Source organism: Hyla sarda, chromosome 1, assembly GCF_029499605.1.
Source record: "Hyla sarda isolate aHylSar1 chromosome 1, aHylSar1.hap1, whole genome shotgun sequence".
In the NCBI taxonomy this organism is placed as follows: domain Eukaryota; kingdom Metazoa; phylum Chordata; class Amphibia; order Anura; family Hylidae; genus Hyla; species Hyla sarda.
In genome coordinates, this window is record NC_079189.1 from 256080851 (window position 1) to 256198517 (window position 117667).

The window sequence follows — 117667 nt, forward strand, 5'->3', positions numbered from 1 at the left end:
CTCAGTGATTCCAACCCATGTGCCTCCAGCTGTTGCAAGACTACAACTCCCAGCATGTACGGTCTGTCAGTGCACTCTGGCAGTTGTAGTTTTGCAACAGCTGGAGGCACACGGGTTGGAACCACTGAGTTAGAAAACAGACTCTAGCTCAGTGTTTCCCAACCAATGTGCCTACAGCTGTTGCAAAACTACAATTCCCAGCATGCCCGTACAGTCAGGGATGCTGGGCGTGTAGTTCTGCAATATCTGGCCCTTCATATGTTGCAGAACTACAACTCCCAGCATGCCTGGACAGTCTGGGCATGCTAGGAGTTATAGTTATGCAACAACTGGGGAAGAACAGTGGCCTCCAAACTGTAGCCCTCCAGATGTTGCAAAACTACAACTCCAAGCATGCCCCGACTGTCCAGGCATGCTGGGAATTGTAGTTCTGCAACATCTGAAGGGCCAGATATTGCGGAACTACACGCCCAGCATCCCTGACTGTCTGGGCATGCTGGGAGTTGTAGTTTTGCAACATCTGGAGGGCTACAGTTTGGAGACCACCATATAGTGGTCTCCAAACTGTGCCACTTTCGATGTTGCAAAACTACAACTCCCAGCATGCCCAGACAGCCTTTGGCTGTGTGGGCATGCTGGGAGTTGTATTTTTGCAGCTTTTAGAAGGCCACAGTGTTGAACACTTATCGCGATCTTCATTGCAGCCTTCTCAGCCGCACTTTCCGACCCCCGCTCCTCCTGCTCGTGCCGCTGCTCCAGGATGCCGCCTCCGCCGCCTCCTCCGGTCTGGGTAAGCCGGGCCATGTCTCCCACCTCGCCGCCCGTGTTCCCCCCGCTCTGTACCGACTTCGATCGGTGCGCAGAGCGGGCCGAAATGAACTCTAACCCCCCGCCCCCCTCCTGCCATTGGTGGTCAGCCTGACCGACCAATGGCAGGGGATTGGAGGGGGTGGCAACATTGCCACCTCGCTCCTATGCTTTAGGCTGGTCGGAGCGGTCTCTGACAGCTCCGATCAGTCTTATTTTCCGGGAGATCGGGTCACCAGTGACCCGATTTGACCGGATCGCGGCAAATCGCAGGTCTGAATTGACCTGCGATTTGCTGCGATCGCCGATATGGGGGGGGGGGGTGTCTCAGGACCCCCCCTAGGCATTGCCACGGGATGCTTGCTGATAGATATCAAGCAGGCATCCCGGTCCGATCACCGCCCGGCGAGCGGCAGTGATCGGAAATGCCGAGGGCGTATGGATACGCCCTCTGTCCCTTAAGTGACGGGACGCGAGGGCGCATGCATACGCCCTTCGTCCCCAAGGAGTTAAATAGAAATAAAACATATACGTAAAGACCTCCTCATGACCTCGATCGCAGTCATTGGCCGGTAAATTTTGACATGCGAATCACGGCGCTCACGGGCCAGTTTGCTTCCAGGGGCACGGAAGATAAGGATGATGTAAATGTCTCTGAAAATGTCAGAGGGTCAGCCTGTGATTTTTCATGTGACAAATTTAGACACAAAAAAAGTCTAAATGGTTTGATTCCCCTTGGAGAGAGTGTTAGGGGAAAAATATACCCTCTAGCTGTTGCATGACTACAACTTCCAGCATGCCCTTTGGACAGCCAAAGGACATGCTCAGAGTTTTATTAGTCTGCCACCTGCCCCTATACCTGCTGATCAATAATTGTTACTGATCAGCAATAAATGAAATAATAAATGAAATAGAGTAACGCTCCTTTCACATTGCCGTTAGTGCGGTTAGTGCAAGCAACGTATTTTCCTCCCGCTATATTCGGCCACAATAACAGGAGTTCTAACGGACGCTAGTGGAATCCCACTCAAGTGAATGGGATCCTCTTTGCCCGTTATGACTCCCGTTAGGCTCCGTTACAATAACGGACATTAAGGGCAGTTAAAGTGGGGGCAAAAAAAAACTTAATGTCCGTTTGTAACGGAACCACTTACATAGTGTGAAAGAAGCCTAAGGGGGAGATTTATCAAAAACTCTCTGAAGGTAAAGTCGCGGAGTTTACCATAGCAACCAATCAAATCTTTCTTTTTTAATAGGCGTCTGAAAAATGAGTCATCTGATTGGTTGCTATGGGCAACGTTTCCTCTGGACAGGTTTTGATAAATCTCCCCTATAACACTACATTTACACACACCTTTTATACGGTTACTCTCTCCCCACATAAAAAATTAGCCCGTAGGCAGGGGCCCCATCAGGGGGGTACAACCGGTACCCGGCGCCTTTCATTTTTTGTTTTTATGGCTCCAGTGGAGCAGCCGCTATACACAGTTAGCATAATGAAGGTGCAGTTCGCAGGCACGTCCGCTGCGCTATAATCGGCATGCCCCACCATCTCAGAAGCGCTGCCTGCTGGGGAGGAGCTGAAGCGTACCGGATGAATAGGCCTAGACACCTTGGAGAAGAGCCTACCCCTGAGCTGAAGGCACCCGGCCAACCGTGAGGGTACATAGTAGTATAAGCATGGGTGGGGTGGGTTCCAATGGAGTGTTGGTGTAAATACGGAATGACAGTGACAGGCAGCTGGGTCCTGGGGACTGAGGTCTGCAATTATATGGGAGCAACTGTTAGCATGTGGTTATATGGGGGTATAGTTGTCGTAGGGCCCCTCTTTGCAGACAGTTGCTCCCATATAGTTGTAGGTCACAGTCCCCAGGTATGTCGCCATCTGAGAGGGGCCTACAACAACTATATTAACTAAATGAACTAACTCGTATAAATTGGGTGTACCTGTACAGCAGTATTTCCCAACCAGGGTGCCTCCAGCTGTTGCAAAACTACAACTCCCAGCATGCCCAGACTGCCTTTGGAACATGAATATGAACTATATGCCTCTGGAACTTGGAAATGAGAAATGTGGACAGGGCCAGGGAGGAGACAAATGAAAGGGGTGACTGATGGCCATCATGGGAGAGGGGGGGTGGTGATTATGAATTAAGTGTGCCTAACTATGGAAATCAGAGATGTGAATAAGGCAGAGGAAAAAGAAAGGCGTGATGGCCATCATGGAGGGGGGCGGAAATGTGACACGAGGTGGAAGGGGGTGGAAATGTGACACGAGGGGGGGGGGGGCGGAAATGTGACACGAGGGGGGGGGGGGGGGGGCGGAAATGTGACACGAGGGGGGGGGGGGGGGGCGGAAATGTGACATTGTGGAATTGACATAAAAGGGTTGATGTGAAAAGGGGGGCTGCCCGGGCTTGCTGGGAGTTGTAGTTTTGAAACCTCTGGAGGTCCGCAGGTTGAAGACCACTGAGTGCGGATAGTTCACTCGAGTATAAGCCGAGGGGGGTGTTTTCAGCACGAATCGTGCTGAAAAACTCGGCTTATACTTGAGTAAATAAACAGGTAAATGCCAGTGCGTCATCCACAGGTAAATGCCAGTGCGTCATCCACAGGTAAATGCCAGTGCGTCATCCACAGGTAAATGCCAGTGCGTCATCCACAGGTAAATGCCAGTGCGTCATCCACAGGTAAATGCCAGTGCGTCATCCACAGGTAAATGCCAGTGCGTCATCCACAGGTAAATGCCAGTGCGTCATCCACAGGTAAATGCAGTGCGTCATCCACAGGTAAATGCCAGTGCGTCATCCACAGGTAAATGCCAGTGCGTCATCCACAGGTAAATGCCAGTGCGTCATCCACAGGTAAATGCCAGTGCGTCATCCACAGGTAAATGCCAGTGCGTCATCCACAGGTAAATGCCAGTGCGTCATCCACAGGTAAATGCCAGTGCGTCATCCACAGGTAAATGCCAGTGCGTCATCCACAGGTAAATGCCAGTGCGTCATCCACAGGTAAATGCCAGTGCGTCATCCACAGGTAAATGCCAGTGCGTCATACCACAGTAAATGCCAGTGCGTCATCCACTAGGTAAATGCCAGTGCGTCGTCCACAGGTAAATGCCAGTGCGTCGTCCACAGGTAAATGCCAGTGCGTCGTCCACAGGTAAATGCCAGTGCGTCGTCCACAGGTAAATGCCAGTGCGTCGTCCACAGGTAAATGCCAGTGCGTCATCCACAGGTAAATGCCAGTGCGTCATCCACAGGTAAATGCCAGTGCGTCATCCACAGGTAAATGCCAGTGCGTCATCCACAGGTAAATGCCAGTGCGTCATCCACAGGTAAATGCCAGTGCGTCATCCACAGGTAAATGCCAGTGCGTCATCCACAGGTAAATGCCAGTGCGTCATCCACAGGTAAATGCCAGTGCGTCATCCACAGGTAAATGCCAGTGCGTCATCCACAGGTAAATGCCAGTGCGTCATCCACAGGTAAATGCCAGTGCGTCATCCACAGGTAAATGCCAGTGCGTCATCCACAGGTAAATGCCAGTGCGTTCATCCACAGGTAAATGCCAGTGCGTCATCCACAGGTAAATGCCAGTGCGTCATCCACAGGTAAATGCCAGTGCGTCATCCACAGGTAAATGCCAGTGCGTCATCCACAGGTAAATGCCAGTGCGTCATCCACAGGTAAATGCCAGTGCGTCATCCACAGGTAAATGCCAGTGCGTCATCCACAGGTAAATGCCAGTGCGTCATCCACAGGTAAATGCCAGTGCGTCATCCACAGGTAAATGCCAGTGCGTCATCCACAGGTAAATGCCAGTGCGTCATCCACAGGTAAATGCCAGTGCGTCATCCACAGGTAAATGCCAGTGCGTCATCCACAGGTAAATGCCAGTGCGTCATCCACAGGTAAATGCCAGTGCGCCATCCACAGGTAAATGCCAGTGCGCCATCCACAGGTAAATGCCAGTGCGCCATCCACAGGTAAATGCCAGTGCGCCATCCACAGGTAAATGCCAGTGCGCCATCCACAGGTAAATGCCAGTGCGCCATCCACAGGTAAATGCCAGTGCGCCATCCACAGGTAAATGCCAGTGCGCCATCCACAGGTAAATGCCAGTGCGCCATCCACAGGTAAATGCCAGTGCGCCATCCACAGGTAAATGCCAGTGCGCCATCCACAGGTAAATGCCAGTGCGCCATCCACAGGTAAATGCCAGTGCGCCATCCACAGGTAAATGCCAGTGCGCCATCCACAGGTAAATGCCAGTGCGCCATCCACAGGTAAATGCCAGTGCGCCATCCACAGGTAAATGCCAGTGCGCCATCCACAGGTAAATGCCAGTGCGCCATCCACAGGTAAATGCCAGTGCGCCATCCACAGGTAAATGCCAGTGCGCCATCCACAGGTAAATGCCAGTGCGCCATCCACAGGTAAATGCCAGTGCGCCATCCACAGGTAAATGCCAGTGCGCCATCCACAGGTAAATGCCAGTGCGCCATCCACAGGTAAATGCCAGTGCGCCATCCACAGGTAAATGCCAGTGCGCCATCCACAGGTAAATGCCAGTGCGCCATCCACAGGTAAATGCCAGTGCGCCATCCACAGGTAAATGCCAGTGCGCCATCCACAGGTAAATGCCAGTGCGCCATCCACAGGTAAATGCCAGTGCGCCATCCACAGGTAAATGCCAGTGCGCCATCCACAGGTAAATGCCAGTGCGCCATCCACAGGTAAATGCCAGTGCGCCATCCACAGGTAAATGCCAGTGCGCCATCCACAGGTAAATGCCAGTGCGCCATCCACAGGTAAATGCCAGTGCGCCATCCACAGGTAAATGCCAGTGCGCCATCCACAGGTAAATGCCAGTGCGCCATCCACAGGTAAATGCCAGTGCGCCATCCACAGGTAAATGCCAGTGCGCCATCCACAGGTAAATGCCAGTGCGCCATCCACAGGTAAATGCCAGTGCGCCATCCACAGGTAAATGCCAGTGCGCCATCCACAGGTAAATGCCAGTGCGCCATCCACAGGTAAATGCCAGTGCGCCATCCACAGGTAAATGCCAGTGCGCCATCCACAGGTCCCAATTTGTCAGGATGTAATTTTCTCTACATTGTTTGGCAAATTTTACGGAATATAACGTTATCGATAAATAATATTATTCTAAAGTTTTTGTTTTATTAGTTATTTGTATCCTCCCGACCTATGTGGATACTTGCATGCAGAATATTCTCTATAAAAACGTATTGAAACTATAAACAGGGTACCATCCTATGTGTATTCGGCTTAAAAAATGTGGCTCTCAAAATAAATTTCAATCGTGGTTTTGGCGAGATTTGGCTCATTTGGTAAAAAAAAGGTTGCCCACCACTGTACTAAAAGAAAAAAATGGAAAGTGGTCAATAGTCCCATCAGCACAAAAAATGCCCCTCATACATCCATGTATACAGAGAGTTATAGGAGTCAGAAAAGGAGAATTATATAAGCCTATTTGTCTTACAAAAAGTTATCATTTTTTACAAGTAGTAACATAAAACAACCTATAAATTGGGTATTGTATGTACCTTAAATTAGAAATGAATGGAGGGGGCGCGGTGGCCGCATCGGCCATGGCGCACAATTCTCTCCGTGTGCCGAATAACTAGGTGCCGCACCGGAGATCGCATGGGGTCCCGCGATCTAACATCTTAGGTTTGGGGCGGAGTACCCCTTTAAGTGGTTAAGGGTATTAAATTATAAAGGTACATAAAATTACAATGGTACCCAATTGATAGGTTGTTTTATGGTACTATTTGTAAAAAATTATAACTATTTATAAGACAATAAATATCTTCTTCTGACTCCTATAACTTATTTTTCTGTATACAGGGATGTACGAGGGGCATTTTTTGTGCTGATGGGACTTTTTGACACCATTATATTAACCCCTTTAAGGAATTTTTTTTTTTTTTTTTTAAGGAATTTTCATTTTTCCTTCTTGCCTTCTAAAAGCCATAACACGTTACATTTTCCACTTATAGACCCATATGGGGCTTTTTTGTGCCACCAATTGTACTTTGTAATGAAATCTGTAATTTGGAGTCTATGGAAAAAAAATGTGGGGTAAAATTGAATAAAAAACACAATTTTGCAACTTTTGGGGTTCATACGATTAAAATGGTAATTAATTCATACTAAAGTTTTACTTCATGGTTCAAAAAAATATATATAGTTCCTAGAGTTGGGGAGGACTTGGGTGTGGAGTAGAGACTGGCCCTAGTGGGGGGAATCAGAGGTGGGCCCCTGGGGTGGGAGGGGCCTAGGCCTTGATCAGTGTAAGGGGCCCCCAAATTTCTGACAGCAGCCCTGAGCATAGGGCACTGTTATCCAAACAGGGAGCCTCCAGCTGTTGCAAAACTATAACTCCCAGCATGGCCAGAAAGCCTTTGATGGTCCAGGCATGCTGGGAGTTGTAGTTTAGCAAAAGCTGGATTCTCCCTCTTTGGGTACCACCACCCTATGGGCTATTTAAATTTTCTTATGGGGAGGTACTGTTTTACCCACCAAACCCCCCCATGATCCAGTGATAAGGTGTCCTCTAGAACAGTGGTTCTTAACCTTTTTAGCGACTGTACCCACAAAGGCTGAAAGCATGTCTGCGGGTACTCCTCATGCGGAACTTGCGCGCGAGGGGTACCCGTGGACAAAAGGCGTGTGCTTTCCTTTATACTAATGCGATACTTAATCCCCTTGTTCCATTATTCCCCCCCTCCCTCTGATGCCCTTTTGCCATTATCCCCCTTCATCTTAAGCTGCTTTCACACTATAAAATTCATCCGTTTTAAAGATCCGTTTGATGTTCCGTTATGAAAACCCAGAAAATCGGCCATTAAACGTCCTTTAGAAAATCCCATACATCTGTTGTAAAAATCCCATAGACTATAATGGGATTTTCTATGATCCGTTTCAATCCGTTATAGTCTGTTATTAATAATGGACATTATTTTGTAACAGGAGAATGAACGGAAGAACTAGTGCATGCACTATTTCTCCCGTTACTATCTTCAGTCACAAAATAACGGACTATAACTGATAAAAACGGTATCATGTAAAAATCCCATAGACTATAATGGGATTTTCTAACGGACGTTTAATGGCAGCTTTTCAGGGTTTTCATAACGGAACATCACAGATCTTTAAAACGGATGAATTTTATAGTGTGAAAGCAGCTTAAGATGGAGGGGGATAATGGCAAAAGGGCATCAGATGGAGGGGGGAATAATGGCAAAAGTGGATTAAGGGGGATTAATCACACCCTATATTAATCCCCTTGTGCTTTTATTATCAGATATGGCAAAAAGGGAAACGGAGGGGGGGTAATCAAATTTAGTGACTATTTTTTTTTTTTACACTTTTTTTTTTATAGCACACGGGCATTAGGATAGAGGGGGGAGGGATAATGGCACAAGGGGGTCAGAGGGAGTGAGGATAGTCATCACCCCCCTCCATATTATTCCCCTTGTAACCGTACGGACCTACAGAATAAAGATATGGTGTCATTTTTACAGGAAAGCGTACTGTATAGAATCGGAAGCCCCAAAAGTTACAAAATGGGTTGCTTTTTTTTTTTTTTTTTTTTTTTTTTTCAGTTTTGCCCCACAAATATAAATTTTTCTGGTTTTGCGATTAAAAAGTTTTGTCATTAAAAAGTACAATTGGTGGCGCAAAAAATAAGCCCGCATATTGATCTGTAGGTGCAAAATTGAAAGTGTTAATATTTTTAGAAGGTGATGAGCAAAAAACGAAAATGCAAAAACTGAAAAACTGTGGGGTTAAAATGACTTGGGTGCCATGGTTTTTGCATGGAGAAGTAGAGAAAATTCTGCAATGTGAACATAGCCGTAGCCTACGTTCACACAGCGGAAGGTCCGTGCGGAATTCCGCATAAATATTCTGCATCGCACAACAATCGCCCCTGCAGCATCTACTGCGGAAATCCTTATTCTGACGCCAGTAACAACATTGAACCTGTTCTGTTCTCGTGGATTCCGCTCAGAAAAGCATTGCTGTCTGAGGCGGAGCATTTGTGAGCAGTTCTAGCATGTTCTGCCAGTGCTCCACTGTGTGGAATGTCTGTATGGACATTTTCCGTGCAGACATTCCTGTGTGAACATGGCCATAGGGGGAGATTTGTCAAACCTTGTGCAGGAGCAGTTGCCCATAGCAACCAACTGGATTTCAGCTTTTATTTTTAGAAAGGCTTTAAAAAAATGAAAGCTGGAATCTGGTTATCATGGTCAGCTGTTCCTCTGCACAAGATTTGAAAAACGTACACTGCTGTCTGGCTGAGCTCACTCTGCGCTATTCCATATAACATATGTTTTATTTGCGTAACTTATAAGGCATCAGCATTTTCTACCTTTAGACGCCGTGATCAATGCTGATCATGCGTTTTAAGGGTTAATGAGCTGCGGGATTGCTTCTGATAATAGCCGTCTCTCACCGCTTATGAAATGGGCACAGCTCCTGCACTTCATGGCCATGTAACGGTTAAACCCTTGGGGGCGAAGCCCATTATGACTAAGGACGGGAACATTTCTTTTTTCAAATCTGACCTCTATCACTTTAAGCATTAATAACTCTGGGATGCTTTTACTTATAAACTTGATTCCGAGATTGTTTTACGTGACATATTCTACTTTGTTAGTGGTAAATTTTCGTTGATACTTGCATCATTTCTTGGTGAAAAATTCCAAAATTTGATGAGAAAATTGGAAATTTAGCATTTTTCCAACCTTGAAGCTCTCGGCTTGTAAGTAAAATAGACATTGCAAATTATATAATGATTCACATATACAATATGTCCACTTTGCTTTATTAAGTTGACATTTTTATTACTTTTGGAAGACATCAGAGGGCTTCAAACTTCAGCAGCAATTTTCAAATTTTTCACACAATTTTGAAAATCAGAATTTTTGAAGGACTAGTTCAGTTTTGAAGTGGATTTGAAGGGCCTTCATATGAGAAATACCCCACAAATGACCCAATTATAAAAACTGCACCCCCTCAAAGTAGTCAAAATTACTTTCAGAAAGTTTAACCCTTTAGGTGTTTCACAGGAATAGCAGCAAAGTGAAGGAGAAAATTCAAAATCAGGGGTCCAGTGAGCCTTAACTCCACACAGTTGTTTGACAACTTTTCGTTCAAGTTGGATGTGTAAATGAAGAAAATACTTTTTTCACTAAAGTACAGTTTTTTCCCTCCAAATTTACAATTTTTACAAAGGGTAATGGGAGAAAATGCCCCCCAAAATTTGTAACCCCGTCTCTTGAGTATGGAAATACCCCATGTTAGGATGTAAAATGCTCTGCGTGCAAACTGCAATGCTCAGAAGAGGAGTCACAGTTGGCTTTTGGAAAGCAAATTTTGCTGAAAAGGTTTTTAGGGGGCATGTCTCATTTAGGAAGCCCTTATGGGGCCAGAACAGCAAAAAAAAACACATGGCATACTATTTTGGAAACTACACCCCTCAAGGAACGTAACAAAGGGTACAGGGAGCCTTAACACCTCACAGGTGTTTGCCGACTTTTTGTTAGTCGGATGTGTAAATGAAGAAAAACATTTTTTTTCCCCAAATTTACATTTTTAACACGGGGTAAGAGAAGAAAATGCTCCCCAAAATTTGTAACCCCATTTCTTCTGTATATGGATATACCCCATGTGTGGACTAAAAGTGCTCTGCTGGCGCACTACAAGTGCTCTGCTGGCGCACTACACTCAATTGTTCTGGCACTATGGGGGCTTTGTAAACACACGTGGCCTTCAATTCCAGACAAAATTTCTCTCCAAAATCCCAATGGTGCTCCTTCTCTTCTGAGAATTGTAGTGCACCCGCAGAGCACTTTACATCCACATATGGGTTATGTTCTTACTCAGAAGAAAGGGGGTTACAAATTTTTTTTTTTTTTTGGGGGGGGGCTTTTTTCCAATTTTCCCTTGTGAAAATGAAAAATTTAGGGCAACTCCAGCATTTTAGTGAAAAAAAGTTTTCTTTTTCCCATCCAACTTTAATGAAAATTCGTCAAACATCTGTGGGGTGTTAAGGCTCACTGTGTAATTTCCAAAATGAGGTCACACGTGGGTATTTTTTTGTGGTTGTCAGAACCGCTGTAAAATCAGCCACCCCTGTGCAAATCACCAATTTAGGCCTCAAATATACATAGTGCGCTCTCACTCCTGAGCCTTGTGCGTCTGCAGAGCATTTTACGCCCACATATGGGGTATTTCCATACTCGGGAGAAATTGCGTTACAAATTTTGGGGGTATTTTCTTCCTAGCAACACCAGCATGTTAGTGTAAAAAAAATTGAAAAAAATTACACTAACAGGCTGGTGTGGACCCCAACTTTTCCTTTTCATAAGGGGTAAAAGGAGATAAAGCCCCCAAAATTTGTAGTGCAATTGTTCCCAACTACAGAAATACCCCATATGTGGCCCTAAACTGTTTCCTTGAAATACAACAGGGCTCCAAAGTGTGAGAGCGCCATGCGCATTTGAGGACTAAATTAGGGATTTCATAGGGTTTGACATAGGGGTGTTCTACGCCAGTGATTCCCAAACAGGGTACCTCCAGCTGTTGCTAAACTCCCAGCATGCTTGGACAGGCAGTGGCTGTCCGGAAATGCTGGGAATTGTTGTTTTGCTACAGCTGGAGGCTCCATTTTGGAAACACTGCTGTACGATACGTTTTTATTATGAGGGGGGGGGGACAGTGTAAGGGGGTGTATATGTAGTGTTTTACCCTTTATTTTGTGGTAGTGTAGTGTTTTTATGGCGGGTTTACGGTTAGTGTCCCGCTGGGAGTTCGCACTGCGGTGAAAAATTAGCTGCAGCTCAAACTTGAAGCAGGATACTCACTGTAAATCTGCCCATGTGAATGTACCCTGTACATTTACATGGGGGGGGATACTACAGCTGTTTCAAAACTACAACTCCCAGCATGTAGTGATAGACCGTGCATGCTGGGAATTGTACTTTTGCCACAGCTGGAGACACACTGGTTGGAAAACATTCAGTTAGGTTCTGTTACCTAACTCAGTATTTTCTAACCAGCAATCAGCTGTCTGGTCATGCTGGGAGTTGTAGTTTTGCAACATCTGGATGGCTACAGTTTAGAGACCACTGTATAGTGGTCTCAAACTGTAGCCCTCCAGATGTTGCTAGGCAACTCACCAGCTTCTGTAGTCTGCACGTCATTGCCGCACCAGGGAGCCGCCTGTTATCACCGCCCACATAGGATCTCGGGACCCCCCCCCCCCCCCCCGGGCATTGGCACGGATGCCTGCTGAATGATTTCAGCAGGCATCCCGTTCCGATCACCACCCGGTGATTTGCAGTGATCGGAAATGCAGAGGGCGTGTAGGTACCGCCCTCTGTCCTTAAGTGACGTGGGCGTATACATACGCCCTCTGTCCCCCAACAAGTTAACATATAGGTTTTATACACTTGAAAAGAAAAATATATATATGCTTACGGAAGCAAAAATTGCATATTTTTTTCTGTTAAGGACCAAGGGACCAGGTACGCATTTGCTCCCTGGTACTTAAGGACCAAGGGCGTACCTGTACGCCCGCGGGAATTTTGGGGACCAGACCGGGGTGACTGCTGATATCGATCAGTAGGCACCCCGCACAGATGTCCAGGGGCGGGGGGGGGGGGTCATCAGACCTCCCCATGTCGGCGATCTGCGCAAATGGTAAGTGAATTCCCACTTGCGATTTGCGCGATTACGGGTCTATGGTGACCTGGTGACCCGGAAAATAAGGGGATCGCGCTTGTCCAAGACACCCACGATCCCCCTGAAGGGATAGGAGTGAGGTGGCAGGGGTGCCACCCCTCCTATCCCTGATATTGGTGGTCTAGATGCGACCACCAATAGATCGGGGGCGGGGGGGTTAACTTTCGTTTTCCCCGTTCTGTCCACCCACAATAGGCGGGGCAGGACGGGGAAACAAAGGGGACCGGCGCTGAAGATCCACTTACCCTGCGGGCGAGGCTGCGGGCGACTATCTGTGTCGGAGATTGGTGCGTGAGGCATGTCATGCGGCAGAAGAGGACAGCTCCCTGGATCTGATGGAAGCCGGTAAGTTGCTTAGCAACATCTAGGGGACTACAGTTTGAGACCATTATACAGTGGTCTCTACACTGTTACCATCCAGATGTTGCAAAACTACAACTCCCAGCATGCCCAGACAGCTGTCATGCTGGGATTTTTAGTTTTGCAACAGCTGGAGGGGTCACAGTTTAGAGATCACTGTGCTGTGAACTGTGGCCCTCTAGATCTTGCAAAACTACAACTCCCAGCATGCCCACATAGCAGTTTGCTGTCTGGGCATGCTGGCATTTGTAGTTTTGCAACATCTGGAGGCCCACAGTTTGGAAATCACTGTGCAGTCGTCTCTAAACTGTAGACCTCCAGATGTTGCAAAACAGCTGTCTCAGCATGCTGGGAGTTGTAGTTGCGTACCTCTAGCAGTTGTGTAACTAAATCTCCCAGCATGCACTTTGACTATCAGTACATGCAAGTATTTGTAGTTTTGACACAGCTGGAGGCACACTGGTTGGAAAATACTGAGTTAGGTAACAGAACCTAACTGAAGGTTATCCATCCAGTGTGCCTCCAGCTGTTGCAAAAGTACAACTCCCAGCATGCATGGTCTGTCAGTGCATGCTGGGAGTTGTAGTTTTAAAAAAGCTGGAGGTTTGCCCCCCCCCCCCCCCCCCCCATGTGAACGTACAGGGTACATTCACATGGACGGGTTTACAGTAAGTTTCCTGCTTAAAGTATGTGCTGCGGCAAATTTTTTGCCGCAGTGCAAACTCCTAGCGGTAAGCTCACTGTAACCCGCCAGTGCAAATGTACCCTAAAACACTACACGAACACATAATAAAGGGTAAAACACTACATATACACCCCCTTACACTGTTCCTCCCCAATAAAAAATGAAAAACGTATTGTTCAGCAGTGTTTCCAAAACGGAGCCTCCAGCTGTTGCAAAACAACTCCTCCCAGCATTTCCGGACAGCCATTGACTGTCCAGGCATGCTGGGAGTTTAGCAACAGCTGGAGACACCCTGTTTGGGAATCACTGCCGTAGAATACCCCTATGTCCACCCCTATGCAATCCCTAATTTAGTCCTCAAATGCGCATGGCGCTCACTTCGGAGCCCTGTCGTATTTCAAGGAAACAGTTTAGTGCAATATATGGGGTATTTCCGTACCCGGGAGAAATTGCACTACAAATTTTGGGGGTATTTTTCTCCTTTAACCCCTTATGAAAAGGAAAAGTTGGTCTACACCAGCCTGTTAGTGTAAAAAAAAGAATTTTTACATTAACATGCTATGCTGGTGTTGCCCTTTACTTTTTATTTTCACAAGAGGTAAAAGGGAAAAAAAGACCCCCAAAATTTGTAATGCAATTTCTCCTGATTACGGAAATGCCCCATATGTGGGCGTAAAATTCTCTGCTGGCGCACAACAAGGCTCAGGAGTGAGAGCGCACCATGTACATTTGAGGCCTAAATTGGTGATTTGCACAGGGGTGGCTGATTTTACAGCGGTTCTGCCATAAACGCAAAAAATACCCACATGTGATCCTATTTTGGAAATTACACCCCTCACGGAATGTAACAAGGGGTATAGTGAGCCATAAAATAAAATTTCACTAAAATGCTAGTTACCCAAAATTTTTCATTTTCACAAGGGAAAATAGGAAAAAAGCCCCCCACAATTTGTAACCCCATTTCTTCTGAGTATATAAATACCCCATATGTGGATGTAAAGTGCTTTGTGGGCGAACTGCAATGATCAGAAGAGGAGCGCCATTGGGAATTTGATGAGAAAATTTGTCCGGAATTGAAGGCCACGTGTGTTTACAATGTGCCAGAACAATGGACCCCTCCCACATGTGACCCCATTTTGGAAACTACACCCCTCACGTAATGTAATAAGGGGTACAGTGAGCATTTGCGCCCCACAGGTGTCTGACAGTTTTCTGGAACAGTGGTCCGTGAAAAGAAAAAATTTAATTTTGCATTTGCTCAGCCCACTGTTCCAAAGATCTGTCAAACTCCAGTGGAGTTGAAATACTCACTGCACCTCTTATTAAATTCTGAGGGGTGTAGTTTCCAAAATGGGGTCACATGTGGGGGGGGTCCACTGTTCTGGCACCACTGGGGGCTTTGTAAACGAACATGGCCCCTGACTTCCATTCCAAACAAATTCTTTCCAAAAGCTCAATGGCGCTCCTCCTCTTGAGCATTGTAGTGCGCCAGCAGAGCACTTGAAGTCCACACATGGGGTATTTCCATACTCAGAAGAAATGGGGTTACAAATTTTTGTTTTTAATTGTTTTTTGGGGGAAAAAACTGCATTTTAGTGATTTTTTTTTCTCATTAACACATCTAACTTTAACAAAAAGTCGTGAAATACCTGTGAGGTGTTAAGGCTCTCTGTACCCCTTGTTACGTTCCTTGAGGGGTGTAGTTTCCAAAATAGTATGCATGTGTTTTTTTGTTTTTTTGCAGTTCTGGCACCATAGGGGCTTCCTAAATGTGACATGTCCCCCAAAAACCATTTCTGCAAAATTTGCTTTCAAAAAGCCAAATGTGACTCCCTCTTCTGAGCATTATAGTTTGCCCGCATAGCAATTTACATCATAACATGGGGTGTTTCCATGCTCAAGAGATGGGGTTACAAATTTTGGGGGGCATTTTCTCCATTGCCTTTTATAAAAATGGTAGATTTGGGGAAAAAACTGCACTTTAGTGAGAATTTTTTTTTTTCATTTACACATCTGACTTTAAGGAAAAGTCATCAAACACCTGTGGGGCGTTAAGGCTCACTGGACCCCTTGTTAAGTGCCTTGAGGGGTGTAGTTTCCAAAATGGTATGACATGTGGGGGGTTTTCTGCTGTTCTGGCACCGTAGGGGCTTCCTAAATGTGACATGCCCCCCAAAAACCATTTCAGAAAAATTCACTCTCCAAATTCCCATTGTCGCACCTTCCTTTCTGAGCCCTCTACTGCGCCCGCTGAACACTTGACATACACATATGAGATATTTCCTTACTCGAGAGAAATTGGGTTACAAATTTTGAGAGGATTTTTCTCCTTTTACCTCTTGTAAAAATTAAAAAACTGGGTCTACAAGAACATAAGTGTATAAAATGAAGATTTTGAATTTTCTCTATTTGGCTGTTATTCCTGTGAAACGCCTAAAGGAGGGTTGGACCTGAGGAAGAGGGGAGCCTGTCCCTTTGTAAAGCGTAGTCCCTTGTACATGTTCTGAATAAAGTATGTTCTTACTTACCATCGGCTTCTGAAATTCTACTCTGCCGCACTAGTGAGCGCCACTACAGGTTTGCTTCTTCATTGCCATTATATCTTCCACGTTGACCGTCCTGTGAGACGGGAGGATCCAGGCTGCACACCGTGACCACCGACCCACACCAGCTGGGCTCCCAAAGCAACCACAGATGTTATGCTCTTAGAATAACATTACCAGGTGAGCACATTCTATTGTGATACCCTACTCCTTTGTTGGTTAGGATAACGGCACAGATATGGGCGCATTGTCCTTTTTTGTTTATCATACTCCACCTAAAGCGTTAACGCACTTACTGAATGTCATTTTGAATACTTTGAGGGGTGCAGTTTTTATAATGGGGTCATTTGTGGGGTATTTCTAATGGGAAGACCATTCAAATCCACTTCAAACCTGAACTGGTACATGAAGAAAAATTCCGATTTTGAAAATGTTGTGAAAAATTGGAAAATTGCTGCTATACTTTGAAGCCCTTTGATGTCTTCCAAAAGTAAAAACATGTCACCTTTATGATGCAAACAGGAAGTAGACATATCGTATTTGTGAATCAATATATAATTTATTTGGAATATCCATTTTCCTTATAAGCAGAGAGCTTCAAAGTTTGAAAAATGCAAAATTTTCTATTTTTTCATCAAATTTGGGAATTTTTCACCAAGAAATGATGCAAGTATCGACAAAATTTTACCACTAGCATAAAGTAGAATGTCATGAAAAAAAATATCTCGGAATTAGAATGAAAGGTAAAAGTATCCCAGAGTTATTAATGCTTAAAGTGACAGTGGTCAGATGTGCAAAAAACGCTCTGGTCCTACACTGAAAATTGGCCTGGTCCTTAAGGGGTTAAGAACCAAGCCCATTTTCACCTAAACCCCTTAAGGACCAGGGGGTTTTCAGTTTCTGCACTTTTGTTTTTCCTCCTTACCTTTAAAAAAATCATAACCCTTTTAATTTTGCTCCTAAAAATCCATATGATGGCTTATATTTTTGCGCCACCAATTCTACTTTGTAATGACATCAGTTATTTTACCCAAAAATCTACGGCGAAATGCAAAAAAATCATTGAGACAAAATTGAAACAAAAAACGCCTTTTTGTAAATTTTGGGGACTTCTGTTTCTACGCAGTAAATTTTTCGGTAAAAATGACACCTTTTCTTTATTCTGTAGGTCCATACGATTAAAATGATACCCTACATATAGCGGTTTGATTTTGTCGTACTTCTGAAAAAAATAACTACATGCAGGAAAATGTATACGTTAAAATTTGTCACTTTCTGACCCCTATAACTTTATTATCTTAACGCGTATGGGGCGGTATGAGGACTAATTTTTTGGTCTGTGATCTGAAGTTTTTAGCGGTACTTGATCACTTTTTATTCATTTTTTCCTGATATAAAAAGTGACCAAAAATACACAATTTTGGACTTTTGAATTTTTTTGCGCGTACGCCATTGACCGTGTGGTTTAATTAATTATATATTTTTATAATTCGTACATTTCCACACGCGGTGATATCACATATATTTATTTACAGTTTTTTTTTATGGGAAAAGGGGGTGATTCAGACTTTTATTAGGGGAGGTGTTAAATGATCTTTATTCACTTTTTTTTTTCCACTTTTTTTTTTTTGCAATGTTATAGCTCCCATAGGGACCTATAACACTGCACACACTGATCTATTACAGATCACTGGTTTCTCATAAGAAACCAGTGATCAATGATTCTGCCGCCTGACAGCTCATGCCTAGATCTCAGGCACTGAGCAGTCATTCGGCAATCGGACACCAGGAGGCAAGGTACGAGACCCTCCTTGTGTCTAATAGCTGTTTGGGACGCCGCGATTTCACCGCGGCGATCCCGAACAGCTCCCTGAGCTAACGGCATGGTTTCACTTTAGACGCAGCGTTCAACTTTGAACGCCGCGTCTAAAGGGTTAAAAGCGTGCAGCACCGCGATCACTGCCACGTGCTATTAGCCACGGGTCCCGGCCGTTGTTAGAGGCCAGGCTTGACCCGCTATGACGTTATAGAAAGGGAAAGGACTCAGGATGTACCGGTACGTCCTTGGTCCTTAAGGGGTTAAGGACCAGGCCGATTTTATGTTTGCGTTTGCGTTTTTCCTCCTCGCCTTCTAAAATCCATAACTCTTTTTTATATTTCCATCTACAGACCCATATAAGGGCTTGTTTTTTGCGTGACCAATTGTACTTTGTAATGAAACCTCTCATTTTACCATAAAATGTACGGCGAACCCAGGAAATTTTAATGAAAACCCAAATTTTGCACATTTCGGAGGGGTTCGTTTTCAGTGTACAATTTACGGTAAAAATTATGTGTTGGTCAATATGATTAAAATGATACCCATGGCTAGATACTTTTAGATTTTTTTTTTAAGCGTACAAAAATAAAAAAAACTTTTTGTTCAAAATCAGTAATCTAAAATCGCCCTATTTTGACCACCTATAACTTTTTAATTTTTCCGTATATAGGGCGGTATGAGGGCTCATTTTTTGCGCCATCATCTACTTTTTTAAGATACCACATTTGCATATATAAAACTTTTAAATCATTTAATTGTTCTTTTAAATAAAATGCGACAAAAAAGCATAATTTTTGGACTTTTTTTTTAATTTACGTTTACGCCATTCACCGTACGGGACCATTAACATTATATTTTGATAGTTCGGACATTTACGCATGCGGCAATACCAAATATATAAAAAAAAAGTTTTCGCCTTTTGAGGGTAAAATGGGGGAAAAACTGACAATTTTCATTTTTATTGGGGGAGGGGATTTTTCACTTTTTTTAAATTTTATTTTTACATTTTTCAACTTTTTTTTTTTTACACTTTTTATGTCCCCAAAGGGGACTATCTATAGCAATCCTTTGATTGCTAATACTGTGCAGTGCCATCGGTGATCTTCTGCTCTGGTCTGCTCGATCTCAGACCAGAGCAGAAGACTCCGGGAGACGGCCGGAGCCAGGTGAGGGGACCTCTGGCCGCCATGCTGGATGATCGGATCGCCGCGGCAGCGCTGCGGGTGATCCGATCATCCATTCCATGTACCGCAATGCCGCAGATGCCGTGATCTGTATTGATCACGGCATCTGAGGGGTTAATGGCGGACATCCGTGCGATCACGGATATCGGCCATTACGGGCCGTGTATGATGCGAGCACCGTTCCGATGCTCCCGCTCATACACAGGGCGTAAATGTACATCCTGGTGTGGGACGTACATTTACTTCCGTGGTCGTTAAGGGGTTAAATATAATATAAACAGGAAACCTAATATAATAATGTTTAATAACGTATTAAATGGAAATAAAATCTGTAAATGGATGCAGCTGTAATGGGTGGGTTCACACTGCACTTTTGTTTGTGCATCATGTAAATGTTTAACCCCTTTATGACCTAGGGTTTTTCAGTTTTTGCACAATTTTTTTCCTCCTTACCTTTAAAAAAACGTAACGTTTTAAATTTTGCACCTAAAAATCCATATGATGGCTTATTTTTTGCACCACCAATTCTACTCTAATCAGTCATTTTACCCAAAAATCTACTGTGAAATGGAAAAAAAAATCATTATGTGACAAAATTGAAGAAAAAACACCATTTTGTAACTTTTGGGGCTTCAGTTTCTATGCAGTAAATTTTTCGGTAAAAAAATGACACTTTATCTTTATTCTGTAGGTCCATATGATTAAAATGATTCCCTACTTATATGTTTGATTTTGTTGTACTTATGGAAAAAATCATAACTACATTAAGGAAAATGTATACGTTTAAAATTGTCATGTTCCCACCCCCTATAACTTTTTTTTATTTTTCCATGTACGGGGCGGTATGAGGGCTAATTTTTGCGCCCTGATCTGACGTTTTTAATTTTTGCAATGATCGGACTTTGTGATAGCTTTTTATTAAATTTTTCATGATTATAAAAAGTGACCAGAAATACGCCACTTTGGAATTTTTTTGCACGTACGCCATTGACTGTTTAATAAACTATTTCCTCACGTGGCCATATCACATGGTTATTTCTATTTATTTTTTTAAGGGAAAGGGGGGGGGGGATTCAAACTTTTATTAGGGAAGGGGTTAACTGATCTTTAATCATTTTTTATTTTTTTTTATTTTCACTTATTTTTTTTTGCAATGTTATAGCTCCCATAGGGGGCTATAAAACTGCACACACTGATCTTTTACATTGATCACGGTTTCTCATAGGAAACCACTGATCGATGATTCTGCCGCTTGACTGCTCGTGCCTGGATCTCAGGCAATGAGCAGTCATTCAGCGATTGGACAGCATGGAGGCAAGTAAGGACCCTCCGGCTGTCCTGTAAGCTGTCGGTATGCCGCGATTTCACCGTGGCGATCCCGATCAGCTCCCTGAGCTAACTGGCAACGTTTTTGTTTCACTTTAGATGCGGCCATCAACTTTTGCGCGCTATTAGCCATGGGTCCCGGCCGTGGCTAGGTGCCGGGCCCCACCCGCTATGATGGAGTGGCCCCGTGTTATAGAATGGGAGCCGACCCATGACGTACATGTATGTCATGGGTCGGGAAGGGGTTAAAGGGTTGTTCGGGTGGAAAAAAAAAAATATATATATATATTTTTTTTTTTTTCTTTTTCAAATCAACTGGTTCTAGAAAGTTAGATTTGTAAATTAACTCTATAAAAAAAATATTAATCCTTCCTGTACTTAGCTGATGTATACTACAGAGGAAGTTGAGTTGTTCTTTTCTGTCTGACCACAGTGCTCTCTGCTGACACCTCTGTCCATGTCAGGAACTGTCCAGAGCAGGAGAGGTTTGCTATGGGGATTTGATCCTACTCTGGACAGGTCCTGACAGATGTGAGCAGATAATGCTGTGGTCAGACAGAAAAGAACTCAAGTTAGTCTGTAGAGTAAACAGTTGATAAGTACTGGAAGGATTAAGCTTTATTGACTTGAATTTTTTTTCCACCGAAGTAGCCTTTAATACACTTAGGGCAGGGTCACACGTAATGGATCTGTAGCATATTTTACGTTGCAGATCAGTCGGAGACTAGAGTGTGCCTCCCGATTGCGGATTGCTGCTACTAGCAGACAACGCAGGCACGACAGGGACCAGCGAGTCGTTGCGAGCATGTGCAGTGTACAAAGACTTTGCGGCAGTTTTTGGCCTATCTCGAAACGGGTGGGGGGGGGGGGGTGTTGGAGTACACTGTGCCCGGAGGTCCCTGTGTGTCTGCTCCTGGGGGCAGATTGCTGCTAGGAGCAAACAATGGGCGCACACTCTAGGGACGGTCAATGGCGTTACCTGTGACCCTACCCTAAAAAAGGTATGCGATGGACCATAATTAATTTCCCATTGATTTCATTATTTAAAAAAGAAAGCCACTGATCTGTTTTTTTTTTTTTTTTTTTTTTTTTTCCCCTGTACACAATGGTTAAATACATTTCTGCAGATGGTTCCTATCAGTAGCCAGGACCTGAATGACTTATAGCAGGGATCCCGCCGCTGCTAGTCATTAACCCCAACCAGAAAAAATAACTCTGAAAGGGGGTGATTTCAAACTTTTATTAGGGAAGGGGTTAAATGATCAGTGCAAAAAAGTGAAAAAAAAAAATTGAATGTTATAGCTCCCATAGGGGGCTATAACACTGCACACACTGATCCTTTTACAAGGATCAAAGGTTTCTCATTGGAAACCATTTATCAATGATTCTGCCGCTTGACCGCTCATGCCTGGATCTCAGGCACTTAGCTGTCGTTCGGCGATCGGACAACAGAAGGCAAGGTAAGGGACCCTCCTGCTCTCTTACAGCTGTTAGGGATGCCGCAATTTCACTGCGGCGATCCCGAACAGCCCCCTGAACTTTGAACTCCGCTTCTAAAGGGTTACTAGCGGCGCATTAGCCACTGGTCTCGGCCCGACCCACTATGACGCGGGGCTATGGCGTGGCCCCCCCCTGTTATAGAACGGGAGTGGATTTAGGGCGTACAGGTATGCCCTCAGTCCTTAAGGAGCTAAACACCATGTTAGTTAAACATTTGTGTTTTTTCTGGCATTCAGCCCCCCCCCCATTTCTTCAATAGAAATCCTTGAGTCACATGATAAAAAAAAAAAAAATTACAATGTTAACCTGTCACGCCCCCTCCCATAGGCTTGCATTGAGGGGGCAGGTCGTCACAATATCTTGGTCCCTTTATCACCTGTCATCATCCACGGCGTGATCTTCTCTCTGTGCAGCTCATGAACAGGGGTGCTATAGGAGAGATCATGGGGGTCCCCAGCGGCTGGAACCCCACGATCAGACATCTTATCCCCTATCCTTTGGATAAGTGAGAACATGTTTAGGGGCGGAGTACCCCTCTAAGGGGTTGTAACTAGACCTTAGCAATATCGAGGACTCTATAAACAGAATGTTTCCTCATCTCCCTTCCCCACATGGCAGCGCCAATAGCACTCAACTGGCTGGTGGCAGCAGGGCACTCTCCTGCTGCCACCTCCTGAGTGTCTTCCTTGCCTCTATAACTGCCTTTTTTCTTCAGATCTCCATGTAGGTTGGGAGGGCACACAGCGACCAAGGGATAGAAAACACCCTAAGCTACCGCTCTGGCCATACTGCAGTCTTGTGGTTTTATTATGGGGTAAAAGGAGTGGAAGTGAGGAAGGTGCTACTTCTTGCCACCACTATGGGTGGCACGAGCAGCGCCACTTTCTGCGCAGGCAGCTTAGTGCTCAATTCTGAGAGAATACATCTGCACCTGGGTGTATCTAACCTCTGTACGCCACCTCTACTATTTGAGCTCACAAACATCTGACGCCAGCATGAAATTCTTGGTCACCGTGGCAAACTGGTGCCTGAGCTTTACCAAGCCCTACCCTAATGTATGAGGGTGGCGTATGTGTGTGCCTAGTGTATCCTCTACCTCTCTCCAGCTTAGTGCTGTATATAGGTTTTATTAATTCATACACGTACTATACATGGGTATACTGAGGTTTATACTGCTTTTTTCCTCAGTTATCCATAGGTATCCCACTGAGTATAGAATTCTAATGTATACTGTGACATACAGCAGATGGTGAAATTAATTTCATTGGCATCAACGGAGTCTAGTGACTCCATTTAGGCTGCATTCCCCTGATATAAAATTATTTGTCCCGTTACACTAACGTATACCAGCAGAATACAGGTCACTAGGTGATTCCGTTCTTGCCACTGACATGAATGGCATTGGCTGCTGTACACCACAGGATATCTTGGTATTCCATTCTAGGCTGATACTGAGGAATCCTCACTTTGATGTGCTCTCTCCCTTGCCATACTCCACACTGTCGGATATTGCATATGCACAACAGTAAATTATTTTTTGCTTGAAATGTTATTTAAAGGGGGTTATATGGGATTAGAAAAACATGGCTGCTTTCTTCAAAGTACGGTACCACACCTATCCATCCATTGTACAGTATCGCAATTTAGCCTCACTCAGTAGGGATGAGCTGTGATAACTAAAACAATAAATCAGCCATGTTTTCTATTACTATAAATCCAAATTAAGATGGAATATCTAGATATATTTTTAAAATTTTTTTCTTATTAGCAGGAGCATTTGGTGCTGCCTCCTAACTCTGGACACACATTCCTAGGAGAGTAATACTACCAACCTCTACATCAGCCTCAGCATTACCAGATATCTACCCAGACTGGAAGGAGCTGCACTCAGTAAGTTCCAATTTCATAATTATGTAGTAGCTACTTAAGCATGGCTCGTTGCAAGGATAATGGGGAGGGGTTATCATTGTGGCACCATGTGACAGTATCTACATAACTGGGATTTTTGACCCTGGTTTTCCCCTTGGTGGTACTGCTGTAAGAGGCCCAGTTGGAAGTGTAATGTGAGGTCTAAGAAACAGTGCTCCTGTCCCTTCTCTCCTCGTCCTCACAGCTCTCTCTGGTGGGCAGTGGTAGGTGGATGTCCACATGTCTGCCAGTGCAGTGAAAAACAGCTATTCCAGCCAAGGGCAAGCTAAGCAGCAGTCCCTGGTAGGAATACTGCTTGCTTGTCACTTTGTGCCCCCTGTTCTTTCACAGAGGCCCTGTCACCTGTCCCCCACATAGTGCCTACCACCTTCTGTATCCTTCTGCCCTATCCCCACAGAGGCTATGCCCCATCAAGGAGAACTCACAACTTTCCTTGAAGCCAGCAGAGTCTCTGCCACCTTGTCTCTCTAACCTCCAAAGCTTATAGCAGCAGTACAAAGCTTATTCTTGTAACCATTATGCCTCTCCAATGATATTGAATAAGCCCGCAGCAGCTGTTATCCCTTAGCTGCTGCAACATAGCTTAATTATTACAGCCGCCATTAACCCTTGGCTCCTGATTGTGACTCCAAACCTTTCTATTCTGTGGATGAGTGGAAGACTGTTGTTGCCTGCCACATTCTGTCCCCCTGTTCTCTGCCCTTGAAGCCCTTTCCACCTTTCACCTTGCATCGTTATCCGTGTCCCCATCTCCCCTTCAAGACTCCCTACAACCTTCTGAGCCTCTGCCCAAGACAGCTCTAGTCACCTACTTTCCTACCTTCCTGTACCCCACACAGTACCCCTGCCACCTTCTGTACTCCATCTCCTAACAATAGTCCTTCCACCTTTCTGCCTTCTAGATCCCTAACCTCTCCTGGCTTCTGCTTCTAGCCCCCTACCCTCAAAGCTCACTCACAGAGCCACTGGCATCTTTGGACCTCCCCCAACAGAGTCCTTGTCTCCTTTTGTGTTCCACATCACTATATCCCCCCCCCCCTTACAGAGGCCCTAGAACTTGCACCATCACTCGTCCAGAGCTTCTGCCATCATGTCTGTTTCATCTTCAAGGATGGGCAACAGATGTAGGGAGCTCTTTGGGGGGGGAGGGGGGCGGCAGTGGGGGTTAAGGTGCCAGAGGCTCTGTAAAGGGGGGAAGGTCTGCGACATGGTACACAAGGATTCTGGTGAAGGGAATCAGAAGGTGTCGGGGGTTCTGTGTGAGGGGGGGGTGGCCTTGTTAGGGATGGTGGCTTGAAACAGATGCTAGAGGGGTTGGTGATTTGGAAGGTAGAAAGGTGGAAGCACTGCTGTTAGGAAAAGGGGTACAGAAAGTGATAGGAGTGCTAGGTGGGGTATAGGAAAGTGAGAAAGTAGGTGGCTAGGGCTCTACCTAGGGCAGTGGCTCAGAAGGAGGCAAGAAGTCTTGAAGGGGAGGTGGGGATATGGATTCGATGGAAGGGAGAAGTTGGTAGGGGTTCTGTTAGAGGAGGTTGGAGAAGGTGGTAGGGATACAGTGCCTTAGGGGAAAAGTACAGGAAAAGAGAATGTGACAGGGGCCATAGGGGCAGGGAGACATAAGGCGGCAGAGGGCCTGCTGGGTTCAAGGATACAGAGAGTTGCAAGCACTTCGTGATGGGATGTAGCCTCTGTAGGGGTAGGAAAAAAGGGTACAGAATGTGATAGGCACTCTGTGGGGGAAAGGTGAAAGGGAATCTGTGCAATAACAGAGAGGCACAAAGTAACAGGCAAGCAGTCTTCCTACCAGAGACCGCTGCTTAGCCTGTCCTCAGTGATACCTTGGCTAAAACTGCGGTCTTCACTGCACTGGCAGACTTCTGTTAAAGAAGGCACATCGCGTTCGTGTGAAGACAAGAAGTGAAGGAGCAGAAGTAGCTAACAACTAGCAAGGGTGAGCACTGTTAAGGCCTTATGTAGGCCTTAGTCTGTAGAAAGCAGTCTTTCATATTTGATGATTTGGTGTGATGTCTATCCATATAAAACACTTAAACTGTGGGTTGCTCGCCATTATAGCTTTTTAAACTTAAATTGGCTAACTGATGCTGATTGTTTCCACATTTACGTTTCTGATTCTTTTTTTCTAGCTCTGTCTTTGATTACATTTTTTTCTCCTCTACTTCTATATCTTTGGTTCTAGCGATTGGCATATGAACTATACTCACAGGTGTTTCTATAACTTACTGAGTTTGCCCCTTTTAGCCCTTGTAGGTATGAAATGTTTATTCTACTGCTTGTTGTGGATCTAAGAACCACCCTAAACTTCCCCTCTTACTGTACTGAACATGACATCTAGTCATTATCATATGGTAAGGCCATAGGTTTTTACGTTTTTTCTTTTTCCCCTAAAGAATGGCAGTACACTTGAAAGGCATATGCCCTGGTTCATAACCTTTTACCCTATTCAGTTACCAGACATATACCTCTACTGAGATGCTACCAGAATGTATGTTTTACTGAGCAGTATAACAACCTTTTATAATGCTTAATAGCAAAATGGCAGTTTGTTAGAAACGTTATCAGAATGCCACCATGTGGAAGTAGCTATAACTAACCCTAAATATTGATGCAGTGCATTACTGCTTCAGTGCTGGCATCATCCAGAGAAGTAGGATTTATGTAGTTCTGTCAGGATAGTCAGTAGCTACCTAAGCATGACTTATTGCACTGGTAACCTAGGGGGTTTCAGTGTGGCACCATGTGGAAGAAGCTAAAATTAGAGTAGCAGGACTTTATGATCTTATTGTGCCCAGGATGCAAAAAGTAAAAAAAAACTTGCTTACCTTCCACCGTTGTGCCACTAGCTCTTTGGTCGTCCGGTTCCCGTCTTTTTCCTGCTTTTGTGTGCACAGATCGTCAAACTGAGGTCAGTGTATTGCTGGCCGCTGCGATGTCCTGCCTTGGCCCTTGATAGGCTGAGTGCAGTGTCAGGGCCTGTTGTGTTAAGTGTAGGGTCATGTAACAGGCCCTGACCCTGCGCTCAGCCTATCACCGACCGAGGCAGGACATCACTGCAACCAGCGATACACTGACCAGTGTGACTATCTGTACACACGGAAGTAGGAAGAAGACAGACCAAAGGTGAAGGTGGAAGGAGAGTTATCTTTTTTATAATTTTTTTACTTTTTGCAGCCCAGGCACAATAGGATCCTAAAGTTCTTCTACACTACTCCTTTAAGCCTAAATAATCAGCTAATTATTGATGTATATTACTAAACCAATAATGGGTAGTGTGTAGGTTGAAATAGCCAATCTTATGATCACCCCTCCTGGATTCAACAGGTATTTCAATTTACTTACTGTTTTTTTTCTTGTAGGTATGAGATGTTGATTCTACTGCCTGATGTGGATTTTTGAAGAGCCTTAAACAACTTATTCGCCTAAGAGCGTTCCCACAATATCCTTAATTTTAGAAGTGTTGTCACTCATCTTTACTTGCTACTGCTGTGCAGTTTTCACTGTATGAAAAGCCCTCCCACTGTACTGCCCAGTCTCTCTACAGTGATTATGATGATCCTGTCCATAACAAGGCTGATAATGGAGGAACATGTGACATACATATAACTCTTCATACTCCGTAGGCATATACAGGTGCAGTGGAGTCACATACTACTCCATACTTGGCCAAATTATGGATATGATTGCCATAGTCACTAAAGATAAGGACGAGGTAGAATGGGGCAGGACTTGTTGAATAGTAAAAACACAGCACAGCAGGAGCAAGTGACTGAGTGATGATACTTTACAATTATAGCACTTATACATACATCCAATCGGCAAAGAGACCTGCATCTGGCCATAATCGCATGGTAAGTCCTTACTATTAAAGAAGAATGGCAGTACGAAGCTATTCCATTATCACTTGAAGGCATAACGGTTCATAAGCCCCCCCTTATGGATCCAAACCTTTCTGTGCTGGTGGACCAGTGATAGACTGCTTTATTTTTTTGTATTATTAAAGGAGCTTAACTTCAAAATGTATTGGATATAAGCAATGTGTTAGCTTGCTTTAGACTAACTCACTTAGTTCTATAGTTTACTTACCACAGCAGTACAAAGCTATTCCATTATCACTTGAAGGCATAACGATTCATAAGCCCCCCCTCTTGTGGATCCAAACCTTCTTGTGCTGGTGGACCAGTGGTAGACTGCTGTTTATAGTTCACAGAGCTCGTATTGGCAATTAGCAGTGTGTTAGTCTAGAGCAGTGGTCGGCAAGTCGCTCTTTAGACACTTTAATGTGGCTCTTTAGTGTGCCGCGCCCGCTCCCCTCCCTCCTCTCGGGCGGCCGCCCCAAAAGTCAGGACTCTACAGCTAGCCTCTGTCAGTGCGCGCCCTGTGTGCAGCCCTGGCGGTTGGCTCCAGTCGGGTCATGTGGTATAGGGGGGCGTGACTTTCTGTGTGGCGCCACGGCGGCGAGGCAGCATCCTCTGCCGCCCTCAGAAGACTGTGCCTCCCAAATCAGCAGCGTGTCATCCGGTAGGTGTAGCAATAGCCTGGCCTGCCTGCCTCTGGAGACTCCATTTCTGTGACAGAAAAAGGAAGGGTTGAGGGGGAATGGAGGGGAGGAGGGGATGAATATGAACTATATGCCTCTGGAACTTGGAAATGAGAGATGTGGGCAGGGCCAGGGAGAGACAAATGAAAGGGGTGACTGATGGCCATCATGGAGGAGGGGGGGGGGGGTGATTATGAATTAAGTGTGCCTAACTATGGAAATTAGAGATGTGAACAGGGCAGGGTAAAAAGAAAGGCGTGATGGCCAACATGGAGGGGCAGAGATGTGGCATGGAGGGGCAGAGATGTGGCATGGAGGGGCAGAGATGTGGCATGGAGGGGCAGAGATGTGGCATGGAGGGGCAGAGATGTGGCATGGAGGGGCAGAGATGTGGCATGGAGGGGCAGAGATGTGGCATGGAGGGGCAGAGATGTGGCATGGAGGGGCAGAGATGTGGCATGGAGGGGCAGAGATGTGGCATGGAGGGGCAGAGATGTGGCATGGAGGGGCAGAGATGTGGCATGGAGGGGCAGAGATGTGGCATGGAGGGGCAGAGATGTGGCATGGAGGGGCAGAGATGTGGCATGGAGGGGCAGAGATGTGGCATGGAGGGGCAGAGATGTGGCATGGAGGGGCAGAGATGTGGCATGGAGGGGCAGAGATGTGGCATGGAGGGGCAGAGATGTGGCATGGAGGGGCAGAGATGTGGCATGGAGGGGCAGAGATGTGGCATGGAGGGGCAGAGATGTGGCATGGAGGGGCAGAGATGTGGCATGGAGGGGCAGAGATGTGGCATGGAGGGGCAGAGATGTGGCATGGAGGGGCAGAGATGTGGCATGGAGGGGCAGAGATGTGGCATGGAGGGGCAGAGATGTGGCATGGAGGGGCAGAGATGTGGCATGGAGGGGCAGAGATGTGGCATGGAGGGGCAGAGATGTGGCATGGAGGGGCAGAGATGTGGCATGGAGGGGCAGAGATGTGGCATGGAGGGGCAGAGATGTGGCATGGAGGGGCAGAGATGTGGCATGGAGGGGCAGAGATGTGGCATGGAGGGGCAGAGATGTGGCATGGAGGGGCAGAGATGTGGCATGGAGGGGCAGAGATGTGGCATGGAGGGGCAGAGATGTGGCATGGAGGGGCAGAGATGTGGCATGGAGGGGCAGAGATGTGGCATGGAGGGGCAGAGATGTGGCATGGAGGGGCAGAGATGTGGCATGGAGGGGCAGAGATGTGGCATGGAGGGGCAGAGATGTGGCATGGAGGGGCAGAGATGTGGCATGGAGGGGCAGAGATGTGGCATGGAGGGGCAGAGATGTGGCATGGAGGGGCAGAGATGTGGCATGGAGGGGCAGAGATGTGGCATGGAGGGGCAGAGATGTGGCATGGAGGGGCAGAGATGTGGCATGGAGGGGCAGAGATGTGGCATGGAGGGGCAGAGATGTGGCATGGAGGGGCAGAGATGTGGCATGGAGGGGCAGAGATGTGGCATGGAGGGGCAGAGATGTGGCATGGAGGGGCAGAGATGTGGCATGGAGGGGCAGAGATGTGGCATGGAGGGGCAGAGATGTGGCATGGAGGGGCAGAGATGTGGCACGGAGGGGCAGAGATGTGGCACGGAGGGGCAGAGATGTGGCACGGAGGGGCAGAGATGTGGCACGGAGGGGCAGAGATGTGGCACGGAGGGGCAGAGATGTGGCACGGAGGGGCCAGCAAAATAAGTTAGTGGCCAGGTTCTGAGGTCAATATAGAACAGTACCAGTGAGGACTATTTGAGTGTGTTTTCACATACTTTTATTCAACGTGACTGCAGAGCCAGTGCAATGTGTGCATGCCTGTTTTATTACTTTTACTTCTTGCCTACTGTTTGGGTGTATCCATCAAGGTGGAGAACCCTGCTTAAAATATCCATGATGAGCCCCACTAATTTTATAATACTATTTACACACACATAAGATGCCATATATGTGTCATCCACAGATCCCAATTAGTCAGGATGTAATTTTCTCTACATTGTAAGGCAAATTTTACTTTATTTAACGTTATCTATAAATATTGTTCTAAAGTTTTTGTTTTATTAGTTATTTGTATCCGACCTATGTGGATACTTGCATGCAGAATATTCTCTATAAAAACTTATTGAAACTAAAACAGTGTACCATCCTATGTATTTTCGGTTTTAAAAATGTGGCTCTCAAAATAAATTTCAATCGTGGTTTTGGCGAGATTTGGCTCAACTGAAGAAAAAGGTTGCCCACCACTGGTCTAGAGCAACTCACTCACTTAGGATTAGTTGTCACTATAAATTTCTATAGTAGTTTGCATACTGCAGCAGTACAAAGCTATTCCATTATCACTTGAAGGCATAATGATTCATAAGCCCCCCCTCTTGTGGATCCAAACCTTTTTGTGCTGGTGGACCAGTGGTAGACTGCTGTTTTGGTTTACAGAGTTTATCTAAAAAATCTATTGGAGATGAGCACTTTTATATTAATTTAATTACAGCAGCAGTACAAAGCTATTCCATTATCACTTGAAGGCATAACGATTCATAAGCCCCCCCTCTTGTGGATCCAAACTTTCTTGTGCTGGTGGACCAGTGGTAGATTGCTGTTTATAGTTCACAGAGCTCGTATTGGCAATTAGCAGTGTGTTAGTCTTGAGCAGTGGTGGGCAACCTTTTTTTTTTTTTTTAAACTGAGCCAAATCTCGCCAAAACCACAATTGAAATTAATTTTGAGCCATGTTTTTAAAACCGAAAATACATAGGATGGTACCCTGTTTTTAGTTTCAATACGTTTTTATAGAGAATATTCAGCATGCAAGTATCCACATAGGTCGGGAGGATACAAATAACACAAGTAATAAAACAAAAACTTTAGAACAATATTATTTATCGATAACGGTATATTCCGTAAAATTTGCCTTACAATGTAGTGAAAATTACATCCTGCACAATGCACACATTGCACTGGCTCTGCAGTCAAGTTGAATAAAAGTAAAAAATGACGACAACATAAAATGAAATAAAAATAAAGATACAACTAAAAAAAGTACATATAAAAGTATGTGAAAACACACTCAAATAGTCCTCACTGTTCTATATTGACCTCAGAACCTGGCCACTAACTTATTTTGCTGGCTCCGCAATTTTATGTCCACACCCCCCCCTTTTTACATCAACCCTTTTTGTCAATCCCACAGTGTCGGTGTCGCTCTTCTGCCCCCCTCGGTGTCGCTCTTCTGCCCCCCTCGGTGTCGCTCTTCTGCCCCCCTCGGTGTCGCTCTTCTGCCCCCCTCGGTGTCGCTCTTCTGCCCCCCTCGGTGTCGCTCTTCTGCCCCCCTCGGTGTCGCTCTTCTGCCCCCCTCGGTGTCGCTCTTCTGCCCCCCTCGGTGTCGCTCTTCTGCCCCCCTCGGTGTCGCTCTTCTGCCCCCCTCGGTGTCGCTCTTCTGCCCCCCTCGGTGTCGCTCTTCTGCCCCCCTCGGTGTCGCTCTTCTGCCCCCCTCGGTGTCGCTCTTCTGCCCCCCTCGGTGTCGCTCTTCTGCCCCCCTCGGTGTCGCTCTTCTGCCCCCCTCGGTGTCGCTCTTCTGCCCCCCTCGGTGTCGCTCTTCTGCCCCCCTCGGTGTCGCTCTTCTGCCCCCCTCGGTGTCGCTCTTCTGCCCCCCTCGGTGTCGCTCTTCTGCCCCCCTCGGTGTCGCTCTTCTGCCCCCCTCGGTGTCGCTCTTCTGCCCCCCTCGGTGTCGCTCTTCTGCCCCCCTCGGTGTCGCTCTTCTGCCCCCCTCGGTGTCGCTCTTCTGCCCCCCTCGGTGTCGCTCTTCTGCCCCCCTCGGTGTCGCTCTTCTGCCCCCCTCGGTGTCGCTCTTCTGCCCCCCTCGGTGTCGCTCTTCTGCCCCCCTCGGTGTCGCTCTTCTGCCCCCCTCGGTGTCGCTCTTCTGCCCCCCTCGGTGTCGCTCTTCTGCCCCCCTCGGTGTCGCTCTTCTGCCCCCCTCGGTGTCGCTCTTCTGCCCCCCTCGGTGTCGCTCTTCTGCCCCCCTCGGTGTCGCTCTTCTGCCCCCCTCGGTGTCGCTCTTCTGCCCCCCTCGGTGTCGCTCTTCTGCCCCCCTCGGTGTCGCTCTTCTGCCCCCCTCGGTGTCGCTCTTCTGCCCCCCTCGGTGTCGCTCTTCTGCCCCCCTCGGTGTCGCTCTTCTGCCCCCCTCGGTGTCGCTCTTCTGCCCCCCTCGGTGTCGCTCTTCTGCCCCCCTCGGTGTCGCTCTTCTGCCCCCCTCGGTGTCGCTCTTCTGCCCCCTGTCGGTGTCGCTCTTCTGCCCCCCTCGGTGTCGCTCTTCTGCCCCCCTCGGTGTCGCTCTTCTGCCCCCCTCGGTGTCGCTCTTCTGCCCCCCTCGGTGTCGCTCTTCTGCCCCCCTCGGTGTCGCTCTTCTGCCCCCCTCGGTGTCGCTCTTCTGCCCCCCTCGGTGTCGCTCTTCTGCCCCCCTCGGTGTCGCTCTTCTGCCCCCCTCGGTGTCGCTCTTCTGCCCCCCTCGGTGTCGCTCTTCTGCCCCCCTCGGTGTCGCTCTTCTGCCCCCCTCGGTGTCGCTCTTCTGCCCCCCTCGGTGTCGCTCTTCTGCCCCCCTCGGTGTCGCTCTTCTGCCCCCCTCGGTGTCGCTCTTCTGCCCCCCTCGGTGTCGCTCTTCTGCCCCCCTCGGTGTCGCTCTTCTGCCCCCCTCGGTGTCGCTCTTCTGCCCCCCTCGGTGTCGCTCTTCTGCCCCCCTCGGTGTCGCTCTTCTGCCCCCCTCGGTGTCGCTCTTCTGCCCCCCTCGGTGTCGCTCTTCTGCCCCCCTCGGTGTCGCTCTTCTGCCCCCCTCGGTGTCGCTCTTCTGCCCCCCTCGGTGTCGCTCTTCTGCCCCCCTCGGTGTCGCTCTTCTGCCCCCCTCGGTGTCGCTCTTCTGCCCCCCTCGGTGTCGCTCTTCTGCCCCCCTCGGTGTCGCTCTTCTGCCCCCCTCGGTGTCGCTCTTCTGCCCCCCTCGGTGTCGCTCTTCTGCCCCCCTCGGTGTCGCTCTTCTGCCCCCCTCGGTGTCGCTCTTCTGCCCCCCTCGGTGTCGCTCTTCTGCCCCCCTCGGTGTCGCTCTTCTGCCCCCCTCGGTGTCGCTCTTCTGCCCCCCTCGGTGTCGCTCTTCTGCCCCCCTCGGTGTCGCTCTTCTGCCCCCCTCGGTGTCGCTCTTCTGCCCCCCTCGGTGTCGCTCTTCTGCCCCCCTCGGTGTCGCTCTTCTGCCCCCCTCGGTGTCGCCCTTCTGCCCCCCTCGGTGTCGCCCTTCTGCCCCCCTCGGTGTCGCCCTTCTGCCCCCTCGGTGTCGCCCTTCTGCCCCCCTCGGTGTCGCCCTTCTGCCCCCCTCGGTGTCGCCCTTCTGCCCCCTCGGTGTCGCTCTTCTGCCCCCCTCGGTGTCGCTCTTCTGCCCCCCTCGGTGTCGCTCTTCTGCCCCCCTCGGTGTCGCCCTTCTGCCCCCCTCGGTGTCGCCCTTCTGCCCCCCTCGGTGTCGCCCTTCTGCCCCCCTCGGTGTCGCCCTTCTGCCCCCCTCGGTGTCGCCCTTCTGCCCCCCTCGGTGTCGCTCTTCTGCCCCCTCGGTGTCGCTCTTCTGCCCCCCTCGGTGTCGCTCTTCTGCCCCCCTCGGTGTCGCTCTTCTGCCCCCCTCGGTGTCGCCCTTCTGCCCCCCTCGGTGTCGCCCTTCTGCCCCCCTCGGTGTCGCCCTTCTGCCCCCCTCGGTGTCGCCCTTCTGCCCCCCTCGGTGTCGCTCTTCTGCCCCCTCGGTGTCGCTCTTCTGCCCCCCTCGGTGTCGCTCTTCTGCCCCCCTCGGTGTCGCTCTTCCGCCCCCCTCGGTGTCGCTCTTCCGCCCCCCTCGGTGTCGCTCTACCGCCCCCCTCGGTGTCGCTCTACGCCCCCCTCGGTGTCGCTCTACCGCCCCCCTCGGTGTCGCTCTACCGCCCCCCTCGGTGTCGCTCTACCGCCCCCCTCGGTGTCGCTCTACCGCCCCCCTCGGTGTCGCTCTACCGCCCCCCTCGGTGTCGCTCTACCGCCCCCCTCGGTGTCGCTCTACCGCCCCCCTCGGTGTCGCTCTACCGCCCCCCTCGGTGTCGCTCTACCGCCCCCCTCGGTGTCGCTCTACCGCCCCCCTCGGTGTCGCTCTACCGCCCCCCTCGGTGTCGCTCTACCGCCCCCCTCGGTGTCGCTCTACCGCCCCCTCGGTGTCGCTCTACCCGCCCCCCTCGGTGTCGCTCTAACCGCCCCCCTCGGTGTCGCTCTACCGCCCCCCTCGGTGTCGCTCTACCGCCCCCCTCGGTGTCCGCTCTACCGCCCCCCTCGGTGTCGCTCTACCGCCCCCCTCGGTGTCGCTCTACCGCCCCCCTCGGTGTCGCTCTACCGCCCCCCTCGGTGTCGCTCTACCGCCCCCTCGGTGTCGCTCTACCGCCCCCTCGGTGTCGCTCTACCGCCCCCCTCGGTGTCGCTCTACCGCCCCCCTCGGTGCGCTCTACCGCCCCCTCGGTGTCGCTCTACCGCCCCCCTCGGTGTCGCTCTACCGCCCCCCTCGGTGTCGCTCTACCGCCCCCCTCGGTGTCGCTCTACCGCCCCCCTCGGTGTCGCTCTACCGCCCCCCTCGGTGTCGCTCTACCGCCCCCCTCGGTGCCGCTCTACCGCCCCCCTCGGTGCCGCTCTACCGCCCCCTCGGTGCCGCTCTACCGCCCCCTCGGTGCCGCTCTACCGCCCCCCCCTCGGTGCCGCTCTACCGCCCCCCTCGGTGCCGCTCTACCGCCCCCCTCGGTGCCGCTCTACCGCCCCCCTCGGTGCCGCTCTACCTGCCCCCCTCGGTGCCGCTCTACCGCCCCCCTCGGTGCCGCTCTACCGCCCCCCTCGGTGCCGCTCTACCGCCCCCCTCGGTGCCGCTCTACCGCCCCCCTCGGTGCCGCTCTACCGCCCCCCTCGGTGCCGCTCTACCGCCCCACTCGGTGCCGCTCTACCCGCCCCCCCTCGGTGCCGCTCTACCGCCCCCCTCGGTGCCGCTCTACCGCCCCCCTCGGTGCCGCTCTACCGCCCCCCCTCGGTGCCGCTCTACCGCCCCTCGGCCTACGCCCCCTCGTGCCGCTCTACCGCCCCCCTCGTGCCGCTCTACCGCCCCCCTCGGTGCCGCTCTACCGCCCCCCTCGGTGCCGCTCTACCGCCCCCCTCGGTGCCGCTCTACCGCCCCCCTCGGTGCCGCTCTACCGCCCCCCTCGGTGCCGCTCTACCGCCCCCCTCGTGCCGCTCTACCGCCCCCCTCGGTGCCGCTCTACCGCCCCCCTCGGTGCCGCTCTACCGCCCCCCTCGGTGCCGCTCTACCGCCCCCCTCGGTGCCGCTCTACCGCCCCCCTCGGTGCCGCTCTACCGGCCCCCCTCGGTGCCGCTCTACCGCCCCCCTCGGTGCCGCTCTACCGCCCCCCTCGGTGCCGCTCTACCGCCCCCCTCGGTGCCGCTCTACCGCCCCCCTCGGTGCCGCTCTACCGCCCCCCTCGGTGCCGCTCTACCGCCCCCCTCGGTGCCGCTCTACCGCCCCCCTCGGTGCCGCTCTAACCGCCCCCCTCGGTGCCGCTCTACCGCCCCCCTCGGTGCCGCTCTACCGCCCCCCTCGGTGCCGCTCTACCGCCCCCCTCGGTGCCGCTCTACCGCCCCCTCGGTGCCGCTCTACCGCCCCCTCGGTGCCGCTCTACCGCCCCCCTCGGTGCCGCTCTACCGCCCCCCCTCGGTGCCGCTCTACCGCCCCCCTCGGTGCCGCTCTACCGCCCCCCTCGGTGCCGCTCTACCGCCCCCCCTCGGTGCCGCTCTACCGCCCCCCTCGGTGCCGCTCTACCGCCCCCCTCGGTGCCGCTCTACCGCCCCCCTCGGTGCCGCTCTACCGCCCCCCTCGGTGCCGCTCTACCGCCCCCCTCGGTGCCGCTCTACCGCCCCCCTCGGTGCCGCTCTACCTGCCCCCCTCGGTGCCGCTCTACCGCCCCCCTCGGTGCCGCTCTACCGCCCCCCTCGGTGCCGCTCTACCGCCCCCCTCGGTGCCGCTCTACCGCCCCCCTCGGTGCCGCTCTACCGCCCCCCTCGGTGCCGCTCTACCGCCCCCCTCGGTGCCGCTCTACCGCCCCCCTCGGTGCCGCTCTACCGCCCCCCTCGGTGCCGCTCTACCGCCCCCCTCGGTGCCGCTCTACCGCCCCCCTCGGTGCCGCTCTACCGCCCCCCTCGGTGCCGCTCTACCGCCCCCCTCGGTGCCGCTCTACCGCCCCCCTCGGTGCCGCTCTACCGCCCCCCTCGGTGCCGCTCTACCGCCCCCCTCGGTGCCGCTCTACCGCCCCCCTCGGTGCCGCTCTACCGCCCCCCTCGGTGCCGCTCTACCGCCCCCCTCGGTGCCGCTCTACCGCCCCCCTCGGTGCCGCTCTACCGCCCCCCTCGGTGCCGCTCTACCGCCCCCCTCGGTGCCGCTCTACCGCCCCCCTCGGTGCCGCTCTACCGCCCCCCTCGGTGCCGCTCTACCGCCCCCCTCGGTGCCGCTCTACCGCCCCCCTCGGTGCCGCTCTACCGCCCCCCTCGGTGCCGCTCTACCGCCCCCCTCGGTGCCGCTCTACCGCCCCCCTCGGTGCCGCTCATCACGCCTTTCTTTTTACCCTGCCTTGTTAACATCTCTCATTTCCATAGTTCGGCACACTGAATTCATAATCACCACCCCCCCCTCCCATGATTGCCATCAGTCACCCCTTTCATTTGTCTCTCCCTGGCCCTGCCCACATCTCTCATTTCCAAGTTCCAGAGGCATATAGTTCATATTCATCCCATTCCCTCCAACCCTTCCTTTTTCTGTCACAGAAATTGTGTCTCCAGAGGCAGGCAGGCCAGACCCTTGCTACACCTACCGGATGACACGCTGCTGATTTGGGTGGCACAGTCTTCTTCTGAGGGCGGCAGACAGCGGCAGACTTAGGGCGCCGCCGCGGCGTTACAAAGTCATGCCCCCCCCTATACCACATGACCCGACTGGAGCTGTGTGGAGCCGGCCGCCGGGGCTGCACACAGGGCGCGCACTGACAGAGGCTAGCTGCAGAGTCCTGACTTTTGGGGCAAGCGCCCGGCACACAAAAGAGCCGCATGTGGCTCGTGAGCCGCAGCTTGCCGACCACTGGTCTAGAGCAACTCACTCACTTAGGATTAGTTGTCACTATAAATTTCTATAGTAGTTTGCCTACAGCAGCAATACAAAGCTATTTCCTTATCACTTGAAGGCATAACGGTTCATAAGCCCCCCCTTGTGGATCCAAACCCTCTTGTGCTGGTGGACCAGTGGTAGATTGCTGTTTTCGGTTAACTATCGTGGAAACTAAATGTTAGAATTCTTTGTTTTCCAGATTCTGACTGACTGGGAGAGCTCTGCATTTCTGAAGTTGCTGTTTTATGTAGTCGAAAACCATCAAGTATGAAGAACTCTTGTAACCCGGAGCCCTGGCTGAGCTGGATTATGATTTTACAAACATACAAAAAGAAACGGTCAATTACATTTTTTAATGACATTGAATCTTTCTCCTGATGAAATGTTTTAGAATCAGTTTGTCAAATATTTTTTTTACTTTGTCAATAAAATTTGGTTTATAGAATTTCAAGAACATCTTGCATTTACTTGTGTTGGATGGAGTACTTAGTTATTTTTTAAATGCACTTAAATCTTGTTTCCTGCTCCATCCTAATGTTTCAATCATTCATTTTGACATTTCATTAATTGGCTGACTGTTCAGTCTTCAATCAATAGAATGTCACAGGATGAGCATTTGAGTTTTGGTGGGCGGAGGCAGGCTCTTATGAGACTCTAGCTTTTACACAGCCAGAGAGAAGGTTAAACTGAAAGCTACATATTAGTGTGTATGCCATAAATTAACTGAGAAAGTAGTTAAAGGACATCTGCAGCAAAAAACAACTTGATCGCGGGGGGTCTGAACGCTGGCGATCTCCTGATTGGGTCCACGGCTCTCTCGTCAGGAGGCATGCCGGCCAGAGTGACGTTGCGGCCCACACGCCTCCTCCATGTAGTTCGTACCTACTTGCCTCTCCCATAGAACTGTATGGGGAGAGGGTGTACCGTTCACCTCAGAGAGGTTAACATTACGTGCATTAGCCACTCGCCTAGTGCGGCAATGCGGGCCTCTATTTGTGACAAGGGGAGGGGGAATGTGACATGAAGGGGGGATGTGTCAGGGGTGGGGAATGTAACATGAAGGGGGGAAGAATGTGACATGGGGGAAGAATGTGACAAGGGGGGGGGGAGAATGTGACAAGGGGGGGGAGAATGTGACGGGGGAGATGTGAAATGGGCGGGGGGGAGATGTGAAATTCAGTGCAAAAAATTGTACCGCTTTTGCTACAAATTTCCAGAAAGAATCATACCGCCAGGGAGGTTAACATTGAATTCTGCTATTTGTTTCAATACATATTATATGGCCTGGGATTAAAAAGCTACTTGACCGACCCATCTCTCCACCTATCTCGGGGAACTCAGTCCAAGCTAAGCAGTTCATTTTAACTGGTCAATACACAGAAAGCAGAGTCACAATACCGTCCTCTTCTAGAGCAGTACTTAACCACTTAAGGACCCAAGACGTACTGTATACCCTGATTCTGCTCCCTTTCTGAGTGCCGCACGCTATTAATCCTTTAGGCGTGTCGTTCAAAGTTGATTGTTGTCTAAATGAAAGTAAACTATTCCAGGCTAGCTCAGTGGGCTGTTCGAGACTGCTGCGGCAAAATTGTGGCGTACCGAAAAGCTGGAACACAAAAGGCGGGCCCCCACCTTCCTCCTGCATGTCCAGTCACCGAATGACTGCTCAAGTGCCTGAGATCCAGGCCGGAGCAGTCAAGTGGCAGAATCATTGATCAATGTTATCCTATGAGATAACAATGATTAATGTAAAAGATCAGTGTGTGCAGTGTTATGGGGGCTATAGCGTCGCAAAAAGTGAAAAAAAAGTTAGATCATTTAACCCCTTCCCTAATAAAAGTTTGAATTGCCCCCCCCTTTCCCATTTAAAAAAAAGTGTAAATAAAAATACACATGTGGTATCGCCGCATGTCCGAATTATAAAAATATATAGTTATTAAACCACACGGTCAATGGTGTACACACAAAAAAATTCCAAATTCCAAAATAGCTTATTTTTGGTCACTTTTAATCATGAAAAATGAATGAAAAGCGATCAAAAAGTTTGATCAATACAAAAATGGTACCACTAAAAAATTAAGATCACGGTGCAAAGAATGAGTCCTCATACCACCCCGTATGTGGAAAACTAAAGTTATAGGGGTCAGAAGATGACCATTTTAAACTTATACATTTTCCTAGAAACATAGAATGTGTCGGCAGATAACCATTTGGCCCATCTAGTCTGCCCAATAATCCGAATACTATGAATAGTCCCTGGCCCTATCTTATATGAAGGATAGCCTTATGCTTATCCTATGCATGTTTAAACTCCTTCACTGTATTTGCAGCGACCACTTCTGCAGGAAGGCTATTCCATGCATCCACTACTCTCTCAGTAAAGTAATACTTCCTGATATTACTTTTAAACCTTTGCCCCTCTAATTTAAAACTGTCCTCTTGTGGTAGTTCTTCTTTTAAATATGCTCTCCTCCTTTACCATGTTGATTCCCTTTATGTATTTAAAAGTCTCTATCATATCCCCTCTCTCATTTCTTCTAAGCTATACATGTTAAGGTCCTTTAACCTTTCCTGGTTAGTTTTATCCTGCAATCCATGTACTAGTTTAGTAGCTCTTCTTTGAACTCTCTCTAGCGTATCTATATCCTTCTGGAACTTCACCAATAAAAGTATTTATTGTCCTGTGCCACTCGACCTAATTCTGACTACCCACTGGGCAGCGCCTCAGCAAAACCGGTTTCTTTCCATTTTGTATTCTGCCACAACAACCAGACACCATTTTGGCAATCCGGTACCGGTAAGAGAGCAGCAGCCTATCACCACGAAGCGCAGCATAGCTTAGCGGAACTACTTCACCAGGTTGGTATATTACCCAGGTGTGGTACAGGGTACACACCTGTCAGTATACCCCATCAGGGAGCGCCCCCTGTTTTTTTACCCTTTGTTCAAGTATATCCTTATGGAGATACAGCCTCCAGTACTGCGCACAATACTCCAATTGATGTCTCACCAGTGTTCTGTACAGCGGCATGAGCACTTCTCTCTTTCTACTGCTTATACCTCTCCCTATACATCAAAGCATTCTGCTAGCGTTTCCTGCTGCTCTTACATGGTCTTCCTACCTTTTAAGTCTTCTGAAATAATTACTCCTAAATCCCTCTCCTCTGATACTGAGGTCAAATAATCTATATTCTACCTGAGGGTTTTTACGCCCCAGGTGCATTATCTTGCACTTATCCACATAAAATTTCAGTTGCCAGAGTTCTGACCATTCTTCTAGTTTGCCTAAATCCTTTTCCATTTGGCGGATCCCTCCAGGAACATCAACCCTGTTACATATCTTTGTGTCATTAGCAAAAAGACATACCTTACCATCGAGACCTTCTGTAATATCGCTAATGAAGATGGTCCCAGTACAGATCCCTGAGGTATCCCACTGGTGACAAGACCTTGCTCTGAATATTCTCCATTGACTAAAACCCTCTGTTGTCTGTTACTCAGCCACTGCCTAATCCACTCAACAATATTGGAGTTCAAGCTCAATGACTGTAGTTTATTGATAAGTCTTCTATGTGGGACAGTGTCAAAAGCCTTACTAAAATCTAGATAGGCGATGTCTACTGCCCCTCCGCCATCTATTCGTTTAGTCACCCAGTCAAAAAAATCAATAAGATTTGTTTGAAATGATCTCCCTGAAGTACACCCATGTTGTTTTTCATCTTGCAATCCATGGGATTTTAGATGTTCCACAATCCAATACTTTAGTAGGGTTTCTATTAATTTCCCCACTATTTATGTCAGACTTACTGGCCTATAGTTGCTTGATTCCTCCTTACTACCTTTCTTGTGAATGGGCACAACATTTGCTAATTTCCAATCTTCCGGGACGGCTCCGGTTACCATTGATTGGTTAAATAAATCTGTTAACGCTTTTGCTAGCTCACCACTAAACTTTTAATAATTTTAGGTGTATCTCATCAGGCCCCTGTGATTGATTTGTCTTCACTTTAGAAAGCAAACGTAGAACCTCTTCCTCTATAAAGACACATGCATCAAAGAATTCCTTAGTTTTCCTCTCTAATGGAGGTCCTTTTTCTTCTGTAAAAACTGAGCAGAAGTATTCATGAAGGCAGTCGACTAGCCCTTATTCTCTTCTACATACCTTCCTTCCTTTGTTTTTAATTTAGTTTATTCCTGGTTTTGATTTCATTTTTTCATTTATATATCTGAAGAATGTCTTATCCCCTTTTTTCACAGACTGAGCTAGTTTTTCTTCTGCCTGTGCTTTAGAAGTTCTTATAACTTGCTTGTCCTCTTTCTGCCTAGTCTTGTAGATTTCCCTATCTTCATTGCTCTGGGTTGTTATATAATTACTAAATGCTAGTTTTTTTTTATGATTTTGGCCACTTCTGCTGAGTACCACAGTGGTCTCTTCCTTTTTCTGCTTTTACTGACAAGTCTAGTGCAATTTTCTGTTGCCTTCAATAAAGTGTCTTTTAAGTAGTCCCATTTCTCCTGAACTCCATGTAATTTGTTCGTCTGATAGGGACTCATTTATGACTAATCTCATTTTTGAAGTCTGTTTTTCTAAAACTTTAGTGTTTGTGTGGTGTGACTCCTTCACTGTTCTTATATTAAACCACACTGGTGATCACTAGATCCAAAGCTTTTGCCAACAATAACATCATATACCAAATCCCCATTTGTGAATACCAAATCCAAAATGGCCTCCTTCCGCGTTGGCTCCTCAACCACTTGTAGAGATAATCTCAGTAGAGACTTTAGAATATCTGTACTCCTGGCAGAACTTGCTATTTTGGTTTTCCAGTTTGCAGATTGCAGTCTCCCATAATAACTTCTCCTTTCATTGTCATTTTAGATATTTCTTCAACTAGATCTACTTCTTTAACTTGGCCAGATGGTCTGTATATCACACCTACACAAGTTACTGCATGATTACCAAACAGCAACGCAACCCAAGCTGACTCTGTGGTTGCCTCACTAACTTGTATTATGTTAGATTGTATGCGATCTTTCACATATAGGGCCACTCCTCCTCCTTTCTTGCCTTCGCTGTCTCTTCTGTATAAAGAGTACCCTGGTATGGATATGTCAGTCATTCCTTTCATTAAACCATGTCTCAGTAACAGCCACTAAATCTACATTTTCAGATGCCATTATTGACCCAAGTTCATTTATTTTATTACCTAGACTGCAGGCATTTGTAGACAGGACTCAGAGCTTGTCATTTCTTAACCTCTGGGCTACTGACATGTTCTGGCATTGTTTCGGGGGGCAATTGGACTCATGGATTTTCACTTTTGCGCCCCCCCTTCCTAGTTTAAATGCTCCTTAGCAAATTCTTGGAATTGATCACTGAGTGCATTTGAGAGAAAGATGCAAACCATCTTTTTTTGTACAGTTCCTTTCTATTCCAAGTAGAGCTATCATGAGACACAAAGCCACATCCTTGCTCTTGACACCATTTACTAAGCCATAAGTTGAACTCTTCAATGTGCCTCTGCCTATCATGCTGAACATTATGCTCAGGCAGAACTTCAAAAAAATGAAACAATGGATGCAAAATCCTGTACATCATTACCAAGTGTGATGAAAGATTCCTTAAACCCTGAAACTTCATTGCAAGCCAGGTCATTTGTCCCTAGATGGACAAGAACATCAACTTCCCCTTCCTACTTTGCTTGCTTAACAATATTAAGAATACATCTTATATCTCTTCTAGCAGTAGCTCCCAGGAGACATCTCACAAAACCATTTTCCTAAATCTTACCTTTTTTTTTGTTTTTGAGTGTAGCCACCTCCAGCCAACCTCCTGACTATTTCCTGCAATATCTCTCCAATGCACTTAGAAACAGCAGCAATTGTATACAGCAGCTAATGAATTAGGCCAGCTAATGAGTCAGAGCCTATATATATATATATATGCACACACACACTCCCTCACAAGCTCCTCCCCCAAAAACAAATGTAACACCTTGATGAGCTAGGCTCATTAGCAAACACACAATACCAAACACCTGAACAAATTCCTTACCTGTTCTCAAGCAGTGGTCAGCAGAAACACAGATGTTGCAGTTGAAAAAGTCCAAGTAAGTCTCCTGCAATATCTCTCCAATGCACTTAGAAACAGCAGCACTTGTATACAGCACCTGCATGTAGTAATTTTTTCCGGAAGTACGACAAAATTAAACCTATAAAAATAGGGTATCATTTTAATCGTATGGACCAACAGAATAAAGAGGTGTCATTTTTACCGAAAAATGTACTGCTTAGAAGCAGAAGCCCCTAAAAGTTACAAAATGGCGTTTTTTCTTCGGTTTTGTCGCACAATGATTTTCGTCATAGATTTTTGGGTAAAATGACTGTCGTCACAAAATAGAATTTGCTGGTGCAAAAAAATAAGCCATCATAGGGATTTTTTCAGGTGCAAAATTGAATTTTTATTTTTTTTTTCTTAAGGTAAGGATGGAAAAAAAAACGAAAGTGCAAAAGTCTGAAAAACCCTGGGTCCTTAAGGGGTTAAAGGGGTACTCTAGTGGACATTTTCCCCGTATCATCTGGCTCCAAAATGTTAATTTGTAAACTACTTTTTATTAAGTAACTGAAGGATTAAGATTTTTTTTATCAGCTGATGTATGCTGCAGAGGAAGTTGAGTTGTTTTCTTTCTGACCACAGTACTCTCTGGACAGTTCCTAACTCAGACAGAGGTGTCAGCAGAGTAGGAGCAAATCCCCATAGTAAACCTATCCTGCTCTGGACAGTTCCTGACATGGACATAGGTGTCAGCAAAGAGCACTGTGGTCAGACTGAAAAGAACTTCCTCTGTAGTATATAGCAGCTAAGTACCTCAAGGATTAACCCCTTAAGGACTCGGTGATTTTCCGTTTTTGCATTTACATTTTTCCCTCATCACCTTCTAAAAATCAACACTTTCAATTTTGCACATAAAATTTCATATGATGGCTTATTTTTTGCGCCACCAATTCTACTTTGCGGTGACATTAGTCATTTTACCAAAAAATCCATGGCGAAACTGAAAAAAAATTCATTGTGCGACAAAATTGAAGAAAAAATGTCATTTTGTAACTCTTAGGGGCTTCCGTTTCTAAGTAGTGCATTTTTTTTGTAAAATGACACATTCTCTTTATTCTGTAGGTCCATACGGTTAAAATAATACCCTACTTATATAGGTTTGATTTTGTCGTACTTATGAAAAAAATCATAAGAAAATGTATGTTTAAAATTGTCATCTTCTGACCCCTATAACTTTTTTATTTTTCCGCTTATGGGCCGGTTTGAGGGCTCATTTTTTGCGCCGTGTTCTGAAGCCTTTATCGGTACCATTTCTGCATTGATCAGACTTTTTGATTGCTTTTTATAAATTTTTTTATGATATAAAAAGTGACCAAAAATACGCTATGTTGGACTCTGGAATTTTTTGTGTGTACGCCATTGACCGTGCGGTTTAATTAACGATATATTTTTATAGTTCGGACATTTACGCACGTAGTGATACCACATGTTTGTTTTTACTTAGTTTTTTCTTTATGGGAAAAGGGGTGATTCAAACTTATTAGGGAAGGGGTTAAATGACCTTTTGTAAAAAAAAAAAAAAAAATCTTTTTTTTTTTTTTGCAGTTTTCTAGCTCCCATAAGGGGGCTAGAACACTGCACACACTGATCTCTTATACTGATCCATGCAAAGCCATAGCTTTTCATGGATCAGTGAGATAGGGGCTCGATTGCTCAAGCCTGTAGCTCAGGCTTGGAGCAATCAAACCCAGATCGGATGTGACGGAGAAAGTTAAGGGGACCTCCGCTCGCGTCCTAGCTGATTGGGACATGGCGATTTTATCGCCATGTCCCGATCAGCCCGACTGAGCGACCAAGAAGCGTTTACTTTCACTTTCAGATGCGGTAGTCAACTTTGATCGCCGCGTCTGAAGGGTTATTAGCCCAGGGTCCCGGCTATGACTAGCAGCCAAGATCGACCCGGTGTGATGCGGGGGTCACGGCGTGACCCTGCTTTAAACACCGGGTACGCCCTGAGTCCTTAAGAGGTTAATATTTTTGAAGAAAAATTTTTAGAAGTAACTTACAAATCTGTCTAAAGGAAATCTGTCACCAGTGTCACCTGCATTAACCTGTCGGTACCGACAGGTAGTGCAGGTGACACTGATGACGACAGTACTCACCTTGTCCCGGTCCGTGGCGGGGATCTCCTGTAATCTTTTCTGCAATCTTTGCTCCCGGCACGGGCGGAGCTTAATAACGTAACAGCTGCTGCCTGGGACCCTGCAGAAAGCAGCAACGGCTTGGGGCATGGGCAGAGCTTAGGGATACCACTGCTGCTGCTCTCTGCTGGGTCCTGGGAACAGCAGCGGATACGTCATTAAGCTCCACCCATGCCAAAAGCTGGTAAAGATACCAGAAAAGATTACTGGAGATCCCCGCCACGGACTGGAACAAGATGAGTGCCGTTGTCATCAGTGTCACCTGCACTACGTGTCGGTACCGACCGGTTAGTGCAGGTGACACTGGTGACAGATTATCTTTTAACTTTCTGACACCTGTTGATCGAAAAGCTTTGTTTCTACACCCCGGAAGAAGCCTCATCGGTGAAACGTTGGGTGAGGGTGGTCTGGTGCACGTCTATTACTCTGCTCTTGGTAACTATACCTGCCTATTGTTTATTTTTGATGGATACTCTTTGCTGCAACTCTGCAATTTGCTTTACTTATACCTACTTTATTGCTTTATTGACCACTGGGTCTTCTGAGGGGGCTTTGTTTATTTTTGCTCCCCTCCTCACATTATTATTGCTATATTCCTTTTGGGCACTCAGTAGGTTTCTCCTTATTTTTACTTTGTGAGTCACGTCTATGGTAGCACTTGAGTCCCACCGGACCACCCTATATGTTCTGTGCCTCTGTGGCTGCAGGCCTTGCAGTTGTATCTGCGCTTTATATAGTCATATATATTTTACTTGGTTTTAAATGTCTGTAATTGGATTTTGGATTTATGTCAATAAAATTTTGATATCTTATCATGGATCTGCATACGCTTCTTTTTTCATATATCTACCAGGTGACGCTGGTGACAGATTACCTTTTAACTTTCTCCCACCTGTTGATCGGAAAGATTTGTTTCCCACTGGAAAACCCCCTTTTTAAGTAAGTTCCGATGCCCCCCAGATCATGGGTGTCAAACATGTGGCCCACAATTAATATCTTTGCGGCCTGGCAAAGATATTCATTGCTCTGGTCAGGGCCGGATTATCATTGGCGCTCCTGGAGCACCTGCTCCGGGCCCCATGCCCGCAGGGGCCCGCTGTCACATCCCTGTGTCCCGAAAAATCTTTTCAGGACATAAGGATGCCCGGTTACCTCTTTGCAGCCCCGTGTTTACTTTAAAAACGCTGGGGCCGCAGGGAGGTAGCGCACGCAGGGACGTCACTGATGACGCGTGCACCCATAGGAGAAGAGCGAAGTGGAACAGTGTAGAGGACACGTGGGTATGGTCACCACTCACCAGCACCTCATCTTCGGTGTTCCGACCCCCGCTCCTCCGGTCCCGGGACCTACTGCTATGGCCCATAGGCCATAGCAGTAGATCATGACCCCGGACTGGAGGAGTGGGGGTTGAAATACTGAAGTGGGGCAGTAAACAGGCATACAGCCTCCAGCCATACACTGTATATGGCTGAAGGCTGTATGTCTGTGGGGGAACTGTACTGCACACCTAATGGGGGGGACTGAGGGGCATGGGGTCTTGTGCAGGGGGGCATGTTTATTTTTTTTTATGTGGCCCACATAAATTTTAACCTTTTTTTTTTGGCCCATGTTAGCCTTTGAGTTTGACATGCTTGCCCCAGATGGAGGAAAAGCTGCCTTTTGGCTTTAATCCTGATGTGAAGATTGAGGTTCCTAATCACATTATGTTCCATAAGGGTTTTTACAACAAAGTATGTTCCAAAGGGTCAAAAAGGGGACCCAAAGAAGTAAGCCATGAAGAAGCACATGTAGCATGAAACAATTGTCGCTTACATTGTTATGCAACTGTCTGATCCTGCTGCTCCTAAGAAAATAAAGCGGTGTCTGTTCATTGCAAGACGTGAGTGCCGCCCATTCATTCCTATGTCTGTGGGATGAAAACTGACATGTTTCGGACAAAAAGTCCATAGTCATAGTTGACCTGAATTATCCCAAAAGGGATGTGCCCAAGCTGTGCCCTTTCTTTAACAGATACAAGAGGCCCAGACCCCATGGACTTCTGCGTAACCAGAATTGACCGTTGGCCAGAGTTTGAGTATTCTGTCTTGTCTACCCTACAGTGTAGCATTAGAGAGAGTTCAGCGCAGCAGTCGGTGGTGTCCCCCGAAAGTGAACAAGAAGTGAAAAAACTTACGTTTGTTAAAATGAATCAAGCATGGATCAGTGAGAAATTTAAAATGCCTTTGCCTGATGCTACTCAATAGATAGCACATCAACGATCTCTTCTGCCCACTGGTTACTAAAATTTCAATCAGTCTACCACTGCTTGCAGTCCACTGACCACTACAACTCCAACCAGTCCATCACTGTCTGCTTGCTAGAACCATCCTTAGTCCATAACTTCCTGCTGTCTTCTGGCTACAACAAATACCACAGTCCACCACTGCCTGCTGTCTATTATAACTATCACTAGTCCACCTACCTACAACTTTTATAAGTTACTATGGATTGCTGCTTGTTGCTGTAAGTTTGACATTAACTTAGCCTTAAAACAACTTTAGAACTACTTGACTATATTCCTAGGTGACCAAGCAGTGTTATACAGGGCTTTAGAACTCTTAGGGTGCGTTCACACGGAGTAAATCAAGAGTAATTCACGCCGAAAAATTTACAGGTGAAAATTTATTTTTTTACGCGCAATTCGCACAGGATTTTTGCGGATTTGGGGGAGAAAGAAGTGAAGGGTTTTTCAGCCATTTCCGCGCAAATTCCATATGAATTTCCGCCCAAATTCCATTTTTTTTTACCATTGATTTCTGCTAGCGGATTCCACTTGAAGAATGAACATGCTCATTCATCAAGCGGAACGGAATTCAGTGTCGGAATTCCACTTGCAGAATTTCCGCAGTGTGAACAGAACAGCGGAAAAAACATTAAAGTCAATGGGCAGAGGAGATGTGAATGAATTTGGAGCAGAGAATTCAAGAGGAATTACTCGAGTAAATTCCTCTTGAATTACTCTGTGTGAACGCACCCTTAGGCAGTGTTTTCCACAAGTTTTGAGGGTTATTGCATTGCAGGTGTGCATAGAACATATTCTCTGTAAACTGAACTTTTTGAAGAGTTCTGCGAGCACAGCAAATCGGACTTTGCTAAAGATTTTCCACAGGATAATGTGTACTGCCACACTTTAAAAAAATGTCTTGGAGTATATTGAAGACATAGAATATAGTTTTGAGGTTTACCTTCCAATTTCCCTAGATCTCATCCAACAGTCGTTTGTGGGATGTGCTGGAAAGACCAGACTAATTCCAGGAGGCTCCACATTGCAACTTACAGGAATCTGCTGGGAATGCCACAGAACACTTTCAGAGGTCTTATGGAATTCATGTCTTGACAGGCAAGGGCTATTTTAGTTACAAGTTGCTATAGTTCATAGGTGTAAAGCACATGTGGTCATTTGAATAATTAATTATTTAATTATAAAAAAATATATAACTTTGTTATGCCTCTTGCAGTCCCTAAAGGGACAGTGGTATGGCACAGGGATTCAAAGAACACCAAAGATAGAATATCTGTCCTGCAACATTCCCTACGTCATGCAGAAGGGCAAACACACTGGGACAGATTTATTAAAACTGACAAAATCTGTCTGTGTTGCCTATAGGAACCAATCACAGCAATTTTTTAAGAGCAGTATACAGAATGAAATCTCAGCGCGGATATGGTGGTTATGGGGAACCAGACAGTTAAATAAATGTGGCGAAACATATCAGTTTTGCTCTGTATTCCTTCACCTTGCACAAACCTATTTTCCAGGGCACTGTCACTTGGAAAAACCTTTGACATGTCCTAGTCACATGTCAATAGTTTTGATCAGTGGGGTCTGTTTGTTCAGACCCCTGCCAATCAGGAGAGTGAACCAGGAAATATCCACACTCAGCACGTTCTCTACCAGCTCTGTCATCGAGACACACACTCAAAATAATTATACGGACCATGTCTTGATGAAGTCACACTGAGCAGGGAGAGGGGCGTGTGACTGTGCGGACTTCTCCTGGATTATTCTTATGACTGGTGGGGGTCTGAACACTCAGAAAATGAAAACTTTTGACACATCTAAAAAATTTAATTGAAAGGTTTATTTTAAGGTAGTTCATGCTAGAACAATCATGGCCAGTCAATGGAAAATTAATTTCACCCTGTTTTTGGGAGTTATGATGAAATTGTTAAATTGTTACTTTAATAATAAGGGTATTCTTACAGATACGGTATATGCTGAAGATGTGATGCTGTGTTTAGCTATTTCTTATATTAAATGCGCATGAAATAATCTTCAGCAGGAAATCCACAACATATACAGTACGTGCACCCATAATGTGACCAAAAATTTCTTTGTTATGGATATATATTCTTATAGGTACTGCAGGCCCCTAGATTCACCATACTGGTCTACATTATTCCAAAATGGTGCCAATAAAATAATAATAATCATGCTTCAGCCACCTCCAGGCTGTGCCATTCAGCCACTATATGGTCTCATCATCCTTCAGCCAACTCCAGGCTGTGCCATTCAGCCACTATACGGTCTCCTCATGCTTCAGCCAACTCCAGGCTGTGCCATTCAGCCACTATATGGTCTCCTCATGCTTCAGCCAACTCCAGGCTGGGCCGTTCAGCCACTATATGGTCTCCTCATGCTTCAGCCACCTCCAGACTGTGCCAATCAGCAACTATATGGTCTCCTCATGCTTCAGCCAACTCCAGGCTGTGCCATTCAGCCACCATATGGTCTCCTCATGCTTCAGCCAACTCTGGGCTGTGCCATTCAGCCACTATATGGTCTACTCATGCTGCCCCAACTTCCACACTGTTAAAATGTACAGTGATGTCACAGTACATTGTGTACTAGTACTGTGATGTCTCTGTGCACATGGGGGGGGGGGTGCATAGAAGGGTAGCAGTAGAGAATGGCATTTAAAAATTTTTACCCAACAGGCAACTAGCCTAAAACCATCTGCAGCGCTGTTGTTATAGAGCCTAAAGCTTGCACCAGGTGTGGACTGACAACCCATGGGGCCCCTGGGATAAATAATGTAATAGACTTGTGCACGACCCAAAAATTCGTTTTTTTTTCGTTTCGTACATTTTCGTATTAAAAAATTTTTGGTTCTGTTGCACATTCGTTATCGAGTAAATCGTTTCATTCTGTTTTTCGGATGCATCCGTACATTTTCGGATCCATCCGAAATATCATTCGGATGCATTCGTTATATCACACACGTCAATTATTTCGTACACATTTGTTACATTTGGCGCTTTCGTTACTTCGGACGTATTCGTTATTTCGGCCGCATTCGTTTTACTTTCAAATTCGGCAGATTACATTATTCCTTTTATGTTTCTGTATTCCTAACGATTAACAAAACAGCCGAAGTAAAGTTAGGCCCGGTCAGTCAGGGGCTCAGAGTTTTCACCCAGTGGCCCAGATTTATCAAACTGTGTGAGAGAAAGAGTGGAGTGGTCTGGTCTCCCATAGCAACCAATCACAGTTCAGCTTTCACTTTACCAGAGTTCATTATCTGACATGTGATTGGCTGTTGTGGTCACTCCCCTTTTTCTCTCACACAGATTGATAAATCTTGCCAGCGTGTACTGAGAGTGAGAAATTGATTGTATTGTGTGTAAATTGTGTGAAAAAAACAATGTCTGGAATGAGAGATATTGTGTCTGTGGTGTCTGGGAGAGAGGAGGGTGAGCGTGCTGTTGTGGATGTGAGTGATAGAGCATGTGTGAGTGAGCGTGTGGATGATGTGTCTGAGTGTAGTCGTGGCGTGGAGAGAAGAGGATGAGTAAAGTCCGAGCAGGTCCAATCGCAAGACAAAGTGGTTGGACAATATCGGACTCTGGCAGTGGCAGCCACACATCTGAGTCTGAGAGTCTGCACTCAGTGGGAGTCCCACTAGCCAAAAAACAAAGAGGGCCGAAATTCACGGAGGCTGAGAACGTAGCACTGGTGGCTGCTGTTAGCACAGAAAAATTTGTGTTATTCAACACGACAGTGGGCACCCAGGAGAAGATGGCCGCCTGGAGCCGGGTGAGGGAGAAAGTGTCCCAAGTTGGAAGTGGCACAGCGGACAGGACAGTTCTCAGCATCAGGCATCGGTGAGTAAATATTTCATTATGATATCATCATCAATGTGTTGGCAAAGACATATTGCAAAGCATAAACTATGCTTGTCTTGGTCTATGACAATACCATTCTATAACCTTTATTGTTTGTTACACATATGTCCTTTACATCTTAGATTTGTAATTACATCTAGTGTTTACCGATGTATCCGTGGTTTCGCCCCTAAAGCAAATGCTCCATAAGTGGGGAACCACCTTTCTTGCAAAAAAATAGTGGACTTGCTCATCTGCATAACTACCGGTAATTATGTATGCGTGACATGAGGATACACATATGAGGGGGCAATTTTTTTGTATTCTGACCCCTATAACTTTCTTAGTTCTCCTTATACGGTCCTGTATGATGCACCCCGGTCTGTAGTTTTTGACAGTACCATTTTTGTTTTAAAAGGGGTACTCTGGTTGAAAACTTTTTTTTTTTTTTTCTTAAATCAACTGGTGCCAGAAAGTTGATCATATTCCATAAACCTTACAGTACGTATTAAGTTGCTGCTGAATTCTACATAGGAAATTCATTAATATTTGTAACCCAGAGCTCTCTGCTGATATCACGAGCACAGTGCTCTCTGCTGACATCTCTTTCCATTTTAAGAACTGTCCAGAGTAGGAGAAAATCTTAATAGCAAACATATGCTGTTCTGGACAGTTCCTAAAATGGACAGAGATGTCAGCAGAGAGCACTGTGCTTGTGATGTTAGCAGAGAGCTCTGTGTTTGAAAAAGAAAATAATTTCCTCTTTAGCAGCTAATAAGTACTGGAAGGAATAATATTTTGTTTTTTATTAAAATGTACACATCTGCCTAATTTTCTGGCACCAGTTGATTTAAAAAAAAGCACCCTTTTAATGTGACATTTTTTATGTATTTTTTATTTTTTTTTTCAAGTCAGGAGTTGCAGTTAGTTACTACAACTACCATCATGCCCTCATACATGTGGCTCATCAGCTGCTCCAAATGAAATTCCAACTCCCAGCATGTTGGACTATACTAGTATATAGTCCATAGGTCAGTGTTTCCCAACCAGGGGTGCCTCCAGCTGTTGCAAAACTACAACTCCCAGCATGTTGGAAGTTGTAGTTTTGCAACAGCTGGAGGCACCCCTGGTTGGGAAACACTGACCTATGGACTATATACTAGTATAGTCCAACATGCTCAGATTTGTAGTTTTAAAACAGCTGGAGGCACCCCTGGTTGGTAAATACTGCTATAGTATATTTTGCCATTTTCCGGGACTTGAAGGATTGGTTTGATAAACTAGTAAAGATAAAGAGGATAAGTCTGACTATATCTGTGTAGTGTGGTATAAATGCAGAAATATGAGCATTCAAGCAAAAGAACAAAATTCTTTCTCAACAAAACTGTTTATTGTCATAAAACGGAAATGGTATGATAAACTTGAATAAACTATTTTATGTAAAACACAAACAGGTACTATGACTGCAGGGCATCAGTAGTCAAAAAAATAAAAAAGCAGCAGCAGAGGAGGAACATCAACTTCAAGAACTGGGAGCTGGAGTTGAAGAAGCACCTCCTGCCAGAGGCTCAGACATCCGAGGCAGAGAGATCTGGTGAGTAAAATGATATATATATATATATATATATATATATATATATATATACACATATATGATTAATTATGTATTACAATAATATTAATTGATAAAACAACAAGAAAATAAAAATAAAAAATAACTATTTGAACTTATACAATAACTGTATTACTATATATTTGTATCCCCCCCCCCCTAGCTCAATACTGATTCTTAAAGGGGTACTCCAGTGAAAACCTTTTTTTTCTTTTAAATCAACTGGAGGCAGAAAGTTAAACATATTTGTAAATTACTTCTATTAAAAAAATCTTAATCCTTCCAGTACTTATTAGCTGCTGAATGCTACAGAGGAAATTCCTTTCTTTTTGGAACACTGATGACATCACGAACACAGTGCTCTCTGCAGACATCTCTGTCCATTTTAGCAACCATGCATAGCAGATGTATGCTAAGGGCAGCATGGTGGCTCAGTGGTTAGCACTTCTTTGCAGTGCTGGGGCCTTGGGTTCAAATCCCACTAAGGACAAAAATAAATAAAGTGTTATAAGTGATAAGTGTTATAATAACGTCAGCAGAGAGAACTGTGGTCGTGATGTCATCAGAGAGCATTCCAAAAAGAAAAGAATTTCCTCTGTAGTATTTAGCAGCTAAGTACAGGAAGGATTAAGATTTTTTAATAGAAGTAATTTATAAATATGTTTAACTTTCTGCCACCAGTTGATTTAAAAGAAAAAAGGTTTTCACCGGAGTACCCCTTTAAAGCATTTATGCTATTTGTAATGTTGGGACATGCAGATGTCAGGGAATCTAGTCTACCCTGTTGTTGTCCTATACAGTAACCCCCCGACATGCGATGGCCCCGACATATGATCAAATCGACATATGATGGCCTCTTAGAGGCCATCGCATGTCGATGTCAGCATCGACATACGATGCTTTTATATGTCGGGGCCATCGCATTAACTGCTATCCGACAGTGCAAAATGCTTAAGCTGCTGTCGGATAGCAGTTTAAGCATCCCGGACAGGATCACTTGCCTATCCCCGCTGCTCCGGGTCCACTTCACGATCCTCCGGCGTCTTCTGTATCTTCTCCAGGGTCCGGGCCTCGCTTTCCGGTGTCGCTATTACGTCGTTACGCACGCCGTCCCGGCTCAACAACGTAATAACGTCACCAGAAAGCGAGGCCCGGACCCTGCAGAAGATGCAGAAGAAGCCGGAGGATCGTGAAGTGGACCCGGAGCAGCGGGACAGCATCGGGAACGGTGAGGATGCGGTCCGGAGTGGCGGGGAAGGTACAGCTTCCTATACTTTACATTGCACGGATCCCTCAACATACGATGGATTCGACAAACGATGGGTCGTTTGGAAAGAATTACCATCGTATGTTGAGGGACCACTGTACTATCAGACCAAATAATGAAGTAGAGCAGGCCCCCATAGAGATTAATTAAATAATTAACATAGAGCATATCAGACAAAATGGCTGAACTGAACAGCATATACAGTGGTCCCTCAACATACGATGGTAATCCGTTCCAAATGAACCATTGTTTGTTGAAACCATCGTATGTTGAGGGATCCGTGCAATGTAACGTATAGGACAGTGGTCTACAACCTGCGGACCTCCAGATGTTGCAAAACTACAACACCCAGCATGCCCTGACAGCCAATTGTTGTCCGGGCACTGCAGGGAGTTGTAGTCTTGCAACATCTGGAGATCCGCAGGTTGAAGACCACTGGTATTGGAGGTTATACTCTCCTTTACCCGCCACTACGTACCGTCACCGCTTTTTACCGCTGCCCTGGATGTCACCTGCCATCGCTGTCGCTGTGTCCCCGACGCTCCGGCAAGGCCTCTGCTTCCTCGGCATCCTCGCTCGCCGCCATTACGCCGCTATGCAAGCCGCTCCTATTGGATGACAGGATGGCGTGCACAGCGACGTGATGACAACGATGGAGAGCGCTGACGATGCAGGGGATCCTGAAGAGGACGCGCCGGAGCCCCGAGGACAGGTAAGCTATGTTGAGAAATGGTCACATGATTGAAAGCCCGGAAGTAGAGTGATCTACGGCCACCCCTTTCCTTAAGAATAAGATGGCAGCGAGTCAAAGGAATGAGACACACTGTAATGTCATCTTTTGACATGTCCACACAACTCGTAAATTTGTACTTTCTAATTCTATATTGATAGCAATGTGGATATTATGTAAATTACTCAGCTAACCATGCTTTTTATCACAATAGGCAATTTAGCTATTTGCAATGGTGTATATTTGTGGTGTATAATGGTGTATAACATTTATAGGGTTAGATGACAAATATACACCAGTACAATAACTTAATTATTATATTGTTAAGCCTTAGGGAGAGTATTTTGTGTATCATGTAATGATCAACAACACAACTGCTTTCAGTCACTTGATTTTTATTTTAAAATACCTTTTTTTTATTTTTATTATTATTATTTTTTTTTAGATCAACAAGGCCAGGCTTCATTAAGGAGTCACCATGACAGTTCCCCACCATCACCTGTCCTGTCACAATTGGAGAGCCGGAGGGCCGTTGAGGCAGATGATAATGTGCCAGTACCTGAGGAGGACATGGGCCAACCCCTGAGCTCAGCTGCCTGTTCACCAGCTATCCCCAGTCCACTATCTCCAACCCCAGCACCCGCATCTGTCCCAATGGACACCTACCTTAGGGTACTCCAAGAAAGGGACAGGTTGTCCAGGGAGACGAGGCACCTTGCACGGGAGATGCAACGCTTGAATAGGGCCATGCACCGACTTCACCGTCGGCAGGCTGACGACTTCCAAGTGATGTTGGCCCGGGTCAGCCAGCAGCACCTTCAGGCCACAGCACAGCTAAGGGTGGACCTCCTGATGGCAATATCAGGAATCAGCCAATCACCTCCATTGGCTGACACCAGCAGCAGCAACAACAGGGCACCTTCACAAACCTAAAAGATTAAAGAATCATTATTTTTAGGCTGGTTGACAGTTTTGTTATGTTAGAAATGTTGGCAATGTTCAGGTTTATTGTATTACCTCTGTATTCTATTACCAAAGTTTCATGTTGACTTGTATATTGTAACCTCATACAAAATGGTGCCAAATCCTTCCTACAATATAAACATGCAATTGGTATGATTATGCTGGCTGATTGTAGACAGCAGGCATACAAGGCAAAAAATGATGATTACAGTTGTTATTTATTGCTACATTTGCATTCAAGGCCTTTGCCATCAAAATATTAAAAAAATTGTAGGTAAGAAAAAATTCATCTCCTGTTGTGGTGTCTACATGATTGATGATAACTTTGATAGCAGAACACAGATTCCACCAGTGCATGAAATGTGTATTGCAATAGTACCTCTAATTTATTATTATTATTTACCTCAACAGTTGGAGAGGTGGGGTCCTGAGGCATTGTGAACCTGGGTGTAATGTCCATTTATTTATTTTTGCATTTTCCCGTTTCAGGCCCTGTTCAGACATTGTTTTTCATGCATTATATGTTTTCTGTGCTTTTCTTCCAGGTGTGGAAGAGTTAAGCCTTTCACACATGTGTTAGGCGAGTGTGTTAGGCGAGGATAGGGGATAAGATGTCTGATCGCTGGGGGTCCCAGCAGTGGGCCCCCACGATCAGACATCTTATTCCCTATCCTTTGGATAGGGGATCAAATGTTTTTGCCCGGAATACCCCTTTAAGGTACTAAAGCTATACTTTTATTACACTGTGACTTTTAATATGCTGCTGGGATCTGTGCTCCATTTAATAGTGGTCACTTAAGTGTCAGATGCATTGTAAAGCACTACTGTCATTTAAGGGGTACTCCGGCGCCTAGACATCTTATTCCCTATCCAAAGGATAGGGGATAAGATGCCTGATAGCGGGGGTCCCGCCGCTGGGGACCCCTGTGATCTTGCACGCTGCACCCCAGTTAAAATCAGTCCCCGGAGACTGATTTTAACTGGGGTGCCGCATGCAAGATGAGGGGGGTCCCCAGCGGCGGGACCCCCGCGATCAGGCATCTTATCCCCTATCCTTTGGATAGGGGATAAGATGTCTAAGTGCCGGAGTACCCCTTTAAGAAAAAAAAATTGTCATTTACTTACCACTGATTTGCTGATCTCCTTTACCACATAAATGGACGTCCTTGTTGTATCCACAAAAATGTCCACTAAATGTCCACTAAATCCTAAAAGAAGGAGGGAAAGATATAAATTAAATAGAAATTATTAGCATTCTAAATGTAATGTTAGGAGGCTAAGAAGAAAATTGACAGACCACTAACCTGTTTGATGGTGCTGTTCACTTTCTTAACTTTTTCAAACAACTGATAACACAACGGGATCCAACATTCCAATTTGTAACCAAGAACTTCAACTTTTAACTTGAACTGTAGAACTCATAACTAATTGGTGTCAAAGCTTAGGGCAGGGTATCCCAGCTTGGGCATGTTTACTTTAAGAAAAGTCATCTGCTCCATGAGCTGAGGGGCCAGCTGTGAACGCTGTGGGCAGAGAATATTGCCAGTGACTGAAAATACCCGTTCACTTTGCACAGAGGTTGGGGGGCAGGATAGGAGCTCCTGGGCCACCATGGAGAGAGCAGGCCAAATTGCCCTCCTTTCATCCCAGTACTTGAGACTATCCGCTGTAGGTGCCAGATGGGGTTCAGACAAATAACTTTTTACAGTCTCTGCAACCTTATCTCTGGGTATCCTTGAGGGTTGTCTGTTGTGTCCGACCAAGGTTTGCAAAGTTTCTGCCCAAAAGTCAGCAGCTCTTGATGAGTGTCCAGCAGTGTTTGTGATGGGTGATGATGATGACATAGCAGGCTCATCCTCCTCTTCTTCATCATCATCATCATCCTCATCGTCCCTCTCTGACGGCACAACCAAGTGTCTTTGCCTGTCACACACCCTGTTGATTAATTTCTCTCTCCAGCTTGTTAGGGAATTGGCTTGGAGTGCCATTTTGCCCTTAATTCGGGGGTCACACATGGTGGCAAGCATCAATTCAGGGCAAGCATCAGTGAGCTCTGGGATCCTCCGGTTTAATTGTCCATGCAGTCTTCTGACAAGTGTGGCAACATCAGGTACTATGTATCCTCCAGGCAAGTTTTCTCTATGGTTGAGGATGGCATCCATTTTGTTAACAAGATGGGTAAAGAGGGGGATGACTTGAGCCAAGCTTGCATTTTCTTGATTTAGGTTTTCTGTGGCTGCACGAAAGGGGCTTAGTACAGTCACCACCTGAGCTATTATTTTCCACTCCTCCCTGCTAAGTGGTCTGGTCACACCGATGACCTGCTCATGTGACATTGCATGTATTGCTTTTTGTTGCTCCAGAATTCTTTCAAGCATGTCCAATGTAGAATTCCACCTGGTGCTTACATCCTGCTTCAGGCGGTGTTGAGGAAGACCTGCCTTAATCTGCTCCTGCCTGAAAATGTGACTGTCCTTCACACTTCTATGAAAATGGCCTGCAATTTTCCTACAGGAGTCTAACACTTCAGAGAGCTTTGTATTGCTCTCAGTGGTGTCATCTATACCAGCCTTTACTACAAGATGGAGGACATGGGCGGAGCATCGGACACCAACAAATTTGCCATCCCGCAGTGCTTTTAACATATTGGCTGCCCCATCAGTGACCACAAACCCCATCTTTACCTGTGTATTTGCCTGCTCCCCAAGCCACTCTGCCACCATTTTCTGTAATGCACGGTTTATGTTATGCGAGCTGTGCTGCTCATCTAAAACCTCTGCATGCAGTAGGAATGAGCAGTGCCCCTGATTTTGGTTTTTCTACAACACCAGCTCCTGTGTTTCTTGGCCCTGATGTAATTTGGGCTGGTTCCATTACAATGGGCTGCCACCAGTGTGCTGTTAGTGATAAGAAGGCATGCTGCCCACTGGGAGCACTCCACAAGTCTGTGGTGAAATGTAAACACTGTCCTGTGGCTCTGCCTAGCTCCTGTTTTATTAACTCCACACAAGATTAATGTAAGGAGGGTACTATACTGCGACTAAATGTGGTACGGGATGGAATTACATACTGGGGTGCAACTGCCTGCATTAGACGTTTAAACGGTTCCCCCTCCACCATGTTAAAGGGAGCTCCCCCGACGGCTATGAGCTCGCCAATGAGGCGGGTAATTTTACGGGACTGCTGTCTTGAAATCCCCCTGGAATGAAATCCACTAAATTGATCCAAGGTGGGCTGTTTTGCTTGACTGGAGTCAACAGCTTCCCCTCTGTGCCCCTTGTCCAGGTTATCTGGGCTGATGGTAGCACTGGAACTAGCACTACTTGCCCTTTTTTTTACTGGGTGGAGGTGACAACAACCCACTGTCTTCTCTTAACAGGACTGGCTTGTGGTGTGTGCGCAAATGGTGATTCATGCCAGAATTAGTCAGATGCCCTATAACTCTACCACGACTGACTTCCCTGCCACATAGCTTACATTTAGCTGATCTACCATCACAACTATAGAAAAATGCTCCCAAACTTTAGATTTCCGGCTGGAACTGGAACCGGGTTGTGCAGATGGGGCATTTTGCGGGAGGCAATAGCTTTTGGAAGATGGAGGCCTTGTACTGGCGACGGTGGCACTACTTGAATGGGAGGGTGGTGTATCCATTACAACTAAAGAGCCAGAGGATGATGGGGGTGATGATGATTCTGGAAGGTCAGTTGTAAATAGGAGTTGCGATACAGGACTTTGATATTGTTCAGGACTGGACACATCATGAATGAAATCAAGGGGTACCTCCTCTTCTATGCTTCCAATGTCTACACCTTGAAGAGGCGTACTTAACTGCATTATGTCCATGTCTGATTGTGAACCCTGCTTCTTGTTTCCCTCTCCTTCTTGGTGTCTAACAGATTGCGAGACATTAAGGGCCACAGTAGCAGCACTAGTGGTGGCTGTCTTATTTTTTCCTTGGATATGATGATGAGTATGGCCACTTGATGAAGCATGGGACTTTGCTGCAGGCCTTGCTGCTGATCCTCTTTTGTAAAAAAGTGCAGGTGTTACCTTAGCTTGTTTGCCTGTTGTCTCTGTGCCAGAAGCCAAGTTATCATCAGGTAAACCGTCCATTTCTGCAAATCCAGTGACTCACTCCACACACTGCAACTGTAACACCACCAGCCAAAGTCTCACAGGACTACCTCACAACTGAATAAAACAGCCTTACTGTCTGCAATACAGTAGGGATCGAATGGAATAAGCTAATTGGCTAAAAGTTACCATATGGTACCATGTGACAATGAACTCCGATCATGTGACCTCCCAAGGACCAATTAAAAGAATGTAGAATTATTTCTTTACTTTCGTTTACAGACAACGAATGCATTCGTTATTCCCTGAATGATTCGTTATTTAACGAATGCATTCGTTATTCACCGCATGATTCGTTATTTAACGAATGCATTCGTTATTCACCGCATGCATTCATTGTTCACCGAACGCATTCGTTGTTTGCCTGTTCGTATTTTCGGGGCTTTTCGGAGATGCTCAAGGTATGTTTTCGTGCATTCGGATCGCTCCAAATGTACGAAAACGGTAATATTCGTTAAATATAACATTTGTGCCGAACCGAATTGCACATGTCTATAATGTAATATATGTACACAGTGAACCCAGCAGAATAGTGCATACAGCTCTGGAGTGAGATTGGGTGTGTATGTGCTCCTGTGACTTCCAGCAGATATTCAGAGAAGCAGACTTTCCATCAGCCCCTCCTCATGTGTGTGGCAGACACCTGCTTAGGTTTTCCTGCTATGGAACCTCGGGAATCCAGGGCTTCGTCTTCCATCCCCTTACCCGGCTGGCGGGGGGATGTGAGGGACCATGCAAGGCCAGTAGCCAGGACATTGGAAAGGAGGACATTCAGCTTCTGCGCCAGTTTTCGTGGAGTGAGCCATACTCCGATTTCTTGACGAATGAATTTTAGCAGTTCCTCCCCTGTGTGACTCCGTTTCGCCAAGGCAAAGCAGGTGAAGAACAGGGTGACACCGCCTTGCCCTACACACATAGTACGATGAAGGGCCACTGAGATTTGTACGTGCAGTGGAGGTCGAGGACTCGGTGAAGGATGAGGAGGCGGAGTCGCACACTGTCACAGGACCAACTGCCTGAGAGCGAGCGCATGGAGGAGGAAGCGGTGTGACTTGTCCAAGTTGCTGTTGTGTCTGTGCAGGAACCACATTTACCCAGTGGCCCGTAAAAAACATGTATTTTCCCTGCCCGTAGTTACAGCTCCACACGTCGGCGCTGCCGTGCACTTTTGAACACACCGACAGGCTCAAGGACTGGCACACCTTCTCTTGAACAAAATTCTGCAGGGCTGGTACTGCCTTCTTCACAAAGAAATGACGGCTTGGGACTCTCCACCTCGGCTCGGCACAAGCCATCAATTCTCTGAAAGGTGCAGTCCAGCACTTGAAATGGGAGGGACTGCAGCACCAGCAACTTGGAAAGGAGGACATTCAGCTTCTGTGGCCTAGGATGAGTGGGCGCATACTGTTGTCTCTTGGACATGTCTTCGCCTATGGATTGTTGGAGTAATGGCTGACTACAAGTAGGAGGAGCAGAAGCATCTGGAGCGACAGAAGGAGGGTATGACACACAGCTCCCTTCGCCTGAGGTGGTGGACCTTTGGCTGGCTGAAAGAGGGAGTGGCGTGCCACTGGGTGATGCGGCAGGCTGGACCACCACATCTGAGCCACGGTTGTCCCAGGCCGCTTTATGGTGGCGCATCAGATGTTGACGCAGGGCTGTGGTGCCAACATTGCTACCCTGACACATCTTGCATGTGGCTGTGTTAACTTCCTCCGGATATTTGATGAAAAACTGCCAGACCGCCGAGTATCTGATTTTACCACCAAGGTAGGCTGCCGCGAAGCAGGTGGCCTATCCCTGGCACATTTGGCTCCTGAATTTCCACTTCTGAATTTCCAACCATGCTACCACCTTGCTGGCTCATCTGCTGCCTCACGGGCAACCTGCAACCCTCTTCTGCTGATGATGATGAAGCCCCCTCTGCACCCGGCTTCCAAGTGCGATTCGCTTCATCATCATCGAGTTCTGTCTGCACGTCACTGATGTCCTCCTCAGGTTCCTCAACAGTGTATGATTCAGGACCCTGAATGCTAGAAACACCACCTCCCACGTCGCACTACTCATCAATAATTGCCTGCCTAGCGTAGGAAGTGGCAGATGCCTCCTCCACTTCTTGGCTGGGCAGTAGCTGCTGACTGTCGTCTAATACATCTTCCTGACTGAATAGTGGAGCTGAATCCACTGCGTAAGATAATTCTTTAGGGGAGGGAACAGCATAGGACAGAGGCAATTTGGGGACAGGGACTGCTCCCGGATCTGAGAGTTGTGGGGGTATCAGATGTTACTTGACGTGATGAAGTGGATGACCGCGTCAACCAATCAACGACGACAGATGGGTTGTCGGTAGAGACACGACCGGTAGCTGATACCGGGAGCTCAGGCCTCTCGCTACGACTCCTGCTGCTACTCGCCCCTAGTTGGCTGCGACCTCTGCCTGATAAATTTAGGCCTCTGCCATTCCTCTGAGCACATCCTGGCACTTCTCTGCCTGACATACTTAGGGCATATACAAGGGGAGTAAAATACGCTTCACTACACGCCTTTCACTGTATGTCGACTTGTTGCAGATTAACAGGCTCAAAAAAGTACACTACTTAGAGGTAGCTATGTGGTATGCACATATGACAGGAAAAAAAGGCTCTATAGTACACTTGGAAAACGTATTTTCGTAACACACCAGCCGGTTGTTACTATTCCCTAGCCTTTCACTGTATGTAGGTTTGTTTCAGATTAACAGGTACAAAAAAAGCACACTACTTATTTTTAGGTATGAGGCACACTGGTTTTGATGAATCTACCCCATAGAGGGAGATTTATCAAAACCTGTCCAGAGGAAAAGTTTCTGAGTTGCCCATAGCAACCAATCAGATAGCTTCTTTCATTTTTCAGAGGCTTTTCCAAAAATGAAAGAAGCAATCTGATTGGTTGCTATTGGCAACTCAGCAGCTTTTCCAGGAAAGTAAAGTTTAACCACAACACTGTAACACCCCGGGACTCGAAGCAGTGGTGGTCTCCCATTCCACTGTGCTGTTGAGATGGTCCTGCTTATCTTACTGTTTAAATGTATGCGCATATTCGCGAATATTGAGCCCTCCCTTCTTTAATGGTATAGGGAACTATGACTAGTGCATTAACTCTGTGATTTTTGCCTATTAAAACTAATAGGCCCATTTGTGGTCTATGGGGATCTCACAACATGTAAAACAGTAAGATAAGCAGGACTGTCTCAGCAGCACAGTTGAATGGGAGACCACCACTGGTTCAAGTCCTGGGGTGTTAAAGTGTTGTGGTTAAACTTTCCTGGAAAAGTTTCTGAGTTGCCCATAGCAACCAATCAGATTGCTTCCTTCTTTTTTCAGAGGCCTTTTCAAAAAAGAAAGAAGCAATCTGATTGATTGCTATGGGCAACTTCACAACTCTTCCTCTACACCGGTTTTGATGAACCTCCCCATTGAGGAAGATTTTTATCAAAACCTGTCCAGAGGAAAAGTTTCTGAGTTTCCGATAGCAACCAATCAGATTTCTTCTTTCAATTTTCAGAAATAAAAGAAGCAATCTGATTGGTTGCTATGGGCAACTCAGCAGCTTTCCAGGAAAGTAAAGTTTAACCACAACACTGTCCCACCCCAGGACTCAATCGAGTGGTGGTCTCCCATTCCACTGTGCTGCCAAGACAGTCCTGCTTATCTTACTGTTTAACATGTCATGAGATCCCCATAGACCACAATGGGCCTATTGATTTCAATGTGCAAAAAATCACAGAGTTAATGCACTAGTCACAGTTCACTGGAGGGCTCAATATTCCCGAATATGCGCATAAATTTTTGCATATGCGGAAAAAAGCAAATATAACGAATATGCGAGGAATATTCGTGAAATATCGTGAATTCAACTATGGCCTATGCCGCTCATCACTAGATCTAAGGAATGTGAACCAGTTGGTGGCTGGTTCTCGTCCCTTTTTTTAGATGTAAGTTTAGTCAAACCACAAACAGATCAAGGAGTTAGTTGCGGATCATAAAGGGATACTCCGGTGGAAAGCTATTCTTTTTTTAAATCAACTGGTGCCAAAATGTGTAACAGCTGTTGTCACCTTCTATCTCTCAATTCAGTCTCAGGGGGTTCAAGACTCAAACACACAACCTCTGCACTGCAAGGTGGCTGCTCTAACCACTAGGCTGTGGGACTCAAACTGTAACTGTGTTTGTGGCAAGCCTGGGCGGTCGCTCGGTCTTTGGTTCCAGTCCCTCGTGTGGGCCTTCTCTTTTTATCAAACAGGCCAAGACCACGACCGCGGTCGCAAAGTCTTGTTTCCAGGTAGCTCCCTTGGGCTTGTGGTTAGAGCTGCTGCTTTGGAGTGCAGAGGTTGTGAGTTCAGGTCCACACTCCATTACCCTGCTATCTGTTGGGCTTGCTGCACTTGCTGGACCTCTCTGAATTAAATCATGGGAGCAGAGCAAGCCTGACAGGTAGAGTGTGGAAATGGAGGATGCAGAGGAAAGTGTGTTTGGGTAAAGTGGCTAACAGTCATGGATCCAGGTGTCAGAGAAACATATATGGTGCAGGTGAGTTGGTCATGCGGACGTGAGTGTTCCTGGGTGGGCAAGGGTGATGATTGTAGGGGTGTTGTTTGAAGGGCTGGAGGTAACACCAGCATATTAGTGTTAAAATCAAAATTTCCATTTTCACGTCTCACTTTAAAAAAAGTACGTCAATCACCTGTGGGGTATTAAGGCTCGCTGTACTTCTTGTAACGTTCCTTGAGGGGTTTAGTTTCCCAAATAGTATGCCATATGTTTTTTTTTGTTTTTTCTGTTCTGGCACCATGGGAGCTTTCTAAATGTGACATGCCCCCCAAAAATTATCAATGGAAATCTAATTGATCAACCCATGGAGGACTCAAAATCATGGTGGAAAACCACACTACAGGCTGATCCAACTTTGATGCAATGTCCTTAAAACAAGTCAAAATGAGGATCAGTAGTGTGTGAGACCTCCACGTGCCTGTTTGACCTCCCTACAACGCCTGGGCATGCTCCTGATGAGGTGGCGGATGGTCTGTTGAGGGATGTCCTCCCAGACCTGGACTAAAGCATCCACCAACTCTGTGTCTGTGGTGCCAACAGTGGTGGAGCAGCATATGTTGGCGCAGAGCCGTGGTGCTAACATTGGGACCCTGGCCACGCTTCACTTTCTGCCGACACATCTTGCATGTGGCTTTGTTAACCTCCTCCGGACGCTTGATGAAAAACTGCCACAACGCCGAGTAGCTGATTTTCCCACCAACAGTCCGCCCTAATTGACTGCCGCCGTCTCCAGGAACCCCTGTTCTATTACCTAACGGCAAGGTAGGCTGCAAGCAAAGCGGGTAGTCTACCCCGGGCACATTTGGCTCCAGAATTTCCACTTCTGCCACCATGCTGATTGCCAACCATTAGAGATGAGCGAATCAAAGCAGACAAACCCGAATTCTTTACGAATTTCATGATTTATTCAATTCGCAACAAAAGCGAATATTTTTTGGTGCAAATCGCTTAATTAAACTCCATTTTACAGCGTTCCAGGCTCCAGAAAACCTAAAATGGCGGATCCACATGTCATTACATGGGGCAGGGGATGCTGGGAAGGCGGGAAGGCAGGGCGGGAAGGGAGGTAGGCGGGATGACCCTGAATCGAATGCGGGATGCAGGCTATCAGCATTCATTGACCCCTGTGATGTCACAGCCCTACATAATCGGTAGCCATCTTGCGGCTGCTCATTTCATGCCATATACACTGCAGAGATAGGACGGACTGCGTGTTTGTGTGTGTTACACAGAGACGCTGAATTGTACCACAGCGTTCCACTGCCAAATGCTAGTTACATCAGCGTTGTGCACAGAGAGAAGTGCAGTGCTTGTTGTCACTGAGAAGGATTTTGATGCCAGCCATTAAGCTCCCAATCACTTCATTAAGCATTTTATCAGAGGGGCAGATAGCTTTTCGTTGCCTCATACATATAAACAAGCTGCCTGAACTTCATGAACCTTATCACAGGAGGCAGGAAAGAAACAGTTCACTCCAATCTTAACACCCTGTGACAGAGTGCAATTTAGGCTTTAATCCACGTTTATTTTTATTTTTTTTGTGGTGCTGCACTGTTGTGTCCTGCTGCTGTGCAAAAATACGTTATTTCAGCGGACTGTAGTGCATTTGTCTGCCCTCATACGTGCATACCAAATACCTACATCAAAGCAGTGTACTATTTTGTATCTGTAAATCTGTAACAAGTCTAGATACTGGCAAAGTCCTGGCAAAAGTAATCACCCAATGTAAGTAATGCAAGGCCCAAGCCCAAAAGCATCAATAAGCTAAGTAGTTCCTGAAACACACAGTCAGGAGCAGGCATCAGCAGTACCCAAGATACTTTCATAACCCCTTACATTGCACGATCAATTTTTAAATTTCAATTAAGCAGGTATGTAGCTAGTGCAAACATCCAAAAATTAAAGGCCCAAGGCCAGAAGTATCATTGATGCAAGTAGTTCCTGAAAGAAACAGAATCAGTCATGAGCAGGCATTCGCAGTACCCAAGAGGGTTTTTATAACCCCTTACATTTAAAGATCAATGTTGACATTTGCATTAAGCATGTATTTAGCCACTGCTAAACATCCCAAAATACACATGGAAAGCGTATTTTCATAAATCAACTGCCAGTGATTAGTTTTTCCTGGCCTTTCACTGTATGTAGAGGTAAGAAAATCTAGTAGAATTTTTAAAAATGAATTTTACTTGTCAGTTGTGGTATAACAGCATACATAGGACGAGACCACCCACTCAGGAACGCTCACTTTCATATCAGCAACTCACCTGCACCGTATATGCTTCTCTGACACCTGGATCCATGACTGTTAGCCACTTCTCCCAAAAACACTTTCCTCTGCATCCTCACTCTACCTGTCAGGCTTGCTCTGCTCCCACAATTTAATTCAGACAGATCTGAGGAGCAGAGCACGCACAGCAGATAGCAGAGCTATAGAGTGTGGACTTGAACTCACAACCTCAGCACTCCTAAGCAGCAGCTCTAACCACTAACCAGTGTGAGCTGCCGGCAAGGCAAGGCAAGGCAAGGCAAGGCAAGGCAAGGCAAGGCAAGGCAAGGCAAGGCAAGGCAAGGCAAGGCAAGGCAAGGCAAGGCAAGGCAAGGCAAGGCAAGGCAAGGCAAGGCAAGACCTAGCGACCGTGGTCTTGGCTTGTTTTGACAAAAAGAGAAAGCCCACACGGGGGACTGGAACCAAAGACCGAGCTACCGCTCAGGCTTGTCCTATATAGTCACACAGCCTAGTGGTTAAAGCAGCCACCTTGCAGTGCAGAGGTTGTGTTTTTGAGTCCTGTGAAGCCCCTGGGACTGAATTGGAGAGATAGAAGGTGACAACAGCTGTTATACTCTTTGGCACCAGTTGATTTAAAAAAAATAGCTTTCCACCGGAATATCCCTTTACAATCTTCAACTAACTCATTGATCTTTTTGTGGTTTGACAAAACTTACATCTAAAAAGTGGGATGAGAACCAGCCACAAACTGGTTCACATTCCTTAGATCCCTGACTCATATAGATTTGACTAGGATAGTACAGGTAATGCCATTTCCTCAGTCTTCTACCATGGGGTTGAAACCCATGATGCCTGCATTCAACCAATGTAGCAGACATCAGGGGATTCGAACCCATGAGCTTTGCGCTGCAAAATAGCAATGCTAACCAGTGGGCTGTCAGGGCTTTCAACAAGGCAAGCTGAGAGCTAGATTGGTCTTAGGTTCGAGTAACCCCTTCCCCCTCTGTGCAGTTTCTCTGTTTGCCAAAACGGGCCAAAACCTTGTTCAGAGGGAATGGATTGTTGCACCAGAGGTTGATGGACTAAGGTGAGGAGCATGTCAAGAAGAGCACATGGTGGTCCAGTGTCTTCGGAGTGTATGAAGTTGAGGTAAGTTGTTGGGGGGGGATTGTGAAAGGTGTAGGTAGAAGTGGAGGCAGGTGCACTCCTTTCAGCCAAAAGTGATGTTGAGTCTGCTGAGGTGAGTAGAGCAGTGGGATTTGGCATAAGGTTGAAAAAGGCAGGCTTTAATTATTTTGTTAATATTTATATATCAAGAAAAGTGGATCCACTACCAACCACAATTGTCTGCAGCCCTTCAAGCCACACCCCCCCAATCCAAACCGTTGCACCATCAGCATCCCCCACTCTCCCACACCATTTACACTTCTCAAACACCTGGATCTGTCACCATCAGCTGCTTCTCCCAAAAATGCCTTCCTCCGCATACTCCATTTCCACATTCCATCCATCAGGCTTGCTCCTCTCCCACGATCTAATTTGGAGAGATTGGGCAAGCAGAGCAGGCCCGACAGATAGTATGGCAACGGAGTAGTATTGACTTGACCTCACAGCCTCTGCGCTCCAAGGCAGCAGCCCTAACCACTAGCCCGTAGGAGCTGCCTGGATAACTTGACATAACATGACATAACATGACATAACATGACATAACATGACATAACATGACATAACATGACATAACATGACATAACATGACATAACATGACATGACATAGCGACCGTGGTCTTGGCCTGTTTTAACACAAAGATAAAGCCCACAGAGGAGGACTGGAGTAAAAGACAGAGCTACTACTCAGGCGTGCTAAAGCTACAGTTTGAGTCCCACAGCCTAGTGGTTAGAGGAGACAACTTGGAGCACAGAGATTGTGAGTTCAAGTCCTGTGAGATCCCAACAAATAGTCTGCTGGTTACACTAGTCTGTAGAATGTATAATACAATACATACCCAGCAATCTATTCCTAACTGTCTGTGCTACATACCATAACAACATTTTTATTCCCAGACTCTGCCCAGCAGCAGTATCAGTAAACCATATATTGCCTGAATGACACAGCCTGGAGTTGGCTAAAGCATGAAGAGACCATTGAAATGTATGATTTTTTTAATTTAAATTTAAGATTTTGAAATTTAAATTAATGATTTTGAAATTTAAATTTTAACTCCCAAGTTTTAGTGTCCCGGACCCCAGAGGGCCAAATCTAACAAGCCCCCACAGGGCTCATGTGGCCATGAGATGTAGGCGCAATGTCTCCATAGCCCTGACCAGCCATTGTTTCCAACACTTTGCGCCAAGGCAAACCATGTGAAGAACTGCGTGACACCGCCATACCCTGTACACATGGTATGCTGAAGGACCACTGAGACTTGTCCGGGCAGTGGAAGCTGAGGACATGGTGGAGGATGAGGAGGTGGAGTCAAACACTGTCACAGGACCAACGGGCTGACAGAGTGGAGCAGGAAGCAGCATGAGTACACAAGAGGGGTTAACAACCCCTAAAAGTAAAAGGTGAATGTTGAAATCTCTATTGAAGATGCATGTTAGGTAGTGCTACCCTCCAAAAATGTAAGGCCCAAGCTCAGAAGCATCAGTAAGCCAAGTAGTTCCTGAAAGACACAGTCAGGAAAAGGCATCAGCAGAACACAAGAGGATTATATAACCCCTAAGACTGAAAGATCAATGTTGAAATCTTAATTAAGCATGTATGTAAGCTAGTGCAAAACATCCATAAATTTAAGGCCCAAGCTCTGAAGCATCAGTAAGCCAAGTAGTTCCTGAAAGAAACAGGAGCAGTCAGGAGCAGGCATCAGAAGTACCTAAGAGGGTTTCATAACCCCTTACATTGAAATATCAATGTTGAAATTTATATTAAGCATGTTTTTAGCTCGTGCTAAACATCCAAAAATGTAAGGCCCAAGCCCAGAAGCATCAATAAGCTAAGTAGTTCCTGAAACACACAGTCAGGAGCAGGCATCAGCAGTACCCAAGAGGCTTTCATAACCCCTTACATTGCACGATCAATTTTGAAATTTCAATTAAGCATGTATGTAGCTAGTGCAAACATCCAAAAATTAAAGGCCCAAGGCCAGAAGTATCAGTGAGGCAAGTAGTTCCTGAAAGACACAGGATCAGTCAGGAGCAGGCATTCGCAGTACCCAAGAGGGTTTTATAACCCCTTACATTTAAAGATCAATGTTGAAATTTGCATTAAGCATGTATTTAGTCACTGCTAAACATCCAAAAATTAAAGGCCCAAGGCCAGAAGCATCAGTGAGGCAAGTAGTTCCTAAAAGACACAGGATCAGTCAGGAGCAGGCATTCGCAGTACCGAAGAGGGTTTCATAACCCTAATTGATAACCCAAGAGGGTTTCATAACCATAATTGTGAAGTGTTGGTGGAGAAGCATGGTCAATCTATTCTGAGGCATCTGACATTGGTGGGTGGAAATCCTGGCTGATCTATGCCTGATTCATCTGCACAAAGGTCTCTCCACATTTTTCGTGGACAGACGAGTTCGCCTTGGGGTGACTATGGCCCCGGCGGCACTAAACACCCGCTCTGATGTCACACTACTGGCCGCGCAGGACAGCTTTTCCAGAGCAAACCCTGCTAGTAGTGGCCATAAATCAAGTTTGGCTGCCCAGAAGTCCAGCGGATCTTCAAGGTTTGTTGGCATGGCCATGTTAAGGTATGTCACCACCTGCTGCTTCAGGTCCTGCTCCATGTCTACCTGCTGCTGAGAAGTTGCTTCACTATGCGGATGAAGAAAGCTACTCATCAGTGACTGTAGACTTAGGCTGTTTATAATGGAGCTTGTACTGCTCCTGCCACCCCTCCCCTCCCCAGCAGCCATGGCAGTGGAAGGTGAGCGCAGAGGGCCCCCCGAGTCAGACCTGAGAGTGGATGGACCATGTCGCCGATAGGCATCGGCCAAGTGACTACGTAGTATCTTTCTGTAGTAGGTCAGTTTGTCCTCCCTCTCAGTGGGTGTAAAAAAGGCCCCCATTCTGTGAGGGTAGCGAGGGTCCAATAAGGTGGAGAGCCAGAAGTCATCCTGCTGACGAATTATGACAATTCGGGGGTCAGAACGCAAGCAACTCCCTGCCTCCATCTCCACTGCATACTGCCACGGTGTGTCTGGGTCCTCTGTCTCGCCTTCCTCATAATAACCCTTTAGCTCCTAAACACTGCCCATGTCATCAAACCTAAACTGTGCTCCACTTTGCCCCACATTCTCCTCCTCCAGTTCAGCCCCCACAGGGCTCATGTAACCATGAGATGTAGACACAACGTCTCCATTGCCGTGACCAGCCATCGTTTCAATAATTTGTTGTAGGCAATGAAGGAGGGGAATTACATTGATCATCCCGTGATCCAGGCAACTTACAAATAATGTGGCTTACTCAAAGGGCCTCAGCAAACGGCAGGTATCATGTATGAGCTGCCACTGGTACACATTGAAGTTACACAGGGGAGTACCCCTGCTTGGATCATCAAGAAATCGGTGATGGCTTTTCTTTGTTCGTATAGTCTGTCCAACATATGGAGGGTGGAATTCCAACGTGTGGCAATGTCACAAATAAGACTATGTTGTGGGATACCGTTCTGACGCTGCAGCTCAAGGAGGGTGTGCTTTGCGGTGTACGAGTGGCTGAAGTGCATGCAGAGTTTCCTTGCCATTGTTAGGATGTCTTGCAAATGGGGTGAAGACTTCAGGAAGTGCTTGACAACCAGATTCAACACGTGTGCCATGCAGGGAGCATGTTTCACACTTCCTTGTCGCAGCACGGACATGATGTTCTTCCCGTTGTCGGTCACCATGGTTCCCATTTCCAGTTTTCGTGGAGTAAACCATACTCCGATTTCTTGCCGAATTAATTTTAGCAATTTCTCCCCTGTGTGACTCTGTTCGCCAAGGCAAAGCATGCCAAGAACAGCGTGACACCGCCGTGCCCTATACACATGGTACGATGAAGGGCCACTGAGATTTGTACGTGCAGTGGAGGCCAAGGACTCGGTGGAGGATGAGGAGGCGGAGTCGCACACTGTCACAGGACAAACTGCCTGAGAGCGAGAGCGTGGAGGAGGAAGCGGTGTGACCTTTCCAAGTTGCTGTTGTGGCTGTAAAGGAACCACATTTACACAGTGGGCCGTAAAAGACATGCATTGTCCCTGCCCGTAGTTACAGCTCCACACGTCGGCGCTGCCTTGCACTTTTGAACAAACCGACAGGCTCAAGGACTGGCACACCTTCTCTTGTACAAAATTAAGCAGGGCTGGTACTGCCTTCTTCGCAAAGAAATGACGGCTTGGGACTCTCCACCTCGGCTCGGCACAAGCCATCAATTCTCTGAAAGGTGCAGAGTCCACCACTTGAAATGGGAGGGACTGTAGCACCAGCAACTTGGAAAGGAGGACATTCAGCTTCTGCGCCAGTTTTCGTGAAGTGAGCCATACTCCGATTTCTTGACGAATGAATTTTAGCAGTTCCTCCCCTGTGTGACTCCGTTCACCAAGGCAAAGCAGGTGAAGAACAGGGTGACACCGCCTTGCCCTACACACATGGTACGATGAACGGCCACTGAGATTTGTACGTGCAGTGGAGGTCGAGGACTCGGTGAAGGATGAGGAGGCGGAGTTCCACACTGTCACAGAACAAACTGCCTGAGAGCGAGAGCATGGAGGAGGAAGCGGTGTGACTTGTCAAAGTTGCTGTTGTGGCTGTAAAGGAACCACATTTACCCAGTGGCCTGTAAAAGACATGTATTTTCCCTGCCCATAGTTACAGCTCCACACGTCGGTGCTGCCGTGCACTTTTGAACACACCGACAGGCTCAAGGACTGGCACACCTTCTCTTGAACAAAATTATGCAGGGCTGGTACTGCCTTCTTCACAAAGAAATGACGGCTTGGGACTCTCCACCTCGGCTCGGCACAAGCCATCAATTCTCTGAAAGGTGCAGTCCACCACTTGAAATGGGAGGGACTGCAGCACCAGCAACTTGGAAAGGAGGACATTCAGCTTCTGTGGCATTGGATGAGTGGGCGAATACTGTTGTCTCTTGGACATGGCTTCACCTATGCATTGTTGGAGTAATGGCTGACTACAAGTATGAGGAGCAGAAACATCTGGAGCGACAGAAGGAGGCTATGACACACAGCTCCCTTCGCCTGAGGTGGTGGACCTTTGGCTGGCTGAAAGAGGGAGTGGCGTGCCACTGGGTGATGCGGCAGGCTGGACCACCACATCTGAGCCACGGTTGTCCCAGGCCGCTTTATGGTGGCGCATCATATGTTGACACAGGGATGTCGTGCCAACATTGCTACCCTGACATATCTTGCATGTGGCTGTGTTAACCTCCTCCGGATATTTGATGAAAAACTGCCAGACCGCCGAGTATTTGATTTTACCACCAACAGTGCGCAATAATCGACTGCTACTGCCGCCGTCTCCAGGAACCCCTGTTCCACTACCTCCCTGGAAGGTAGGCTGCCGCGAAGCAGGTGGCCTACCCCGGGCACATTTGGCTCCTGAATTTCCTCTTCTGAATTTCCAACCACGTTACCACCTTGCTGGCTCATCTGCTGCCTCAGGGGCAACCTGCAACCCTCTTCTGCTGATGGTGCGATCGGCTTCATCATCATCGAGTTCTGTCTGCACTTCACTGATGTCCTCCTTAGGTTCCTCAACAGTGTATGATTCAGGACCCTGAATGCTAGAAACACCACCTCCCACGTCGCACTACTCATCAATAATTGCCTGCCTAGCGTAGGAAGTGGCAGATGCCTCCTGAGTAATGGAGCTGAACCCACTGCGTAAGATAATTCTTTAGGGGAGGGAACAGCATAGGACAGAGGCAATTTGGGGACAGGGATCTGAGAGTTGTGGGGGTATCAGATGTTACTTGACGTGATGAAGTGGATGACCGCGTCAACCAATCAACGACGACAGATGGGTTGTCGGTAGAGACACGACCGGTAGCTGATACCGCAAGCTCAGGCCTCTCGCTACAACTCCTGCTGCCACTCGCCCCTAGTTGGCTGCGACCTCTGCCTGATAAATTTAGGCCTCTGCCACTCCTCTGAGCACATCCTAGCACTTTTCTGCCTGACATACTTAGGACGTATACAAGGGGAGTAAAATACGCTTCACTACACGCCTTTCACTGTATGTCGGCTTGTTGCAGATTAACAGGCTCAAAAAAGTACACTACTTAGATGTAGCTATGTGGTATGCACATATGACAGAAAAAAAAGGCTCTATAGTACACTTGGAAAACATATTTTCGTAACACACCAGCCGGTTGTTACTATTCCCTGGCCTTTCACTGTATGTAGGTTTGTTTCAGATTAACAGGTACAAAAAAGCACACTACAATTTTTAGTTATGTGGCACACTGGTTTAGGCACACTGGTTTTGATGAATCTACCCCATAGAGGGAGATTTATCAAAATCTGTCCAGAGGAAAAGTTTCTGAGTTGCCCATAGCAACCAATCAGATAGCTTCTTTCATTTTTCAGAGGCTTTTTTCAAAAATGAAAGAAGCAATCTGATTGGTTGCTATTGGCAATTTAGCAGCTTTTCCAGGAAAGTAAAGTTTAACCAAAACACTGTAACACCCCGGGATTCGGAGCAGTGGCGGTCTTCCATTCCACTGTGCTGTCGAGACGGTCCTGCTTATCTTACTGTTTAAATTTATGGGCATATCCGCGAATATTGAGCACTCCCTTCTTTAATGGTATAGGGAACTATGACTAGTGCATTAAGTCTGGGATTTTTTGCCTGTTTAGGCCCATTGTGGTCTATGGGGATCTCACAACCTGTAACACAATAAGATAAGCAGGACTGTCTCAGCAGCACAGTTGAATGGGAGACCACCACTGGTTCAAGTCCTGGGGTGGGAAAGAGTGTTAAAGTGTTGTGGTTAAACCTTACTTTCCTGGAAAAGTTTCTGAGTTGCCCATAGCAACCAATCAGATTGCTTCCTTCTTTTTTCAGAGGCCTTTTCAAAAATGAAAGAAGCAATCTGATTGGTTGTTATGGGCAACTTCACAACTCTTCCTCTAAACCGGTTTTGATGAATCTCCCGATAGAGGAAGATTTTATCAAAACCTGTCCAGAGGAAAAGTTTCTGAGTTTCCCATAGCAACCAATCAGATTTCTTCTTTCATTAATAAAAGAAGCAATCTGATTGGTTGCTATGGGCAACTCAGCAGCTTTTCCAGGAAAGTATAGTTTTACCACAACACTGTAACACCCCAGGACTCAATCCAGGACTCAATCCAGTGGTGGTCTCCCATTCCACTGTGCTGCCAAGACAGTTACTGTTTTACATGTTGTGAGATCCCCATAGACCACAAAGGGCCTATTGCTTTCAACGTGCTAAAAAAATCACAGAGTTAATGCACTAGTCACAGTTCACTGGAGGGCTCAATATTCCCGAATATGCGCATACATTTTTGCATACGCGGAAAAAAGCAAATATAACGAATATGCGAGGAATATTCGCGAAATATCGCGAATTCAAATATGGCCTATGCAGCTCATCACTAGATCTAAGGAATGTGAACCAGTTGGTGGCTGGTTCTCGTCCCCTTTTTTAGATGTAAGTTTAGTCAAACCACAAACAGATCAAGGAGTTAGTTGCGGATCATAAAGGGATACTCCGGTGGAAAGCTATTTTTTTTAAATCAACTCGTGCCAAAAAGTGTAAGAGCAGTTGTCACCTTCTATCTCTCAATTCAGTCTCAGGGGTTCACAAGACTCAAACACACAACCTCTGCACTGCTAGGTGGCTGCTCTAACCACTAGGCTGTGGGCCTCAAACCGTAACTGTGTTTGTGGCAAGCCTGAGCGGTAGCTCGGTCTTTGATTCCAGTCCCTTGTGTTGGCTTTCTCTTTTTGTCAAAACAGGCCAAGACCACGACCGCGACCGCGACCGCGACCGCGGTCGCGGTCGCTATGTCCTGTTTACAGGCAGCTCACACAGGCTTGTGGTTAGAGCTGCTGCTTTGGAGTGCATAGGTTGTGAGTTCAGGTCCACACTCCATTACCCTGCTATCTGTTGGGCTTGCTGCACTCACTGGATCTCTCTGAATTAAATCATGGGAGCAGAGCAAGCCTGACAGGTAGAGTGTGGAAATGGAGGATGCAGAGGATAGCGTGTTTGGGTAAAGTGATTAACAGTCATGGATCCAGGTGAAAGAGAAACATATATGGTGCAGGTGAGTTGGTCATGTGGACGTGAGTGTTCCTGGGTTGGCAAAGATGATGATTGTAGGGGTGTTGTTTGAAGGGATGGAGGTAACACCAGCATATTAGTGTGAAAATCAAAATCTCCTTTTTCACGTCACACTTTAACAAAAGTACGTCAATCACCTGTGGGGTATTAAGGCTTGCTGTACTCCTTGTTACGTTCCTTGAGGGGTTTAGTTTCCCAAATAGTATGCCATATGTTTTTTTTTTTTTTTTTTTGCTGTTCTGGCACCTTGGGAGCTTCCTAAATGTGACATGCCACCGAAAAACCTTTTCAGCAAAATTCACTGTCCAAAAGCTCATTGTCGGTCCTTCCCTTCTGAGCCCTCTAGTGCACCCACAGAGCACTTTACATCCACATATGAGGTATTTCCTTACTCAAGAGAAATTGAATTAGAAATTTGGGGGTGGGGGCTTGTTCACCTTTTACCCCTTGTAAAAATGGAAAAAAAATGGGGCTACAAGAACATGTTAGTGTAAAAAATAAAGATTTGAATTTTCTCCTTCACTATGCTGCTATTCCTGTGAAACACTTAAAGGTTTATCAATTATTCTCAATGTCCTTTTGAATACCTAGAGGTTTGCAGTTTCCATATTTGGGTCCATTATGGTAGATTTCTTCAAACTTTCTTCAAATCTACTTCAAACTAAACATTTTTTGAGAAAATTTGGTAAATTGCTCTAAGATAACAAACCTTAGATCTGAATGAATGAACTAATCGTATAAAATACTTTCGTCTTTACATAGTTGAACGTGCTGACAACAAAATCCCTCAAAAATTATCAATGGAAATCAAATTGATCAACCCATGGAGGACTCAAAATCATGGTGGAAAACCACACTACAGGCTGATCCAACTTTAATGTAATGTCCTTAAAACAAGTCAAAAGGAGGCTCAGTAGTGTGTGTGACCTCCACGTGCCTGTTTGACCTCCCTACAACGCCTGGGCATGCTCCTGATGAGGTGGCGGATGGTCTGTTGAGGGATGTCCTCCCAGACCTGGACTAAAGCATCCACCAACTCCTATACAGTCTGTGGTGCCAACAGTGGTGGAGCAGCATATGTTGGCGCAGAGCCGTGGTGCCAACATTGGCACCCTGGCCACGCTCCACTTTCTGCCGACACATCTTGCATGTGGCTATGTTAACCTCCTCCGGATGCTTGATGAAAAACTGCCACACCGCCGAGTAGCTGATTTTCCCACCAACAGTCCGCATTAATTGACTGCCGCCATCTCCAGGAACCCCTGTTCCATTACCTCCCGGGAAGGTAGGCTGCCGCTAAGCGGGTAGTCTACCCCGGGCACGTTTGACTCCAGAATTTCCACTTCTGCTACCATGCTGACTGCCAACCATTAGAGATGAGCGAATCGAAGCAGACAAACCCGAATTCGTTAGGAATTTCATGATTTATTCAATTTGCAACGAAAGCAAATATTTTGTGGTGCAAATCGCTTAATTAAACTCCATTGTACAGCGTTCCAGGCTCCAGAAAACCTAAATGGCGGATCCACATGTCATTACATGGGGCAGGGGATGCTGGGAAGGCGGGAAGGCAAGGCGGGAAGGGAGGTAGGCGGGATAACCCTGAATCGAATGCGGGATGCAGCCTATCAGCATTCATTGACCCCTGTGATGTCACAGCCCTACATAATCGGTAGCCATCTTGCGGCTGCTCATTTCATGCCATATACACTGCAGAGATAGGACGGACTGCATGTTTGTGTGTGTTACACAGAGACGCTGAATTGTACCACAGTGTTCCACTGCCAAATGCTAGTTACATCAGCGTTGTGCACAGAGAGAAGTGCAGTGCTTGTTGTCACCGAGAAGGATTTTGATGCCAGCCATTAAGCTCCCAGTCACTTCATTAAGCAATTTATCAGAGGGGCAGATAGCTTTTCGTTGCCTCATACATATCAACAAGCTGCCTGAACTTCATGAACCTTATCACAGGAGGCAGGAAAAAAACTGTTCACACCAATCTTAACACCCTGTGACACAGTGCAATTTAGGGTTTAAGCCCCGTTTTTTTTTGTTTTTGTTTTTGTTTGGTGCTGCACTGCTGTGTCCTGCTGCTGTGCAAAAATACGTTTTTTCAGCGGACTGTAGTGCATTTGTCTGCCCTCATACGTGCATACCAAATACCTACATCAAAGCAAACAACTATTATGTATCTGTAAATCTGTAACAAGTCTAGATACTGGCAAAGTCCTGGCAAAAGTAATCACCGGCTGGTGTTTTACAAAAATACAGAGTTTTTTGGCATATTGTAGCAAATGTTTTTGCCTTAATATGTGCATACCACATACCTACATCTAAGTAGTGTACCATTTTGTACCTGTTAATCTGTCAAGGGCCTACATACTGTGAAAGTTCAAGCAAAATTACCCACCGGCTAGTGTTTTAAAGGGGTACTCCTCCCCTAGACATCTTATCCCCTAAGATGTCAGATCGCCGCGGTCCCACTGCTGGGGACCCCCGGGATCCCCGCTGCGGCATCCCACTGTCATTACTGCACAGAGCGAGTTCGCTCTGTGCGTAATGACTGGCGATACAGGGGACGGAGCAGCGTGAAGTTATGGCTCCGTCCCTTGTGACATCACGGCCCGCCCCCTTAATTCAAGTCTATGGCAGGGGCGTGACAACCGCCACACCCCCTCCCATAGACTTGCATTGAGGGGGTGTGGTGTGATGTCACAAGGGGCGTGGCTATGACATCACAACCCTCACAGCCTGCACCCAGGGTTTGGAACAAAATGTTCAGAATGCTGGGGCAGCGGAGTATCCCTTTAAGTATGCAGCATAGTGCCCCCACACTAGGTAGGCAGCATAGTTCCCCTACATTAGGTTGTAGTCCCCCCCCCATTAGGTTGGCAGTATAGTTCCCCCACATTAGGTTGGCAGTATAGTTTCCCCACATTAGGTTGTAGTTTCCCCACATTAGGTTGGCAGTATAGTTCCCCCACATTAGGTTGGCAGTATAGTTTCCCCACATTAAGTTGTAGTTCCCCCACATTAGGTTGGCAGTATGTTCCCCCACATTAGGTTGTAGTCCCCCCCCATTAGGTTGGCAGTATAGTCCTCCTACATTAGGTTGGCAGTATAGTTCCCCCACATTAGGTTATATTTCCCCCACATTAGGTTGGCAGTATAGTTGTGATGCCTGCAGTGTAGCAGGTTGCAGAAAATAATTTCCAGCATAATAATCAAATTTACAAATTGCTACAGAATGGGAAAGTGCTAAATAAGTTTTTACCATTTAAAACTACAGTTCCCAGTATGACCTAAGTAGTGGTAAGGGTATGCTGGGAGTTGCTGTTTCACCCATGAAAACTGCAAAACTTACATGTGGCTACAGCTTTGATGGGACATAGTGAGGCGTATACACAATGATATCAGTCCCTACAGGTGACAGCTTCGATGGTACATACCGCTGTGACCTTGTCAGCTAAATCTTCTCTCTGCAGAAAATGACACCCAGATGGCTCCTTACTTTGTCAGCGGATTCTGATCCTCTATATGAAAACAATAATTATTATAATACTGCTAAACACCGTATTCTCCGAATACCTCACATTGTAGCCTCTGAATATAATACTACCACACACAGCGCTCTCTGAATATAATACTTCCACACACTGTACCCTCTGAATATAATACTACCACACACTGCGCTCTCTGAATATAATACTATCACACACTGTACCCTCTGAATATAATACTACCACACACTGCGCTCTCTAAATATAATACTACCACACACTGCGCTCTATGAATATAAAACTACCACACGCTGCGCTCTCTGAATATAATACTACCACACGCAGCACTCTCTGAATATAATACTAGCACACACTGTAGCCTCTGAATATAATACTACCACACACTGTGCTCTCTGAATATAATACTACCACACACAGCGCTCTCTGAATACTATCACACACTGTAGCCTCTGAATATAATACTACCACAAACTGCGCTCTCTGAATATAATACTACCACACAAAGCGCTCTCTGAATATAATACTACCACACTCTGTACCCTCTAAATGTAATACTACCACACACTGCGCTCTTTGAATATAAAACTACCACACACTGTGCCCTCTGAATATAATACTACCACACACTGTACCCTATGAATATAATACGGCCACACACTGCGCTCTCTGAACATAATACTACCACACACTGTACCCTCTAAATGTAATACTACCACACACTGTACCCTCTGAATATAATACTACCACACACTGCGCTCTCTTAATATACTACCACACACTGTGCTCTCTGAATATAATACTGCCACATACTGCGTTCTCTGAATATAATGCTTCCACACACTGTACCATCTGAATATAACCTTGCCGTGCAGTGCACCCTCTGAATATAATACTGTAGTGTATTGTGGCCCATAAAAATCGTACCAACCCTAAAATTCCTTTATAATATACACCATACCTCTAAAAATGCAAAACACTCTGTGCCTTCACATATAGTAATAATGTCCCATCCTGTGCCCCCACATATAACAATTATGGCCCCTCCTGCACCACCCCACATATTAATAATGTCCGTCCTGTTCCCCCCACATAATAAAAATGCCCTCTGTCCTGTGCCCCTAGCATATAATGCCCCCGTCATGCTCCCCTAACATTTAATGCCCCCTGTGCTGTGTCCCTCATATAATGCTCTCATCATGTGCCCCTCACATATACTGCCCCCTGTCCTGTGTCCCTAACATATAATGCCCCCTGTAATGTGCCCCTCACATATAATACCCCCTGTGATGTGCCAATCACATATAATGCCTCCTGTCCTGCCCCACAGGGGGCATTATATGTGAGGGGCACATGACAGAAGCATATCTGAAGGGCACATGATGATGATGGGGACATTATATGTGCGGGGCACAGCACAGGGGGCATTATATGTGAAGAGCACAAGACAGGGGATCCCCTGTCATGTGCTCTTCACATATAATGCCCCCCTTTCATGGATACCTCACATCAAACGTATCCGGTACCCGGAACCACTTCAGAATGCCGGTTAATACTTACCGGCGTCCTGCAGCGATCGCCGGTATAGGAGGTCCTCCGGACCTCCTCAAGCACCCTGCCGGGATGTCTGCTGAATAAAATCAGCAGACATCCAGCTCCGATCCCCGCCCGGCGAGCGGCGGGGAACGGAATCGCAGAGCATCGCTGATCTGAATTGATCAGCGATGTGCTGCGATCGTGGACATGGGGGTCATCATGACCCCCCTGGGTGAAATACTGCGATGCCTGCTGAACTATTTCAGCAGGCATCGAGCACCGGCTCCGCTCCAGCTGGCTGCGGGGGGCCGGGAAAGCTCATGACGTTCTCATACGTCATGAGTCCTTAAGGACTCTGAAGTGAAGACGTATGAGAACGTCATGAGTCCTTAAGGGGTTAAAGCGGTATTCCAGGAAAAATCTTTCCTTATATATATAAACTGGCTCCAGAAAGAACAAATTTATTAAACAGATTTATAAATTACTTCTATTAAAAAATCTTAATCCTTCCAATAGTTATTAGCTTCTGAAGTTTTCTTTCTAACTGCTCAATGATGATGTCACGTCCCGGGAGCTGTGCATGATGGGAGAATATCCCCATAGCAACTGCACAGCTCCCGGGACATGAGTCATCAGAGAGCAGTTAGACAGAAAACAACAACTCAACTTCAGAAGCTAATAACTATTGGAAGGATTAAGATTTTTTAATAGAAGTAATTTACAAATCTGTTTAACTTTCCGGAGCCAGTTGATATATAAAAAAAAAGTTTTGGCTTGGAATACCCCTTCAATCAAGTGACTGGGAGCTTAATGGCTGGCGTCAAAATCCTTCTCAGTGACAACAAGCACTGCACTTCTCTCTGTGCACAACGCTGATGTAACTAGCATTTGGCAGTGGAACGCTGTGGTACAATTCAGCGTCTCTGTGTAACACACACAAACACTATCTCTGCCGTGTATATGGCATGAAATGAGCAGGCTGCATCTCGAATGTGATTCAGGGTCATCCCACCTCCCTTCCCACCTTGCCTTCCTGCCTTCCCATCATCCCCTGCCCCATGTAATGACATGTAGATCCGCCATTTTAGGTTTTCTGGAGCCTGGAATGCTGTAAAATGGAGTTTAATGAAGCGATTTGCATGATACAATATTCGCTTTCGTTGCGAATTGAACAAATCTTGAAATTCGTAATTAATTCAGGTTTGTCTGCTTCGATTCGCTCATCTCTAATGGTTGGCAGTCAGCATGGTGGCAGAAGTGGAAATTCTGGAGCCAAACGTGCCCGGTGTAGACTACCCGCTTCGCGGCAGTCTACCTTCCCGGGAGGTAGTGGAACAGGGGTTCCTGGAGACAGCGGCAGTCAATTAGTGCGGACTGTTGGTGGGAAAATCAGCTACTCGGCAGTGTGGCAGTTTTTCATCAAGCATCCGGAGGAGGTTAACATAGCCACATGCAAGATGTGTCGGCAGAAAGTGAAGCGTGGCCAGGGTCCCAATGTTGGCACTACGGCTCTGCGGCAACATATGCTGCTCCTCCATAAAGCGGCCTGGGGAACCTTGGCTCCGATGTAGTGGTCCAGCCTGCTGCATCACCCATTGGCATGCCGCTCCCTGTTTCAGCCAGCCAAGGCTCCACCACCTCAGCCGAAGGGAGCATGTGTCCACTCAAACGGTAAGAAACATACTCCATGAGGGTGCTATGAGGGCCCAACGTCCACAGGTGGGGGTTGTGCTTACAGCCCAACACCATGCAGGATGTTTGCCAATCTTGGTAAGCACATGTGACAGACGTGACAGAGTCTGGAGATGCCGTGGAGAATGTTTTGCTGCCTGCAACATCCTCCAGCATGTCTGGTTTGGCATTTGGTCAGTAATGGTGTGGGGTGGCATTTCTTTGGGGGGCCGCACAGCCCTCCATGTGCTTGCCAGAGGTAGTCTGACTGCTATTAGGTACCAAGATCCTCAGACCCCTTTTGAGACCATATTCTAGTGCAGTTGGCCCTGGATTCCTCCTAATGCAAGACAATGGTAGACCTCATGTGGCTGGAGTGTGCCAGCAGTTCCTGCAAGAAAAAGGCATTGATGCTATGGACTGGCCCGTCCATTCCCCAGACCTGAATCCGATTGAGCACATCTGGGACATCATGTCTCGCTCCATCCACCAACGCCACATTGCACCACAGACTGTATAGGAGTTCATGGATACTTTAGTCCAGGTCTAGGAGGACATCCCTCAACAGACCATCCGCCACCTTATCAGGAGAATTCCCAGGCGTTGTAGGGAGGTTAAACAGGCACGTGGAGGTCACACACACTACTGAGCCTCATTTTGACTTGTTTTAGGGACATTACATCACAGTCTGTAGTGTAGCCTGTAGTGTAGCCTGATTTTGAGTCCTCCATGGGTTAATAAATTTGATTTCCATTGATACTTTTTGTGTGATTTTGTTGTCAGCACATTCAACTATGTAAAGATGAAAGTATTTCATACGATTGAAAAAGGCAGTTTGTTGCGGAAACGTTGCACATGGATAGCAAATAAAGTCTCACTCCATCTACAAGCTTGAGTCCTCAGCTGCTTGGTGCTGTATCCACTTTGGACTTTCATACGATTAGTTCATTCATTCAGATCTAAGATTTGTTATCTTAGAGCAATTTACCAAATTTCGCAAACATCTGAATTTTTCAGGGACCTGTTTAGATTGAAGTGGATTTGAGGGGCCTTTCTGTAAGAAATCTACCATAATGGACCCAAATATGGAAACTGCAAACCTCTAGGTATTCAAAAGGACATTGAGAATGATTGATAACCCTTTAAGTGTTGCACAGGAATAGCAGCATAGTGAAGGAGAAAATTCAAATCTTTATTTTTTACACTAACATGTTCTTGTAGCCCCATTTTTTTAATTTTTAAAAGGGGTAAAAGGTGAACAAGCCGACATCCCCAAATTTGTAATTCAATTTCTCTTGAGTAAGGAAATACCTCATATGTGAATGTAAAGTGCTCTGTGGGTGCACTAGAGGGCTCAGAAGGGAAGGAGCGACAATGAGCTTTTGGACAGTGAATTTTGCTGAAAAGGTTTTTGTGGGGCATGTCACATTTAGGAAGCCCCCATGGTGCCAGAACAGAAAAAAAACTAACAAAAACACAAACAAACAAAAAAAAACATATGGCATACTATTTGGGAAACTACACCCCTCAAGGAACGTAACAAGGAGTACAGTGAGCCGTAATACCCCACAGGTGATTGACGTACTTTTGTTAAAGTGAGACGTGAAAATGAATAATTTGATTTTTAACACTAATATGCTGGTGTTACCCAAACTTTTCATAGTAAAAAATACCCCCCAAATTTGTAACCGATTTCTCTCCAGTAAGGAAATACCTCATATGTGGCTCAGAAGGGAAGGAGAGACATTGGGCTTTTGGAGAGCAAATTTTGCAGAAATGGTTTTTGGGGGGATGTCGTATTTAGAAAATCCTATAGTTCCGCATCAGCAAAAAAAAAAAAAACACATGACACACTATTTGAGAAACTACACCCCTCAAGGAACATAAAAAGCGGTACAGTGAGCCTCAACACCCCACTGGTGGGACGCGAAAATAAAAAACATGATGGTTTTCACTTAAATGCTGGTGTTACCGCAAATTTTTCATTTTCGCAAGAGATAATAAAAGAAAAAGACCCCCAAAATATGTAACACAATTCCTTCTGAGTATGGGAGTACCTCATATGTCAATATAAAGTAGACATGTGCACAAGAAAAATTTTATTTTCGTTTCATTTTTGCATTGTTGGTAAAATTTTTAATTCGGTAATTTTTTCGTGCTTGATTTTTCGTATATATTCGGTATTCAGGGGTTCGGGTGTGATTTTTTTTGGATACATTCGGGTAAATCTTTTTTAAGCAGGGGACCATTATCGGGAGCATGTGCAGGAAAAGAGGGCAGCCGCAGAGATCGGAACATTAAGACAGGTAAGATAATGTATAATTCTATATGATTCATTAACCCCTTAAGGACACAGCCCATTTTCACCTCTAGGACGCAGCCCTTTTTTGCACATCTGACCACTGTCACTTTACACATTAATAACTCTGGAATGCTTTTACTTATCAATCTGATTCCGAGATAGTTTTTTCGTGACATATTCTACTTTAACCCCTTGGGGACGGAGCCCATTATGACCCTAAGGACGGGAGCATTTTTTGCAAATCTGACCACTGTCACTTTAAGCATTAATAACTCTGGAATGCTTTTACTTATAAATTTGATTCCGAGATTGTTTTTTCGTGATATATTCTACTTTATGTTAGTGGTAAATTTTCGGCGATACTTGCATCCTTTCTAGGTGAAAAATTTGAAAATTTCATGAAAAATTTGAAAATTTTGCATTTTTCTAACTTTGAAGCTCTCTGCTTATAAGGAATATGGATATTCCAAATAAATTATGTATTGATTCACATATACAATATATCTACTTTATGTTTGCATCATAAAATTGATGAGTTTTTACTTTTGGAAGACATCAGGGGGCTTCAAAGTTCAGCAGCAATTTTCCAATTTTTCGCCAAATTTTCAAAATCTGAATTTTTCAGGGACCAGTTCAGGTTTGAAGTGGATTTGAAGGGTCTTCTGGTTAGAAATACCCGATAAATGACCCCATTATAAAAACTTCACCCCTCAAAGTATTCAAAATGACAATCAGTAAGTGTGTTAACCCTTTAGGTGTTTCACAGGAATAGCAGCAAAGTGAAGGAGAAAATTCAAAATCTTCATTTTTTACACTGGCATGTTCTTGCAGACCCAGTTTTTGAATTTTTACAAGGGGTAAAAGGAAAAAAATCCTCTCAAAATTTGTAACCCAATTTCTCTCGAGTAAGAAAATACCTCATATGTCTATGTGAAGTGTTCGGCGGGTGCACTAGAGGGCTCAGAAGCGAAGGAGCGACAATGGGATTTAGGAGAGTGAGTTTTTCTGAAATGGTTTTTGGGGGGCATGTCCCATTTAGGAAGCCCCTATGGTGCCAGGACAGCAAAAAAAACCACATCACACACTATTATGGAAACGACACCCCTCAAGGAACGTAACAAGGGGTATGGTGAGCCTTAACACCCCACAGGTGTTTGACAACTTTTTGTTAAAGTCGGATGTGTAAATGAAAAAAAAATATTTTTCCACTAAAATGCTGGTTTTTCCCCAAATTTTACTTTTTTACAAAGGGTAATAGGAGAAAATGCCCCCCAAAATTTGTAACCCCATTTCTTCTGAGTATGGAAATACCCCATATGTGGACGTCAAGTGCACTGTGAGCGAACTACAATGCTCAGAAGAGAAGGAGCGCCATTGAGCTTTTAGAGAGATAATTTGTTTGGAATGGAAGTCGGGGGCCATGTGCATTTACAAAGCCCCCCGTGGTGCCAGAACAGTGGACCCCCCCACATGTGACCCCATTTTGGAAACTACACCCCTCACGGAATGTAATAAGGGGTGCAGTGAGCATTTACACCCCACTGGCGTTTGCCAGATCTTTGGAACAGTGGGCTGTGCAAACAAAAAAATTAAATTTTTCATTTTCACAGACCACTGTTCCAAAAATCTGTCAGACCCCTGTGGGGCGTAAATGCTCACTGTACCCCTTATTACATTCCGTGAGGGGTGTAGTTTCCAAAATGGGGTCACATGTGGGTATTTATTATTTTGCATTTATGTCAGAACCGCTGTAAAATCAGCCACCCCTGTGCAAATCACCAATTTCGGCCTCAAATGTACATGGTGCGCTCTTACTCCTGAGCCTTGTTGTGCGTCCACAGAGCATTTTACGCCCACATATGGGGTATTTCCGTACTCAGAAGAAATTGCGTTACAAATTTTGGGGGTCTTTTTTTCCTTTTACCTCTTGTGAAAATAAAAAGTAAAGGGCAACATCAGCATGTTAGTGTAAAAATTTTTTTTTTTTACCCTAACAGGCTGGTGTAGACCCCAACTTTTCCTTTTCATAAGGGGTAAAAGGAGAAAAAGCCCCCCAAAATTTGTTAGGCAATTTCTCCTGAGTACGGAGATACCCCATATGTGGCCCTAAACTGTTTCCTTGAAATACGACAGGGCTCCAAAGTGAGAGAGCACATGCGCATTTGAGGACTAAATTAAGGATTGCATAGGGTGGACATAGGGGTATTCTACGCCAGTGATTCCCAAACAGGGTGCCTCCAGCTGTTGCTAAACTCCCAGCATGCCTGGACAATCAGTGGCTGTCCGGAAATGCTGGGAGTTGTTGTTTTGCAACAGCTGGAGGCTCCGTTTTGGAAACACTGCTGTACAATACGTTTTTTTTTTTTTATTGGGGGGGACAGTGTAAGGGGGTGTTTATGTAGTGTTTTACTCTTTATTAGGTGGTAGTGTAGTGTAGTGTTTTTAGGGTACATTCACACTGGCGGGTTACGGTGAGTTTCCCACTAGGAATTTGCGCTGCGGCGAAAAATTTGCCGCAGCTCATACTTGAAGCAGGAAACTTGCTGTAAACCCGCCCGTGTGAATGTACCCTGTATGTTCACATGAGGGGGGGGGGGGAACCTCCAGCTGTTTCAAAACTACAACTCCCAACATGCACGGTCTGTCAGTACATGCTAGGAGTTGTAGTTTTGCAACAGCTGGAGGCACACTGGTTGGAAAACCTTCAGTTAGGTTCTGTTACCTAACTCAGTATTTTCCAACCAGTGAGCCTCAAGCTGTTGCAAAACTACAACTCCCAGCATGCATGGTCTGTCAGTACATGCTGGGAGTTGTAGTTTTGCAACAGCTGGAGGCTCACTGGTTGGAAAACCTTCAGTTAGGTTCTGTTACCTAACTCAGTATTTTCCAACCAGTGAGCCTCCAGCTGTTGCAAAACTACAACTCCCAGCATGCAAGGTCTGTCAGTACATGCTGGGAGTTGTAGTTTTGAAACAGCTGGAGGCACACTGGTTGGAAAATACTGAGTTGGGTTCTGTTACCTAACTCAGTATTTTCCAACCAGTGTGCCTCCAGCTGTTGCAAAACTACAATTCCCAGCATGTCTGATCACAGAAGGGCATGCTGGGAGATGTAGTTATGCAACAGCTGGAGGTACGCAACTACAACTCCCAGCATGCCGAGACAGCTGTTTGCTGTGTGGGCATGCTGGAATTTGTAGTTTTGCAACATCTGGAGTGCTACAATTTAGAGACCACTGAACAGTGATCTCCAAACTGTGGACCTCCAGATGTTGCAAAACTACAACTCCCAGCATGCCCAGACAGCAAACAGCTGTGTGGGCATGCTGGGAGTTGTAGTTTTGCAAGATCTAGAGGGCAGTATAGAGATCACTGTGCAGTGGTCTCTAAACTGCAGACCTCCAGCTGTTGCAAAACTACAAATTCCAGCATGCCCACACAGCAAACAGCTGTCTGGGCATGCTGGGAGTTGTAGTTTTGCAACATCTGGAGGGCTACAGTCTAGAGACCACTATAGTGGTCTCAGACTGTAGCCCTCGAGATGTTGCTATGCAACTACTCACCGGCTTCCGTCGCATCCGGGAGCCGTCCTCTTCTGCCGCACGCCGCCGCAGATCTCCGTCGCCGCCGCCGATCCCCGTCGCTCCGCAGCCTCCGGAGGGGTAAGTGGACTCCGGCGCCGGTCCTCTTAGTTTTCCCCGTTATGCCCCGCCTATTGTGGGAGGGCAGGATGGGGAAACCGAAAGTAAACCCCTCCGCCCCCGATTTGCTATTGGTGGTCGCGTCTAGACCACCAATAGCAGAGATAGGAGGGGTGGCACCCATGCCACCTCACTCCTATCGCTTTAGGGGGATCGTGGGTGTCTTAGACACCCGCGATCCCCCTTCTATTCCGGGTCACCGGGTCACCATAGACCCGTAATGACCCGGAATCGGCGCAAATCGCAAGTGTGAATTCACTTGCGATTTGCGCCGATCGCCAACATGGGGGGGTCTAATGACCCCCCTGGGCATTTGCACGGGGTGCCTGCTGATAGATATCAGCAGTCACCCCGGCTCGGTCCCCGCCCGGCGCGCAGCGGGGGCCGAAATTCCCACGGGCGTATGGATACGCCCTTCGTCCTTAAGTACCAGGACGCAAGGGCGTATGCATACGCCCTTCGTCCCCAACAGGTTAACATAGTGGTACATTTTTGTGGTAACTTGCATCCTTTCTTGGTGAAAAATCCCCAAATTTGATGAAAAAAATTAAAATTTTGCATTTTTCTAACTTTGAAGCTCTCTGCTTGTAAGGAAAATGGATATTCCAAATATTTTTTTTTTTGGATTCACATATACAATATGTCTACTTTATATTTTCATCATAAAATTGACATGTTTTTACTATTGGAAGACATCAGAGGGCTTCAAAGTTCAGCCGCAATTTTACAATTTTTCACAAAATTTTCAAACTCGCTATTTTTCATGGACCAGTTCGGGTTTGAAGTGGATTTGAAGGGTTTTCATATTAGAAATACCCCATAAATGACCCCATTACAAAAACTGCACCCCCCAAAGTATTCAAAATGAGTGTTTTAACCCTTTAAGTGTTTCACAGGAAAAGCAGCAAAGTGAAGGAGAAAATTCAAAATCTTCATTTTTTACACTTGCATGTTCTTGTAGACCCAATTTTTGAATTTTTACAAGTGGTAAAAGGATAAAATTTACACTTGAATTTGTAGCCCAATTTCTCTCGAGTAAGCACATACCTCATATGTCTATGTAAATTGTTCTGCGGGCGCAGTAGAGGGCTCAGAAGCGAAGAAGCGACAAGGGAATTTTGGAGAGTACGTTTTTCTGAAATGGTTTTTGGGGGGCATGTTGCATTTAGGAAGCCCCTATGGTGCCAAAACAGCAAAAAAAAAACACATGGCATACCATTTTGGAAACTAGACCCCTTGAGGAACGTAACAAGGAATTAAGTGAGCCTTAATACCCCACAGGTGTTTCATGACTTTTGCATATGTAAAAAAAAAAAAAAATGTTTCACTAAAATGTGAGTTTCCCCCCAAATTTCACATTTTTGCAAGGGTTAATAGCAGAAAATACCCCCCAAAATTTGTAAACCCATCTCTTCTGAGTATGGAGGTACCCCATAAGTTGACCTGAAGTGCACTACGGGCGAACTACAATGCTCAGAAGAGAAGGAGTCATATTTGGCTTTTTGAGAGCAAATTTTGCTCGGGGGGCATGTCGCATTTAGGAAGCCCCTATGGTGCCAGGACAGCAAAAAAAAAAACTACATGGCATACCATTTTGGAAACTAGACCCCTTGAGGAATGTTACAAGGGATAAAGTGAACCTTAATACCCCACAGGTGTTTCACGACTTTTGCATATGTAAAAAAAAATATATATATTCTTACCAAAAATGCTTGGTTTAGCAAAAATTTTACATTTTTAAAAAAGGTAATAGCAGAAAATACCCCCCAAAATTTGAAGCCCAATATCTCCCGATTCAGAAAACACCCAATATGGGGATGAAAAGTGCTCTGCTGGCGCACTACAGGTCTCAGAAGAGAAGGAGTCACATTTGGCTTTTTGGAAGCAAATTATGCTCTGGGGGCATGCCACATTTAGGAAGCCCCTACGGTGCCAGGACAGAAAAAAAACACATGGCATACCATTTTGGAAACTAGACCCCTTGGGGAACGTAACAAGGTGTAAAGTGAACCTTAATACCCCACAGGTGTTTCACCACTTTTGCATATGTAAAAAAAAAATATTTTTTTTACACTAAAATGCTTGTTTTCCCCCAAATTTTACATTTTTACAAGGGATAATAGCAGAAAATACCCCCTAAAATTTGTAACCCCATCTCTTCTGAGTATGGAAATACCCCATAAGTGGACGTGAAGTGCACTGGGGGCGAACTACAATGCTCAGAAGAGAAGGAGCATCATTGAGCTTTTGGAGAGAGAATTTGGCCATGTGCATTTCCAAAGCCCCCCGTGGTGCCAGAACAGTGGACCCCCCCACATGTGACCCCATTTTTAAAACTACACCCCTCATGGAAGGTAATAAGGGGTGCAGGGAGAATTTACACCCCACTGGCATTTGACGGATCTTTGGAACAGTGGGCTGTTTTTCATTTTCACAGACCCCTGTTTCAAAGATCTGTCAGACACCTGTGGGGTGTAAATGCTCACTGTAGCCCTTATTACATTCCGTGAGGGGTGTAGTTTCCAAAATGGAGTCACATGTGGGTATTTCTTATTTTGCACTTATGTCAGAACCGCTGTAAAATCAGCCACCCCTGTGCAAATCACCAATTTAGACCTCAAATTTACATGGTGCACTCTCCCTTCTGAGCCTTGTTGTGCGTCCCCAGAACACTTTGCGCCCACATATGGGGTATCTCCGTACTCAGGCGAAATTGCATTACAAATTTTGGAGGCTTTCTTTCTTTTACCGCTTGTGAAATTTTAAAGTATGGGGCAACACCAGTATGTTAGTGTACAAAAATGTTTTTTTTTACACTAACATGCTGGTGTAGACCCCAACTTTACCTTTTCATAAGGGGTAAAAGGAGAAAAAGCCCCCCAAAATTTGTTAGGCAATTTCTCCCGAGTACGGCGATACCCCATATGTGGCCCTAAACTGTTGCCTTGAAATACGAGAGGGCTCCAAAGTGAGAGCGCCATGCGCATTTGAGGCCTAAATTAGGGATTTGCATAGGGGTGGACATAGGGGTATTCTACACCAGTGATTCCCAAACAGGGTGCCTCCAGGTGTTGCTAAACTCCCAGCATGCTTGGACAGTCAATGGCTGTCCGGAAATGCTGGGAGTTTTTGTTTTGCAACAGCTTGAGGCTCCGTTTTGGAAACACTGCTGTAGGATACGTTTTTCATTTTTATTGGGGGGGAAGGGGGGGTGGTAGGGGGGGGGCAGTGTACGTGTGTATATGTAGTGTTTTACTCTTTATTTTATGTTAGTGTAGTGTAGTGTTTTTAGGTTACATTCACACTGACGGCGGATTACACTGGGTCTCCCGCTAGGAGTTTGAGCTGCGGCTGCAGCTCAAACTTGAAGCAGGGAACTCACTGTAATCCGCCGCCAGTGTGAATGTAACCTGTACATTCACATGGGAGGGGGGGGGCAAAACTACAACTCCCAGCATGCACTGACAGAACGTGCATGCTGGGAGTTGTAGTTTTGCAACAGCTGGAGGCACACTGGTTGGAAAATACTGAGTTAGGTAATAGAACCTATTACCTAACTCGGTATTTCCCAACCAGTGTGCCTCCAGCTGTTGCAGAACTACAACTCTCAGCATGTACTGATTGCCAAAGGGAATGCTGGGAGATGTAGTTATGCAACAGCTGGAAGCACGCAAGTACAACTCCCAGCATGCCGAGACAGCCATTTGCTGTTCCTGAATGTTGGGAGTTGTAGTTTTGCAAGATTTAGAGGGGTTCAGGCTGGAGATCACTGACAGTGGTCTCTAAACTGTGGGCCTCCAGATGTTGCAAAACTACAAATCTCAGCATGCTAAGACAGCAAACTGCTGTCTGGGCATGCTGGGAGTTGTAGTTTTGTAACATCTGGAGGGCTACAGTTTAGAGACCACTGTCAGTGATCTCTAGCCTGAACCCCTCTAAATCTTGCAAAACTACAACTCCCAGCATGCCAACACAGCAAACAGCTGTCAAGGCATGGTGGGAGTTGTAGTTTTGCAACATCTGGAGGGCCACAGTTTAGAGACCACTCTCCAAACTGTCGCCCTGCAGATGTTGATAGGCAACAGACCCCGGACACACGGCACCATACTCACCTCCACCGCCGCCATGATCACAGCCACTGCAGGGTAAGTGACCGCCGCTGCCGCCGCCGCTATTGCACGGTTCCCCCCACTGTGCCTGGACACCGATTGGTGGGCATAGCGGGGGAACCGAACTTTAACCCCCCCGCCCCCAGTCTGCTATTGGTCAGTCGCTCCGCCGATCAATAGCAGAGATAGGAGGGGTGGCAACCCTGCCACCTCACTCCTATCTCTTCAAGGGGGATCGAGGGTGTCTTGGACACCCTCAATCCCCCTTATTTTATTGCGTCGTTGATGGGCAGGGGGAGAGCGCTCCCCCTGCAAACACCATAGATGCCGTGATCAGAACTGATCACGGCATCTATGGGGTTAATGCTGCCGGGACTGGTGCGATCGCGGCCCCGGCAGCTGCGGTGGGACTCCGGCTGTGATTGACAGCTGAGTCCCACCCGCGATCTCCTGCGCTGCCCGCGGCAGAGCAGGAGATCGCTTGGACGTATGCATACGTCCATTTGCGCGAACGTGAAGTTCGTCTGGACGTATGCATATGTCCAATAGCGGGAAGGGGTTAATACATGATGTAATGTTGAATGAATGAATGAATGAATGAATAAATGAATGAATGAATGCTGTATGAACGATTGATGTGTTTGATCGATGTGTTTGAATGTCGAGTGATTTATGTATAACATGTTATGTCACTTGCACTACCGTTTCTGTTACTGTTACCAGGGTGCCTCCAGCTGTTGCAAAACTACAACACCCACCCAGCATGCCCTGACAGCCAAAGACTGTCTGGGCATGTTGGGAGTTGCAGTTTTGCAACAGCTGGAGACACCTTGGTTGGAAAACATGCGCTATGTTCTAACTACTTTCATTTTTTTATTTCCCTCTCTATTTTCTGAACTGGGTTAGTTTGTGAATGAAATGCATAGTAATTGCCGTGGGAACATTTTTTATTCATAAAACCGCAGACTTAATTGGATAATTGGACCATAGGAGAGCTGCCGCTGCATCTATGCATTATACAGGAGGATCGCAGCAAGTATCTGGAGTGATACCCGCAGTGATCTTTCCATAAATACAAGTACTACTACTCCCAACATGGAGTACACTCTGCTCCATGCTGGGAGCTGTAGTACCTGCATTAATAGACAGATCGCATCATGTGTCAGAAATTACACTCGCTGCAATCTGTCTATTAATGCAGGCACTACAACTTCCAGCATGGAGCAGAGTGTGCTCCATGTTGGGAGTAGTAGTACCTGCAGTAAGGGACAGATCCCAGCGGATGTCACTCCTCCGGACACCCGCTGCGATCCTCCTTATGTGAATGTCGGGATGAGCTGTCCTCAGGGCTATAGAGCCAGGAGAACAGCTGATGCTGAGCCGTAGGTATACATCATATATCTACTGCCCAGCAAGAACTTACAGTGAGCCTGCAATGTGTATACAGTATTATACTTAAGGCTCACTTAACCCCTTGCTGAGCTGTGCACTATGCGCAAGCCCAGCAAGGAAAGAGTTAACTGCTGGACAGTGTAGGTTAACCCTTTGGGCGGTATACACTATATACAGCTATCTATAGATAGCTGTATATAATGTATACAGAAGACGAAGTCCGCTTACTTCCCTCGAGTCCAGGGCAGCTCTGTGTAGCTCCGCCTCCTAGTGATGACGTCATTAGGGAACCAGGCTAGTAAATCTGAAACTCTGTTCACATTGTCCGTTTTGTATAATGTGAACAGACCCTTCTGGCAGTGTCTACCCAGACAGGGAGACTCCAGCTGTTGCTAAACTACAACTCCCAGCATGCCGAGACAGCAAATGGCTGTCTGGGCATGCTGGGAGTTATAGTTTTGCACCAATTGGTGGCTCCCTATTTGGGTAGACATTGCATTATGGGTGCTCTCCCCAGCAGACAGCGCCAAAAATGTCATAACCAATTTTTTTTTTTTTCTTCTCGTTTCAGATCCGTGTATGCAGAGGATTATGGAGGATTTGATGGATTATGGCGGATTAATTTTTATTTTATTTTAATAAAATGGTTAACGAGGGCTGTGGGGGAGTGTTTTTTAAAATAAAATTATTTTTCCAATGTGTTGTGTTTTTTGTCAAGCTCAGTAGTGGAAGCCGGTCTTATTGACGGAATCCATTGTTCAGATTTCGGATTCATTCGGATGTAAATATTTCGTACATTCGGATCAATCCGAATGAACGAAATATGAACAATTCGGACAAAAATGAATTACGTCCGAAACGAATTGCACATGTCTAATATAAAGTGCTCTGCAGACACACTACAGGGCTCAGAGGAGAAGACATGCCATTGAGCTTTTGAAGAGAGAATTTAGTTGGAATGGAAGTCAGAGGCCATGTGCGTTCACAAAGCCCCCATGGTGCCCCCCATGTGACCCCATTTCGGCACCTTTGAATGTAATAGGGGGTGCAGTGAGCATTTACACTCCACTGGTGTTTGACAGATCTTTGGAACAGTGGGCTGTGCAAATTAAAAATTTTATTTTTCATTATTGACACCTGTTCAAAAAATCTGTCACACACCAGTGGGGTGTAAATTCTCCTACACCCCTTGATATATATTACGTGAGGGGTGTAGTTTCCAAAATGGGGTCACATGTGGGGGGGGGGCAATGTTCTGGAAACATCTGGGCTTTGTAAATGCACATGGCATTCAGTTTTAGCCTAATTCTCTCCCAAAAAAACAAATGTTGCTCCTTCTTTTATGAGCCTTGTAGTGCGCCCACAGAGCACTTTATGTCCACATATTGGGTATTTCCTTCCTCAGCAGAAATAGGTTTACAAATTTTGTTCGGCTTTTGCATCTATTACCCCTTGTGAAAATTAAAAGTTTGGGGTAACACCTGCATTTCAGTGACATTTTTTTATTTTTTATTTTCATGTCCAACTTTAACGAAAATTCGTCAAAGATCTTTGAAATGTTAAAGCTCACTGTACCCCTTATTATATTTTTGATGGATGTGGTTTCCAAAATGGGGTCACATGTGGGTGTTTTCTTTTTTGCGTTTGTCAGAACCACTGTATCTATCAACCACCCCTGTGCACATCACCAATTTAGGCTTCAAATGTACATGGTGCGCTCTCACTCCTGAGCCCTGTTGTGTGCCCGCAAAGCACTTTACGTCCACATATGGGGTATTTCTGTACTCAGGAGTAATGATGTTACAAAGTTTGGGGGTCTTTTTCTCCTTTTACCTCTTGTGACAATGAAAAGTATAGGGCAACCATGGCTTGTTAGTGTCAAAAAACCCATATGTGGCACTAAACTGTTGCCTTGAAATATGACAGGGCTCCACAGTGAGAGAGCACCATGTGCATTTGATACCTAAATTAGGGATTTGCATAGGGGCGGACTCGGATACAAGCATTACACTTGCCTCCTCCACCAAAAATTACCCACGGCAGTGGTTTTCAAACAAGGTGCCTCCAGTTGTTGCAAAACTCCCAGCATGCCAGGACAGTCAATGGCTGTCCAGCAATGCTGGGATTTGTTGTTTTGCAACAGCTGGAGGCTCCGTGTAGGAAACAGTGCCATACGAGACGTTATTCATTTTCATTGGGGGGACAGTGTACGGGTTTGTGTATACGTAGTGTTTTACTCTTTATTTCATTTAAGTGTCGTGTAGTGTAGTAGTTTTAGGGTACATTCACACGGGTGGGGGTTTACAGTTGGGATTTTGAGCTGCAGCTGTAAATTTGCCACAGCTAAAACTTGTAGCAGGAAACTCACTGCAAACTCCCACCCGTGTGAATGTCCCTTATACACTCACATGGGGGGGTTGCACAAACCTCCAACTGTTGCAAAACTACAACTCCCAGCATACACTGATAGACCGTGCATGCTGGGAGTTGAAGTTTTGCTACAGCTGTAGGCACACTGGTGGGAAAACACCGGATTAGGTAATAGACTAACTTAGTGCCCAGAATGCATGGTCTGCCGGTGCATGCTGGAAGTTGTAGTTTTGCCACGGCTGGAGGCACACTGGTTGGGAAACTTCGAGTTAGGAAACAGACTCTAACTCAGTGTTTCCCAACCAGTGTGCTTACAGCTGTTGCCAAACTACAACTCCCAGCATGCACTGACAGCCGAAGGGCATGCTGGGAGATTTAGTTATGCAACAATTGGAGAACGGTTTGGAGACCACTGTGTAGTGGTCTTGAAACTGTGGACCTCAGATGTTGCAGACTGTCTAGCCATGATGGGAGTTGTAGTTTGGCAACATCTGAAGGGCCAGATGTTGCAGAACTACAATGCCCAGCATGCCTGATTGTTTGGGCATTCTGTGAATTGTAGTTTTGCAACATCTGGAGGTCTAGAGACCACTGTATAGTGGTCTCCAATCTGTGCCCCTCCAGATGTGACAAAACTACAACTCCAAGCAAAGCATACCAAGAGTTTCCAGGTATGTTGGGAGTTGTAGTTCTGCAAGATCTGAAGGGCCAGATGTTACAGAACTACAACTCCCATCATGCCTGGACTGTCTGGGCATGCAATATCTGGAACCACACTTTGGAGACCACTGCACAGTGGTCTCTAATATGTGCCCCCCCCCCCAAATGTTGCAAAACTACAACTCCCAGCATGCCCAGACAGCCAGGAGGCATGCTGGGAGTTGTAGTTTTGTAACTTCTAGCAGGCCACGGTAAAGATCACTCACCAAAGATGATCTTTACTTTCGCTTGCAGTCTCCTCCGTTCCTCTAGATTGTCCCTTGCTATCTGCCACCGCCCGCTGCCTGACGCCAGTAAGGCCCTGACCCTCCGAGCCACTTTCCAACACCCCCCCCCCCTGCTCTGACCGGACCTCCATGGGCGGGTAGAGCGGGGGATTTGAACTTTATTCCCTCCCGCCCCCCTCCTGCCATTGGTCGATCAGTCCTGATTGACCAATGGTAGGCGATAGGAGGAGGTGGCCCCCCTGATCACCCTTATTTTCCGGGCCATCGGGTCACCAGAGACACGATAGGCCAGGGAAAAACATCAGAATTGACCCGCGAATCATGGCGATCACTGTTTCAGAACGCCCCTGTCATGCACCCTGATGTAAGCTGTCACGAAGCAGGAAGTGGATCCTCCACCTGTGTGGCAGATGACTCGGACCGTATCTGGGAGCGGAGTCTAAGGTGCAGCTAGTTTTCACCAGAGCCAGCCGCAAGGCAGGATGGGCTTGCTACAGCAGGTGACACCCAGGTCGCTACCCCCGACACGGCTCGACCAAACAGGTAACTGGGCAAGGCGAGGTACTGAAGGATGAGGCTTTAGCATAGTCAAATGTAGCAGAAGGTCAAGGCAGGCGGCAAAGGTTCCTAGTCAAAAAATGTAGCAGGAAGGTCTAGATACATGGGAATGGCAAAACAGGCAATGGGAATGCTTTCTCTCAGGCAAATGGCACTGAAGATCTGGCAGAGAAGTGTGGGAGGTGTAGGGACTTATAGAGTAGTGTCAGGTGTTACACATAATTAGGGGAATACTGGCCCTTTAAATTTCAAGGCTCCGGCGTGCGCGCCCTAGGAGATGGGGACATGTGGGCAGGAGCTGAGATACAGTGGAGGAGGTGGCAGAGGAGCGTCGTAAGTGACGGGCCGGGATTCGCATGAGGGCGCGTCCCGCGATGCGAATCCCAGCCCCGCCGGGAGCAAGGACAAGCTGAAATAGCCCCTAGCCGCTGTGCCGGGATGGCTTCTGATAGGTATCAGTGATATCAGTGGCGAGTGGCAGTGATCGGAAATACAGAGGGTGTTCAGGTACGCCCTCTGTCCTTAATTACAACAGGTTAATATTTTGTCTTGTAAAATGTTAGATATCACAATGGAAGCCTAACAAATCCCATTAAAACTAACAATATAAAATCATACAGTGGCCTTACCAACTTTCTTTGTTAATCTTCCCTTATGACATCACACATGTGACATCATCAAGTGTTTGGAGCTATCTCTACCAGCCACTAGTACAGCTCAGGCCTTAGCTATCAGAGGGAGTGCACACAAAGAGCAGGAGATGAGGAAGAGGACAAGAGGACACAGGAGAGGTACATAGGGGGAGATTTATCAAAACCTGTCCAGAGGAAAAGTTGCTAAGTTGCCCATAGCAACCAATCAGATTGCTTCTTTCATTTTGCAGAGGCCTTGTTAAAAATGAAAGAAGCAATTTGATTGGTTGCTCTGGGCAACTCAGCAACTTTTCTTCTGGTCAGGTTTTGATAGATCGCCCCCAATAATCCTAAATATTGGTCAGAATGCATCTAGAGTTCTAGACTTGCTCTAGAAATGCTCTAGAAATGATGACTAGATCTATTGAATATAATGTGTCAAAATAATAATGTAAATTGTATTAAATCTAATTATTTAACTAGACACTTTGCTGATGTTCCCAAATGACCAAGTATATACTGTTTATTCAATTCTATTACACAAAGAGTTGGGGGGTGGGGTGTAAGTACTGTGTGGGCATATTAAGTCTATGAAGGAGAATCATCAAAATCTGTGCAGAGAAAGAGTGGAGCAATTGCACATAGCAACCAATCAGATCGCTTCTTTCAGATTTCAGAAGCCTTTATTTTTAAATGAAAGAAGCAATCTTATTGGTTGCTACGGGCAACTGGTCAATTTTTCCTCTGCACTGGTTTTAATAAATGTGTGCCCGATACATATATGTAAAGGGGAAGAAATGTGCTGTTATTAAAAAAAATAACTTATATCCCTGTAGAGTTCTTCTCCCCCGTGGATCTGATCACCTAGTTTCCTCTCTGAGCGATAACCCTACTGTTGCCAGGCAACAGAGCACACACTCTCCCACAATCCCCCTTGCTTATAAGCACAGTGGAGACAAACCGCCATTAACTTCAGGAGACTGCAGGTGAACTGAGCATGTGTTACCCATCCATAGTGGGTCGTAACTAAGGGCAACAATTATCAAAACAATGCAGGTACATGGAGGATTAGTAATCTTATATCTCTCACTGAGATAGATAGATAGATAGATAGGCGATAGATAGATAGATAGATAGATAGGCGATAGATAGATAGATAGCTAGATAGGCGATAGATAGATAGATAGGACATAGATCAGTGTTTCCTGAACAGGTTGCCTCCAGCTGTTGCAAAACTACAACTCCCAGTATGCTGGGAGTTGTAGTTTTGCAACCGCTGGAGGCACCCTGGAAGGGAAACACTGAGATAGATAGGGAATAGATATAGGACATAGATCAATGTTTCCCAATCAGGGTGACTCCAGTATGCTGGAAGTTGTAGTTTTGCAACAGCTGGAGGCACCCTCTTCAGGAAACACTGATCTATCTATCTATCTATCTATCTATCTATCTATCTATCTATCTATCTGTCTGTCTACCTATCTATCTTTGTCAGTGTTTCCCAACCAAGGTGCCTCTAACTGTTACAAAACTACAACTCCCATCATGCCTGGACTGTCTGGGCATGCTGAGAGTAGTAGTTTTGCAAAATGTGGAAACCACAGTTTGGAGACCACTGCACAGTAGTCTCCATTCTGTGGTCCCCAAGATGTTGCAAAACTACAACTCCCGGCATGGGAGGCTACGGTAAAGATCACTCACCAAAGATGATCTTTACTATCGCCTGCAGTCTCCTCCACTGCTGCCACTCCTCTGGATTGTCCCTTGCTATCTGCCACTGCCTGCTGCCTGACGCCAGTAAGGCCCCGAACCTCCGAGACACTTTCCAAGACCCCGCCCCCCTGATCTGCCCAGACTTCCATGGGCGGGTAGAGCGTAGGGAATGACCGATATCATTTTTTAGGGCCAATACCGATAATCTGTGGAGGTTAGGGCCAATAGCCGATAATTTATACCAATGTTCCGGTATGTTATCGGCTATTTATCCCCCCCACGACACCGCTGCAGATCATTGATTTAAAGAGGGCGCTTTAAATCAATGAACTGCAGTGGCTTTTGCGGTGCCATACCCCGCTGCCGCCACCCGCTTCTATCCCCCTGCCTGTCCGGGGGTCCTCCTGAGTCCTATCACCGCCACCGCGACCACCCCCCCCACCGCCGCACCGCTCCACGCCACTACCACCCCACCGCACCACGACCACCCCCCACCGACCCACCGCACCGCACCCCATTGCCTCCCCCATCCCTGGTTTTATAATTACCTGTTCCCGGGGCCCGGGGTCCACTCTACATCTGGCTCCGGTGGCGTCCTCCTGAGCTGTCACTGTGCGCACTGACGGTGACATTGCGTCGCGTCACGTCACTCGTCATTGCGCACAGCGTAAAGCAGGACGCAGCAGGAGCCAGAAGTAGCATGCACCCCGGCTCCCAGGAACAGGTAATTATAAAATCGGGGATGGGGGGAGGCAATGGGGCCGGGGCGGTGCGGTGGGGGGTGCGACGCGGTGCGGCGGGTCGGTGGGGGATGCGGTCGCGGTGCGGGTGGTGCAGGGCATTATCGGATTATCGGCAAGGTAATTGCAGATACAAATAATGCCCAAAATCGTGATTATCGGCCGATAATATCGGCCAAACCGATAATCGGTCGATCCCTAGTAGAGCGGGGATTTGAACTTTATTCCCTCCCGCCCCCCTCCTGCCATTGGTCGATCAGTCCTGATTGACCAATGGTAGGTGATAGGAGGAGGTGGCACCCTGATCACCCTTATTTTCCAAGCCAACGGGTCATAAGAGACACGATTGACCTGGGAAAAACATAATACGCTGGTCAGAATTGAAACGGGAATCATGGTGATCACAGCAAGGGGTGCAGAGCAGTTTATATGGGGGACAGAAGGGGTGTAGGGGTTAATATAGAGGTGTACATGGGTGACAGAGGGATGTAGAGGGGTGACAGATGGGTGTAGAAGAGTGTGCATGGGTGACAGCGGGGTGTAGAGGAGTGTACGTGGGAAACAGATGGGTGTAGAGGGGTGTACATGGGTGACAGGAGGGCGTACATGGGTGACAGCAGGGTGTTAGGGGTGTAGTGGAGTGTACATGGGTGACAGAGGAGCATAGAGGAATGTACATGGGTAACAGAGGGGTGTAGATTGGTGTACATGGGTGACAGAATGGTGTTCATGGGTGATAGAGGGGTGTAAAGGAGTGTACATGGGAATTAGAGGGATGTAGAGGAGTGTACATGGGTGACAGGGGGTGTAGGAGGTGATAGAGGGGGTACATGGGTCACAGAGGGGTGTTGGGGTGTAGAGGAGTGTACATGAGTGACAGAGTACAGTAGAGGCATGTACATGGATAACAGAGGGGTGTACAGGAGTGTACATTAGTATTAGAGGGGTGTACATCGGTAACATAGGGGTTTAGAGAAGTGTACATGGGTAAGAGAGGGGTTAAGAGGGATGTTCATGGGTTACAGAGGGTGTAAAGGAATGTAAATAGTAGACAGAGGAGCATAGAGGAGTGTACATGGGAAACAGATGGGTGTAGAGGGGCGTACATGGGTGACAGAATGGTGTTCATGGGTGACAGAGGGGTGTACAGGAGTGTACTTGGGAGACAGGGATGTAGAGGAGTGTACATTGGTATTCGAGGGGTGTGCATCGGTGACAGAGGGGATGTAGAGGAGTGTACATGGCTGACAGTGAAGCATAGAGGAGTGTACATGGGTAACAGAGGGGTGTAGAGGAGTGTACATGGGTATTAGAGGGGTGTACATCGGTGACAGAGGGGTGTAGAGGAGTATACATGGGTAACAGAGAGGTGTAGAGGGATGTTCATGGGTTACAGAGGGTGTAGAGGAATGTACATGGGTGACAGAGGAGCATAGAGGGGTGTACATGGGAAACAGATGGGTGTAGAGGGGTGTAAAGGGGTGTACATGGGTGACAGAATGGTGTTCATGGGTGACAGAGGGGTGTACAGGAGTGTACATTGGAGACATTGGGATGTAGAGGAGTGTACATTGGTATTAGAGGGGTGTGCATCGGTGACAGAGGGGATGTAGAGGAGTGTACATGGCTGACAGTTAAGCGTAGAGGAGTGTACATGGGTAACAGAGGGGTGTAGAGGAGCGTACATTGGTATTAGAGGGGTGTACATCGGTGACAGAGGGGTTTGGAGGAGCGTACATGGGTGACAGAGGAGCATAGAGGAGTGTACATGGGTAACAGAGGGGTGTAGAGGGATGTTCATGGGTTACAGAGGGGATGTAGAGAAGTGTATATGGCTGACAGTGAAGCATAGAGGAGTGTACATGGGTAACAGATGGTGTAGAGGAGTGTACATGGGTATTAGAGGGGTGTGCATGGGTGACAGAGGGGTGTACAGGAGTGTACATGGGTGACACATGGATAACAGAGGAGCATAGAGAAGTGTACTTGAGTAACAGAGGGTTGTAGAGGGATGTTCATGGGTTACACAGGGTGTAGAGGAATGTACATGGGTGACAGAGGAGTGTAGAGGAGTGTACATGGGTAACAGAGGGGTGTAGAGGAGCGTACATGGATATTAGAGGGTTGTACACGAGTTACAGAGGGATATAGAGGAGTGTACATGGGTGACAGGGGGTGTAGGAGGTGATAGAGGGGGGTACATGGGTCACAGAGGGGTGTTGGGGTGTAGAGGAGTGTACATGGGTGACAGTACTGTAGAGCAGTGTACATGGATAACAGAGGGGTGTAGAGGAATGTACATTGGTATAAGAGGGGAGTACATCGGTGACAGAGGGGTTTGGAGGAGTGTGCATGGGTGACAGAGGAGCATAGAGGAGTGTACATGGGTATTAGAGGGGTGTACATGGGTGACAGAGGGGTGTACAGGAGTGTACATGGGGACACATGGATAACAGAGGAGCATAGATGTCAGGATTCGGCAGGCTGGAGGTGGATCCTCTGTGTCAGAGAGGGATTGGTGTGGACCGTGCCGGCGGACCGGTTCTAAGTTGCTACTGGTATTCACCAGAGCCCGCCGCAAAGCGGGATGGTCTTGCAGCGGCGGTAGCAACCAGGTCGTATCCACCGGCAACGGCTCAACCTCTCTGACTGCTGAGATAGGCGCGGTACAAGGGATTAGGCAAGAGCAAGGTCGGACGTAGCAGAAGGTCAGGGCAGGCAGCAAGGATCGTAGTCAGGGGCAATGGCAAGAGGTCTGGAACACTGGCTTGGGATACACAAGGAACGCTTTCACTGGCACAATGGCAACAAGATCCGGCCAGGAAGGGAAGGGGAAGTGAGGTTATATAGACAGGGAGCAGGTGGAAGCTAATCAGACTGATTGGGCCAGACACCAATCATTGGTGCACTGGCCCTTTAAATCTTAAAGAGCCGGCGCGCGCGCCCTAGGGAGCGAGGCCGCGCGCGCCGGGACAGCACAGACGGGGAACGAGTCAGGTAAGCGGGCCGGGATGCGAATCGCGAGCGGGCGCGTCCCGCATCGCGGATCGCATCACTGCTAGGGACATTATCGCAGCGCTCCCGGAGACCCTTTAACCGAGAAGACATCTGAGGACCCGGAGACAGGAGTAGGAGAAACAACCTTGGGAGAGAAGCGGTTAAGGATTAGTGGTTTAAGGAGAGAGACATGAAAAGCGTTAGGAATACGGAGAGAAGGGGGAAGAAGGAGTTTGTAGGAGACAGGATTGATTTGGCACTTGATTTTAAAGGGTCCAAGATAACGTGGTCCCAGTTTATAACTGGGGACACGGAAGCGGATATACTTGGCGAAGAGCCACACTTTGTCTCCAGGAACAAAGACAGGAGGAGTTCTTCTTTTTTTGTCGGCATGCTTCTTCATCCGGGATGAGGCCTGTATAAGGGATTTTTGAGTCTCTTTCCAGATGGTGGAGAAGTCCCGGGTAACCTCATCAACAGCGGGCAAACCAGAAGGCGTGGGAGTGGGGAGGGGGGGAAGAGGGTGAAGCTTGGCACGGGGCAGAGTGTTACCAGGACGGGGGCTATAAGGAGGAGACACAGCATAGTCCTGATAGGCCTTGGGGAGACCAGGTATAGGAGGAGACACTGAGGTTTGACTGACGGGACTGGGAGCAGACGTGAGGCATTTTTTGTGGCAAGAAGCACCCCAGCTCTTGATCTCCCCGGTGGTCCAGTCAAGGGTAGGAGAGTGGCGTTGGAGCCATGGCAGACCGAGGAGGACTTCAGAGGTGCAGTTGGGCAAAACACAAAGTTAAATTTTTTCGTGATGCAGTCCAATGCTCATGAGCAGGGGTTCTGTGCGGTAACGCACAGTGCAGTCCAATTTTACTCCGTTGACCGAGGAAATGTAGAGCGGCTTGGCGAGACGGGTCACAGGGATGTTGAACTTATTAACAAAAGAGGCCAAAATAAAATTTCCCGCAGAACCAGAGTCCAAGAAGGCCACAGCTGAGAAGGAGGAGTTGGCAGAAGGAGAAATCCGTACGGGCACAGTGAGACGTGGAGAAGCAGACTTCAGGCCTAGAGACGCCACACCCACGTGAGCTGGGTGCGTACATGCGTTTCCCAGAAGTGGAGGACGAATAGGGCAATCCACCAAGAAATGTTTGGTACTAGCGCAGTACAGACATAAATTTTTATCTCTGCGGCCAGTCCTCTCTTCATGGGTCAGGCGAGACCGATCCACTTGCATAGCCTCCTCGGCGGGAGGCACAGGGGTAGATTGCAAAGGATACTGTGAGAGAGGTGCCCAGAGATCAAGGTCTTTTCCCTGGCGGAGCTCTTGGTGTCTTTCAGAAAAACGCATGTCAATGCGGGTGGCCAAATGGATAAGTTCATGCAGGTTGGCAGGAATTTCTCGTGCGGCCAGCACATCTTTGATGTTACTGGATAGGCCTTTTTTAAAGGTCGCGCAGAGGGCCTCGTTGTTCCAAGATAATTCAGAGGCGAGGGTACGAAATTGGATGGCGTATTCGCCTACAGAAGAATTTCCCTGAACCAGGTTCAGCAAGGCAGTTTCGGCAGAAGAAGCTTGGGCTGGTTCCTTGAAGACACTGCGAACCTCAGCGAAGAAGGACTGTACAGTGGCGTTGACAGGATCATCGCGGTCCCAGAGCGGTGTGGCCCGTGACAGGGCCTTCCCAGACAGGAGACTAACCACGAAAGCCACCTTCGACCGTTCTGTAGGAAATTGGTGCGACAACATCTCCAAATGTAGGGAACATTGTTACAGGAAACCACGGCAGAGTCTAGAGTCCCCATCAAATTTTTCCGGCAGGGACAAGCAGAGGTTAGGAGCGGCCGCTCGCTGCGGAGGAGGTGCAGGAGCCGGCGGAGGAGATGGTTGCTGCTGTAGCTGTGACTGAAGTTGCTGTAGCATGGCGGTCAAGTGCGACAGCTGGTGACCTTGTTGGGCGAGCAGTCGGGATTGCTGGGCGACCACCGTGGATATGTCAGCGAGACTTGGCAGCGGCACCTCAGCGGGATCCATGGCCGGATCTACTGTCAGGATTCGGCAGGCTGGAGGTGGATCCTCTGTGTCAGAGAGGGATTGGCGTGGACCGTGCCGGCGGACCGGTTCTAAGTTGCTACTGGTATTCACCAGAGCCCGCCTCAAAGCGGGATGGTCTTGCAGCGGCAGTAGCAACCAGGTCGTATCCACCGGCAACGGCTCAACCTCTCTGACTGCTGAGATAGGCGCGGTACAAGGGATTAGGCAAGAGCAAGGTCGGACGTAGCAGAAGGTCAGGGCAGGCAGCAAGGATCGTAGTCAGGGGCAACGGCAAGAGGTCTGGAACACTGGTTTGGGATACACAAGGAACGCTTTCACTGGCACAATGGCAACAAGATCCGGCCAGGAAGGGAAGGGGAAGTGAGGTTATATAGACAGGGAGCAGGTGGAAGCTAATCAGACTGATTGGGCCAGACACCAATCATTGGTGCACTGGCCCTTTAAATCTTAAAGAGCCGGCGCGCGCGCGCCCTAGGGAGCGGGGCCGCACGCGCCGGGACAGCACAGACGGGGAACGAGTCAGGTAAGCGGGCCGGGATGCGAATCGCGAGCGGACGCGTCCCGCATCGCGGATCGCATCACGGCTAGGGACATTATCGCAGCGCTCCCGGTCAGCGGGTCTGACCGGGGCGCTGCGAACAGGAGAACGCTGCGAACGCTCCGGGGAGGAGCGGGGACCCGGAGCGCTCGGCGTAACAGTACCCCCCCCCCCTTGGGTCTCCCCCTCTTTTTGGAACCTGAAAATTTGTGAATTAGGTCCTTGTCGAGAATGTTATCCTCGGGTTCCCATGACCTCTCCTCAGGGCCGCAATTCTCCCAATCTACAAGAATTTTTTTTTACCTCTGACCGTCTTAGACGCGAGAATTCCTTTAACCGAGAAGACATCTGAGGACCCGGAGACAGAAGTAGGAGCAACAACCTTGAGAGAGAAGCGGTTAAGGATTAGCGGTTTAAGGAGAGAGACATGAAAAGCGTTAGGAATACGGAGAGAAGGGGGAAGAAGGAGTTTGTAGGAGACAGGATTGATTTGGCACTTGATTTTAAAGGGTCCAAGATAACGTGGTCCTAGTTTATAACTGGGAAAACGGAAGCGGATATACTTGGCGGAGAGCCACACTTTGTCTCCAGGAACAAAGACAGGAGGAGTTCTTCTTTTTTTGTCGGCATGCTTCTTCATCCGGGATGAGGCCTGTATGAGGGATTTTTGAGTCTCTTTCCAGATGGTGGAGAAGTCCCGGGTAACCTCATCAACAGCGGGCAAACCAGAAGGCGTGGGAGTGGGGAGGGGGGGAAGAGGGTGAAGCTTGGCACGGGGCAGAGTGTTACCAGGACGGGGGCTATGAGGAAGAGACACAGCATAGTCCTGATAGGCCTTGGGGAGACCAGGTATAGGAGGAGACACTGAGGTTTGACTGACGGGACTGGGAGCAGACGTAAGGCATTTTTTGTGGCAAGAAGCACCCCAGCTCTTGATCACCCCGGTGGTCCAGTCAAGGGTAGGAGAGTGGCGTTGGAGCCATGGCAGACCGAGGAGGACTTCAGAGGTGCAGTTGGGCAAAACAAAAAGTTAAATTTTTTCGTGATGCAGTCCAATGCTCATGATGGCAACAAGATCCGGCCAGGAAGGGAAGGGGAAGTGAGGTTATATCGACAGGGAGCAGGTGGAAGCTAATCAGACTGATTGGGCCAGACACCAATCATTGGTGAACTGGGCCTTTAAATCTTAAAGAGCCGGCGCGCGCGCGCCCTAGGGAGCGGGGCCGCGCGCACCGGGACAGCACAGACGGAGAACGAGTCTGGTAAGCGGGCCGGAATGCGAATCGCGAGCGGGCGCGTCCCGCATCGCGGATCGCATCACGGCTAGGGACATTATCGCAGCGCTCCCAGTCAGCGGGTCTGACCGGGGAGCTGCGAACAGGAGAACGCTGTGAGCGTAACAATAGAGAAGTGTACTTGAGTAACAGAGGGTTGTAGAGGGATGTTCATGGGTTACACAGGGTGTAGAGGAATGTACATGGGTGACAGAGGAGCATAGAGGACTGTACATGGGCGACAGAGGGGTGTTGAGGGATTTTCATGGGTTACAGAGGGGATGTAGAGGAGTGTACATGGCTGACAGTGAAGCGTAGAGGAGTGTACATGGGTATTAGAGGGGTGTAAATGGGTGACACACGGGTGTAGAGGAGTGTACATGGGTGACAGTGGAGCGTAGAGGAGTGTACATGGGTAACTGAGGGATGTTGAGGGATGTACATGGGTGATAAAGGGTGTAGAGGAATGTACATGGGTGGCAGAGGAGTGTAGAGGAGTGTACATGAGTGGTAGATTAGTGTACACGGGTGATAGAGGGGTGTAGAAGTGTGAACATGGGTGACAGAGTGGCATAGGGGGTGACAGAGGGGTGTACATGGGTGACAGAGGGGTGTAGGGGTGGAAGAGTGGTGTACATGGGTGACAACGGAGTGTAGAAGGGTGACAGATGGGTGCAGAAGAGTGCACATGGGTTATAGATGGGTGTAGAGGAATGTACATGGGTGACAGAGGGGTTTAGAGGAGTGTACATGGGTGACAGAGTGGTGTACATGGGTGTTGGAGGGGTGTTCATGCATGAAAGAGGGGTGTAGAAGAAAGTACATAGGTGACAGAGGGGTGAAGAAGGGTTTACATGGGTGACAGGGGGTCAAAGGGGGTGACAGCGGGGTGTAGAAGAGTGTACATAAGTCACAGTGGAGCGTAGATAAGTGTACATGGGTAACTGAGGCGTAGATTGGTGGGTGGTCAGAGGGGGGTGGACCTTGGTGACAGAGGGGTGTAAGAGGTAATAGAGGCATGTACATGGGTGACAGAGGAGTGTACATGGGTGACAAAGGGGTGTGTTTGGGTGACAGAGGGGTGTAGAGGGGTTTGCATGGGTGACAAAGCAATGTAGAGGAGTGTACATGTGTGACAGGGGGTTATAGAGGGTGACAAGTAGACAAAAGTGACAAGGTGATAACAGAGGGGTGGACAGGGGTGACAAAGGGACAGAATGGTGAATACATGGTGGACATGCGTGACAAGGATGTGGTCAGAGGGGTGGACAATGGGGGGTGAACATGGGTGACGGGGTTGGAGAGGGGTGACAGAGGGGTAGATAGGTGGGAGGTCAAGGTTCACATGGATTACAGGTGGGTGGATATGGAAGACAGGGGGTGAACAGGGGTTATAGGGAGTCAGACGGTGGACAGGGGTGACAGAGAGTGGTGGACAGGGGTGACAAAGGGACAGAGGGGTGAATAGGGGGTGGACATTGGTGACAGAGGGGTAGACTGGGGGTGGTTAGAGGGTAGGGTTGAACATCGATGACAGGGGGATGGACAGGGTTGACAGAGGGGTGAACATGGTGAACATGGATGACAGGGGTGGACACGGGAGAAATGGGCGGTGGATATAGGAGACGGGGAGAAGTGAACAGGGGTGACAGGGGGGTGGACAAGGATGGAAAGGGGGATAAAATAGGGGGGACAGAGGGACAGAGGGGTAAAACATTTAATAAAATAATTCAACCACCCCTTTTAAAATTAAAAGGCATACATTCCCATTACATGATGAACTGTGATATATATTATAAAAAAAATTGATAAAACTATAAATAAATAAATATTAAAAATATACATTATATTTTAAGTTAAAATAATGAACTAGATCCTTATGTGTTCCATCTTTTTTTGTTCCTTTTTCATGTGCAGTTTCATAATCCCTGAGATAAGTAGTTCTGGCCCTAGAGTGTTATATATATTAGTGTCTGTAGCATGTATTAGGAACATGTTATCATACCTTTGTCTTTCTTTACAGGTGATTGATGCCCCGTGAGAAGGTGAACGTGACATAAACCCTCGTCAGCTGCAAAAAAGGAACCGCGAGACAGGTAATTAATATTTATATTAATTACTGATAACAATCAGGCTAGATGTACTATCTAGACCTGCAGAGATGTTATAGTCTCTCCCTTCTACATGAAGATATATGTGTTGTTAATAAGTATATTGTCTATGGACAGCTTCTTATATAACACAACCATATCTCAGGTACAGAGAGTAGGAACATTTATGATCCTTATTCTCTGTTTTATTTCATTTGTAGGAATCCCCTTTTTCAATATTTAATAGAATAGACTAAACTGACTGCAGAGTTTACAAGTTTATGTTAGACCTGTGTTTCCCAACCTTTTTCGGCTCAAGGCACCCCTTGGAAAAAAAAAATTCCACTGGGCACCCCTACCAAAGTTGATAAGCCAAAAAACAAAAGGGGAAAAGCCGCAATGCACAATATGGGGTGTAGAGGAGTGTACACGGGTGGCAGAGGGGTGTAGAGGAGTGTACATGGGTGACATAGGGGTGCAGAGGAGTGTACATGGGTGATAGAGGTGTGTAGAGGAATGTACATGGGTGGCAGAGGGGTGTAGAGGAGTGTACATGGGAGGCAGAGGGGTGTAGAGGAATGTACATGGATGAAAGGGAGGTGTAGGGGGTGATAGAGGTGTGTACATGGGTGACAGAGGGGTGTTGGGGGTTTAGAGGAGTGTACATGGGTGACAGAGAAGCATAGAGAAGTGTACATGGGTAATAGAGGGGTGTAGGAGGGTGAACATGGGTGGCAGGGGTGCGTAGAGCAGTGTACATGGGTGACAGGAGCATAGAGGAGTTTACATTGGTAACAGAGGCGTATAGAGGAGTGTACATGGGTGGCAAAGGGGTGTAGAGGAGTGTACAAGGGTGAAAGAGGGAAGGAGAGGAGTATACATGGGTTATAGCTGGGTGTACATGTGGGACAGTGGGGTGTAGAGGAGTGTACATGGGTGACAGGACGTAGGGGGTGACAGAGGGGTGTACATGGGTGACAGGGGTGTAGGGGGATGACAGATGGGTGTAGAAGAGTGTGCATAGGTGATAGCGGGGTGTAAAGAAGTGTACATGTGACAGAGGGGTGTAGAGGAGTGTACATGGGTGAGAGAGGAGTGTACATGGGTGAGAGTGGAGTGTACATGGGTGACAGGAGGGCATAAGGGGGTGACAGAGGGGTGTACATGGGTGACAGCTGGGTGTTGGGGGTGTAGTGATGTGTACATGGGTGACAGAGGAGTGCATAGGGTAGCAGAGGGGTATAGAGGGGTGTACATGGGTGACAGAAGGGTGTAGAAGAGTGTACATGGGTGACAGAGGGGTGTAGGGGGTGTTAGAGAGGTGTACAAGGGTGAGAGACAGTGTAGAGGGGTGACAGATGGATGTATAAGAGCGTACATAGGTGAGGCTGGGTTCACACCACGTTTTGTTAAATTCGGCTCCCGTATACGGTTGGGAGGAGGGGGGGCGGTGCTTAATCGCGGCGCCCGCACTCAGCCGTATTCGTTTTTGCCTGCGGCCGGGAAACCGCATACGGCCGAAAACGAAGCCGAGCGGATGCTGCGGTTCACTCCGGTCGGCTCATAGACATACATTAAATACGGTTCCCAAATACGGCTGAGTGCGGGCGCCGCAATTAAGCCCGGCCCCCCCTCCTCCCAACCGTATACGGGAGCCGTATTTAACAAAACGGGGTGTGAACCCAGCCTGACAGAGGGGTGTAGAGGAGTGTACATTGGTGACAGTGGAGCATGGAGGAGTGTACATGGGTGACAGAGGAGCAAAGAGGAGTGTACATTGGTAACAGAGGAGTATAGAGGAGTGTACATGGGTAACACAGGTGTGTACATGGCTGGCAAAGAGGTGTAGAGGAGAGTACATGGGTGACAGAAGGGGTGTAGGGGCTAATATAGAGGTGTAGATGGGTGACAGAGGTGTGTAGAGGGGAGACAGATGGGTGTAGAAGAGTGTACATGGGTGACAGAGGGGTGTAGAGGAGTGTACATGGGAAACAGATGGGTGTTTAGGGGTGCACATGTGTGACAGAGGAGCGTAGAGAAGTGTACTGTCAGGATCCGGATACTGTGAGGATACTGGTGGTGGATCCTCTGTGTCAGTGGGGTGATGACGTGGGCCGTACAAGGGGAACGGAGTCTAAGGGGTTACTGGTTTTCAACAGAGCCTGCCGCAAAGCGGGATGGACTTGCAGCGGCAGGTAACCCCCAGGTCGTTCCACCCGATAGCGACTCAACCCCAACTGACGGCTGAGATAGGCGCGGTACAAGGGATTAGGCAAGAGCAAGGTCGGACGTAGCAGAAGGTCAGGGCTGGTTCCTCGAAGACACTACGAACCTCAGTGAAGAAGGACTGGACAGTGGCAGTGACAGGATCATTGCGGTCCCAGAGCGGTGTGGCCCATGACAAGGCCTTTCCAGACAGGAGACTAACCACGAAAGCCACCTTAGACCGTTCTGTGGGAAATTGGTCCGACATCATCTCCAAGTGTAGGGAACATTGAGACAGGAAACCACGGCATTGTTTAGAGTCCCCATCAAATTTGTCCGGCAGGGACAAGTGGAGGCTGGAAGCGGCCACTCACTGCGGAGGAGGTGCAGGAGCTGGCGGAGGAGATGGTTGCTGAAGCTGTGGCAGGAGTTTTTGCAGCATGACAGTCAGTTGGGACAGCTGATGTCCTTGTTGCGCTATCTGTTGAGATTGCTGGGCGACCACCGTGGTAAGGTCAGTGACAACTGGCAGCGGGACCTCAGCGGGATCCATGGCCGGATCTACTGTCAGGATCTGGATACTGAGAGGATACTGGTGGTGGATCCTCTGTGTCAGTGGGGAGATGACGTGGGCCGTACAAGGGGAACGGAGTCTAAGGGGTTACTGGTTTTCACCAGAGCCCGCCGCAAAGCGGGATGGACTTGCAGCGGCAGGTAACCCCCAGGTCGTTCCACCCGATAGCGACTCAACCCCAACTAACGGCTGAGATAGACGTGGTACAAGGGATTAAGCAAGAGCAAGGTCGGACGTAGCAGAAGGTCAGGGCAGGCAGCAAGGATCGTAGTCAGGGGCAACGGCAGAGGGTCTGGAACACTGGCTTGGGACATACAAGGAACGCTTTCACTGGCACAAGGGCAACAAGATCCGGCAATGCTGGGAAGGGGAAGTGAGTTTAAATAGAGAGGCCACAGATGTGATCACTAATTGGGCCAGGCGCCAATCAGACTGAGCCGTTGGAGGACAGGACGGGCAAGGAGACTGGGATGCGAGCCGCGAGCGGGCGCGTCCCGCTACGCGGGTCGCATCCCCGCCGGTGACATTAATGCAGCGCTCCCAGTCAGCGGGTCTGACCGGGGTGCTGCGAGAAGGTGAACGCCGCGGGCGCTCTGGGTAGGAGCGGGGACCCGGAGTGCTCGGCGTAACATGTACATTGTTAACGGAGGAGTGTAGAGGAGTGTAAATGGGTAACACAGGTGTGTACATGGCTGGCAAAGGGGTGTAGAGGAGTGTACATTGGTGACAGAAGGGGTGTAGGGGGTAATATAGAGGTGTACATGGGGGACAGAGGGGTGTAGAGGGGTGACAGATGGGTGTAGAAGAGTGTGCATCGGTGACAGAGGGGTGTAGAGAAGTGTACATGGGAAACAGATGGTTATAGAGGGGTGTACATGGGTGACAGGAGGGCATTCATGGGTGACAGCGGGGTGTTAGGGGTGTAGTGGAGTGTACATGGGTGACAGAGGAGCATAGAGGAGTACACATGGGTGACAGAGGAGCGTAGAGGAGTGTGCATTGGTAACAGAGGAATGTAGAGGAGTGCAAATGGGTAACACAGGTGTGTAGACGGCTGGCAAAGGGGTGTAGAGGAGTGTACATGGGTGACAGAAGGGGTGTAGGGGGCAATATAGAGGTGTAGATGGGTGACAGAGGTGTGTAGAGGGGAGACAGATGGGTGTAAAAGAGTGTGCATGGGTGACAGAGGGGTGTAGAGGAGTGTACATGGGAAACAGATGGGTGTTTAGGGGTGTACATGTGTGACAGAGGAGCATAGAGAAGTGTACATTGGTAACAGAGGAGTGTAGAGGAGTGTACATGGGTAACAGAGGGGTATAGAGGGGTGTAAATTGGTGACAGTGGAGTGTGGAGGAGTGTACATGGGTGACAGAGGAGCTTACAGGAGTGTACGTTGGTAACAGAGGGGTATAGAGGGGTGTACATGGGTGATAGAGGGGTGTAGAGGAGTATACAAGGGTGGCAGAGGGGTGTAGAAGAGTGTACATGAGTGGAAGGTGAGTGTACATGGGTGACAGAAGGGTGTAGAAGAGTGTACAGAGGGGTGTAGGGGGTGATAGAGAGGTGTACAATGATCATGGGAGAGAGGGTGTAGAGGGGTGACAGATGGATGTAGAAGAGCGTACATAGGTGACAGGGGTGTAGAGGAGTGTACATTGGTGACAGTGGAGCGTGGAGGAGTGTACATGGGTGACAGAGGAGTGTAGAGGAATGTACATTGGGTGACAGAGGAGTGTAAAGGAGTGTACATGGGTAACACAGGTGTGTACATGGCTGGCAAAGGGGTGTAGAGGAGTGTACATGGGTGACAAAAGGGGTGTAGGGGTAATATAGAGGTGTAGATGGGTGACAGAGGTGTGTAGAGGGGAGACAGATGGGTGTAGAAGAGTGTGCATGGGTGACAGAGGGGTGTAGAGGAGTATACATGGGAAAAAGATGGGTGTTTAGGGGTGTACCTGTGTGACAGAGGAGCATAGATAAGTGTACATTGGTAACAGAGGAGTGTAGAGGAGTGTACATGGGTAACACAGGTGTGTACATGGCTGGCAAAGGGGTGTAGAGGAGTGTACATGGGTGACAAAGGGGTGTACGTGGGTGACAGGGGGTTGTAGAGGGTGACAAGTAGACAGAAGTGACAAGGTGATAACAGAGGGGTGGACAGGGGTGACAGTGGGGTGGATAGGTGGGAGGTCAAGGCTCACATGGATTACAGGTGGGTGGATATGGGAGACACGGGGGTGAACAGGGGTTATAGGGGGTCAGAGGGGGGACAGGGGTGAAAGAGAGGGGTGGACAGGGGTGACAAAGGGACAGAGGGGTAAATAGGGGGTGGACATTGGTGACAGAGGGGTAGACTGGGGGTGGCTAGAGGGGAGGGTTGAACATGGGTGACAGGGGGATGGACAGGGGTGACAGAGGGGTGACCAAGGTGGACATGGATGACAGGGGTGGACACGGGAGAAAGGGGCGGTGGATATGGGAGACAGGGAGAAGTGAACAGGGATGACAGGGGGGTGGACAAGGATGACAATGGGGATCAAATAGGGTTGACAGCGGGGTAAAACATTTAATAAAATAATTCAACCACCCCTTTTTAAATTAAAAGGCATACATTCCCATTGCATGATTAACTGTGATATATATTATAAAAAGTTTTGATAAAACAATAAATAAAAAAAATATACATTATATTTAGAGATGAGCGAACTTTTCAAAAATTCGATTCGGCCGATTCGCCGAATTTTCCCGAAAAGTTTGTTTAGATCCGAATTTGTTTGCGGCGAATCGATATTAAAAAAGGCTATTTCTAGCCTACATACAGCCTCTATAGGGGTATAGAACACTTTGCTGTGTCCTAAAACGCATATGGAGTGTGCTGGGGTAATGAAATAATACTGTTATTCAGAATAGCATGCAGATTACCGGCATCGCTCTTGGAATCACTGCCGCACAGAAGCACAATGACAGAGCCTGGTGGTGGCATCAGTGTCTGGAGACCATATAGTGACTGAATGACATAGCGTGGAGGTGTTGGCAGCATGAGGACACCATATAGTGGATGAATGGCACAGCGTGGAGGTGTTGGCAGCATGAGGACACCATATAGTGGATGAATGGCACAGCGTGGAGGTGTTGGCAGCATGAGGACACCATATAGTGGCTGCATGGCACAGCGTGGAGGTGTTGGCAGCATGAGGACACCATATAGTGGCTGAATGGCACAGCGTGGAGGTGTTGGCAGCAAGAGGAGACCATTTAGTGGCTGAATGGCACAGCGTGGAGTTGGCTGATGCACTAGTACACTACACACCAGGGCTTCACAATCCCCCCCCCCCCCCCAAAAAAAAAAAACAACACAATAAATGAAAATTTTGACAAAGATTTTTCATTGGTAGCACCAGCTATCCAAAAATTTGATATTAACAGACCCAGGCCCCACCTCTGCGGCATCAGTAACCCATATATTGCCTGAAGGACACAGCCTGGAGTTGGCTGATTCACCAGTACACACCCGGGCTTCACAATCCCCTCCAAAAAACAACACAATATATGAAATTTTTGACAAAGATTTCTCATAGGTAGCACCCGCTATCCAAAAATTTTAAATTTCCAGACCCAGGCCCCACCTCTGCGGCATCAGGAAACCATATATTGCCTGAAGGACACAGCCTGGAGTTGGCTGATGCACCAGTAAACACCCAGGCTTCACAATCCCCTCCAAAAAACAACAACATTTTAGAAATGTTTTAAAGAAATACCTTTGTGTAAGAACAAGCTCATATCCAACAGTTCACAAGACTCTATAATGCCGGACAGTGGACCACCCAAAGACATTCTTCTCA

The 117667-nt window shown here is 47.3% G+C and overlaps 2 protein-coding genes and 1 long non-coding RNA gene across 8 annotated transcripts; 2 read left to right on the forward strand and 1 right to left on the reverse strand.

Annotated features, from left to right (window-relative positions):
- Positions 1-16197: 16197 nt before the first annotated feature.
- LOC130305167 (uncharacterized) lies at positions 16198-37896 on the forward strand. The gene is made up of 4 exons (XR_008854772.1): positions 16198-16361; positions 23779-23900; positions 27314-27805; positions 37880-37896. It is a non-coding gene; the product is annotated as an uncharacterized LOC130305167 (long non-coding RNA).
- Positions 37897-51424: 13528 nt separating this feature from the next.
- LOC130367981 (uncharacterized) lies at positions 51425-56622 on the forward strand. Its single transcript, XM_056571103.1, has 3 exons — positions 51425-52080; positions 53535-53674; positions 56135-56622. The coding sequence occupies exons 1-3, from the start codon at positions 51764-51766 to the stop codon at positions 56620-56622; spliced, it is 945 nt and encodes a 314-aa protein (XP_056427078.1). The 5' UTR covers positions 51425-51763.
- Positions 53534-101684, reverse strand: LOC130367965 (zinc finger BED domain-containing protein 4-like). Of its 6 annotated transcripts, none has more exons than XR_008892246.1 (4): positions 101343-101684; positions 57778-57860; positions 56356-56780; positions 53534-53671 (listed from the first exon to the last, which is right to left on the reverse strand). XR_008892246.1 is itself a non-coding variant. In XM_056571083.1 (3 exons), exon 1 carries the CDS (start codon positions 59373-59375, stop codon positions 58077-58079), a length of 1299 nt encoding a protein of 432 aa, XP_056427058.1. In that variant the 5' UTR covers positions 59376-60830; the 3' UTR covers positions 56480-56618; positions 57778-57860; positions 57957-58076. The 6 variants fall into 6 exon arrangements, 4 of the variants coding, with proteins under 4 accessions (XP_056427058.1, XP_056427050.1, XP_056427042.1 ...); XR_008892245.1 differs by lacking the exon at positions 101343-101684 and adding an exon at positions 99639-99794; XM_056571083.1 differs by lacking the exons at positions 53534-53671; positions 101343-101684 and adding an exon at positions 57957-60830 and having other exon boundaries at positions 56480-56618.
- Between the last annotated feature and the right edge of the window lie 15983 nt (positions 101685-117667).

Excerpts from the sequence above, each read along its gene's own strand:
- LOC130367965 (XM_056571083.1), bottom strand. The coding sequence starts at position 59,375 with ATGGTGGCAGAGTGGCTTGGGGAGCAGGCAAATACACAGGTAAAGATG.
- LOC130367981 (XM_056571103.1), top strand. The coding sequence starts at position 51,764 with ATGAGTAAAGTCCGAGCAGGTCCAATCGCAAGACAAAGTGGTTGGACA. Across the intron at positions 52,081-53,534 it reads GTTCTCAGCATCAGGCATCG|GTACTATGACTGCAGGGCAT; the intron begins GTGAGTAAATAT and ends AAACACAAACAG. Across the intron at positions 53,675-56,134 it reads ATCCGAGGCAGAGAGATCTG|ATCAACAAGGCCAGGCTTCA; the intron begins GTGAGTAAAATG and ends ATTTTTTTTTAG.